The 144179-nt window shown below is 40.2% G+C and overlaps 3 protein-coding genes across 3 annotated transcripts in view; 1 reads left to right on the top strand and 2 right to left on the bottom strand.

The window, feature by feature from the left end:
- The first annotated feature begins 33371 nt into the window (after positions 1 to 33371).
- Positions 33372 to 99478, top strand: SPOCK2 (SPARC (osteonectin), cwcv and kazal like domains proteoglycan 2). Its single transcript, XM_053450065.1, has 10 exons — positions 33372 to 33621; positions 88134 to 88179; positions 90014 to 90128; positions 90848 to 90962; positions 91696 to 91813; positions 94206 to 94328; positions 95912 to 96130; positions 97754 to 97816; positions 98158 to 98295; positions 99076 to 99478. Exons 1-10 carry the CDS (start codon positions 33445 to 33447, stop codon positions 99219 to 99221), a joined length of 1260 nt encoding a protein of 419 aa, XP_053306040.1. The 5' UTR covers positions 33372 to 33444; the 3' UTR covers positions 99222 to 99478.
- Positions 99479 to 122365: 22887 nt separating this feature from the next.
- TYSND1 (trypsin like peroxisomal matrix peptidase 1) lies at positions 122366 to 128440 on the bottom strand. Its single transcript, XM_053450064.1, has 4 exons — positions 126879 to 128440; positions 125325 to 125455; positions 123438 to 123623; positions 122366 to 122793 (listed from the first exon to the last, which is right to left on the bottom strand). Exons 1-4 carry the CDS (start codon positions 128126 to 128128, stop codon positions 122576 to 122578), a joined length of 1785 nt encoding a protein of 594 aa, XP_053306039.1. The 5' UTR covers positions 128129 to 128440; the 3' UTR covers positions 122366 to 122575.
- Positions 128441 to 136911: 8471 nt separating this feature from the next.
- SAR1A (secretion associated Ras related GTPase 1A) overlaps positions 136912 to 144179 on the bottom strand; it is an 8108-nt gene continuing 840 nt past the window's right edge. The window contains exons 2-7 of the mRNA XM_053450071.1: positions 140378 to 140448; positions 140165 to 140284; positions 139348 to 139413; positions 138801 to 138904; positions 138348 to 138479; positions 136912 to 138070 (exon numbers count right to left, since the gene is read on the bottom strand). Of these exons, the coding sequence (XP_053306046.1) occupies positions 137954 to 138070; positions 138348 to 138479; positions 138801 to 138904; positions 139348 to 139413; positions 140165 to 140284; positions 140378 to 140435 (597 nt within the window). The 5' untranslated portion in view covers positions 140436 to 140448 and the 3' untranslated portion in view covers positions 136912 to 137953. The remainder of the gene's footprint in view (positions 138071 to 138347; positions 138480 to 138800; positions 138905 to 139347; positions 139414 to 140164; positions 140285 to 140377; positions 140449 to 144179) is intronic.

The following is a 144179-nucleotide window of genomic DNA, read 5'->3' as shown; positions in this document are numbered from 1 at the left end:
GGCGAGTCTGGTTCAAATGCAATTCCTGCTATTTAGTTGATTATGTTAATATTGTGTTCATTTTCACTTTGCATAATTATGTTTACATTTTATTTACTTGAAAGTAAGGTTTAGGTTTATGTGACAGATTGATTATCATAGGGTTATAAAAGAACTGCATTGTTAACAAAATTATTCATTAGCTGATGTTAATAAACATGTTAAACTTTTATTTGTGCGGTCTCGTTATTCAAAGGTATGGGAGGAAAAGGGGGTGCTGGCATTGGCTCTACCTCATGGTTTATCCATTGGAATAATAGCAGATTTTGGAACCCAGGTTCATATCCAGGTTATGGAAAATTTTTGTGCATTGCTCCAGATTACATTTTCCTTAATTTTGCTTTATATCTACAAACAAATGGTCACGCAGAGTGACTCCGCTACTAATTGCACTATCCACACTAAGTTGTTATTATATACAATATGTCGACAGGCGCCTTTTTCAAAAGAGCTTGGAAGCCTATCAACGATCGCCTCCTAAGATGAGAGGGTATTGTTGAAATGCCTCAATGACCACAAGCGCCATTTGCACGTATTTTTTACTTATTTTCCCAAAGCCTTACATGAAACCACATAAGAGTATTTAACAAAGATTTCAAATTTGCCCGATCAAATACAGTTGACACTTTCAGGGCCACTTTTGTATCCATTTAAATAAATTCACAAGATTTCTTACCTTAAAGTATTTCTCAATCGCTGAATAAAAGCAAATCCAAACTCCATCTCAAAGCTCCAGCAACACAACACCCCAAACTGTCAAGGCACCAGAAGCAGTAGATACAGACATTACTAAGCACACGCTACTGAAAAGATAGATGAGCCTTTTATCTCGAGTCTTACATATCCAGTGACACTGAGGCATTTGAAATGTTGGAGAGGCCAAAGAGAGACAATTGCACTTAAAAAACTACAAAGGAACCAGACTATAATTATCTATAATTGGCATCTATCTAAAATTACCATAGAGATTCTAAAACGAAGAAGACTATAATGCTGAGATATCACGCCAACTTAGCAACATCTCCACCTTTAAAAAAAATACACATAGACCCTCTACTAGGCATCAAGAAGGTTTTCTATAAACTAATTGACAAAGAGAAAGTAAAAGGCATCCTAAATAGTAAAAAATCTAACTATATCAATAACAGGTACATGAATGCCAATCATATATTGCAAAAAATACATAAGAATTCCACAAACCAACTGGCAGGTCAATAATATCAGGGATTGACTCCATATCCACTAATTTATCTCATTATGTGGACATTCAAGATATGTCTTAAACAAACCAATTTTATCTTGGAAAGTATTAACTCCATATTCTCAAGTAATTATTTCTGGTTCAACAATAGCTATTATATTCAAATCAAGGGTACAGCCGTGGGTACTTAGTTCACCCCATCATACTCAAATCTTTTTATGGTTGACTGGGAAGATACTCACATTTGGCCAACACATAAATGGTCCAATAACCTACTTGGCTACTTCAGATACACTGACAACATGCTATTGACTTGGAAATGGACTGAACAAACCTTGAAATAATAATTGTTATATACAGTATATTAGCTCCAACACATATGCCTTCACTTTCAAAACCGAAAATAGAGAATTTAAAATTCACTTTCTAGATCTGGAAGTGTACGTAGAAAGCAATATGATCAAAACCAGTACCTTTTTTAAACCAGTAGACATTAACAGTAAATATCATTAAAAAGCTACCATTTTTCCCCATGGCTTCACAATATAACCAAAAGGGCAGTTTCAACGGTTGAGGCACAACTGCACAGAAATTTAACACGCACACAGAAGTATTAAAAATACTAGATATTAAGTTCCAATACAAACAGCCTTTCAGCAAATTTTTTTTAGAAAAAGATTATCCTCTTTTTTTTTTTAATTTACATGTCAAGTCCAAAAACATTGCAGAGGGGTCAACACAATTAACTCCTCCATGACAATAGCTGATTCTATTTTCCCTTTGTGACAATATTTCTGTGGAGCTCGTATTTAACGGTTATTTTCTTCTTTCTTATTTAGTGCACCCACACAAGTTATATTTTTTTCCGGGGCAAGAATGATTTTGATCATGCCATCTAATTTTCTGTATACAATATGATGAAATATTGGAAAAAACAAACATTTTTTCTCGCTTTTGTTTGAAAATACTCATCTATAAAAGTGAATGAAAAAAACTGCTGAATATAGTCTACTATTTGTCCTGAGTTTAGAAATACGCAATGTTTTAATGTTTTTTTGCAAGTTATAGGGCAATAAGTACAAGTAGCGTATTGCTATTTGTTTTCAAAACTGGCCATTCTGTTCCCATGTCCTTTTTGGGACATCTTTGAAGCTGGTCAGTTCACCTTACCCCTATCAAACCATGGTATGTGTCACTGTCTAACACCCCAATATGTGTTCAGCAACATTTCCTGAGTACAGTGATATCACCCATGCACCGGTTTACCAAGCTGTATTTCAATGTTGAACTTTGGTGATCCTGTGAACCTGGCCTGTTCAATTTACCCAATGAAAACCCCAGGGTATTTCAATTGCTGGTATTTTAACCATTTCCTGTCTAACCCCAGTGGAACTCACCTTGTTTCGTACAGTTCATGGGTCTCTGGGTCTCTCCTGCTCCATGCCTGCCTGCATTTCTGTGTACTGCTCCTAGGCACGCGTGCGCTATCACTTCCTCCTTATATATCCCTTAAGGGCGCATGGCCTACAGTAAGTGGACGGTTGCTTTAAAAGGCAGTACTGAGTGTTACTCAGTGCTCATCCATTTTGATTCTCTGTGAGCTCCTGATTGTGGTTGTGTCTTGTTAATTATCCCTGGATTGTTTCTACAGACTTTGCTTTATTATCTTCTGCCTGCATGATACAAGTCCTTGGATTGTCATCCTTGTATAAACCTGCAGATCCTGCATAGTGGACTCCTCCATCGACATTTCAATTCACTAATTGTACCACCAACCTTTGTTAAAGTTTGTAGTAGTGATTTTTTCGTGATTTTTTTCCACACACACACAGTACTTCAGGTATGAATTTGTAGTTCCTGGTATATGTCACTGCCAAATAACACCCAAATATGTGTTCAGGAACATCCCCTGAGTACAGTTATACCACCCATGCATACGTTTGGTGGTTTGGGGGCTAAAAGGTCACATCTGGGTGGTGCACATTTCCTTTAAAATTTTGACATCTGTTAAGTTTCCCCCAATGCCCTATGTGTGACATCTTTGAAGCCAGCCAATTCAATTTACCCCATCAAACAGTTACTTCAAATGCTGTCATTTTAACTCTTTTCTTGCCATGATTTATGGAACCTCAGGTTCTTTGCTGCTCAATTTGAATTGCTGACACATATGTTTTTCTCAATTTTACTAAGGGTTGCAAATGTGTTGTTGTTAGATACAGTATCTCACAAAAGTGAGTACACCCCTCACATTTTTGTAAATATTTAATTATATCTTTTCATGTGACAACACTGAAGAAATGACACTCTGCTACAATGTAAAGTATTGAGTGTACAGCCTGTATAACAGTGTAAATTTGCTGTCCCCTCAAAATAACTCAACACACAGCCATGTCTAAACCTTGGCAACAAAAGTGAGTACACCCGTAAGTGGAAATGTCCAAATTGGGCTCAAAGTGTCAATATTTCTTATGGCCACCATTATTTTCCAGCACTGCCTTAACCCTCTTGGGCATGGAGTTCACCAGAGCTTCACAGGTTGCAACTGGAGTCCTCTTCCACTCCTCCATGATGACATCATGGAGCTGGTGGATGTTAGAGACCTTGTGCTCCCCCACCTTCCATTTGAGGATTTCCAACAGATGCTCAATAGGGTTTAGGTCTGGACAGGGCCGGCCCAAGACTTAATGCCGCCTGGGGCGAAGTTTAAAATGTCACCGCCCCCCCTGTCGGGGGCGGCATTTTAAACTTCGCCGACGCCATTATTTACCCTCCCTCCCTATTATCTACCCTATCCCCCTCCCCCTCCTTGTACTTACCTTTAAACAGTCCTGCGGTGAGTCTCCCTGTTCTGCCACGGTACCGGCTTGAAATGCTGAGCGCCGGAAATTGACGTCACTTCCGGCACTCAGCATTACAAGCCGGCACCGAGACAGAGCTAGAGGGCTCGCAGAGGAGAGAGAGGGGTGGGGAGCGGGTAAGCGAAAACCACTCGACGCCCCTCTCTTTCCTCCGCTTCAAAAAAAAATAAATAAGCGCTTGGGGTGGCAAAGTGCCGCCCCTTCAAAAGTGCCGCCTGGGGCAATTGCCCCACTCGACTCCATTGTAGGGCCGGCCCTGGGTCTGGAGACATGCTTGGCCAGTCCATCACCTTTACCCTCAGCTTTTTTAGCAAGGCAGTGGTCGTCTTGGAGGTGTGTTTGGGGTCCTTATCGTGTTGGAAAACTGCCCTGCTGCCCAGTCTCCAAAGGGAGGGGATCATGTTCTGCTTCAGTACGTCACAGTATATGTTGGCATTCATGGTTCCCTCAATGAACTGTAGCTCCCCAGTGCCGGCAGCACTCATGCAGGCCCAGACCATGACACTCCCACTGTAGGCAAGACACACTTGTCTTTGTACTCCTTACCTGGTTGCCGTCACGTATGCTTGACACCATCTGAACCAAATAAGTTTACCTTGGTCTCATCGGACCACAGGACATGGTTCCAGTAATCAATATCCTTAGTCTGCTTGTCTTTAGCGAACTGTTGGCAGGCTTTCTTGTGCATCATCTTTAGAAGAGGCTTCCTGGGACAACCAATTTGATGCAGTGTGTGGTGTATGGTCTGAGCACTGACAGGCTGACCCCCGACCCCTTCAACCTTTTTTTTTTTCAAAAAATTACATACTGAATCATATCTGTCACCTTTTGCAACTTACTTCAACAATGCAGCATTCAGGATAGGAAAAAGTCACACATCACAACCATTGATGGTGGGGTTCTGCAAATAAAAAGGACAACCATTATTCAGAATCAAAAATACAAATCCTGCAGGTATACAATTATAATGTATGTTACATAGCATTGCAGGTATAGATCAACTGGAACTCACATGTTAACGTAGCACTGGGATCAAATAAATACATGGAAACAGCACTGCAGGTAATGATCAACGAAATATGACATACAAACCCTGTATTTGCAGGTATACATAAATAATGTATGGAAACATAGCATAGCAGATATGGATCTACAGAATAACACAAAAACCCGGCTTTGTGGGTATAGATCAATTGGAATCCACATAAAAACATGGCAGTAAAAGTATAGATAAAACCCCCTAAATTACAGGCATAGATCACGGACTGCACACCCCAAAGCCAACCCAAATTGTATTACCCATTTTTGTCACGAAACAGCTTCCCGTAGTCATCTTTGTCCCCACTTTCTTGTAGCCATCTTTGTCACTAAACACTGTGTTACTACCATCACATAGCTGGTGCACCATCACCCTACTTAGTATTTAGAGATCACACAATAAAACACGACAAAACAATTACACACAGAAAGCTCATCTGGACATAAGGCAACAGGTTCAACATGGTTTTGTGATAATAGCTTCATTCTACATTATCTTATTATTCACAATGGTTAGATAATTGAGTTCTTGCATTTTCCCAGCATACCTGATATAGAGACATAGAAGCTTATGGGTAGCTATTTAGTGACAAAGATGCCTATGGGAAGATATTTAGTGACAAAGATGCCTATAGGAAACTGAGGACAGAGTTTGCCCCAGTTTCCCATTAGGCATTTTGTCACTAAATATGGGACTATTGGGAGCTACTTAGTGACACAGATGCCTATAGGAAACTGGGGACATAGTTTCTCACCAGTTTCCAATAGCCATCTTTGTCCCAGCCTCCCACTGCCAACCATGCCCCCAGTTAGTCAACTTATCGCTGGTGGGGAGGACTGGCAGAACTCCAGGGATCGGTCTCAGTCGCGACCCCTGCGACCATGGATGTTCCGGCCACTTCTGCTCTCCATTTACACCTGAGACCATGTCAGCATAATTGTTCTGTTTGCCACGCCGGTATTGCATCATGAAGTTGTATTATTGCAGGGACATGCTCAATCTCAGTAAATCGGAGGTTGTGTCTGGCAACCTTGTTCAGCCAGATGAGGGGATTGTGGTTGGTCATCAGGGTAAACCATCGACCATACAAGAATGCCTGTACCTTCTTTAGAACCCATAGCAGGACCGGACACTCTTTTTTGACCGCTGCGTAGCTGACCTCCCTCGGAAGGAGTTTCCAACTGATGCAGGCTACCAGATGCTCCTTCGCGTCATTAACCTGGCTCAGCATGGAGGCATCTGTATTAACTAGTGAAAAGCCACCTCATAATCTGAGGACCATAGAAGATTCTTTTTTGTCAAGTTAGTCAGGGGTTTGTCAATGGTGCTACAATCAGGTACAAATTACCTATAGTAACCGGCTGTACCCAGGAAAGCCATCACCTGCCAACACCCCAAACTGTCAAGGCACCAGAAGCAGTAGATACAGACATTACTAAGCACACGCTACTGAAAAGATAGATGAGCCTTTTATCTCGAGTCTTACATATCCAGTGACACTGAGGCATTTGAAATGTTGGAGAGGCCAAAGAGAGACAATTGCACTTAAAAAACTACAAAGGAACCAGACTATAATTATCTATAATTGGCATCTATCTAAAATTACCATAGAGATTCTAAAACGAAGAAGACTATAATGCTGAGATATCACGCCAACTTAGCAACATCTCCACCTTTAAAAAAAATACACATAGACCCTCTACTAGGCATCAAGAAGGTTTTCTATAAACTAATTGACAAAGAGAAAGTAAAAGGCATCCTAAATAGTAAAAAATCTAACTATATCAATAACAGGTACATGAATGCCAATCATATATTGCAAAAAATACATAAGAATTCCACAAACCAACTGGCAGGTCAATAATATCAGGGATTGACTCCATATCCACTAATTTATCTCATTATGTGGACATTCAAGATATGTCTTAAACAAACCAATTTTATCTTGGAAAGTATTAACTCCATATTCTCAAGTAATTATTTCTGGTTCAACAATAGCTATTATATTCAAATCAAGGGTACAGCCGTGGGTACTTAGTTCACCCCATCATACTCAAATCTTTTTATGGTTGACTGGGAAGATACTCACATTTGGCCAACACATAAATGGTCCAATAACCTACTTGGCTACTTCAGATACACTGACAACATGCTATTGACTTGGAAATGGACTGAACAAACCTTGAAATAATAATTGTTATATACAGTATATTAGCTCCAACACATATGCCTTCACTTTCAAAACCGAAAATAGAGAATTTAAAATTCACTTTCTAGATCTGGAAGTGTACGTAGAAAGCAATATGATCAAAACCAGTACCTTTTTTAAACCAGTAGACATTAACAGTAAATATCATTAAAAAGCTACCATTTTTCCCCATGGCTTCACAATATAACCAAAAGGGCAGTTTCAACGGTTGAGGCACAACTGCACAGAAATTTAACACGCACACAGAAGTATTAAAAATACTAGATATTAAGTTCCAATACAAACAGCCTTTCAGCAAATTTTTTTTAGAAAAAGATTATCCTCTTTTTTTTTTTAATTTACATGTCAAGTCCAAAAACATTGCAGAGGGGTCAACACAATTAACTCCTCCATGACAATAGCTGATTCTATTTTCCCTTTGTGACAATATTTCTGTGGAGCTCGTATTTAACGGTTATTTTCTTCTTTCTTATTTAGTGCACCCACACAAGTTATATTTTTTTCCGGGGCAAGAATGATTTTGATCATGCCATCTAATTTTCTGTATACAATATGATGAAATATTGGAAAAAACAAACATTTTTTCTCGCTTTTGTTTGAAAATACTCATCTATAAAAGTGAATGAAAAAAACTGCTGAATATAGTCTACTATTTGTCCTGAGTTTAGAAATACGCAATGTTTTAATGTTTTTTTGCAAGTTATAGGGCAATAAGTACAAGTAGCGTATTGCTATTTGTTTTCAAAACTGGCCATTCTGTTCCCATGTCCTTTTTGGGACATCTTTGAAGCTGGTCAGTTCACCTTACCCCTATCAAACCATGGTATGTGTCACTGTCTAACACCCCAATATGTGTTCAGCAACATTTCCTGAGTACAGTGATATCACCCATGCACCGGTTTACCAAGCTGTATTTCAATGTTGAACTTTGGTGATCCTGTGAACCTGGCCTGTTCAATTTACCCAATGAAAACCCCAGGGTATTTCAATTGCTGGTATTTTAACCATTTCCTGTCTAACCCCAGTGGAACTCACCTTGTTTCGTACAGTTCATGGGTCTCTGGGTCTCTCCTGCTCCATGCCTGCCTGCATTTCTGTGTACTGCTCCTAGGCACGCGTGCGCTATCACTTCCTCCTTATATATCCCTTAAGGGCGCATGGCCTACAGTAAGTGGACGGTTGCTTTAAAAGGCAGTACTGAGTGTTACTCAGTGCTCATCCATTTTGATTCTCTGTGAGCTCCTGATTGTGGTTGTGTCTTGTTAATTATCCCTGGATTGTTTCTACAGACTTTGCTTTATTATCTTCTGCCTGCATGATACAAGTCCTTGGATTGTCATCCTTGTATAAACCTGCAGATCCTGCATAGTGGACTCCTCCATCGACATTTCAATTCACTAATTGTACCACCAACCTTTGTTAAAGTTTGTAGTAGTGATTTTTTCGTGATTTTTTTCCACACACACACAGTACTTCAGGTATGAATTTGTAGTTCCTGGTATATGTCACTGCCAAATAACACCCAAATATGTGTTCAGGAACATCCCCTGAGTACAGTTATACCACCCATGCATACGTTTGGTGGTTTGGGGGCTAAAAGGTCACATCTGGGTGGTGCACATTTCCTTTAAAATTTTGACATCTGTTAAGTTTCCCCCAATGCCCTATGTGTGACATCTTTGAAGCCAGCCAATTCAATTTACCCCATCAAACAGTTACTTCAAATGCTGTCATTTTAACTCTTTTCTTGCCATGATTTATGGAACCTCAGGTTCTTTGCTGCTCAATTTGAATTGCTGACACATATGTTTTTCTCAATTTTACTAAGGGTTGCAAATGTGTTGTTGTTAGATACAGTATCTCACAAAAGTGAGTACACCCCTCACATTTTTGTAAATATTTAATTATATCTTTTCATGTGACAACACTGAAGAAATGACACTCTGCTACAATGTAAAGTATTGAGTGTACAGCCTGTATAACAGTGTAAATTTGCTGTCCCCTCAAAATAACTCAACACACAGCCATGTCTAAACCTTGGCAACAAAAGTGAGTACACCCGTAAGTGGAAATGTCCAAATTGGGCTCAAAGTGTCAATATTTCTTATGGCCACCATTATTTTCCAGCACTGCCTTAACCCTCTTGGGCATGGAGTTCACCAGAGCTTCACAGGTTGCAACTGGAGTCCTCTTCCACTCCTCCATGATGACATCATGGAGCTGGTGGATGTTAGAGACCTTGTGCTCCCCCACCTTCCATTTGAGGATTTCCAACAGATGCTCAATAGGGTTTAGGTCTGGACAGGGCCGGCCCAAGACTTAATGCCGCCTGGGGCGAAGTTTAAAATGTCACCGCCCCCCCTGTCGGGGGCGGCATTTTAAACTTCGCCGACGCCATTATTTACCCTCCCTCCCTATTATCTACCCTATCCCCCTCCCCCTCCTTGTACTTACCTTTAAACAGTCCTGCGGTGAGTCTCCCTGTTCTGCCACGGTACCGGCTTGAAATGCTGAGCGCCGGAAATTGACGTCACTTCCGGCACTCAGCATTACAAGCCGGCACCGAGACAGAGCTAGAGGGCTCGCAGAGGAGAGAGAGGGGTGGGGAGCGGGTAAGCGAAAACCACTCGACGCCCCTCTCTTTCCTCCGCTTCAAAAAAAAATAAATAAGCGCTTGGGGTGGCAAAGTGCCGCCCCTTCAAAAGTGCCGCCTGGGGCAATTGCCCCACTCGACTCCATTGTAGGGCCGGCCCTGGGTCTGGAGACATGCTTGGCCAGTCCATCACCTTTACCCTCAGCTTTTTTAGCAAGGCAGTGGTCGTCTTGGAGGTGTGTTTGGGGTCCTTATCGTGTTGGAAAACTGCCCTGCTGCCCAGTCTCCAAAGGGAGGGGATCATGTTCTGCTTCAGTACGTCACAGTATATGTTGGCATTCATGGTTCCCTCAATGAACTGTAGCTCCCCAGTGCCGGCAGCACTCATGCAGGCCCAGACCATGACACTCCCACTGTAGGCAAGACACACTTGTCTTTGTACTCCTTACCTGGTTGCCGTCACGTATGCTTGACACCATCTGAACCAAATAAGTTTACCTTGGTCTCATCGGACCACAGGACATGGTTCCAGTAATCAATATCCTTAGTCTGCTTGTCTTTAGCGAACTGTTGGCAGGCTTTCTTGTGCATCATCTTTAGAAGAGGCTTCCTGGGACAACCAATTTGATGCAGTGTGTGGTGTATGGTCTGAGCACTGACAGGCTGACCCCCGACCCCTTCAACCTCTGCAGCAATGCTGGCAGCACTCATACATCTATTTCCGAAAGACAACCTCTGGATATGACGCTAAGCACGTGCACTCAACTTCTTTGGTCGACCATGGCGAGGCCTGTTCTGAGTGGAACCTGTCCAATGAAACCGCTGTATGGTCTTGCCCACTGTGATGCAGCTCAGTTTCAGGGTCTTGGCAATCTTCTTATAGCCTAGGTCATCTTTATGAAGAGCAACAATTATTTTTTCAGATCCTCAGAGAGTTCTTTGCCATGGGGTGCCATGTTGAACTTCCAGTGACCAGCATGAGAGAGTGTGAGAGCGATAACACCAAATTTAACACACCTGCTCTCCAGGGGCGTAACTAGAAGCCTCAGGGCCCCGGTGCGAGAATCTGTTAAAGCCACCCCAAATCCACCCATGATTTTTACAACAATTTTTTTTCAAAAAATTACATACTGAATCATATCTGTCACCTTTTGCAACTTACTTCAACAATGCAGCATTCAGGATAGGAAAAAGTCACACATCACAACCATTGATGGTGGGGTTCTGCAAATAAAAAGGACAACCATTATTCAGAATCAAAAATACAAATCCTGCAGGTATACAATTATAATGTATGTTACATAGCATTGCAGGTATAGATCAACTGGAACTCACATGTTAACGTAGCACTGGGATCAAATAAATACATGGAAACAGCACTGCAGGTAATGATCAACGAAATATGACATACAAACCCTGTATTTGCAGGTATACATAAATAATGTATGGAAACATAGCATAGCAGATATGGATCTACAGAATAACACAAAAACCCGGCTTTGTGGGTATAGATCAATTGGAATCCACATAAAAACATGGCAGTAAAAGTATAGATAAAACCCCCTAAATTACAGGCATAGATCACGGACTGCACACCCCAAAGCCAACCCAAATTGTATTACCCATTTTTGTCACGAAACAGCTTCCCGTAGTCATCTTTGTCCCCACTTTCTTGTAGCCATCTTTGTCACTAAACACTGTGTTACTACCATCACATAGCTGGTGCACCATCACCCTACTTAGTATTTAGAGATCACACAATAAAACACGACAAAACAATTACACACAGAAAGCTCATCTGGACATAAGGCAACAGGTTCAACATGGTTTTGTGATAATAGCTTCATTCTACATTATCTTATTATTCACAATGGTTAGATAATTGAGTTCTTGCATTTTCCCAGCATACCTGATATAGAGACATAGAAGCTTATGGGTAGCTATTTAGTGACAAAGATGCCTATGGGAAGATATTTAGTGACAAAGATGCCTATAGGAAACTGAGGACAGAGTTTGCCCCAGTTTCCCATTAGGCATTTTGTCACTAAATATGGGACTATTGGGAGCTACTTAGTGACACAGATGCCTATAGGAAACTGGGGACATAGTTTCTCACCAGTTTCCAATAGCCATCTTTGTCCCAGCCTCCCACTGCCAACCATGCCCCCAGTTAGTCAACTTATCGCTGGTGGGGAGGACTGGCAGAACTCCAGGGATCGGTCTCAGTCGCGACCCCTGCGACCATGGATGTTCCGGCCACTTCTGCTCTCCATTTACACCTGAGACCATGTCAGCATAATTGTTCTGTTTGCCACGCCGGTATTGCATCATGAAGTTGTATTATTGCAGGGACATGCTCAATCTCAGTAAATCGGAGGTTGTGTCTGGCAACCTTGTTCAGCCAGATGAGGGGATTGTGGTTGGTCATCAGGGTAAACCATCGACCATACAAGAATGCCTGTACCTTCTTTAGAACCCATAGCAGGACCGGACACTCTTTTTTGACCGCTGCGTAGCTGACCTCCCTCGGAAGGAGTTTCCAACTGATGCAGGCTACCAGATGCTCCTTCGCGTCATTAACCTGGCTCAGCATGGAGGCATCTGTATTAACTAGTGAAAAGCCACCTCATAATCTGAGGACCATAGAAGATTCTTTTTTGTCAAGTTAGTCAGGGGTTTGTCAATGGTGCTACAATCAGGTACAAATTACCTATAGTAACCGGCTGTACCCAGGAAAGCCATCACCTGCGTTTTGATCCAGAAGTATCTGCCAATATCGGTTTCACAGATCGATGATTGTCATATAATTACCGCTGATCATTCTATCTTGTAACTCATCCACTCAGGGCATGGATTAGGCATCTGTCACTAGGCAAAACTGGGTTGTCCCGTCCCGTTTTGGCATGAGCACTAGTAGGGAAGCTTTGGGGGTTTCTGTAACCCCTAAATCCAGCATCTCTCTGATCTCTTTTAACATATTTTCTCCTATTGCATCATGGATCCGGTATGGCTGCGTAAGGTTTCTGCCTGGTGAACAGCTCGTAGATCAAACTTTGTCGGTCCCTTATCCCTTTGGAAACCTGTTCCCTTGGGCAAGGAGGGAGAAATAGGTATAAGGATAATCTTGTCATACTAATATATCAGTGGGTTTGTTATAAATAAATTAACTTAGAAATATGTGTCAAAGCTACATTAATTTTAGACTAAGTTATAATCAAATTATATCATTAGTTTCTGCAAAATACATCAAATAAATCACATAAAAGTCACAGTAGATTGGCGACATCTCTCAATGTTGCCTCAAATTAGCTGCCTTTAACTATACTTAAAGACCAAGCTGTCGAACCCCAGTTATGTCCAAGCATTGATTGTTATCATCATGCAGTTATTTGCTTGGGGTAACATATACAGGACTAAGTTAAAAAGCTCCATTTTTTTCTTTTGAAATATTTAATAATGTAAATGCTTTGTTTATTGGTAGATTACTGTTAATGACATTCTGTTTATTCACGTTTCTCAATACCTGGATGTTCTTACATAAAAGCGAGAAAACGTCCACCTTGTGGTGTGTGCTATAGCTTCAGAGATCCCAAGAGTCAACATGTCAGGGTTTTAGACACATCCCTTTTATCAGTTATAACTGTTTTATTCCTCATGGTCTGAAAATGGAATTATAAACCAAGTGTTCTTCCAGGTCACACAAGGTGCTGGGATGAATGTTGTGCTGTCTTTCTCCTATGTTTAATTTATTACCCTCTAAATTCAATCATGCATAGTTAATTGACAATATAAGTATAGCATTAGAATTGCTTCTAATGACTTTCACAGCAAACACCAAGGGGTATATATAATTGAAAACAGATCCATTTAAACCTTTGTGGGTTTTGAGTCTATGGAAATAATCCAAAAAAATCTGCTCAGACTTCTATTAAATGTGTTACCTGGCAAATCTAAATGGCCCAGCAATCAGAAAATGGACATGCTTCTGCAGTAAAGTGCTGTTTTCCTACAGTTTCAAAGTGTGGTGTTTATAATCATAGTGATTTTTTTTCCCTTTAAAATTGAACTGGTATTCATAGCATTTTTCGTATAGACATGTGTTGTCTATGTATGTACAGTATATTGCCACCCTTGGTAAATATGAGCAAATAATGCTGTGAAAATTTGTCTTTAAGGTTTAACTCTTATCTTTTCTTCAAAAATTACACAAAAATACTGCGCTCTCATGGATATCAAATAATTGCAAACACAACACAGGTTTATCCCAAAAAATGTGGAATATACGTGTGTGGTACAATTACTAGCACCCCTATGAATTCATATGAGATAAACAAATTCCCTTTAATATTTTACCAAGTATTTACCAATATTTTACCAAGGGTGCAAGTATTAGTGAGGGGCGCTGTGTATGTATATATACACAGTATATATACACTGTATTATTATATTATATATATATATATATATATATATATATATATATATATATATATATATATATATATATATATACACAAATATAATATAAAATTGAGGCCAATCAGATACCTCCTTGGTATTGCATGATGGATAGGTTTCTGCCTGCACTTTTTAACATTGAGGAGACTATTGATTCTGACCATATCCCCAACTCCATTTTCAGAAATGCTGCCCTGTACCTTTGAGGAACCGCCACCATGCATGCAAACACTCAGTCCCCAGACTTTTCCGCCAAGTAGATGGGTGTACCACAATCTCACTGTTTTCTGCCAATGCCGAGCTGATGGCACTGCTGGACATCTTTCGATTGTGAAGGGAAGTAAGCACGATGTGGTTTTCATCTGCAGCGCTAAATAAATAAACTAGCTTGGCCAGAACATCTGGAAACCTTTTTCTGCCTTGAAATTTCTGCCTGTGAGACCTTGATAGTGCAGTATAACTACCTTGTGTATTGCTGTCATGCTTAGTCTTGCCATGGTGTATGACTTTTGAGATTAAACTGTGTTTATCAACCTCTCCTTGTTAGTGAGTTTGGCTGTTCCTCACCCAGTATTATCCTAATGATTGTGTTTCAACCTACATATTAAATTGATGATCATTACCTGTTGTTAAATCATACACAACCATATGCCTACAAAATCCCTGACTTTGCGCTAGTGTACCTAGAAGAACTGATGCTGTTTTGAAGGCAAAGTGTGGTCACACCAAAATTAATTTGATTTAGAATTTTCTTCTGGTCACTCACTTAATAATAATTATTAACGGGTCTAATTTTGAAAGCGCTATAACTTTGACACCTAACTAAATATCGTGCACATTACTCTATACTGTTGGGATTGATCCCCATACTTGTGCGGGTGGCAAATATACCCTGAATTTCCTCCCTGAAGTAGCCTATGGCATCTAGGATATAATCGCGAGTTTGACGTGTCACACTTGCTCTCATTGGAGCAATCGTGCAGCATATTTAAATATATTTTTACAGTAATAGGTTATTTCTTATATTTGAGAGATCCATTAAAATTTCTGTTTGGGCCTCATTGCAAAAAACTGTCCCTGGATGCACTGTCCCTTTAAACAGGCTAATAATGAAGCATTTATATTTGTATTTCCTTTACAACTTAATGAAATCGGCAATCAGATTCACAGAAAATATTGTGTTCATGCTAGGTTAAGACACTTTATAATTCCTACTGTTATTGCAGCCTATACAAATGTATTATCCAAGTATGAAAAGGGTTTCTAAAAATTAATTGACCATTGAAATATGTATTTCAGTTATTAATGCTCACTGAAGACTTAAAAAAATTGGTAATTCTCATTCTGTTTGGTGATTTCAACAATTACTTGTGGCCTGAAATAAGGCATTAGAGAATGAATCTGCTCTCATGGCAGTTAAATTACTGTCAGGTCCAGCTTTTTTTTTAGTATGGTTTAGGTCTCTCTTTTTAATGTATACTAGACTTATACATTATTTCATGCAGGGCTGGTATTTAAAAAAAAAATGAAATTTCATTAATATAATAACCCTTACGAAAAAATTACTGCAGTTTTTCTGAAGTAATACTGCAGTTTTTTGGACATGAAAAAACTGCAATACTGCACTTTTACTGCAGTATTACTGCACATTTACTGCAGTTTTACTGCATTTGTACTTCACTGTACTGCAGTTTTACTGCAGTTATTTTTGTACGGAAGTACAATTGCAATAAAGCTGCAGTACATTGAAGTACAATGCAGTATAATTGCAGTTAAAAAAAAAGCGCAGTAAATGTGCAGTAATAATGCAGTACAGTGAAGTACAAATGCAGTAAAACTGCAGTAAACGTGCAGTAATACTGCAGTAAAAGTACAGTATTGCAGTTTTTTCATGTCCAAAAAACTGCAGAAAAACTGCAGTAATTTTTTGTAAGGGAATGTATAAGCCACTCAGTAAAAGTCAGTAGAACTCAGTAGAACTTTAGTACATTTGCTATACTTCTCTCAAAAAGACCAATCAAGGATCTGTATACAGCATAGTCCAAGAATTATAATAACGTTTAAAGACATATCACCACTTAAACCAACTGTCAAAGGGTAATTCTCAGCAATGCTCTCAAATCCTTCTAACATATATTAAAAGTATGTTGCAGTCCAATGCAGCATCAACATTTTCCTACACAGCTTTCTTATAAAGTATTTATAAGCAGCTCATTATTGACGCTCTGCAAAGCTCCATCAACTCCCATTTGGAAAGGATACTGCATGTTTACAACATTTTGAGTTAACTTGAGGCTACTCTGAATGGACTACCCACAGATCAAGAGAAATACATTATTATTATTATGATATGTTTGACACTGATAAACTTTACTGAGGCAGACACACACATACATTGATTTGTCAGCAAGTGTATTTTGACTAGACTTGGGTGAAGTCTTCGTGTTTTCATCTTTGGGGAAAAAAAATCTTCGTACTCTACGAATATTCGACCGTTCCTGTGTTCGTTTTCACTAGTTTCCTAGCAGGGGTTAATATACGGGGTTAAGAAACACATGGCCCGCAGCAGCTTTGGCACCAGGATTTAAAGGTCCGTGTGTGCGACTCTATTGGTCGCTGGCAGAGGGCTCGCCTTGCATCAACCAATGAAGAACAGCTGCCCTTCATTGGGTGGTGCCAGACAAGCCCCCTGCTGGCGACCAGGAGAGTCGCATACACGAACCTTTAAATCCTGGCGGGATCCGAGGTGCTCTGAAGTGTACCTTGCCCTAAAATGAAATCCCCGCTCCTCCCAGGCGAAGTTGTTCTGAGCAACTTGGCCTGGGAAGAACGTGGATTATTTATCATGTAACATCAATAGAAGTTGAATAAAAGAAATAATAGGGGATTTTAGACCAATTTTACATACTTGGCTAACATTTCCAACTTATCTACAATGGCATACTTTCCAACAACCTGAATTTGACAGGGCAGGACTGTCCCAGAAGAATAGGGGCTGTTTGCAGGTATTTGGATGAAAGAATGTGGGACAAAAACTCAAAGTACGTTTAGGCTTATAGGGTTAATGTAAGGTTAAGGATAGTAGTAGTGCACTGGTTTGGTTAAAGATCTATTATTAATATCTAATTTTAAATTTAATGAGTGTTATTAACCCCTTCTGTCCCCTAAGGATCACAGTGTGATTGGTGCAGGGAGATCGCAGGGAGGAGAGTGAGAAGCCGTGTTTCTAACTCTTCTCCCATGCTGAAACACAAAGCAAAGGGAAAAAAATAATAAATAATAATAAATAAATAATACATCACTAAAATAATACAATAAATAATAAAAAACAATAAAGTGAGCTAAGTGATGTCATTGTGACATCACTGGCATTAATTTCATGTTCAAGAGGTCCCTAAGAGGACCTCAAACTATTTAAAAAAATATATATATAAAAAAATTAAAAAAATAAAATAAAAAAACATAAAAGATAAAAATAATAAAAAACTAAAAAAAAACCTCTTACATCCCATTGCCCTAACACAACATCTAAACAGCATAACCCTCCTGCCCCCGTTCACAACCCCCAAACCCGTTAAGCCATAAGCATAAAAATTATACGAATAATGTACACCTTATAGTATGTTCCCTATAAGTGCTGCGAAAGTATGGAAAATCTATATAAATTAGGTATTTCTGAATTCAGGACACCTGAATTGATAAACTTGGAGGGGGTTTTCCATCACTTTACCTAATTTTGTGAGGATTCAGAGGGAACATTTATAAATAATTAGGTGGTTTTTTAAAAAAAATTTTGTTAGTTTTTACTAAATTTCTCATCCTAAATTTTCTGCTAATTATCTAACTATGGTATTAAAAGAAAGCTCTATCTCTACCTTGAAAAAAACAATATATAGTTTAAATGGGTACACTAGTCACAGGAAAAGAGAATAATCGCTCTACCGACATAATGCAAAAATGGCAAAATTGCTCCGGGACTTGAGCTACCAAAAACCCCTGGAACTGAAGGGGTTAAAAATAATTTGTACATTTCTTATATTATAATAGTTGTTTTATTATATTTATCTTTACCTACATTTGCATACTTACCCACAAGGGCATACTTAGCAAATAACAGGAAATATCCTTGTGAATTGTGTATATGTATATGTTATGTTTGGTTGGTTGTGAATCAGACGGAAAAAAATGAAATGGAAGGAAGGAAAAAGCAAGATTTACAAAGAAAAAGTAGACGTTTGAAAAATGGAAAAGGTGAATGAGTGGGCAATTGGCGACCCTCTCACCTGTTTCACCCCTAGGGCAAAGCATCCAAACACTGTCAGTCCTTGGCGTTTGGGAGCAGACTTTCAGAGTTCAAACACTAGGCCCAAGCGTAAGCCTGCTACATCGGCGGAGGTAGTAGGCCTTGCCACACCACAAACAGACGCAGCCAGGAGGGAGAAACTACCTTTACCATTTGGGAGATTTTAGGCATGACTTTAGCCAGGAAGCGAACTGGCCGGCAAAAGACACTGGTACCACCAGCAGAAGCAGCATTGGAAATGGAAAAGGTGAAAGAGTGGGCAATTGATGACCCGCTGACCTGTTTCACTGTCAGTCCTTGACGTTTGGGAGCGGACTTCCAGAGTTCAAACACTAGGCCCAAGCGTAAGCCGGCTACATCGGCGGAGGTAAAAAAAAATAAATATATATATATATATTTATTTAAATAAGTGTTTTTTTATGAGCAAGTCCTACAATTAGCACTATACATTCACAACAAATTAGTGCACATTTAAAATACTGCCATTTTAAATATCCATGGGGTGTCTAGTTTAAAAAAAATGTATGATTGAATGAGGTAAATTGAATTGGCCAGGTTCAAAGGTGTCCCAAAAATATGGGCATAGACTGACCAGATGTCGAAATTCCAAAGATTCACACCTCGCAAGGGTGGTCTTTTACTTCAGAAATAACCCGACAAACCCATGCATGGGGGTATCACTATACTCAAGAGATTTTGCTGAACACTTATTGGGGTGTTAACTAACAGTAACAAATGCCAGGAACTGTACATTTATACCTAAAGCAGAATGTGTGAGGAAAAAACAAAAGCTAGTAGTAAAGTTTGTGTATGGAAAGAGTTAAAATACCACCACTAGTTTTAAAAAATATAACATTTAATGGGGTAACTGGAATTGGCCAGCTTTAAATATGTCCCAAATAACACATGGAAGCAGTATGACCACATTTAAAAATTCTAATTTGAAAAATGCGCAATTCCCAAATATGGCCTTTTAGCCCCCAAACAACCTGACAAATGAATGCATGGGTGGTATCACTGTACTTTGGAAATGTTCCTGAACACATATTGAAGTTGTTTGGCAGTGACATATACCAGGAGCTGTAAATGCATATATAAAGTAGGTTGTGGGTGGAAAAAACACACACAAAAATACTATCTGCAAAAGGCTGGTTGTAACATGTGTTACCAGAATTTGAAATACCCTGGGGTATTTTCAAACATATATGGTTTGATGGGGTAAATGGAAGTGGTCAGCCTCATAGATGTCCCAAATATGACATGGAAGTAGTATGACCATGTTTCAAAAAATGGTCGTGAAATAGCAATATGCTACTTGTACTTATTGTTCTATAACCTGCAAACAAAAACATAAAACATTGGGTATGTCTAAACTCAGGACAAATACTAGAATATCTTTAGTAGGTTTATTCATTAGCTTTTTAGATGAGTAAAATATGTTTCTAGTAAAAATCAGAAAGTCATTTTTTTACCATATTTTATAGTTTTTTTATGGTAAATTATATGATACATTCAAAATAACTATTTGGCCTATTTTCTCCTTTTGTGAAAATCTTAAATCTTATTATTAGGTCCTTGGTCCTGTATTATATTCAGATCACTCCTCTACCAAAGCATGACCCCTATGAAAACCATTGCTCCTCAGTTACTCAGTAATTACCTTGAATAAAACAAAAAGGCAAAAAATATCTTCCTTAAGAAAGTATACATTCTAGACACAAGCCAAAATAGTCACAATATTCTTTATTCTAGTTTTCTTGTCACTCTGTGTTGTTTTCTTAATTATATTTAGTACAAAATATAAGGGCCCATACCAGTAAATGATTATTACAATAACTGTTACCTACATTTCTTTAGCCTTGAAAATCCAATTTAGTGGATTTAGTATGACAAGCGCCTATCATCTTTCTGAAAACATTAAAACACTTTAAATGCATTTGCAAAAAAGCAGACAGACACAATGTACATCATTTCTCATGCTGTGCTTGTGAGCCAAGTAATTTAATGGATTCATAATTAGTGGAGTGAACAGACATAAACAGAACAGAGTGGAATGATATTCTCATTAGTATAACCCATCTTACACAGTCATTGGGCTACATGTCTACAGCAGTATTGCATTTAATAAGATATATTTCTGAACATTATACAATCAATGTAAAGGAAATATTATATATGTAGGCAGGGTTATCGGATGAAACATTACACCAATTTATTTCTAGGAGGGGATAGCTGCTGTTCCACAACATCAAAAGCACTATTGTTCCATACATATATTCTTTTTATACATACATTTATATAACTGGAAGCAGATTACTGTGGTTTACTTACTGAAGTGTAACCTCCTCTGCAGGTCCGCCATTTTTTTGCTTTCGGGACAGAAAACAATACATTTTGAAAAATTGGCATCTCCTTTCGTTTTGAAACTACATGCTGCCTGCACCACATAAAACATGAAAAAAGATAATAAATAATGTTGCCAAGGAGTAGAAAGATTGATAGCATAAAGATACAAATAAACTGAGCTTCTGTAGAGTGATGTTCACAATGTCTTCCTAATTTTACTTGCCTCTGGCATAGTCATCATTTTTCACCGGGATGTCAACCTTGATTTATTCTGTTAGCATTGTCAGGTCCTGCAATGCCTTGCACTGAAGAAATAAGATCTACGTCTTATCCTCCTTCTTTGCTGTAGCTTAGAAATATCTTCACGACACTAAAATTCTGTAGTTATTGTCTTTTTTCTGAAGCAGGTTACCTAGGTCCCAGATGTAACTTTAGCAATTCGTATAACAAAGCCCAAAGACCAAATGAGAAAAGTCATTCTATGCCTTATTATAGAATATCCAGAAGAATGTGCAGGTCTTAGGCGAAAGGGTGGTCCAAGCTACGTATTTCATGTTAAGCAAATTCATTGGAAGTAAAATTATTCAGTCATGCTCAGATATAAAACTTGGGGTAAATTGTCAATGATCACCGGTACTTATTATTAAACATTGAAGAGCAACATTCGGCCATAGAGGCCATCCAAATTATTTAGTGCTATAACTCCAAAGACGTTGGAAAAAAATACATCCATTGTGCACTAACTAGTGCTATCCAAAACATATGACAAAGTCCATTTACCCATTAAATGAAAACAGCACACAGAATGTTATTAATTTAATAATTTTACTTCAGCTTGAATTTTATATAATAAATGTCACTTTGAATAAATATTCTGTACACTGTGACACTGACATTACATGTATAAGAATAATGGATACCAATCAGGAATTATACCATTTTGACTATAAGAATATTAAACTATAAACCCCTTAACTTGCATAACTTCAATTAACTGGTGACAATTTGTCATTCACAACAAACAATACCAAACTGTGATACCAAGATTCATATTAAACATACTGGCTGGCACAGGAGTAAATATCCCTTCAATTGTCTAACCCTAGGGAGTATTTTGCACTTAAGCCTTTAGGCTTGGGCATCACAAGCCATCATATGACAAGACATAACACCATAGACATAACCATCCAATAAACTTCACTGGCTAACATATCACCTTGTCTCTCTCCTCTTTTGTCAAAATGTTACCCTACTAACCAGGGTATATATGGCTGTACCCAGTTCAATTGTTAACCCTGCACACCCACCCTACTTACTTGAAAGTGGGAAAAATAGGGTGAAATAAAATTCAGGGTGATAAAAAGTTGAGGACCTTTTCACATTGCAGATCTTACCGATGATCTATTAACTATTGTCCTCCAAGATCAATGTCAACTAGTTTGCTTTGGAGTGTTTAATTAGAGGCTGATTCTGATACAAAGTTTAAATGTGTTTATATAACCATGACAACCAATGGGATGGCCTTACTGCATGTACCATTCCATTGGTTGCTATGGTTATAAGATCACTATTTAAACTTTCACATAAAAACACAGAATTTAAGAGCAAATAAGGACCATTCAGCCTATCTGGCCTGTCCATTCTCCGTGACATGAGACAATGTTGATCAGTCCTTTGTATAATTTCACTCATTATATATATTAACTTCTACAATTTATGCTGGGAGGTTGCTCCACTTAGCTACCAACCTCTCTATGTGTTTTGCCCAGAGGAGTGCTAACACTCTTTCCTTTATTTTAACTTAACATAACCCTGCTAGGATCAAATTCTGTGTGTCCATATATATTCTTAAGTGTCAACATCACCCAGGCAAGACTGTATTACCGTTGACTATATTTTGTCAAATACCAGTGTACACTTTTAATTTATGAGTCCCTGGAACCTTCTCAATTAGAGTTTTTTTAATGGGTGCACACACACCTGACCCACCTACTGATTTATGCTAATGCTAAATTCTAAACCAGGTTTTGCCTGGGCCATTGTATCTGTTATGGCCACCATCTCAAAAACAAATGTTACTTGTATGATAAATACACAAACGCAAATAACATTTTATCATTTTCTTTTATAAGAACATAATTGTAATGATAAATACGCAAATAAATATCGAATAAGAAAAAGAAAGAAAAGGATATAGCTATAAACGAGTAAATGTAAAACCTGTTAAAATAAAATCATAGAAATACTATTATAAAAATTACTATTGGAAAAGCTTATAAGGTTAAACATACAGGAGACATATTTATGATAATACTGAAATGAAAGTACAAGATCTTCCTGAAATATGTATGAGTAGGTGATGAAACTGGAATATGGGAGATACCTTTAGCCGAATCGATGTGCGCATGACTGTATAATATCCCCTACCACAAACACAATAATTCCCATATTTATGGAAGAGCTATCATAGAGCTCTATTTACCTTAAGCTTCACTTAACACTTTGCTTATCATTGTTATGATCAGCCATTCTATATGAACTCATATACCATCCTGAGCACAATCTGGATTCACTATAGGAAAGCCTATGACTCAATGCCACACAGGGATCTGCAAATGCCTAAAGCTATACAAAGCCAAGAGTGCACTAATGATCTTCCTCCAGAAATCACTGGGTGTCTGGAACACAACACTGGAAGGCAACTGAAGACAGCTATAACAACAAGTGACCATAAAGTTAGGCATATACCAAGTTGATGCACTGTCCCCACTGCTGTTCTGGGGAGTTCAAGAGGTCATGAGCCACCTCCTCTGGATTTACAGTGATGATGTTGGGATGTAATTTGGACTGGATAAGTATGGATTTTAGTAAAAAGAGGGAAGATACTTAAGACCAATGGGATGGGACTACCAACAGGGCACATAGCAGACATAAAAACCAGCTACAAGTATGTTGGTATCCTACAGTCACATGGGAACCATGATGAGAAGGCAATGAAGGCAACAACATCCAGGCACCATCAACATATACCCCCTGCGAGTCATAGATACCTTGCCGGCATAGTGAGCTGACCAAAGGAGGACATGAAGGCTGCCAATAAGAAGATCCAAAAACCCTCACAATGTACAGAGGTTTCCATCTCAAGTCCAATACCCAGAGACTGTACACCAGGGAACGGTACTTGGAGATGGACTACTTGTGTCTGCTGGAAGGCGGCCTCTCCATGACACGGCGGATCCCATAGTCCCAGCTGAAGAGCTGTCAAAAGGACAGAGTGCCGCTGGCTTCTGCCCCGCACCTGCAATGGCTACAAGGATCCAGCGAGATGCGGCAGCTGGTCCATCTCCCCAGCGGCAGCTTACTATTTTGGGAGCCGAGGAGCGGCAGAACTGACCCGGTGAAGCAGTTCTCCCTCCCCAGCAGCAGGCCGAGCCAGAAGATCCCTTTAGCACCAGCTGAAGCGCTGGCAACAGGGTAGAGCACCGCAGGCCTCTGCCCCGCACCTGCAGGTGCGGGGCAGAGACCAGCAGCACTCTGTCCTTTTGCCAGCTCTTCAGCTGGGACTATGCTGACTCCAGTGTCACGGAGAGGCCGCCTTCCAGCAGACACAAGTAGTCCATCTCCAGGTACCATTCCCTGTAGACTAGCCCTTCTAAGTCAGCTGTCAGGGTTAGATCCTGGGAAAGCGGCAGAATTTCTTTGCTGTCTCCGTACAGGTCCCAGAATCTATAGCTCTCTGAACTACCAAAGTCTTCTTTTTCTTCAAAAGCCTCCCAATCTAAGCCAGGGACACCGAAGTCCCCACCTTCCGGAGAATAATTACTTTCTGACCTCGATCTGCTGCCAGCGTCTTGCTGCCAGCTATCACAGCATAACGACGGGTCAGGGCTGTTTTGGTGGCAAAAGGAGGATCTACACGATATTAGGTAGGTGGTCATAATGTTATGGCTGATGAGTGTATACAGTCGTGTGAAAAAAGTACACCCTCTTTGAATTTTATGGTTTTACATATCAGGACATAACAACAATCATCTGGTCTAAACATCAAGTTAATACAACCTCAGATGAACAACACATGACATGTTACACCATGTCATGATATAGTCATCAAAAATAAAGCCAAAATGCTTTCACATGAATTAAGATGCTAAGTAGCATCAAATGCCATTGGTTAATTGATCATCAGCTAGTGTGACCACCTCCATAAAAGCCAAAGTTTTAGCAGTTTGCTTGTCTGGAGCTTTTAGATGTGTGTTAACAAAATGCCAAGGAGAAAAGACATCAGTAATTGCTGCTACTCATCAAAAGTATCCATTTTACAGTAATAAAAAATAGTATAAAACATTCAAGACAATTGCCAATCTTCTCAGTAGTGGAAGTCAGAAGGTTACATCTCAGACTCTACAGGCCTCAGTTGGCATGTGAAATGTTAAAGGTTCATGACAGCACAATTAGAAAAAGCCTTAACAATTATGGTTTATTTGGAAGGGTTGCCAGGAGAAACCCTCTTCTGGGAGAAACATGGGAGCACGCCTTAGGTTTGCAAAGGTGTCCTTTGGACAGAAATGGAGATGTTTGGCCATAATGCATAGCACCATGTTTGGAGAAAACCAAACACAGCATATCAGAACAAACACCTCATACCAACTGTCAAGCACGGTGGCGGAGGGGTGATGATTAGGGCTTGTTTTGCAGCCACAGGACCTGGGTCGGCCATGAACTCCTCTGTTTACCAAGGTATTCTAGAGTCAATGTGAGCCATGAATTTGAGCCAGAAATTGGGTCATGCTCTAAAGCACACCAGCAAATTTACAAAAGAATGGCTGAAAAAGAAAAGAATCAAAGTGTTTCAATGGCCAGTTAAAGTCCAAACCTCAACCCAATGAAGTGGCAGGACCTTAAGAGGGCTGTGCATAAACAAATGCCTGCAAACCTTAATGAACTGAAGCAACGTGGTAGAGAAGAGCAGGCCTAAATTCCTCCACAATGATGTGAGAGACTGAAAAAGTCATACAGAAAATGATTATTGCAGCTATTGAGGTGTACTTAGTTTTTTTGCACATGGCTTCTCTATTTTGGCTTATTTTTGTTGAATAAATCATGTCATTTGTTGTTCATCTGAGGTCGTATTAAACTAATTTGAGACCTACTAAGGAACAGAGGATTGTTATTATGTCCTGGAATGTAAAACCATAGAATTCAAAGATGGTGTACTTTATTTTTCACACAACTATGAGTATATATACTGTATAAGAAAGTATACCCACTGCGACAGGGCCCATGCCTCTAGGTGGTCCAGTGCGACACCTTGTTTCTGTCTTGTCGTACTTGTTTAGAAAGGGCCCTTCAGACTTGGACCGTATTGGATGAGGAGAGAGGGCATTGTCAGCGAGGGATGCTGATTGCCGTACGTCGTTGGACCCAGTAAGATAGCTGCTTCGTGGGAAAGGTGAGAGGTGTGGACCAGTCAGAACTCCAGGGTCCTCAACATGTATCATAGTAAAATGTACATATTACCTCAGCATCTATCATAGTACAGTAAAATCAGTGTGATCACTTTCTTGCACATGCTCAAGGGGGTCTGAAAATGCACGGTACACAGCTGATTGAAGATGAGTATATAACTCGCAGGGAAATGTATTTTGCACACAAAATTGCTGGGGATGGAGAAAGGGTAGATTCTAAAATTCCCTATGCATTTGTAAAAGGGACAACATTAAAATTTAAAGGGGCCATGCAGCTATCGTATGCATTAAAGTGCACATGATGGATGGAGTGTCCCTTTAAACAAAATTGGGACTGGAGCTGTAAATCGCAACTTTTTGACCAAATAACTTTGTAATAACTAATTATTTTATACCTCCAAATACACAGAAAAAATAACGCATTCAAATACTGAGAGCAGTTGAATGAGTAATATGTATATACAAAACTGCAAGGGATCAGTACACATCCAGCAAATTCTACTTAGAAGCACCTTGTGACTGAGACCCATACTCAAACTGAGTAGCTCCGACGTAGAAATCTTCCTTGACGCTGAAAGCTCAATTGCTCATTTATATCCACACAGGCACTAGTGGAGACTTATTGCAGGGTACAAATAGAACACAGTTTATTGAGGACAGCACATATATTTATACACAAAACATGATAGGATTAGAGGTAACATCTCATCAATCACCAGACAGTCCGGCGCTGCCATACAGTTCTATGGCCAGCAATGCCCACGCGACAAAGAGTCACTATTTCGGGGTGATCCCGAGGGAGCGGCATCAATCCCGGGGTACCAATGGAGAGCTCAGTGTCTGAAATTTCTCTGGGAATAGTCCGTGCGGTAGCCGGGCCAGAGTTCTATAGCTGTGGTCAAGTAAACCCCGATTCTAAATTTCGGTATAAAATCCAGGTTCCCAACAAGCTCCCTCTCCGTAACCACCACCAAGTGTTGCCCACCACAAGCTTAATCTAACCTTAAAAGAGTGACGTGGTGGGGCAACGGGTGTGCGTACCAATGCAGTTCCAATTGTCGACGGACAGCATTGAGTGTCCCCTGGCTTGTAGAGCCCCCATAGCTGGATAGTTCATGGGAGTCTGGTTACGGCAGACAGGGTTTTCTGTTCACCCTGTGCAGGGCCGGACTGGGAATAAAAAGCAGCCCTGGAAACAAGAGCGGTCGAGCTCTTGTACCCACACGCACCCCTTATACATACCCAAGTCACATTGTTTGCCATACAAATAACTATAAAACATTCTTTTTATCACATTATTTGTATTAAAATGGCAGAAAGCAAAAGTGTTAAAAGGCCCTAATAAATTTTATACATCAGACATAATGGAATCAAAACATTTATCGCATTATTCTGTATGATATTCCATTCATACAATGAATACCTCATCCCAGATACATTATTATTTTTGTTTTTAAAATGCACACAGTTCATGGTGTCCTGCCAGTATGTTAATGTAAAACGCCCCTCTTAAGAGGGAAGGACTGTGAAACCAACGGGAATAATGAAATAGGGTTTCACTCTGAAGATCCCAACCACCATTCAAGTTTCTGCGATCCATTGTGATAAAATATGCAGATTGAAAATAAGAGTAAATAACACAATACCTTTACTTTTCCTCTCACTGATTTCTGGGCCTAGACAGTTTTGTCCTCTGAAGTGACTACCAATTCAGGAGGGCGTTTTATCTCTGGATAAGTAAACATTAAATAAATCAATGTATTGCTACAGTAAGTACAGTGCACACACGGACACCCAGACACACACACCAGGACAGGCTCTACCACACCGACACCCAGACACACACACCAGGACAGGCTCTGCCACACCAACACCCAAACACACACCAGAACAGGCTCTGCCACACCAACACCCAAACACACACACACCAGGTCAGGCTCTACCACACAGACACACCCAAACACACACCAGGACAGACTCTGCCACACCAACACCCAGACACACACACCAGGTAAGGCTCTACCACACCAACACCAAAACACACATACCAGGAAAGGCTCTGCCATACCGACACCCAAACACACACACACACCAGGACAGGCTCTACCACACCGACACACCCAAACACACACAGCAGGACAGGCTCTACCACACCGAAACACCCAAACGCACACCAGGACAGGCTGTGCCACACTGACATCCAAACACACACCCACCAGGACAGGCTCTACCACGCCACACCGACACCAAAACACACATACCAGGACAGGCTTTGCCACACTGACACCCAAATACCTTATTTACTCGTTTATAAGATGACCCCCCCCAAATCTGAATATTTATTTAGGAAAAAAGAAAAAGCCTGAATATAAGATTACCCTATAGGGAAAAAGCTTTACTAGTAAATATGAATTCATGTAAACAATTTTTTCATATGTAATAAAAGCTGTGATTGAGAAAAATATTTTTTTTGGTTTTTATTTCCTTTTATTTGCCAACCTGACCCCCCCAGTTATGTACATCTGCCCCCAGAAATGCCTTATACCCTCCTATATGCCACTCTGCCCCATGATATGTCTTTTAACCCCCATATGCCACTCTGCCTCCAGAAATGCCTTATACCCCTATATGCCACTCTGGCATATAGGGGTTAAAAGGCATATCATGGGACAGAGGGCATTTCCCAGCCAACCGGTATCCCAGTGGGCCAGTCCAGCCCTGACCCTGTGCACCCCAATAAGCACAGGGTGACTTAGACATAAGAGGAGTCTACCCAGAAATCCACCAGTGCCCCTCTCCCAAACTCAAGCATACCCCCATGTCTCCTCAGTTTCAAGGGAAAGCTTAGCATGCCACTACATCAAAGTACCTATCTAATCCTAGCATGGCTGTTTTGCTTACCATTCGGCTTTATATGATTATATAGTGTCACTATGCATTATAAAGGTAACAAGGCATAAGAGTAGGTCAAAGAACTACGGTATACCTTGCATGTTTTTGAAGAACATAAGCGATTGTCTGAGGAGAACGTATGGTGTACATAATGAGTACGCCCAGTAGTGGGATTCAAATTTTTTATTGAACACTTCTGAGCATTCTTACTAAAAAATAAAAACCTCACACACACAGATTTAGGCAGTCTCTCTCACGCACACACAGACTCAGGCAGTCACACACACAGAGACAGTCTCTCACACACATACACAGACCCAGGCAGTCTCACACAGAGACTCAGGCAGTCTATCTCAGACACACACAGAGACTCAGGCAGTCTATCTCAGACACACACAGAGACTCAGGCAGTCTATCTCAGACACACACATAGACTCAGGCAGTTTCTCTCACACACAGAGACTCAGGCAGTTTCTCTCACACACAGAGACTCAGGCAGTCTCACACACATAGAGACTCAGGCAGTCTCTCTCTCTCGCACCCACACACACAGACTCAGGCAGTCTCTCTCACACACAGACTCAGACAGTCACACATAAATAAGAAAAATTTACTGTAAAAAAGGCACTTTGAACAATTTCAAGCTGTTTAGCAAATATATATATGAAAACAAATTAATTAAGTGTTCAATATACATCTGGTAAAAGTATGCACTTGTAAATGCAATTGCATTTGTCACATAAAAAAATCTCATCTATATCAATAATCTAAAATTCACCAGTGCATACTTTTAATTGCCATTAATTAATGGCAATTACTATTATATATTTATAATATATACCATTTATACATTTAACATTAATAATACATGTTTATTTTATTAATACAGAAAAAACATAAGCAAATTATTACCAGAGTAATACCAGTCACATAACAAAAAATCACTCTGACTCCCTGATATGACACTCTGCCTCTTGATATGCCTTATGCCCCCTGATATGCCACTCTGCTCCCCTAATATAACACTCTGCTCCACTGAAATGCATTATGCCCCCTGATATGCCACTCTGCCCCCTAGATATGCCACCCTGCCTCCTGATATACTTTATATCCTCCTAGATATGCCACTCTGCCCCCTGATATGTCACTCTGCCCATTGATATGCCACTCTGCTCCTCTGATATGCCACTCCGCCCCACTAGATATGCCACTCTGCTTTATGCCCCCCTAAATATGCCAGTCTGCTACCCAGATATGCCACTTTGACCCACTAGATATGCCACTCTGAACCACTAGATATGCCACTCTGCCTTCTGATATGCCACTCTGCTACCCAGAAATGCCACTCTGACCCCCCTACAACTTACCAGTGCATCCCCAGATTCCCTGGTGCCTTGTGAGGGCAACCGTTGTAGGTCTGCGTTATGCGCGTAGACAACCTCTGCTGCTGCTCGTCACATCCGCTGGGGCTTCTATGCTGTCGCTCCGTCATATAAGCCCCGGCAGCGGCGGAAGTTATCTGCGTGCATCGTGCAGACATTCCCCGGCTGCCAGGGAGGAGGATACAGGTCCCCTGCTGCGGTGCGGGGGATCCTCATCTCTGGCAGCCGGGGGAAGTCTGCGAAGTCTGGGGCTTCTATGACGTGCCTATAAATCTTGAATCAAAAAGGAGGAGGGGAGCAGCTGCAGCAGATCATGTAAATCCTGTTTTTGCATTTGGAAGAATGCATATTAAAGTATACAAACAGCTAACATGGGAATGCTTGCTGCAGATGCACAGGGGGGTCAGAACAGGCCCACAACCTCGGTATTCATCCACCTAGTACTGGAACTGACTGGTGGTGAGTATATCACATTCAGGGAGATATGTTCTCGTGCATGGAAAATAGCTGGAGGGAGGAGGGTGCGGGGGAAAAGGGCAAATGCAAAAGAGACCACCAATGTTTAAAGTGGTCACCCAGCTATCAAATGCATTTGAGTGCGGTCTCAAACTGTAAGCCAAGGGGAATATGCCTTACTATGTCAAAAGATATCAAAAGAATTTACTTCACTTTGATTAGTTTTGGGCAAGCCGCATGTCAACATCAGCCAGAAAGGGTTGAGAGTACAGAATGGGTGGACACGAATATGCAGTCGTTCCACGAAAGCTTAAAAAAAAATAACCGTGCAACAGATCTTTTTATACTCTCTAGACAGAGCAGTAGCGGCACATACTTCTCTGAGTGAACAGTGGTCCAAGATTCAGCAAGCACCACGGGCAAAACTATGCCTGTAACACTATGGCTGTGTGCCAAGGCACAAGCAAAGCAAAGAGAAAGATAAGAACAAATATCCAGGAAGAAGAACAGCTGCATGAGCACTAAAGAGCCATAAAAAACTCCCATCACACATACATGTGTTGCTAAATTATTATTATCTGCCTTTGAGGGAACACTACAAACCAACCCTGATGTGGGATTGGGAGTCTTAAATTCATATAATGTCAATAGAATAGAGGTGGTGGTGTAGGTGCTTAACATAGTGATAAACCATAAGGCCAGAATAAGCCAGTATGTTCCAGATTGTTTCTTTCCAAACTTGACTAACCTGACATATGACCTCCCAACATTTCACATGGCCAATAAGGGCATAAATGCTTGTTAGGTGATGTGGTTAAAGATGTGGCTTTGGACAGGGCTTTACCAGGACTTATTCTTTAAAGCATCTTTAAGGAAACACTCCGCCTATCATATGCACCATTGTTTCTGCCACCATGTACAGAAATTTGAACACAGAGAAGGCAAAGAACACAAAGAAGATATAATAAAAATATCAACTTAAAAATTATTGAGAGGCTGAGGTGTCAACAATGGTTTGCTTTCGTTATTTCCTTTGCTAAACATACCCAATCTCATTGTTTCGGTTGTGACGTGGTGATGTCACTATGTTCCTAGTGACATCACTACCTTTTTTTGTAAATGGCCCCCTTAAGTAGAATGTGGCAGTTCCTCTCAGCAACAAAGTGATTATGGTGAGTGAACTGGTAAGTTGCGCAGACCTTATTAAACATTTACTTATAAAGGAATAACCAATTCCACTGTTCTGTAACAGAAGCAGGCGCAGCATTATTCAGACATGTTGACACAGGCAGAAAGTGAGAATAAAATGTAAGATCTTGCAGTCTAATGCAGTTTCTCTGTACCTGTCTCTGGAGTACCCCCAAAGGAGAGCATTGCAGATAATATGGAATTCCACCGATTCATTTATGGTTTTATCAGTCAGTGGTTACAAAGTAACTATTAGTTGTATCTTGTCAATGTTTGTGGTATTTATGTTTTATATATCCACTGTGTCATAAATAAAGTCAGTGTGGCACAAATTGGTGGAAGTGGACCATTCAGTATGCACAGGCTATTAGTTGCTATGGAGACTACACCATTTATTTATACCCCTTCTATATTTTACTTTAATAATCAGTACCTTACAAAAAGAAGAAAATATAGTTCACTATTGGACCAAATTCAGTCTCGTTAAAATGTTTTCGTTTTAAATAGCAATAAGAAGGAACTGAAAGCGTTAAGCTATACCAGCATGTCTGCATATAATATGAACGATGTCTCCAGCCTCTGGGTTTATAGTTGGTCCCTCCTAGGACCAGAGCTTTTGTATTCCTCTCAGCCGATGCAGTATGGCAAATAGATAATGCTAAGGATACAACATATACCATGACTATAAAGACATGCAAATCATATAGTGTTAGGCTTATGTGCGATGCACATTTCAGATCACAGCCTGTACCATTTCAGCAGGTAGCCCTTCCTCCCTTGCCCCTGCCTCCCCTCCTCCTGTGTGGCGTTCTGGCGCAGACTCCCTGCCTCCCCCCCTCCAGTCCGTGTGGCTGCTGCCAGCTCTAGGTCTTTCTCCAAGGCAGCTGAGCGGCGAGTCTCAGCAGAGAGTAGCAGGTCTCCTCCTCCCTCCATCATCCCTCTATCTGGAGCTGAGCATCAGGACCAAGAGCATCCTTTCTGCCGCTCTCCCCCGCATCACCCAGCCATAGCCAGGATGAGGAATCCGGGGGGATCCTGTCTCTTCCTCCTGCCCCTGTTGTTGCCCCTCGCGTGGACTCAGGGAGACGGAAAAGAAGTGGAGAATACAGGCAATTTCATGGAGGATGAGCAATGGCTGTCCTCCATCAACCAGTACAGCGGCAAGATCAAGCACTGGAACCGCTTCAGAGATGTGAGTCCAGCCTGTGCTAGGGCAGAGGAAAGGGGGGGGGGGACCCAGAGCCGGGGTAACTAAACAGAATACTGGGGAGGTTAAATAGAGGTAGGGCCAGGTGTGACTTTAGGGGTTCAAAAGATGGCTAGTCCTAATTATATATAGGAAAAACAAGGGTGTAAGAACTAAGGGCAAGTTGAAATAACATGAATGGTATATGTTTAAAATTCTGGGGTTAATATATAGAGCGTTTAGGTGTAAGTGGTTGCATGGAATTAGAACCCGTCTTGGAATAAATGCAGAAAAAATTAATTGCTTCTAGAATAGAATATCGCCTGAAACAAGGAAAACCAGGATATATGAGATGGAGATGAGTGCATACAAACCAGAGGGTAATTGCTGGGGCATCTAGTGTAGGAGAGGTAGATGAGGTACAGTGTTGGCGGCGATGAGATGGAAACAGATTACACAGAAAATAAATGCAGTGAAAAATGGTTGTTGGTCAGGGTGAACTAAGCCCATTTGGTGCATAATAGTTTGATCACTGTACCCCTTTATGCTAATATTGATTAAAGACGTAAAACTGTGGGATTGGGGGCAATGATTACCCAAGTTATGATAAAACCGTAGTAAATACTGAATATATATTCTTACAAAGTTGGCAAATATGGTGGCATAGGGAAGGGCAGGTGCAGAGAGGTTTGTGTGAGGCTGCAGTTGATCTCTATGCATAACTGTTCTAAGGCCGGTGATAAAGTGGTTTTCTCGAAGGGGTGGACAGAGGGGATACAGGCAAAATTAAACCGGGCAGGTATTTTCCCCAAAAGAGGTCTTGTGCAAATGGCAACATATAAACATAACATAAAACACATAAGTGTTGTGCTAGATGTGAACTATTGGTATGTGGGTCACTTAATGGGTAGAATTTATGGAAAGGGCTCATGGCCGTGACATAACTAGTGTCCTAGACACTTATTTTCGTTTTTCTTTGGATTAGATAAAGCTCAAAATAAATAAAAGACTTATGTATCCAGCATGAGCGGAGTAGTACGGTGCATATCTGTTACATTGCAGAGTATTATATTGTGGTTTTTCTACACAATGTGATTGTCAAGGATAGATGGGCTATGATTAGGTGGGTATGAAATACTAGGAGACTTATGACAGAGTTGGAGGTAGAAGAACATGCTACAATATTGCTTAGGACATAATTGTGTGACTACAATAAGCAGCTGTGATGGAGCTTGTATGGAAGACAATGCTGAAAGACACACTATATAAAGTACAGTGTTGAGTGGATGGGTAAGGATTGAAAAATAATTCTAGAGCAGTGTAGAAAGGATGAGCCGAGTAAGAGTTGTTCACTTTGCAGGGTCCAAAGTCAGGGACAGCTGAAGGTTAGACAAGATGGGGGAATATATGACAATCAGAGAGACAGTGGTGAGAGCTAGAACAGGCTATGGTCAAAGCAAATTGCTGTGTGCTGCTGTGTGATTATTGTTATGGAGTCTCTATGTTAAATGTCATACTTACAAACACATGCATTATGTTTCATGACAAGAACACAGTCCAGGGTTAGATAACATGAGGATATTTTTTAAGATACAATTCCGTCACCCTCAGCCAGAAATCGGTTCGGCCAGACATCAGCCAGAGTGTGTAGTTCAACAAATGCATAAAGGTGGAGGACTGGTCCCTGGAATAACAAGAATCCCTGTTGTTTTTTGACTTGCAGTTATCATGCATTGGTTACTAAAAAAGATAGAATATGAATGGTTAGATATATAGGTGAGATTGGGTGACAATGTGATCACCCCGTATGGGTTCACAGAAACACTGCCATTAATGAGTTGGGAGCAGGTAAGTGGGCATGATAGGGAAAACAGGGGTGCAGTTAGAATTGTCTGTCCACAGCCGGTGTAACAGTTTAATTTTATACGCTCTCTAACAAATAATTCTATATACGAATACATGTACACACACGATACATATAGCATCTATGATGGGAATAAAAACAATGAAGGGTGAATGACGTAACAAGAGAAAAACAATATCCATCTCTACTAGCATCGCTAATGAAATCAGTGCAAAATGGACAGATTTGTTAATTGATGAATTGGAGTTAAGCTCCAGGATGGATATATACAAATTGTTTAGAGAATTGTGCTGGCAAAGTCTTTGGGGATTAAATGATTGCGTCCAGGCTGATTGTGGCATGAGGTAGAAAATAGCTTATTATTATTATTTATTGATTTTTATAGCGTTATCATATTCCACAAGGCGTCTTACATCATAGCCTTATCCAGGGTGAAATATCAGCGACAGAGCGTTCATTTCTTAGCTGCCTGGAGTTTGAAATCCTTCAGGCGGAATCTTCCCAGTTTATTGACGGCTCCTTTGAATCACTAACACAGGCATCTACTCTCCAGAGACGCTTGATTTCAGTCTAAACAGCTGGCACTACATCATCACATATCATTATAATATTACATTGTATCTCATCATTTCCAAGCTGGATGTAAGATCAGAAATACAATCAAAACAGAAGCAAAAGGGCAGCTTTAGAGAGAAAACTGGTTTGTATCCTCAGCTGCTGTGGACTACAATCATGCCCCTCTAATGTTATGCCAAGCTAAAGCCAGAGGGGACTATGACATAAGGCAAATTTACTTTTTTTTAAGGTTACCGTGGTGATAGAGTGATTAATTAACTCTTTCAGCATGTAACTGATGTGCTATGAATTGATTAACTCGGGCACTCAGAGGATCATTATCTAATTAAAAAAAAAAAACAAAACAAAAAAAAAAAACACATTATATATTCTGTATGTGGATTGGTTATAATATGCCAAAATACTATAATATTGTTTTACACTGCAATGACATGTCTTGACTTGGACAATACAGCCAAACTAATATGTACAGTTACGGATCGCTTTACAACAAGCATGTGCACTTACTTATGGCGTTGGTGGATCTTTTCGCATCACTGTTTCTATTAATAATGATCTGTATTAGATCAATACTTATTTAACAGTTTGCAGAGATTCATGGGTAAGAATGTAGGCAATACCAATGGACAGACCTTTTAAGGATTTCAGAGGGGAACATTTGCACATTAACGCAAACAATGTTCTCCGTAATCTAGAAGACCCTGAATATTGCATGAGGTTCTTCGGTTGGTTAAATTGCCAAGAAATTGTCCCTTCTGTCTCCTCTGCATAATAAGGAGAGCACTATAGCTGATCAATGCTTCCCTACAGTATACCTCTAGGAGCTTCAATATATAAACACAGGAGATTGCCTCTTGCCTACATTATTGAGCAGTCCAATTATAATGTGAAAAATGTCAATAAACCCAAAGGAGGAGGAAAAGGCTTGTACTTATGCAGTGTCTTTGCTCATTTGAATCCCATAAAGCATACCATGACATATTTTTTTCAAATTCCCCCATTTCTATTTATAAGCTACAAACAGGGCTGATTCTTGAAAACTCTACCGTTATACTGAATTTGCTGCCATTCGATTCTAGAGAAAAAGGCATGGTTGAGGATTCAGAGGACAATTCAGTATGTCATAAATGCAACAGTTTTTTTTAGTGAGTTTCCAATATAGTACAATAGTTAAGTAGACAAGACACTACTGTACATAATGTGTTTTCCCAAAAGCAATCATTAAAAGATACCAACAATAAATGCATTTCAACGCCAATGGGTGGATATTAGCCTATTGCATCAATACTAATGTTTTTATGTGGGATAGAATATACCTGAGAATGATAATCTTTGAATATAAAAAACTGTTAAGTAATACAGTTTTGCACCTGCATAAGGTAAAAACTAATGGTGATTGGTCTGTATTGAAGACTAACTCCAAAGGTGGCAATATAGTTTGTTTTATCAAGAAATGTTTTATTGATGTTCCAAGTAAAATTCTGTAAAGCAAACATTTGAATTGAAAATATTATGTATCATATAGTGTAAATAAATCCTATTTGCATAAAGCTTCTGATTCTTTTGCAATATATCCCACTTTAAACACAACTACTGTAATGATGGCCTAATGAGACATACATGTTTAAACCAGATATGTGAATATGCTATGGGTTTGACAGTCTGCCCCAGTAACAGCTGAAGTTTGCAGTATTACAGGAATTCATTCTAAATTGTTTAGCATGATAGGTAGTTACATTACAGTAAATCATATACATTCCTTACCGTGAGTTTATATATCCCACATACTGTAACATTGATGTCTTATAACTGGAAAAGGGATTTACTGTAGACAGAAAACTCAACTGAGGGCTATTCTTGAGTTGCAACTGACTGTGCCATCTCCCATAGGCAATCGTTGATCGCCTCCTAAACTCTTTTAAAGACATGGCCCCTGATGCCGATCTTAGTGTTGCTGAATGCCTCGACATTGTGCCAAGCACGTCATTGGTCGTTAACTGGCTGTTTTTGCGTGACGTGCCTGGCAAGTCATTGGTCATTAAGGGGTTACTGTAGACACACATCACTTATTCCTATTGACAGCAATTGGCAGATTGACAAGTACCAACAACAAATTTTCAGCAGTTTGTAGTCAGTCCCCATAAACTAATCTGACGGCATGCTACCAAATTACCATGAGAGGTAAAAACCTGGTTAGTAAATTGGCAGGTCCAGTATTAGTACCAGGGAGCCCCGCCAGCCGCCCACTGTATGAGGGTGTCATAGTACAGTTTTAGACTTTTTTTGGGTGTCAGTGTATTGTGTAGAGTGTAGAGTGTGTGGGGGGTGTCAGTATTAGACTGGGCGTCCGCAAACAGCGTGTTAGCCTATTGTTTGAATGCGTGTTTGCATATTGTGTTATAGAGTGTATGAGGCAGGGAGGTGCAGAGTGACATACAGAAAGCAAATCCACTGTGGAGTTAAGAAACTGTACAGAGAGGGGGGCAGAGCAATCACCGGTATTTCCAGTGATGCACCCCGAGTACCAGGCTCAACTGCCGCTGTACAAGAAATAATTACTCTGCACCCTACTCTGTATAGCTTCTCCACTGCTTGATCCTGCTAGGCTTTATAAACATTGCCATCTATGTAAAATAATGGAGGGGTGGAAGAAAATATTCTTGCCTGGGGGGCCACTTGGTCAAGTCTACCCTGATTATTGATGGAGCAAACAAAAATGGGAAATGGGATAACATACCAATTTATTTAATTACTTTCACTTATAAAGAGAGACGCACAGTATTTCTGCCCCAGGGCTCACAATTGTGCCTATTTATAGAGCCTTTGAAAAATGAGCCTTGCTGTTTTGATTGGCAGTTGAGATGTTCAGCTAATGACCTGGTTGGTTAACATATTATGAGGCTGGCTCACTCCTGCGTCTTCTGATTCTGTCGCTATGATGTATGACTGCTTCTTCCCATTCTAGTATGTGCACACCTCAGCATGTATACTACCTGTAATATATATATATATATATATATATATATATATATATAGTGTAAAGTGAATATAGTAAAATGAAGATCACTTGATAGCAGTCAGTCTAGACCAGCTGAATAAAAGCCATTATATACAAGAACATAGCAGGGCAGAATGTTTTGTTGTAGTGCTGAAATGGAATCTGGTTACAGACAAACATGCTGGTAGTTGGCAATAAACCTTATCAAACTGTGTGTTTTACAATTGTGTGCTGTATTATCCTTTCAAGATGTTTATCTTATGAGATGCACATGGACAAGCTGTTATTTGTCCACATTAAAACTCAACACATCCCCACGTCTTTGCTACAATAGGCAGAGGATCACAAATGGACCAAATAGAAATGTATCCAAACGAAATGAATGTCCTAGATAATCAGTGGGTATGAGCTGGACACTCAGGTTATACGTCCTCTGAATGCTCTGGGGTGGCAAAGCAGATATCAACGTGTTGTTCATTCGTCAGACACTTAAAGTAGGTGGAAGTAAGACTTCATCATTCATTCCTGTGTTGAAAATCATGAATATCAAAAATGTGTTTCCAGTTACAGGTATGATTGACATTCGATGAAAGAATGATAGACTCTTAGCTTCCTATACTTGCATAATTCCAATAAAAAAGAATCCACTTGTCATAGCTATTGATATGCTGTTGTGAAATTCTCAAAGCTTTATTGTGATGGCTACAAGTATATTTCTTGTTTGTCTTCTATTTATCTTTTAGAAAACAAAGGCTTCTCAGGGAGCACAGGATTTTCTTTAATTAATAAAAAAGGAAACCTAGTTCTGATCAATAGTGTTGATTTGATGGTAGGTTATACTCATAATTCTCCTCCTGGCTCCTAGACGCATGTTTAAAACTCTGGAAAAAAGTAAAGCCATGCATTTGCTCCACTATTAGACCACCAAAGTCAGTGGCCATTCTGAAACAATCCATTTTTACAATATATCTTTGCCTCTGGCCCGCTAGACTATAATCTGAAATATAACTAGATCACTATGTATAAATGCCACTGCATATGTACAAAATAGTCATTTGCAAACTACGTGCAAATGTTGAATTCACAAGTTGTAAAAAGTCAACATACCACACCTCACTAAATTCCCATAGTTGGCATTGGCCTGGCTCATCAAGAAAGGAGGAGTAGCTGGGAAAAAGCAGTCTCAGGCTTTTGGTCCTACATTCATGCACACATACATGTCTTCTGTGGCAGGATAGTCTGGCTTGGCAAGCCATGCACAAGCTGAGCCTAGGGTCAGGCTTTGCCATGGCTCTGCTTTTATTACACATTGGCTAGCTTGTTTCTGTTAGGTTCACACTCTAAGGTGTGATGTTTGTTTCTCGTATTATTATTTGATTTAATGTGTAGGCTCTCAAACTGCCAAACTAAACCTCCCATGATCTGTTGACAGCTATTTGTGGTTCAGCGTTATTGTACCTGACATTAGAATGGGTGAATGTATTTTGTGCTATTAATGGATTGCTTTTTACTCTTTTGGCTCCTGCCACGATGGTGCTCAGGAGAGTGGAACTTCTTCCGTTCATATGGTCTAGATGGCAGTATTGTCTTCTACTCCTATTTCAATCTCTGCCTGTCTTGGAAGAGCAGGTTGGCTAGCATGCCTTAAATACTTCATAACAAGTGGAAATGGAAGGAAAGCATCTGGTGTGTGTTTCTGCACAGACTGTATGATTTATGCATTCTGAAAAAAAGCGAGATGAGTTAGACTATTGGATCATGAACAAGGCTTCAACAATACTTATTCAGAATTTATATATTCCTTCGCCAAGTATACTCTTTAACTACAGGGCAACTGGTGTACTGCGTGTATGCCATCAACTATTGAAACATCAAGGGATGGAAACAATACATGGAATTATTTACCCTGTTGACAAGGGTTGAGTCAAAATTGTTTTGAGAACCATTTAACAGAATTCTGTCATCTAAATACCGTATTGGCTCGGATATAGGCCGCCCCCGTATATAGGCCGCACCCTAAAAGTTTGGTGCTTTTTTAAAGAAAAAGTTTTTTTCTTTAAAAAAGCACCAAAAAAACATGCTGCCCTCTACCCCCCCCCCGAGATATGCTGCCACTGTCCCTCCTCCCCGAGATATCCTACGACTGTCCTCCCTCCCCGAGATATGCTACGACTGTCCTCCCTCCCCGAGATATGCTACGACTGTCCTCCCTCCCCGAGATATGCTATGACTGTCCTCCCTCCCCTAAATATGCTACGACTGTCCTCCCTCCCCGACATATGCTACGACTGTCCTCCCTCCCCTAAATATGCTACGACTGTCCTCCCTCCCCGACATATGCTACGACTGTCCTCCCTCCCCGAGATATGCTACGACTGTCCTCCCCGAGATATGCTACCACTGTCCTCCCTCCTCGAGATATGCTACGACTGTACTCCATTCCCAGACATATGCTACCACTGTCCTCCTCTGCCCCCCCCCGACTTACCGGAGCAGACTCCCGGGTGTCTTGCGGGGCCGGCGGGGGACATCTACGCAATACAACTTGCGTATTGTATACGCGTATTGCGTATATGTCCCCTGCCGGCCCCGCAAGACACCCGGGAGTCTGCTCCGGTAAGTCCGGGGGGGGGGCAGAGGTAAAACGCATCGTGCGGACGGTCCGCACGATGCGCTTAGACAACCTCCCGTGCCGGCACCCCCCCCCCCCGTGGGAAGTGCTGGCAGGGGAGGCTGTCTGAGCGTATCGGGGAGTAAGATGCAGGTCCCCTGCACCACTGCATGTCCCGGGTGTCGGGCGCTAGACCCCGAATATAGGCCGCACCCCCACTTTAAAGACTTAAAGTGGGGGGAAAAAGTGCGGCCTATATTCGAGCCAATACGGTATATTTTTGTCTTTTAACATTGTGATACATGAAAGACTTCAATCCAGTAAACTGTAGCCTATGATAATCCTTTCATTAGATTAGGAAAGAAACTCTGTTTAGATGATTGCACATTTGTGAAGAAGCCAATTCTTGCAAATTGGAATGTCCTACACTTCTTAAATAGAAGAGTGATTTTTCCATGATGATGTCACAAATCCAGTGCAAGAAGTACACTGTATTTACTTATCACGACTCTTGGAAAGATTACTAAGATTACTCTGACTCAACCTTTATTATAAACCAGAAAAAAATAAAATGTCAAGGGACAGTTACATATTTGTTTTTCTTCCGTCTATCATGCCTCATGGCACATTTGTTTTTCTATTTTTTCCCCTCTACTTCATTGATAAACCCTCCACTCGGTTTAAGTGGTGTTACACTACTCTTTAAGGGTGAATGGCACTTTTATTATACCCAATCTTATATAAGAGAGCACTGGTCTGATTTATGTGACAACTGAGAGTAATCTCAAAATTACTTAAAATGATCCTGCCATGGAAAAACAACTTGCTGAACAAAAAAAAACAAAAACCATGACATTATAATGAAGTAAAGTACTTTACTGTTAATGAAATATATAAAAACAAACTTTAAAATACTGCTTTGAGGGATTTCATTTTTCTGGGGGTGGACCAGCTGTCTGTTTGGGATGGAAAGTTTTTGATACACTGTTTTTCATCTCATACCAGATATTTAATTTGTGTACGATGGATGACTCAGTACAACAGGATATGATTACAAAAAGGTACAAAATGAAATACTACTTTTGATGGTCGCTGAAGGTTATCTTTTGGCTTTACATTGTACATGTACACTGGCACTCATATTTTGAAATCAGTGTGTTTACTAGTAAATAGACTCTCTGGTAATCCTATTTAACAAAATGTAGAAAAATAACAAGGGTTGTTGATGGGTCAATGTTAGAAAGTCATACCAACTTCTTTTATTTTGATTGACTCATAAATAACAGGCAGAATATAGGTCCAGATTGGGTAAACAGGCAGTTTTTGTCATTGTCATTAATGGTTACTCCTCTCTTAAGTAGTAGTTAACTCAGTATTAAGAGCTCCTATTGCATTGTTATCCAAAGGTGCACAAGAAATAAGGCATTTAGTGGTGCATCTCCATTCAATTTAGAACCATTTCTGTGGGCAGAGTGGGGGAAGGCATTAATTGCAACTGAAAGGTGGAAGGGGTGGTAGGACCCTGAAAACTATACTAGAGGATAGTAATGTTACTTAAGTTAGAATAGATCTGCATTTGTATATTGATTCCATCGATACACGTGAAGACCCCAACACTTGTACCTGAATGAGCTAGAATACACAAAGTTCCAACATTTATACATGTTGATAATCCAGATCTGCACTCTTTCCACTCAGATCCCCCAAACACAAAATTTAGTTTATTCAATTTTCGTAAACACTACTGAGATTTACCACTGAAGATGGACATTATTAGCCCAGTGGTTATGCTTTAAATCATTAATTCTTCCAAAACCAAATAAATATGCCAATATTATTATCTACCGTCTCAAAAAACATTAATGTTATTGTGGTAACAAGTGCCTACTCTCTATTTTATACCAAAGACATAAGTATGGTAATCTTCTCAAGTAAAAAAGATGTACATATTTGATTGGAGGATATATCTGAAAATAAAATGTGTTACCTTTAGCCAGGATGTTCATAATTTTGAAGGGCCAACCAGCTTAATCTCATTCAGCGTGTGTAAAATTAACAGGAAACGTGTTTTCCAAAGTACTGTATTTATTATAAGACGACCCTGATTATAAGAGGACCCCCCAAAAATCTGAATATTAATTTAGAAAAAAAAGAAAGTCTGAATATAAAAAAAACTATGATAATCTTTGTCCACCAAACAAACATTCTGTGTTCCAAGAAAATGAGCACAACAAGGGTGGAGTCAAGGATTTTTTTGAGAATTATGCCATCTAAATATATTTTTCCCCTCTTGTAACATTGTGATACATGAAAAAGACCTCAATCCAGTAAACTGAAGCCTATGATAATCCTTTCAGTACACGACTTCCTCCAAAATAAATTACGAAAAATCATAAAAAAAAAGAATACTGCCTTTGTAACAGATTAGGAAAGAAACTCTGTTTAATCCCATATATGCCACTCTGCCTCCCTGACATGCATTTTAACCCCTATTCGCCACTCCCCCCAGGTATGCCTTATACCACATATATGCCACTCTGCCTCCATGATATGCCTTTTAACCCCCATATATGCCTCTCTGCCTCCAGAAAACCATTGAACCCCCCCATGCTACTCTTAACACCCCCCGACATACCAGTGCATCCCTTCACTTGTGACCCATGTTCAGACACCCTGGACGTGTGTGCGAGGTTGTCCATGCACATGCTGCAAACATTCACCGTCTGTGGGATGCACACAGACAACCTCCGCTGCTGCCGGCACTTCCACCGGGGCTTCTATGGTGGAGCATCGGAAGGTCATGTGATGCCAGCGCTCTGTCATAGAAGCCCCCAGAGGAAGTACAGGCAGCAGAAGAGGCTGCCAGAGAGGATGATCCGGGTCCCCTGCAGCACTGCGGGGGATCCGGATCTTAGTCTTGCAATCAGACCAATATTTGAGCATTTGCTCTGAAAAAAACCTTGTCTTATAATAGAGCAAATACTGTATATTCAGCCAACCTGGTCAGTGACTGCTATTTGATCACGTTAATCATCACGTGTGATTGGTGCTTTAGGCCTCAACTATTTATACATTAAATATAATAAGATTATGGTGAGTGAAGTAATAATAAGGTACAGCAAAGAATGGAAGCTGTTGGTGGCATTAAAATCCATGTATCTAATCCTCCTCTATGACATTGCAGCAATAAATCTGGAGGCAGACAGTATGTGTTAGGGGGATTGACTGCAAATGAGCTTTCAGAATTTAATACTTCAGTTTAAAACATTTTTAAGCGCTCTACATCTTTATAGCGGTCACATGTTCCATTGCCTAATCTGTAGAAGTAAGGGGTTTCTCTTGGCTACTTCTCATTTAGAATTTGAAAAGAAATGGTACAATTTTAAATTGCATGACACATTGAAGTCATCAACATTTTCTGCCAAGGCACATTCATTTGCAATGGCATGTATTCCAACCTTTAATGTGGTTAAAGGGAAACACATTGGTTTCAGGGGATATTTGGGTTGATGCCAGAGGAGGCCCCTGCAGGCGACCAATAGAGTAGTTTGCACGGCCCTTTAAACTACTGATGGCGAACCTACGTATTTCCGCTCCCGTTAACCCCTGCGATGCTACGTACATAAGGTATGCTAGAAGGGGAAGGGACCAGGGAGATCAGTAAAACGAAGACGAAGATTGCCTTTGTCTGTGGAAAGTTTCCGTGCTTGTGATTGGTAAAAAGAAAGATCACATGGTTAAAAAACAGGTCACATGCACAGAAGTACATCGATGGCCTGAAGCTGGCCCAAGCAGGTCTGCAGCATGCTTCATTAAAGTTGCCGTAACAAAAGTAATACTGTTTTGTATGTTACATACAAAGAAGACCATATCTTCATATTCAAAGAAGACAGTGGCTTATTAAGTATATATATATATTGTGACAGAAAGCAGGGGATGATAATGGAGGGAATGTATATATCCCCTTATATTTTGCAGGGTGGTTACCCACAATAGTTTCTACCAGCCCCAGGGAGATGTCTTGTTAAATAATGGAATTGTTGGATGTCTGTTATTTGTGTATTTTGGGTCCCTGGGGTGGAGCATTTGGAGAGTAGGGCGGGCCAGTGCTCCACTCCACATTTTGTGAGCAGCCGAAGACCAGCAGGTAGGAATCCAGTCCGGAGATTCCTGGATACTCTCCTAAGCACTCACCTGTATCTCCTAATTAATGGGAGAGGCAGTTAAGGAGCCTCCTGATCTCAGAGCAAGAGATCATTTGGCTCCCTGAGAGAGAGAGCTGCCAAAATACTGAGTGCTGCCAATATTACATACAATTTTGTTATTTTGTTTTGTTGGAACGGATAAGCCGTCCAACTGCAGTTAGGTTGGAGAACCGTGTATTAGTTAGTGCTCACGAGAGCAAGGCTTTTTGTTTTGATTTCTTTATTTTCTGTAATGCCTGTGGTGATAAAATAAAACAGGCCCAGCCTTTTATTTCACCCTCCTCGTGTCTGAGCCGTCTCTGCAGCCTGATAGACTGTGTGTAAGTAAAGATTCCCGGACAGAGTACCAAAGTGAAGGGGTATTGTGTCACAATATCTATATATATATATATATATTATATATTTTTTACACGGGCCACATACAGGAACAGCAAGGAAGCAAGCTGAATTAAATATAAAGAAAATAGCAGGCTTCCATGCCCTCCTGTTTCATTATTGCTAACCATCTGCAATGCAACTTATTGGAACTGCTCATTAAATTAATATTTCTTAGCAACTATAAAATTAAAATAGATATTGACAGAATTTATTTTTTTTCCTGTTTTTTAAGGTCAGACTATGGATTCACTGCCAATGTAATAATATGTGTGTGTGAACATAAATAGCAGAATGACTTTGGGAAATAAAGAAGACAAATGGGCCGACCAGTCAATAGTATCCAAAAAAAGACTTCCTGTTTTAAACACTCTTGACCTTGTGTTTTTAGATGTCTTCTACTTACATTTCAATATATAAAAATAAATAACAAACCAACCTTCATGTTGCTTTTACATTTTCATGGGGTAAATGGTTATTCCTGTACCTGTATGAACAGCACTCTTCCATGGTGAGCAGTCTAGTATTGAAAGCATTAAATGGATATTTTTACTTGACACCCCATTCAAGAAAAACACATATTAAAGTACACGGTGGCAAAATTGTGCTGCCATTTGCAGGGATAAAGTGTAGCATTTTTCTGGAGGGTCAGTGCAAATCCCAAGCTATGGGTATAGGGCTAACCACCTTTAGCACAGCAGTTGGCAAAATCTTTCACTTTTGATTTGAGGCATACCTACAAACAATACTTTGGAACTAAGTTACCCCAGGCACACAGTACCTTAGTCTAAATTAACTGTATATCTAGATTGGCTGAAATTAAAGCAGAAATGCTTAAATGGCCCACATATAAATTATCGGGGACCAGTGGAATAGATAGGGGGGGCAAATGTTGTTAAAACTACTGTATAACCAAAATACTGTTCTTTTTGACAACTCTCTGTCTTATTAATAAACAGGTTTTTGTTAGACTTGGGCACCAGGGGGCTCTTCGTGTTCGTCTTCGTGCTCGTCTTCGGGGAAAAAAAAATCTTCGTATTCCGCGAATATTCGCCCGTTCCTGTCTTCTCTTCGGGCGAATATTCGCGGACATTCTTCGTGCTCGTTTAATCTTCGTTTTCTTCCTGGTTGCCTAGCAGGGGTTAATACGGGGTTAATAACACATCACAGCAGCAGCAGCTGCCGTGAAGGTACGTGTGTGCAGCTCTATTGGTCGTTTCGGCAGGGGGCTGGTCTGGCATCAACAAGTGAATTGCAGAACTGCAGAATGCACTTCATTCGTTGATGGCAGGCGAGCCCCCTGCCGAAACGACCAATAGAGTTGCACACACATACCGAGGTGTACTGTCCATAGATGTTTAATAAAAGAATAGGGAATATTTTACATTTTTAAATTGATTTTGGACCACTTTACATGCCTAACATTTGCTACCTATTTACAATGGCATACTTTGCAACAACCCAACTTACTTATTGGACAGGACTGGAAAATAGCAGGACTGTCCACCAAAATCTTGGGTGTGTTGGCAGGTATGCTGATGGAAAAATGTTGGACAAGAACTAAAAAATAGCTTAGGGTTAATGTACGGTTATGTTTAAGATTAGTAGCAGTGCACTGGTTTGGTTAAAGATGGATTATGTCTAAATAATAATAATTTAATTTTAATGTTTTTTTTTAAAAAAAAATAGGGGTTTATTTAAATGTATTTTAAAGTTAGATTTATTATTTAGTACTTGATTATATTTATTAAATGTTTATAGTAGCGTTACCTACCGAGCTATACCTACCTATGTGTATTTGCATTTTGCATACCTAGTTTAGCTAAATTAGATGGGACAGGACTGGAAAAAAGCAGGACTGTCCCTGAAAAAGTTGGGTCTGTTGGCAGGTATGTGGATGGAAAAATGTTATAGGGTGAAGTGTGAGTTATAGTGTTAATGTAATGCTATTAGTGAGTGAAGGCCAGGGCAAATAACAAGGAAAAGGTCCTTGTGTTTTGTGCATTGTAAGTGTGTGTGTATGTGTGTTATGTGTGATGTCACTGTGTGTTATATGTGTTATATGTGTTATTGTGTGTGTTATGTTTGGTTGGTTGTGTATCAGAAGGAAAATAATGAAATGGAAAAGGAAATGGGAAAGGCAAATGAGTGGGCAATTGGCGACCCGCTCACCTGTTTCACCCCAGGGCAAAGCACCCAAACACTGTCAGTCTTAGACGTTTGGCAGCAGACTTCCAGAGCTCAGACACAAGGCCCTAGCGTAAGCTGGCCACTCCGGCGGAGGTAGCAGGCGTTGCCACACCGCAAACAGAGGCAGCCAGGGGGGAGAAACTGCCCTTACCATTAGGGACATTTTGGGCATGACTCTAGCCAGGAAGCGAACTGGCAGAGAAGAGATGCTGGCACCACCACCAGCAGCAGCATTGAAAAATGGGAAAGGCGAATGAGTGGGCAATTGGCGACCCACTCACCTGTTTCACCCCAGGGCAAAGCACCCAAACACTGTCAGTCTTAGACGTTTGGCAGCAGACTTCCAGAGCTCAGACACAAGGCCCTAGCGTAAGCTGGCCACTCCGGCGGAGGTAGCAGGCGTTGCCACACCGCAAACAGAGGCAGCCAGGGGGGAGAAACTGCCCTTACCATTAGGGACATTTTGGGCATGACTCTAGCCAGGAAGCGAACTGGCAGAGAAGAGATGCTGGCACCACCACCAGCAGCAGCATTGAAAACTGAAAAGGCGAATGAGTGGGCAATTGGCGACCCACTCACCTGTTTCACCCCAGGGCAAAGCACCCAAACACTGTCAGTCTTAAACGTTTGGCAGCAGACTTCCAGAGCTCAGACACAAGGCCCTAGCGTAAGCTGGCCACTCCGGCGGAGGTAGCAGGCGTTGCCACACCGCAAACAGAGGCAGCCAGGGGGGAGAAACTGCCCTTACCATTAGGGACATTTTGGGCATGACTCTAGCCAGGAAGCGAACTGGCAGAGAAGAGATGCTGGCACCACCACCAGCAGCAGCATTGAAAACTGAAAAGGCGAATGAGTGGGCAATTGGCGACCCACTCACCTGTTTCACCCCAGGGCAAAGCACCCAAACACTGTCAGTCTTAAACGTTTGGCAGCAGACTTCCAGAGCTCAGACACAAGGCCCTAGCGTAAGCTGGCCACTCCGGCGGAGGTAGCAGGCGTTGCCACACCGCAGACAGAGGCAGCCAGGGGGGAGAAACTGCCCTTACCATTAGGGACATTTGATTCATGACACTAGCCAGGAAGCGAACTGGCAGAGAAGAGACACTGGCACCACCACCAGCAGCAGCAGCAGAATTGGGAAAGGCGAATGAGTGGGCAATTGGCGACCCACTCACCTGTTTCACCCCAGGGCAAAGCACCCAAACACTGTCAGTCTTAGACGTTTGGCAGCAGACTTCCAGAGCTCAGACACAAGGCCCTAGCGTAAGCTGGCCACTCCGGCGGAGGTAGCAGGCGTTGCCACACCGCAGACAGAGGCAGCCAGGGGGGAGAAACTGCCCTTACCATTAGGGACATTTGATTCATGACACTAGCCAGGAAGCGAACTGGCATCGAAGAGACACTGGCACCACCACCAGCAGCAGCAGCAGAATTGGGAAAGGCGAATGAGTGGGCAATTGGCGACCCACTCACCTGTTTCACCCCAGGGCAAAGCACCCAAACACTGTCAGTCTTAGACGTTTGGCAGCAGACTTCCAGAGCTCAGACACTAGGCCCTAGCGTAAGCTGGCCACTCCGGCGGAGGTAGCAGGCGTTGCCACACCGCAGACAGAGGCAGCCAGGGGGGAGAAACTGCCCTTACCATTAGGGACATTTGATTCATGACACTAGCCAGGAAGCGAACTGGCATCGAAGAGACACTGGCACCACCACCAGCAGCAGCAGCAGCAGCAGAATTGGGAAAGGCGAATGAGTGGGCAATTGGCGACCCACTCACCTGTTTCACCCCAGGGCAAAGCACCCAAACACTGTCAGTCTTAGACGTTTGGCAGCAGACTTCCAGAGCTCAGACACTAGGCCCTAGCGTAAGCTGGCCACTCCGGCGGAGGTAGCAGGCGTTGCCACACCGCAGACAGAGGCAGCCAGGGGGGAGAAACTGCCCTTACCATTAGGGACATTTGATTCATGACACTAGCCAGGAAGCGAACTGGCATCGAAGAGACACTGGCACCACCACCAGCAGCAGCAGCAGCAGCAGAATTGGGAAAGGCGAATGAGTGGGCAATTGGCGACCCACTCACCTGTTTCACCCCAGGGCAAAGCACCCAAACACTGTCAGTCTTAGACGTTTGGCAGCAGACTTCCAGAGCTCAGACACTAGGCCCTAGCGTAAGCTGGCCACTCCGGCGGAGGTAGCAGGCGTTGCCACACCGCAGACAGAGGCAGCCAGGGGGGAGAAACTGCCCTTACCATTAGGGACATTTGATTCATGACACTAGCCAGGAAGCGAACTGGCATCGAAGAGACACTGGCACCACCACCAGCAGCAGCAGCAGCAGCAGAATTGGGAAAGGCGAATGAGTGGGCAATTGGCGACCCACTCACCTGTTTCACCCCAGGGCAAAGCACCCAAACACTGTCAGTCTTAGACGTTTGGCAGCAGACTTCCAGAGCTCAGACACTAGGCCCTAGCGTAAGCTGGCCACTCCGGCGGAGGTAGCAGGCGTTGCCACACCGCAGACAGAGGCAGCCAGGGGGGAGAAACTGCCCTTACCATTAGGGACATTTGATTCATGACACTAGCCAGGAAGCGAACTGGCATCGAAGAGACACTGGCACCACCAGCAGCAGCAGCAGCAGCAGAATTGGGAAAGGCGAATGAGTGGGCAATTGGCGACCCACTCACCTGTTTCACCCCAGGGCAAAGCACCCAAACACTGTCAGTCTTAGACGTTTGGCAGCAGACTTCCAGAGCTCAGACACTAGGCCCTAGCGTAAGCTGGCCACTCCGGCGGAGGTAGCAGGCGTTGCCACACCGCAGACAGACGCAGCCAGAGGGGAGAAACTGCCCTTACCACTAGGGACATTTTGGGCATGACTCTAGCCAGGAAGCGAACTGGCAGAGAAGAGATGCTGGCACCACCACCAGCAGCAGCATTGAAAAGGCGAATGAGTGGGCAATTGGCGACCCACTCACCTGTTTCACCCCAGGGCAAAGCATCCAAACACTGTCAGTCCTTGCCGTTTGGGAGCGGACTTCCAGAGCTCAGACACAAGGCCCTAGCGTAAGCTGGCCACTCCGGCGGAGGTAGCAGGCGTTGCCACACCGCAAACAGAGGCAGCCAGGGGGGAGAAACTGCCCTTACCATAAGGGACAATTAAGGCATGACACTAGCCAGGAAGCGAACTGGCAGAGAAGAGATGCTGGCACCACCAGCAGCAGCAGCAGCAGCATTGGAAAAGGCAAATGAGTGGGCAATTGACAACCCGCTCACCTGTTTCACCCCAGGGCAAAGCATCCAAAGACTGTCAGTCCTTGGCGTTTGGGAGCGGACTTCCAGAGCTCAGACACAAGGCCCTAGCGTAAGCTGGCTACATTGGCGGAGGTAGCAGGCGTTGCCACACCGCAGCAAGTGCAACCAGGGGGGAGAAACTGCCCTTACCATAAGGGACAATTAAGGCATGACACTAGCCAGGAAGCGAACTGGCAGAGAAGAGATGCTGGCACCACCAGCAGCAGCAGCAGCAGCAGCAGCAGCAGCATTGGAAAAGGCAAATGAGTGGGCAATTGACGACCCGCTCACCTGTTTCACCCCAGGGCAAAGCATCCAAAGACTGTCAGTCCTTGGCGTTTGGGAGCGGACTTCCAGAACTCAGACACAAGGCCCTAGCGTAAGCTGGCTACATTGGCGGAGGTAGCAGGCGTTGCCACACCGCAGCAAGTGCAACCAGGGGGGAGAAACTGCCCTTACCATAAGGGACATTTGAGGCATGACACTAGCCAGGAAGCGAACTGGCAGAGAAGAGACACTGGCACCACCACCAGCAGCAGCATTGGAAAAGGCGAATGAGTGGGCAATTGACGACCCGCTCACCTGTTTCACCCCAGGGCAAAGCATCCAAACACTGTCAGTCCTTGGCGTTTGGGAGCAGACCTACAGAGCTCAGACACAAGGCCCTAGCGTAAGCTGGCTACATTGGCGGAGGTAGCAGGCGTTGCCACACCGCAGCAAGTGCAACCAGGGGGGAGAAACTACCCTCACCATCAGGGACATTCGAGGCATGACACTAGCCAGGAAGCGAACTGGCATTGAAGAGAGACACTGGCACCACCACCAGCAGCAGCAGAATTGGGAAAGGCGAATGAGTGGGCAATTGACGACCCGCTCACCTGTTTCACCCCAGGGCAAAGCATCCAAACACTGTCAGTCCTTGGCGTTTGGGAGCAGACCTACAGAGCTCAGACACAAGGCCCTAGCGTAAGCTGGCTACATTGGCGGAGGTAGCAGGCGTTGCCACACCGCAGCAAGTGCAACCAGGGGGGAGAAACTACCCTCACCATCAGGGACATTCGAGGCATGACACTAGCCAGGAAGCGAACTGGCATTGAAGAGAGACACTGGCACCACCACCAGCAGCAGCAGAATTGGGAAAGGCGAATGAGTGGGCAATTGACGACCCGCTCACCTGTTTCACCCCAGGGCAAAGCATCCAAACACTGTCAGTCCTTGGCGTTTGGGAGCGGACTTCCAGAGCTCAGACACAAGGCCCTAGCGTAAGCTGGCTACATTGGCGGAGGTAGCAGGCGTTGCCACACCGCAGCAAGTGCAACCAGGGGGGAGAAACTACCCTCACCATCAGGGACATTCGAGGCATGACACTAGCCAGGAAGCGAACTGGCATTGAAGAGAGACACTGGCACCACCACCAGCAGCAGCAGAATTGGGAAAGGCGAATGAGTGGGCAATTGACGACCCGCTCACCTGTTTCACCCCAGGGCAAAGCATCCAAACACTGTCAGTCCTTGGCGTTTGGGAGCGGACTTCCAGAGCTCAGACACAAGGCCCTAGCGTAAGCTGGCTACATTGGCGGAGGTAGCAGGCGTTGCCACACCGCAGCAAGTGCAACCAGGGGGGAGAAACTACCCTCACCATCAGGGACATTCGAGGCATGACACTAGCCAGGAAGCGAACTGGCATTGAAGAGAGACACTGGCACCACCACCAGCAGCAGCAGAATTGGGAAAGGCGAATGAGTGGGCAATTGACGACCCGCTCACCTGTTTCACCCCAGGGCAAAGCATCCAAGCACTGTCAGTCCTTGGCGTTTGGGAGCAGACCTACAGAACTCAGACACAAGGCCCTAGCATAAGCTAGCTACACCGGCGGAGGTAGCAGGCGTTGCCACACCGCAGCAAGTGCAACCAGGGGGGAGAAACTACCCTCACCATCAGGGACATTCGAGGCATGACACTAGCCAGGAAGCGAACTGGCATTGAAGAGAGACACTGGCACCACCACCAGCAGCAGCAGAATTGGGAAAGGCGAATGAGTGGGCAATTGACGACCCGCTCACCTGTTTCACCCCAGGGCAAAGCATCCAAGCACTGTCAGTCCTTGGCGTTTGGGAGCAGACCTACAGAACTCAGACACAAGGCCCTAGCATAAGCTAGCTACACCGGCGGAGGTAGCAGGCGTTGCCACACCGCAGCAAGTGCAACCAGGGGGGAGAAACTACCCTCACCATCAGGGACATTCGAGGCATGACACTAGCCAGGAAGCGAACTGGCATTGAAGAGAGACACTGGCACCACCACCAGCAGCAGCAGAATTGGGAAAGGCGAATGAGTGGGCAATTGACGACCCGCTCACCTGTTTCACCCCAGGGCAAAGCATCCAAGCACTGTCAGTCCTTGGCGTTTGGGAGCAGACCTACAGAACTCAGACACAAGGCCCTAGCATAAGCTAGCTACACCGGCGGAGGTAGCAGGCGTTGCCACACCGCAGCAAGTGCAACCAGGGGGGAGAAACTACCCTCACCATCAGGGACATTCGAGGCATGACACTAGCCAGGAAGCGAACTGGCATTGAAGAGAGACACTGGCACCACCACCAGCAGCAGCAGAATTGGGAAAGGCGAATGAGTGGGCAATTGACGACCCGCTCACCTGTTTCACCCCAGGGCAAAGCATCCAAGCACTGTCAGTCCTTGGCGTTTGGGAGCAGACCTACAGAACTCAGACACAAGGCCCTAGCATAAGCTAGCTACACCGGCGGAGGTAGCAGGCGTTGCCACACCGCAGCAAGTGCAACCAGGGGGGAGAAACTACCCTTTCCATTAGGGACATCTGAGGCATGATTTCAGCCAGGAAGCGAACTGGCAAAAGATACTGGCACCACCACCAGCAGCAGCGTTGGAAACGGAAAAAGGTGAATGAGTGGGCAATTGACGACCCACTCACCTGTTTCACCCCAGGGCAAAGCATCCAAAGACTGTCAGTCCTAGGCGTTTGGGAGCGGACTTACAGAGCTCAGACACTAGGCCCTAGCGTAAATTGGCTACACCAGCGGAGGTAGCAGGCATTGCCACACCGCAGCAAGTGCAACCAGGGGGAGAAACTACCTTAAACATTAGAGAGAAAAAATTTAACTTTCCAAGCTAAGAGCTGGGTAACCCAATTTGGGCAGATTGAATTTAAGAAAGGCAATCTGCTCCATGAGATGAGGTGCCATGCGTGAGCGCTGTGGACTCAGTATGTTTCCAGTCATAGAAAACACGCGCTCACTTTGAACAGTGGTTGGCGGACATGATAGAAGCTGCTGCGCAACCCATGAGAGTGCAGGCCACACACTCTTCTTTTCATCCCAGTAGCTAAGAGGATCAACATTAGGAGCAGAAGGAACTTCACAGAGGTAAAGTTTGACCATTTCAGCAGCACTACTCTCCTTTCTGCTGCTAGCTCTGTCAGATGGTCCAACTATACTGCCAAGTGCCTCTTCCCAAAACGCAGCTGCTCCACTCAGCTGTGTTGTGCTGCTTGTGGCACTGCTGCTGATGCTGCTGCTAGGGGTAGCAGACCACATCATCTCTTCCTCCTCCTGCACCTCACCCTCCTCGGACAGCATTCCCATTTTACGCTGCCAGTCACGCACCTTGTTGACCAATTGCTCCCGGTAGCTACTGAGAACATTGAATTTCAAAGCTAGCTTTCCCTTAATTCTTGGATCACAAAGGCACGCTAGCATCATTTCGGGACTCTCTTCCATTCGCTTGCGAAGGTGTACTTTTAGCAGATCCTTCAGCTTCCTGACTATGGCTGCTACGTCAGGATGTAGAGTGCCACCTTGAACAGCCTCACGGTTTCCAAGGAACACATCCATCTTGCTGCCTAGATGGGAGAACACTGGGATTACCTGGGCCAGACTGGCAGTGTTTGAGCTTAAATTTTCTGTGGCATCCCTGAATGGTTTAAGGACTGCCACTAGCTGGGCGATCACTGTCCAATCCTCCCTATTCAATGGAGAGGTAATCCCTATATTGTGCTCTGAGGCAAGATTATGGATTGCCCTCTGCTGCTCCAAAATCCTCTCTAGCATGTCTAACGTGGAGTTCCACCGTGTACTGACATCCTGACGTAGGCAGTGTACGGGAAGACCTGACCTCTCTTGCTCTTCCCTCAAAAGTTGGCTAGCCTTAACACTATGGTGAAAGTGCCCAGCGATCTTTCTGCAGCGGGACAGAACTACTGCTGCCACATTAGTTCCTTCTGACATTGCTGCCTTCACTACAAGATGGATGATGTGGGCTGCACAGCGCACACCAACAATATGACCATCTCGCAGCGCTTTCACCATATTGGCACCTCCGTCAGTTACCACAAAACCAACTTCAACATTGGTGCCCGCCTCTGCTCCCACCCAAAGGCTAAACATTTTCCTAATCGCATGCAGAATATTTTGGGAAGTGTGCTTTTCATCCATCACTTCTGCATGGAGAAGGAATGATCGGTAGCCTGCTGCAGCAACTTCCTTAGACACACCGGGCTGCCACCAGTGTGCTGTCAAAGAAAGAAAGGCATGCTGGGCGCTAGGTGCACTCCACAAATCTGTAGTGAAATGAACACACTGACCAGCAGCCTTGGAAAGCTCCTCTTTCACTGCTGCAACACAGGACCGATACAGCGAGGGGACAATGTTCCTGCTGAAAGTGGAACGTGACGGAACTGTGTATTGTGGAGCCACAGCCGCCATCAATTGTTTGAAAGGCTCCCCTTCAATCATGGAGAAGGATGCCCCTCCAACAGCAATGAACTGACCAATAAGTCGCGTTACTTTATTGGCCTGCTGTTTGGGCATCGTTCTCTTGGAGTGGAATGCCCCAAATTCTTCCAGGGTGGGCTGGGCATGCAGTGCTCCAACCTGCCTTGGTCTCTGGCTGCCAGCACTAGTTGCTGCTGCTGCTGCTGCTGCTGCTGCTATTGGCTCAGAAGAAGAAGCTGTTGGGGTTTTTCCACGGCCACCAGCTATGCTGCCTGCACTAAGTTTTACCTCTGCATCTTTCCCCAATAGCACAGCGTTGTGTTGAGTGCTGAGGTGATGCTTCATGCTAGCACTGGTAAAATGGCCAGACACTTTCCCTCTGCTTATTAGCTTCCCACAATGTTTGCACTTTCCATAGCGCCCTTCTTCAACATTTTCAAAGTGCTCCCAAATTGGGGCGCGCATAGCCTTGGAGTGTGCCTTGGGTGCTGCTCTTACTGCTCGGGGTGGATGAACAGAGGCAGAACTAGTGGTGGTGGGACTGGTGGTAACAGTACTGGCCATAGTGGGACTGCTAATTGCTTTAGATTTGCTAGGTTTTGCTGCTGCTGCTGGTGGTGGTGATGGTGATGATCGTAGCGGAGAAGGTGGAGGCTCAGGGGAAAATTGTGCACTAGTCATTTGGACACTGCTCCCTGAGGAATCTGATTCCTGACCACTCATCTCCTCTACTTCCTCTGGCTCATAGTCTAGCTCTTCATTAGCCAGATCGAATGGAATTCCTGCTAGGCTGGAGCTAAGACTGATATCGTCGTGAGACTCGTGACTAGTAGTAGTGCGAGCAGGAAGAATAGACTCTGCACTTGGCCTCTCAGTCTCAGGCTCCTCTGCTACCTCGCTAGGTGGAGTTCCACTATGTGTAGCCCTCTCTCTAACTGTCTTTACAAAAATTTTGTAAGGACTTGGTGGCTTGCTAGAGGTACTAGGAGGACATGGCGTGGCGGTACCAGTGGGAACAGTAGGCGCAGCACTAGTGGTGGTAGAGGCGGTAGAGGTGGGGGTGGTGGTGGTGGTTTTCCCTACAAAGGAATGAGATCGCTTTGGTTTGGGACCCCTCTGAGTCTTGCTGCTAATTTGGCTCTGCTTGGTACCTTGCATGCTGCTGGTGGATGGGGAAGATGCTGCTTGGGGCAAAAGGCACTTCTTTTTAGTCACTGGGCTGGTACTACTTGTGCTACCCTTTAACTTTGAACGTGCTTCTGGTGCTTTAGGCTTTCCGTAAAAAACCATAGAGCTTGTGGGCCTAGCCGCACTACTACTGCCTGCTTTTGGTGCCTTTCCTTTACTTGATGATCCTTCAAGCAATGCTTCCCCAAATGATAAGCGAGAGCTTGGCCTACTTGGCCGACTAGACTGACGCAAAGGCTGCATCTTAGAACTGGTGGTGGTGCTGGTGGTGGTGCTGGTGGTGGTGGTGGTGGTGGTAGATGGAGCTTGTCCCTCCTTAGTCCCAAAAGGAGGATCCATTTCAAATTTTGTGTTGTGTGTGTAGTGTAGTGTAGTGTAGTGTAGTGTAGTGTAGTGTTTAAAAAACTATAAAAAAAAATAAAAAAATAAAAATAAAAAAAAGGAAAAACGAATTAAAGACAAAAAAATTAGAGGAAGTTCTCTTCAGTGCTACTGCTTAAAAAGTAAAACTATGCACTACTGCACTGTGCTGTGTGCAATCTGCCAAAATCCTAAAGTTATTTAAATTATTAACTCAAGATTAACTATTTAATAACTAGCAGTATTTTATTTTTAATTTGAATTTACACGGGCCTAAGAGCTTAGCCTACTACTATGCTAGCCTAAAGCTATATTTCCTTACTATAAGTCTACCTCTAGGCAGACGCTCTCAAACCCACTAAGCTAAAGTGAGGTTAAATCAGATTCAGTATATGATTTATTAATTAATATTAAGTTATATAATATTAATAGATTAGAACTAATTTACTTATATATTATGTATTATAGATAGAAGAATATAGATTATGAATTAGAATTTAGAATTAGAATTACTTATATTATAGATTATGAATTAGAATATTATTATTTATAATATATTATAGATTAAGATTAAAGAAGATTAGAATTATTTTAGTACTACAGCTAGTAGCTTGAAGCTTTGCTTAGTACAGCTCGTCACAGTCAATTTTTCTTGAAAAGAATTAGAAATAAAATAAAATGTCACAGCAAAACAGTTATCTTCACTGCTTGCTGCACTCACTAGCCCAACAAGTTCACTTCACTGATGGACTGAGGTGAGCAAAACACTAAGGGTACTTTTAATAAAATTGAAATAAAATGTAAAATAAATGAGAAAATCTTTGCAAAACAGTTAACGTCACTGCTTGCTGATCAAAAAAAAACACAGCACTTATGCGGCTGCACTCACTAGCCCAACAAGTTCACTTCACTGATGGACTGAGGTGAGCAAAACAAATGAAATAATATGAAAGATTAATTAAGAAAAATTGACTTGGTCTCTTACTGTTGCTAAAACAAAGCACAAACTATAGAGCTGCAGCACCAGTACTAATAAGATTAGCTGAACTATACGCTAGTAGTAATTAATTAATATTATTACTTTTATTTATAGCTAATTTAATTAACTATTAAGATAAGAAAGAATTAGAGAATTATTGATATTACTGATTTTAGATTAGACACTAGTAGATGTTCTGAATGTCTACAGTACACTCTACACTAGTATACTATTACTAACTATAACTGACAAATATATATATTTTATAATGAATTCAATTATTAATTATATTAATTAATATTACTGATTTTAAATTAGACACTAGTAGATGAATGTCTACAGTACACTCTACACTAGTATACTATAGTATATATATATATATGACTGACAAATATATATATATATATAATATTATAATGAACTATTAAATTATAGATTCTATTAAATTGTAATTTATAAATTCTATTTAATTTATTTAAGCAGGACAGGCAATAGGCACTAGTGCCAGCCCAGGGCAAGGGCACCCCAGTGCCACTGAGGCACTGGGTGCACTGTCAACTCAACAGCACTTACACTAAAGTTGATGACAAATTAATTTTAAAAAAATTAAATTAATCAAATTATTATTATTAAATATATTAATTAAGTAGCACTGAAGTGAGGATGAAGTACACAGTGAGAAATGGCAGGCTAAGGCTTACCAGTCTCACACAGAACAGAACAATCTCTCTCTGTAACGCTCGGATGCAGCACAGCAGTGTTGCCAAAGCAGTCACAGCGAAAAATGAATGGATCTCTCAGGCAAGCTCTGGTCTTATAAAGGCGCCTTCAGAATTCAAAAAACAGCAGCACAGGCATTGGACGAGACCCTTAGCGTTACGTCACAAGAGTGAGCTGATTGGACAGACGAGGATCAGCTCACTCCTGTTTGAAATTTTGGCGGTTGCGCGGCAAAAACGAAGACGATCACGAAGAATCTTCGATTCTTCGTGATTGTGAGTCTTCGTCTTCGCCTACGGTTTGCCGGCACTGTATTCTGTTCTACGTTCCTTCGGAACGAACAAAAAAACGGCCTCTTCGTGCTCGTTTTCATGTTCGCCCGAAGACGAATGCACAAGTCTAGTTTTTGTTAATAGATGTCAAACAGACATTCATCATTTTATACATAAAGGCAAAAAAAAAAAGAAAGATCAAAGGAATCTGTCACAGTCCACAATGAGATTGAGTCCTCTTTTACAGTGTTTGCTAGATTTCTAACCATAGAGTGAATAGTAATCATAAATGGGAAGCGTTGGTTTGTTACACTTTCTGGATTATCATTTTGTTCACAGCTTGCAAAGTCGGCAGTTAAATTATTAGTTACTTATTGTAGAGTTAAACACTCCAAGTTGTATAATACCTCCATGCCAATGGTTTTTGGTTGTGATTCCATAAACAGCAGCCATGGAATGCATGCAACTTAATAAATATCTTTTGGTTGCCTGCTTAGTGTGGTTTCAGAATCACTTGAGCTAAATGTTCTTTACTTCTGAGAAGTAGTGAGTATCTCACATATGGTTCTTTGTTAACATGGCCACATTCATTTGACATAACTGGAAACAGAATATTACATAACACTCCTGAACATCTTAATGACATAAGCATGACTAAGATATTCCCTCTAAGATACAAATGATACACCAGCCCATACTTCCATTTATCAACTGCTGAGAACATTGTGTCAACAATCATTTAAGTCTACATCCAATGTTTTTGTTGGCTTTCCATATAACTAATTGGAAGTTAAAAGCATGCTAGGACAGGCACTTTAGGAGTATAATCACACATAAGGTCAAACTAAGATACTGGATGTCAGTACCCAGACCTGGAGCATCCAATGTAATGCATTTGCATGGGCATTGTTCATATAGTTGAACGTTTCTTAACACGTTGGGGGTTATGAAGAAGCATTTTGCTGAACAGTGTAGTCAGCCAAGCAACAAATTAAATGTTGTGTTGATTACCCAAGTGTTTAACTCACTGAAGCCTTTGTTGCCCCTTTAAAAAGAAGAGGTTACTTCTCCCATAAAGGCTGTTGATATGGTTGCAGACACTGGAAATATTATTAAATCACTGATTCCAGCAGTAAATGGTTTTGTTAGTTCTTCACCAGAGTGTAATTTTGAGCCTTCCTTTCTGGACATACAAATCTTTTTGCTAAAGGCATTTTACAAATCTTACTGGACAGGGTTCGTTTTTGCTGCGTTCATTTTAGGGCAATGAATTTCTATTTTTAATTATATTGGGGGGGTTCCCAAAGGAGGAGGTCCCTAACATCTTCTGGCCTGGGTAAGCAGGCACTGGCAGATAATAGGCATATGTAGCCCCATGGAGCAGGACCAGAGACCTAGAGTTAGGACGGTCAAAGTGGTGCAGCAGCAGCAGAAGTAGTAGAGCACTGGGCCTGGGCAGGCAGACAGTGGTAGATGATAGGCACATGCAGCCCCATGGAGCAGAATTGAATTTTGACAGAGCATAAATCTCCCATCACACTATTATGTAGTCCATATAAGCACATGAACAGGATTTGTCCATTGTACGTAAGAAGCCTTATTTGTGTGGATTAAAATTGTTTCTCTTCTGCAGCAATCTGTTCAATGGGCTGCTCAGAACTCATGAATAAACCATGCTTCTTACTCTTCATAGAAGACATATGGCTTTTACAATCCTAGTAGGCTGAGTGAAAATCCTCTACATTTATATCAAATGCCTATATCCAGGATTAAAAGTTTATAAGGGCAGAGTAAAACTAGAATTTAAATATGACTGGAATTTAGAATTAGTATTATTTCATTAAGCAAATGTACTCTTAAGCTGATGAGGTACGGATAATAACAATCATGAGACAGCTGCTATTGTTATGAAGGTATCTGCACTTTTTTTTTTAAACACTGTAATATAGAGAGAAAATGCATTCATCTTTGATTTCTTAGAGCTGCAAATAACATGCTTCCAGAAAACTGGGCTCAGAAGGGAAGCATTTTTATACTATGTGACTGGCAGAAATAGATCCATTTGTACAGCAAGATTAATAACTTCACTTTTCTGTGCAACACAAACCAAGTTTTCTCTCAACAATATAGAAATTGTATCTTCAAGCAGACTTCCCCGCGTAAAGATCTTTGCTTTAAAGTAGCATAATGAATTGTGAGTATTGTGATTCACCAGTGTCCACGGGATCTCTTGGGGTTTCAGCTGACTATTATTGCAATCTGAACTGTATTTTTATCATCTATAATAGTTGTTACAAAAGAAATAATCCATGGTACAGACTCCATAAAGCCATAAAATGAGAACCACTCGTTCAATATTAGTACTGGGCAACCCGCAATGTTTCAAAACCCTGAGTTGTAGTCAGGGCTGGTGCAAGGATTTTTGCCACCCTAGGCAAAACATAATTTTGCCGCCCCTGGCTCCACCCCCACAAGCCCCTCCCATTTGCCACACCCACTCATACCTCGCTCCCACTCCTCCCCATAGCGACCGTGAGCCACGGCCGCGCTTACTGAATGGCCGCAGCCGGCGGCTCATGGCTGCAGCCTGCACTGCCTGCCTCTCATCAAGTGACTGCGAGCCACGGCCGCGCTTCTAATGAAACTGGTAGAAACACATATTTCAAGAAGGATTTAAGAAATCTGATGTTTTAAGACAACTGGGATTGTTATTACTGTATCAGAGGCAAGTCACTGGTAAAATATAAGAGGCTTCAGTTTCATACTAAAAGACTGTTGACAAGTCTAAATCATGTATAAGGTACATACTTCTAGGGTGGAGCACAATAAAAAATCCATCAAGTGCACCAGGGAGAATGGTGTTAGCAAGTCTGTTTCGCTAAGAAGTAGAAGTATGGTGCATTCAGCGCCAAAAAAAAAAATTCTTTAGTGATTCATGGGGGAGGCTAAGAATAAGATTTGCTCTTGATTGGTTAATGCCAGATGAGCCCCCTGCCGGCGACCAATAGAGTTGCTCTTACACACCTTTAAATCCTGGCTCTATCTTACAAATTCTCGTATTAAGCCCCAGTTGATTATTTGCATGCTTATTTTGCTCAGTGCATTGAGAGGGAACACATGCTATATACCACAGGAGGGCTATAGAATCATCTTGGAATATTAATCTCTGTAGCACAATGTAAACTATATAAAAATCATTTTTAAAATATATTTATTGAAGAGTATGTGTACTTTCTAAACTTTGAGCTAGCACAATCAACAGATGAAAATATAAGTTTACAAAATGGGAATTTAATTGATTGGTCATATTAAATAATAGCAAGCAGCAAATGCTCGAATCCGAAGGGCAAGCAATCGCCACCGGCAAGGACACGCATTATTATAGCAAAATAAATGACAGTGTATATTAGTGTAATTTGGAATGGCTGGCATGCAGCATTACTCATAGCTACATAGATTATATAATATGATATAGAATGTTATTAAGTCTTGTAAGCTTCTGTCTGTATAAAGTTGGCTAGTAGTATAAGAATATCATATGTACACAAAGTAATAGATCAGCTAACACAAATATACTGTACTGTTAGCTATGGTCAAGCTTCAAAAAGCCATCCCTTTTTATGTCTTTTTAATATATAAAGCCATTTAGAAGCTTCAAGTTTATTGTTATGCCACTGAGGACATCAGTTCTCTTAAATTTGTTTCCATAAGTCATGATTAGCAATTTCAAAGTCAGCAATATTAACCATTCAGCAGTAAACGAAAAACAAAGCCAAATATTTGTATATTCATCACCACAGACCTGGTGAGGCAATCCTTTCATCATGCACATCATTCATCAAGTTTGAGAGATGTATATTTACTAATTTACTGTAAGAGATAGAATGCCACAAAGGTATACTCTCCCTGGTAATGGAGTGTGCCATGTTCATTTTAGGTGAAAATTAAGACAATCCCACTTCTTCAATCAAGCTGTGTCTCTGCAGAAAGCAGTGACCACAATGCTGCTTAAAATGTGTCAATTTGTTGTGATTTCTGTTTGAACATATATTTTTCCCTGTATTTGTACCCGACTCCAAAGGATCCTTTATGTCTCCGATCCTTCTCATCTGCCCATCTTTCTTCTATCTCCTCTATTCAAGTCTAGCCCGTCTTTCATTATCCGTCTTCATTTTTCTACGGTTCTTCTCCTTTTATCTTGTTATTAAAATGACCAGTTGCTTTTTGTCTTTTAAAAGCGAGTGATGGTTTCTTTAGACGCACATGAAGAATTGCATTTAAGAAAATATAGCATTGTGAAGATCAAAAAAAAATCACTTGGTAGTTTCTGTAAGCTTTACAAATATATTATAGGTTAAATAGTATATTTTTTGGTGAGATACATGTCCGAACATCAGAATGAGCTAGGGGTTGTTAAATGCAGTCCAAATAATATACTATGTACCATGATACTTGTTCTTCTTCATCTTATCATGTTTGACAGGCCACGGTGTGTCCAGAACTATCTTTAATACAGCTGACTGCAATTGGGTCTTTAGTAACCAAAATAATTACCCCTGTTTGTCATCAGTCCTGATTCCTACTAGAACTAGGATAGTGATTTTCAGCAGTTGCCTGCCCATGGTTTTATGTTTGTTCTAGGCTAAACAGTAATGCGGACACCAAGTAATGTGCTCCTATATACACACCAAGGAGCTGAATCTGGTCTCCAAAATGAGAGAGCTCTTCTATTTCAACCAGAAAGTTTCTTGCTTTTTGAAAACATCCTACTCATGAGGAGTGGCTCTAGATTTTAAGGCCTTTGATTGAAAACATTTAGGAAGGAGAAAAAATCCTTAATTTTTGGAAAAAACAAATAATGCTAATGTTCTGCTACACTGTAATATTTGCTGCTATGCTATAATTACACTGATAAATGTGTACAAGTACCAATAACACTGCCCTGAACATCTCTTATATGGCAGCTGGCATGGCACATGAAGGTAAACATGAAGGAGCTCTTTGAGAGAGTGGGCAGGGTTTGACCCTGTTACCCCTAGTTGCTGTCCATAAGGCCCTCGCTATGTCTTTACTACTCTGCTACTTTGTCAGATTTTGTATGTACCCAGGTGTGTCTAAAGATCAGCTAGGACCCTGAGCTTATGCCCAATATGCCTATGTGATATATTCTGGGCACTGTGTTTGCTCTTTTTCTCTCCCTCCGGGTCAAGGTCACCTGAGCTTAAGAGGCAAGAAACGGAAATTATCTCCATGTAACTACCTTGCATTTTGTTTGTGAAAAGCTGGTATTTACAATGATGTTTGTGGCACCCTACCGAGGTAAAAGGCACTGTTTTTTAATTTTCCTGGATTACTTTTAAGTTTGATATATGGCAAGACCTTTTTCACCCCCTGTAGGACACCTATAAAAGGATAGACCCAGCAGGTTTTAAGATGCCTTCTTGTCATGGATGTCCTAAGCAACTTCTGATATAAATCCAAATTTTGTTTTATCTGCCCTAAGCCAATGGAAAAGAGATCTTTTTTCCCTCTGCTTGATGAATGTTATTGTTTATGCTGGCCAAGGTTCATTTGCAAAATTGTTTATTGGAAATCACTGCATAGTGTACAGGACGGCTGCTTTTACAGAATAGAAAATGAAATAATTTAATGCAAACTGCATGGCAAGTGGGTATTAGCTTTCACAATCATTACCCAGGAAATGAATTGTAAATTCCAAAGTCAGTGACTGGTTTTTTCTTCATATTTATTCATTAAACTATGTTTTAATATCTTATCTATTTTTATCACATCTTGCTTACCAAAACGGTTGTGTTGTGTCAAAATAATAATTTCCTCTTTGAAGTACATATACATGTATGTGTGCCAAAACATATCTGTGACAACGCTTGTGGAACTCATTGATGCCTGTGGGTGAATCCACCGTTAGTTTATTGGCCAATATCCCATTTTCAGGACTGCTGGAAACTAAAGATTTATATGCACAAAGAAGAAGAAAACATGGCCTTCCATGGGTGAAATGTCAATAAAACTACCTATCTGCAAATGTGGGCCGCATATGATGAGATATCATGGACAAGGGTAGGCTAGAGGCTTTGTGGCAGACATTTCACTGGTGTTCATTGTAACCGTCACCGGTGTCCTAATACAGATAATATACTAAAGCATGAAACTATCTATCACAACATTATTTATGTCTTAGAACAATGAAAAGTAGAACTTATTGTGACCTTGATTGGTCTGATCTTCTATGGTTGAAAACATGAGCATCATTGTTGCTGTGGACAGACCTTTCCCCATTTTAAATTTTTGGACATCAAGTTTTGTTTCACTGCCCCAGTTTAATTGAAATATAAGCAGTATTTCCATGTATTACATGGTGATTGCTAGTTGATGCCCTAAAGTCTGTGAAATAAACAATGTAATCATGGGTGCTGGTTATCTGCCTATGCACAGATACCTAGCTTTCCCCTCCTTCCGTGTGGGTTTGCCATATCTGTGCCGGGGCAGACCTACTAGACAGACGAGGCTGATGTAAGAAAAGAAATACTACACAGGACATGGGTATCTTAAACCCAGTGTCCTTCACTGACCACCCAAAACTGGTGACGACAGCCCTTTGAAACGCTGTTAATGTTCTCTACAAAAAAGAGTTGAATGCAGACAATCTGCTACAGCTGCTATTTTTGAAACCTTAATAGAAAGAGAAATGATATTTTTTGACTGCCCAGTAAACCAAGAGCCATGGACTCTATTTCCTATAAACCCTCTAATATTCAGGGCACCCGTCTCTCTGTTCTGGCTTTGTGTAAGACAGGCATGTCCAAAGTCCGGCCCGAGGGCCAATTGCGGCCCGCGTTCCGGACTGATAAGGCCCCACGGATAAGTTGCCCGAATATAGATCAGTTTTTTTTATATTAAAGGCAGAGTGATTTAACACCTGTTTAGATTTGTCATCCAAGTCACAAAATGAAAAGTATTCCGTTTTCAATAAACTTTGCATAAAATAGTTAATTTGCATTTAATTTTAATGGTTCAAAGAATGTCAGGCGAAATGGTCGGCCCTCGCACATGTTCACTTCATCAAATCTGGCACTCTTCGAAAAAAGTTCGGACATGCCTGGTGTAAGAGAATGAATGAAATCATCTTTTAGTATGTTTGTTTTGTCCCTGCGTAACATCTGTCCACAGGGTCTGGATGCTGCAGTATTAGTAATCATGACAAGGGGCATGATTATTGATTGTGATGAAAATGCCATTTTAGACAGGGATAATTCATTGTTGTATTCTTAGTTCTGACTGCGGCGCTTACCTCTAATTTGTCTTTTCCCAGATGGATGGACCTAGCAACAGAGAGAGTCGATAGGTGTGTGCTCAGGGCAGTCGCAATGTATTTATATTAGGACATAGCAATGCATTTTACCTTATCAACATCAATGCAGATTGAAAGCATTGGTGGGAAATATGTAATGTCTTCAGCTATACAGCATTAAAGCTGGGCAGTTATTTTCACATTTAAAATTTTTTTTTTTTTTTTTTATTGTGAACTTACAAAAGTCCAAGGGTCAGACATGTCTGATTTTCCAAATTCTATCAAATCAAGCACCTAAATCTCCATTGAAAAGATTAAGAAGTAGTGAGAGATTCATTTTCAGTTGATTCATATTGATAATAAATTACTTTTTTTTTCTTTTTTTGGTGCATAATTCCCTCAGCTTGCTCTTTCATTTTGAAATTTTAGTTTTTTTATTGTAGGTTTGCAAAAATCCAAAAGACAAAAAGGTTTATTCGGTTGACTTAGGGAAAATAAGGATAATTCAATGGGAAATCGACATTTTAAGTGAGTCAGGTTTCTAGTAATGAAAGGGCCATTGAAAAGAGCTTTGCCATTTTACCCTGTGTGAAATTACTTTTCTGGATATTGAAGGCCTTTTGAGGATCGCTGCTTCAAAACAGTGTGGACCGAATCGGCTTTTAATGCATTTAACGTTTTTTTTTTTATGGTTCATTGTAGTCTATAGGTTGTAAAATAACCTTTATGGCTACTCAAACCTAATTACAATTGTATCATTAACTTTGCTTAAGTAGATTTAGGACCTGCATCATGTTAGAAATTAAACATCCATGTGGCATTAGCATTCTTATGTTCCAGACTGTGGGTGCAAAGGGCTTATTATTTTAACGCCAGTGTAAGTATTTCAAGCACTTTAATGAATAAACTATACATGGTCAGTGGATTTTATCATTTTATTTTACTTTTATCTAAAAAGGCTGCCATGTAACTTGTTCAGTGTTGCTCTTCCAGCTAGTGAAAAACCTGCCTGGTGCAATGAAATAAGTGCTTTGTGGCAGATACGTCCACTAATTTATACTTTTTTTATGCTTTCTGGAAATTGTTTGTTTCCGTTAGTTGACCTTTTCATAGAACCTTTTAAGTCTCTTTAAAAAAGAATTTAAATGGAAATTTCCACCGTATATTAATATCCTTCAGTTATTGCCCTATTGTAGTAAGGAATATGTACAGTTTATGGTCAACATTGACACCCTTGGATATTTTCTTCTTCAGAAATGTGCCTACTTTGTATTACATTTATTTGTATAGTGCCTGGAGATTCTATAGCGCTGTTACAGCAGCAAGTTAGAGTCAGCAAAATAATTTTAAGTGACACACAAATCGCAAACTGATACCAAAGTAGGAGAGCCTTACTCTTTTGAAACAGTAGGAGATGGCTGTTTGGATAGGGATGAGTTGGCCAAGTCAGGATGATCTGTAGAGGTTGTTGGTCGGTCAGATGGCTTGATCAGGATGCTAGCTGCCTATTACAGAGAAAGATTATACGTTTCTCAAAAAATTGGGTTTTCAGAGTGATGACATTCACCTTATTGAAGGAGGCTATGTGTCAAGACTCAGGTAAGTAGGTCAGGTAAGGGGCTCCATCTGTACCCCGCGATGCATAACAACAAACAGGTAAGTACAGAAGAATCTCACACAAGATAAGTCTATATCGCAGTGTGCTAGCTGGACAAAGTACAAACAGGTCTGGTAACACGGCAGGTCAAAGCACAGGCAGAGTACAGGCTGAAGGTAAGCACACAGGTTAGAAAGTCTCTGGACAGGATGCTGAGGCTGGAAAGCTCACAGACTGGACAATGTGGCAAGAACACCACTGGAATCTTTCTGGCAGGGTACTAGACAGGAACACGGCAGGAAGCCCTTCAGGCAGGGCACAAAATATAGTTTACATGGGTACACCATTCACAGGGAATAACACATGGTAAAAATGGCAAAATAGCTGAAGTATTTGATTTATGAAAAACCTCAGGTACTGAAGGGGTTAATACAAGGTGGAAACACGAAATATTATTAAACCTTGACGTTGCAAGTCAATATAATATTGCAGTCCCAATAACCTTCCTAAAATGGGGGTCCAGTACCCTTTTAGGGGGTCTCATTTAAGTCATCCCTTGGCTACTTCTGCAGAAACGAGGAAGCGTTAGCATGTAAGCTTCTGGCACATTCTCAGTAGCATTCCCAGTAAAGTCACTTAAGCAGCAGCCCATCTCATGTATGCTAGTAAAACATCATAAGATGCCGTTATGCCCATCGATTTAAATGGGTGCTCATCTCCCATTGACTGGAATGGTAGTTCTTTTAAGCATGTGCAAGGAATGCAATGTGCCATGCACGCTGTTTTCTATAGATGCCAGCACCAATTTGCATGCAAATGAGCCTCCAATATGCATTTAACACAAAAACAGAAACGTAGTGTTCCTTTAGGTTATAAATTCTAAGCTTGTCACAGTTGCTAACTTGCATAGTAAGTAAGTGTACGTGACGGCCATTTCTGTCACCTGTGCTTTTCTATTGTTTCATAACACGACATGACTTGTTGGAGTTTTATCTATGAAGTCTATCTGTATAAGCTTGGTTATCCCTGACATCCCTTTAAAATGTACAATATTTACTTTGGCAGCTGTCATATTTCACATGACATTTCTGCTTGTTTTTCCTTTCAGTATCCAGAGACATTCCCTTCCGCAAACCTCTGCCCACCTCCTTCACATTCAGTCGCTCAGTAGTTGACAGTACAAGCACCTCCAAGGCCCATCATTTATAATGCTAATGGCTAAAAAGGGGCACCTTTATTTTGCAATACGTGGTTAGAGTTGTGGCCAGTGGGCAGGATTTATTATCGCTGGGGATGCCAGCGTGTGCTAAATAGATGTTGGGAATACATATAAAACCCATTGACTTCTCAGGTATGCTGGTTACTCTCTGGCTCTCGGTGCTTTACTTACTCGACATTTGTAAACCTTTACTGCAGAGCATTTCTCAAAATCTGCAAAAAAAAAAAAAATTCCAAAAAACAGCAATTCTTCTAGGCACACTTGCACAAAGTCAGGGATTTTGTAGGCATAAAGTTAGGTGTGTGATTAAACAGTTATACCAAATGGATGCTATGGATCATCAATTTAAGATGTAGGTTGAAAAACAATGATTAACTGAAACAGAAACAGCTGTGTAGAAGGAATACTGGATGAGCAACAGCCAAATTCACTAAAAAGGCGAGTCTGCTGAAGACAGTATATTGTCAAACGTCATACACCATGGCAAGACGCAAGGTAGTTTTGCTGCATCAGCAAGGTCTCTCGCAGACAGAAATTTCAAAGTAGACACAGGCTTCCAGATGTTCTGTCCAAGCTCTTTTAAAGAAGCACGAAGAAAAGGGCAATGTTGAGGAATGGATACACAGTGGTCGGTCAAGGAAACCTAGCGCATCATGCTTACTTTTTGCAGTTGGAATATTTCCAGCAGTGCCAGCACCTCAGCTTTGACAGAAACCAGGGTGACCCCGATACACCCATCTACTTTTCTGAGAAGTCTTCATGGAAGACTTGCAGCTAAAAAGCCATACTTCCTATGTGAAAACACCAAGCGACTTAACTATTAATGAAAACACAGGAACTGGGGTGCAGGACTGATGAGTCGAAATTTGAAATAGCTGGCTGTAGCAGAAGGCAGTTTGTTCACTAAAATGAGCGGTACAAGTACAAGTGTGGGGCTGCATTTCTGCTAATTGAGTTGGGAATTTGGTCAGAAATAATTTTCTCCTCAATCCTGAGGAGTACAGGCAGGTACTTATCCATCAAGCAATGCTATCAGGGAGGCATTTGATTGGCCCCATATTTATTCTGCAACATGACAACAATCCCAAACACAGCCAAAGTCAATAAGAACTTTCTTCAGCATAAAGAACAAGGTGTCCTCGAAGTGATGGTATGGCCCCCACAGAGCTCTGAACTCAAGATCGCCAAGGCAGGGATTACATGGAGAGAGAAGCAACTGAGACTGCCTAAATCCACAGAAGAACCGCTAGTTCTCCACGATGTTTGAAACAACCTACATACAAGTTCCTTAAAATACTGCAAGTGTACCTATAAGAATTGATGCTGTTTTGAAGAGAAAGCTGAGACTGTGTCCAGGTTTATTATGGATTATATATATAGCCTAGTCTAGCTAAAGTAAATAACCCACATCTGGCAATAGATGTGCCCCATAGACATACTCTGGATTTCCTATTAGGGGGAATAACCAAGCAAATTCTCACTATACGAATATCATAACATTTACCAAGCAGGACATGTGCACACTTCCCATCAAGCAGTGGACCCTCTACATTCTAATAAGGTTCATTTGTGAGTCAACCCTTCATTGCAATAAGCATTTCTTTAAGGATTAAACCTCCTATTGATGTATTTTTCTTCACACATTTAAGTATTTTTCCCCTTTCATATCCTGATATCTCTCTCTGCCAGGCTATTTAAGAAGCAGTCACTTGTGTCAGATGTAATAGGTTTCCTGTCTTCTCCAGCTAAGTGTGACCGTGTATCTCACAGAGTTTCTCCTTGGAAAATGTCAGAACCATTCAAACCTTAAATTACATTAGCTCTGGGTACCTGTCCTGCGCCAAGCCCATGCTGTCCTGTGCAGTATTAATCCAAGGCACTGTGAGACTTTATGGTGATAAAATTATAATGGCCTGTGGAACATTTTAGTTCTGTTTGTTGTGTCATGCTCACCTAGGCATGCCAAATTAAATGTGCCAACTTGATAGAAGCACTGGTTTGTCATAAATAATCCCTGATCATTGGTGGGGTTCTTTGGGGTTTTTAAAGGACACTTGAGGCTGTTATTTTAAGGTAAGATATGTTGCTGTAGGTTATGTTCATTTCTCAAGTGTACTACACATGCAGGTCAAATGGAGATTAGGAAACAGGCTGGGGGAAAGTCAGGAAATGGTACAAAGTACAGCAACATACTTATATTTTGTGCACGTTTATAAATAAGTCAACAAGCAGAGTAACATAACAGTTTGGTATCTGTTTTGTTAATGAATCAGTAGCACACATTTTTATCGTAATAAAATATTGAACACTTATTTTCTTGCAAGGAATACTATGTATATGAGAATCACTGTATTTGACTTCATCACCTTGGGATGTCTATCCCATGGCATGGATAAGGCCAGCCTGGGTTTCCTCTTAACACAGCCAATATGTTGTATGTGAGTTGCATAAGCTTTATGTAGGAGCAGGGTACTGGAAGAAGAAAAGTGAGACAGAAGTTCAGATTTCCATTGAGTAAAATAAGTTGAATGCAAAATGAGCTCCAATATGCAAAAAATTGAATTACTAGAGAAAACTGAAAAGCAAGTACAGTACAGTAGGTTGAAATGCATTATTGCAGGTATTTCCAAAACTGAATAAACAAAAATTACAACCTGCATAATGTCATTGATTTGTCAATAAGGATTGTTAATTCAAAGAATAAAAATTAAGCTAGATGAAAACTCTTATTTGAATGTTTGTCATACAAAAATGGCAAGTAAAGGGCAAGTGATGTGATGTGACCCAGTTTCATCCCACGTCTTCCTTAACAGCACCAGAGAGAACGAGGACACCTCCTCAATGGTGTGGTGTTTTGTGCTTGGGAGAAGATTGCCCTCATTTAAATCAATGGAAGGGTTTTCTGCACATGTGCCTGCTTTCTGCATCTCCTGCATGGCAAATAGCTGAAGGGGTGGCAAAGGGACAAATGCATATACAGAAGGGGAATTCTGCAGAATGCACGGGCGACCACAAGAAAAATTTAAGGGGACCATACAGCCATCATATATTTATATTATAGAAAAAGCAACATTCAGTTGTATTAAAGCATAAATCAAGAGTGTTTACTGAAGTGCTTAAGGTATAACATAAAATTGTGACTTTTAAAGGGAAGTTACTATGTTAAGTTCTTATTATCTGAATGAGACTAGATTGAAGCAGAGTAGGAAAGGTATTAAACCCTTATCATTTGCTTTGTTAGAATTTCAGGCATATTTCTATTGAATTCTGCCAGCCTGAACACAATATCAATAGAATATATTATGAGGCAGTCTGTGGGTTGTCATGGGGACTCTAGTTAAGAGAATTGCCGTTTAGTGTTTCACTGCAGCCACTGCCATGGACTTTCTGTAGTGCTTGGTGAGTTAAGAGTCAGAATTTGTAGGGTTCAGAGAAAAATTAGGCAAAGAAGGTGAAATATATAATCTAAGATGACCTTAAATTGCTTTATTTACATTCATATCTTGTGTTAGAGAAAAAAAAAAGTCAAGGGACCTTGGTTGTCTGCAGCCATAGTTATTTCTAATCTTCAAACAAAGAAAAAACGAATACCTTACTGGTAGGTTGATTGACTTTCAACTAGGAGATTTAGGTGGATTCTTTTGGACAATTCATATTTTTATTTTCTGTGCTACATTACTTAATACATTGCAAGACTAGCTGTCTGTAATGTGGAGAAAAATATAAAAACACACAGTAGTGTAATATGCCAACGAACCAGTGAATAAATACTATATGAACTCATAAAATAAGGATGCAATATGTGCTCCAAATGAAAAACAGTAGGTCACCAAGTCCTTGCAAGATATCACTATATCCAAGGAGTTCACACAAGTAGCCAGTGAGTCCAGGGAAATAATATTAATTGCCTCTCAATGAAGATCGTCGGGTCCCAGCTTCCTCAGAAGAAGCAGATACAATGTTATCCAATTCTCCAGAGGAAGCATGTAGACTCTCCCCAGTCAGACATAAGCTTTTCCTCGAAGTGATAAATATTGGCTCCCCCAACTCACACCAAGCTTTGCCCACTTTCAATAATTTCCTGTCATTGCGTTTGCTCCTTGCTCATTTGCTGCTAATGCGCTGTCCCCAAAACTGGTTTTGTTAGTGGTGATTGTGCATAGGCACTCTGGGATTTAAAGTCTGTATGGATATGATACATAAAGCTCCTTACCCCACCTTAACTTCTGTGAGCCACAGTCTTGGCCAATACCATAACGCATAAAACGTATTAAATGAGAACCAACAACAGACGTGCCGCTAAATGGGGAATACTGCAAAATCCTTATATAATCAAATATGATGTGAAAAATGTACAAAACAGGACATAATGGGCTTTCAGAGTAAAGTTCTGCCATGTAGTTGTCATCAGTTGAAGGTCTTCCAAACATTATGGTCTCGTTTAAACCTAAGCACTCCTAGGTAAGAACAGAATTCCAAGTTAATATTATATATGTTAGGGTCTTCAAATAGGTGTATAGTTTTGATGCCTTTGTAACGATATCCTGACTGTCTTGTATGAAACAGTATTATCATAATACTGTCGGTTTATCATGAGATTATCTGAATCAATAGATGACTGAATTCTTTTTGCATATAGCCTTGGCCTCTGTATCTGCAGCAACATTAGATCATTAATAACTTTTGCATTGGTCTTACACGAAATGGAGTCACAAGCCAATATTTATGTTGGGAATATTGTCAATGTATTGGATGAGGGGAGAGAACATATCCTTCTTGTGAGAGTATGGATAGGAAGGGTGGAATTGTAATAGGAAATCATGTTTAACAATAATCAATACACAGAAAATCATTTAATTTGGTTTTTAAATGTAGCAGGCCACCAGGAAGAGTGTAACATATGGGGGTTTGTATAATGACTGGAGATATATTGTTAATGCACTAACAGGTGTAGCGCACGTACTATAAACCTTTTAAGAAATGGTTATCCATCAATAATCCATATCCATTGTTTCAAACATTGGATATCCAGATTCAAATGTAATCAAATGGTACTGAGGCGGTTAATGGCTAGTGACATCTTCAGTAACTGAAATCTAAATGAGTTTTTTAATTTTATGTTTATTGAAGATAGAAAATGCTGGAATCCACCTGAAGAAGAAACTTGGCATCCCAAAAGCTTATGTACAGAAACTTTACATTGTTTTCTATCTTGGCCCAATAAAGGAATCAACTATAACTTAAGACTCCTGTTCCGTCTGGAACTGTAACGTTAATTTTCAGACTTCAAAAGGGGTAACGGCCATCCAGAATTTAAGATTTTCCCATCACGCATATTAATATGTTAATCAAATGTAATAACCTGCATAGTGCGATTCATATAGCGTGAGCATTTGATAGCCCTAGAGCACAAGAACAAGGTATGCCTGCTTGAAGACTCAGTGAAGGTCATCTTGTGTAATAATTATTTATCACGAAGTATGAAAAATCATATCATAGAAAACAAACATTAGAAATATCTACAATTGTACAAAAAAGTATATATTGAGCAGGAAATGATGGCTTAAATAAGCACTTGTCACATTTCAAAGATAGTCATACATTTTGGAAACTGTTGTTTTAGTAGCCACAGGAGAAAATTATTGCTATCATTAATATCTTATATTTAGTTACGTATTTGACAGTATTATAAAACTTGGCCAATTTAATTTTAAACTACATATGTTTTTGGAAGGCTTTGATAATCTTAGTGACTGTAGAGTGGACTGTTATATATGACAGTGGCAAAAATGGAGAATAAAAACTAACATCATACTTCAGAGTATTTAACATGTTAAGGAAGGAACAAAAACAATTTTGGACATCTTAAAATATTGGATTTTTCATTAGTAATCTAAAAAAAAAAAAAATTTGCATTCAATATTTTACCTTGCATTCCAGAAAACTTGCTTTTGTCTATATATCTTTATACACAATAATCACGTCTACAAATTGAATCATTCTTCCACATTCCAAAACATTTTTTGTTGAGAGCTCATATGTATGTGGTCTTCTCTCTTGATATAACTACATTGGTCAAATAGAAGATGGAAGGTTATTTGGCCAGCATTGAATTATTATTATTTATTGTTTTTTATAGCGCCATCATATTTCACAGCACTGTTCTTTCTATGTTGGCCAGATAAAAAGGTATGACCTCCTTTCTTCAGTCTGACTCTGTTCTATCCATTTTACAGATTACTGATGCTCAAAGAATCCACAAATCATTGTTCCAGAATCAAATTAGACTATTTCAAATGCACAGACACAAAAGAGACCCCTATACCATTAAGGCATAATGCAGAAAAGCCATTTATATGTCTCTCTTCTCTCAGTTCTCACTTCACTGCTCCAGGGTTTATTTCTCATCTTATTCTTCCAACGGTCAGCTGAGTGAAAGCATTTAGTGGAAAATTAATATTGCTTTGAATGGAAATTCAGAAACCATGTCTTGGAGTCCAATTAGAGTAGCTTGCCCCAGTTCCCCCCCTCTAATCAATCATTATGAACACTTAAGAACAGCTTGTGGTACAGGTTAAAAAAGGATTCACGTTTTTAAAGTATGGGCAGCAAAAGAGATTAAACAGCAGATATTTTCTTTTCAAAAGAGGAGGTACAGTCAAATATATAAAACGGATTAAAGTAAAAGAACAAATTGGAATCTTTGAATAACTGGAATATTGCAGATTCTGCCTTCACTGTGACTTTTAAAAAAAGATAGTATGTTCTCAAACCTCTGAAGATGTGGAGGTACTACCTCTGATATCTCTAATGGCGATTCCGCAGGATGACCATGGTCCAAACAATACAGCTTGGCAAATGGCTTTTCTCTATATTACCGTTTAGATAAACCTTAATAATTGAGGAAGGAAGACTGCAATTCCAATTGTAAGAAGATTGGCAATGAAGTCATGGAGAATTATCCCTTCACTTTCTGTGTGGGATCATGCAGCAAAACAAGCTTTAAAATATCCAGATTTAGAATGTTATTAATTCGCCTGCACTAACAACTAACACATGACCTCATTGAGAATGATGTTATTTAAAACAAGGTCAGTAATATAAAAAATAAGGTATATGGATTATTCATATATTAACAGCCATTATATTATACATACTGTGATATGTGCCCCTCATAACTGAATATGAGGATTTGCCAATGGCGTGATCTCGGGAGGGGCACTCACACTAACATATGTAGACACAGTAACAAATATACACCCAGACACACATACTAACAATAACATATGCAAAACACACACACTACCCTTACACACATACCCACACACTAGCATATCCAGACACAGAGATGAACACACACACGCTTACATACATAGACACACGAACGCACTAACATACCCAGACACATACAAACACATAGTAATATAGCCAGACACATACATAAACACACACATTAGCATACCCAATTAGCATTAAATCAATTATGTAAATCTCCTGTTCCACCACATCCCAAAGGTGCTCTATTGGATTGAGTTCTGGTGACTGGATTCCATTGGAGTACAGTGAACTCATTTTTATGTTCAAGAAACCAGTTTGAGATAACGCGAGCTTTGTCACATGGGGCATTATCCTGCTGGAAGTAGCCATCAGAAGATGAACATGGTCAGCAACAATACTCAGGTAGGCTGTCGCGTTTAAACGATGCTCAATTGGTGCTAAGGGGACCAAAGTCTGCCAAGAAAATGTCCCCCACACCATTACACCACCAGCAGCAGCCTGAACCGCTGATACAAAGGAGGCTGGAGCTCATCTGAGCTCTTACTAACATAGATGTCCCTTACTTATCAGGGTATAAACTAAACAAATCACAGACTGCCACTTAGTTGCCCATTCATCCTTGTTGCTTCCAACCCTCAAACAACCTCCTTTTTGCTTCCGTCTACCAGCCAATCTTGTATTGCAGTCACTGCAGCTGAGCAGTGCTTTAGAGTCAGCCTAAACTACTGGCCTGGATTCTATTTCACTCCAGGGTTATGTAAACTGCAGGGTGGAGCAACGCCCCTCTCCACTCTCCGTATGCTCCACCCCAGGGGCCCATATTTAATTATATTGTTGTGGTGCACACAACACATAGTCCCCCTGGGGCTAAATATCATACCACTCTCTACAATTCCTAGGGGGGACCTGCACCTTATCACAATTTATATGAAAAAAATCAAGCAAATCCATTAGCAGATCGGGGGGGGGGGGTATGTAAATATGTGTGTGTCTCTGTGAATGCTTTAGTCACGGTAATCCCCCGAGGACACATGGGGGTAGGTTTGAGCTTGGGAGGGGGGCTGTAACAGGTTCACCAAGAGAGCTGTAGTCACTCCCAGAGATCACCCAGATTGTATCCTCCTTTTGTCCCCGAAATCACTTCCAGCACCAGCCAGCATGCACACCTTGCCATGTGTACCCAATAAGTAGACAACTACCTTCAGTTGAGTACAGCAAGAGTGAACATCTTATTGTTGTAAAACATACTCATATATCCACATAATTGCATTAACATAGATAAACAAATACATGTATACAGCCTTTAATTCCCCTGGCAGCAATCCTAAATTGGAAAAAGTAAAGATGTATTTGTATTGATAAGCTAAATTTCTACCTTCACATTTTACTAGCAAATGTACAGGGAAATTTAATTTTAGGGCAGCATTTAAACTGATTTTATATTCTGGACCATTTCAGTATCACTGTAAAGAGAGAAGCATTCTCCACAGTAAGGATATACTTACCAGGTTTCCGAAGTCCCCCACTGGGACTTCCAACGCCCCCCACGTGGAGTCATAGGTGGTCTGTCCACTATATGTGCGCTGTGCCGTGCCATCACAAGGGTTGTGCTCATTAAACAGGAACATAAAAAGCTAAACCTTCTAATTGTATTTTTTCTAATACCCCTAATATCTCAATTATTACATCTACCAAACAACGGGTAAATGTCAACAGTTTTCCTTTGATACAAGACATATGCCAATTAATGTTTATACCACACATTCCTATTATACACCTTGAGTAAAGGCTGTTTTGAAAAACCCTTACAGAAAAGAAAAAGTTTATTGCGTACAGTTAAGCCCTAAAGGCTTGCAAACTGCTTGTTTGGCAATGTTCTTTTTTGGCACACATGTAGAACACAAAAGCAGATAGATAAATGGTCAAACGCTAAGTGTAATTCCATTCTGTTTCTAGTGCAGAACACTTACTGTCTTGAATGAATTTACAGCTGTTTTTATTTTATTTAAATGTACACCTCTAGGAAATCATGTATGATATTCTAATTTATCTGGAATGGTTTGCTCCGTTCATTAGTTTGCTTATAAAGGCATGGAGTCTTTAGATATCTTCGATAACTTTTATTGACCCATCACAGGACAAGGTAATGTTACATATACTTTCAGGACCTCAGATGTCTCTTCTTCAGATGGAATAAAGGGGACTTTGAGGTCATAAAGACTTGTGCAACTTCACATATTTTTGCGTGTAGCCTTCATAACACTATTACCTTAAAATGAAGCCTTTTTTTTCCCCCCTCTCAGGCAACTATGGCTATATCTGGTCTCAGTCGATGCATAAGCTGCGTAACCATGTTTTTTGCCCTTCTAAAATATTTGCTTAGCTGGGAAAGCAAAGACTAAAATTGGTCTTATGAACCTTGGTTGATAGCATTACCAGAATAGGACATGAAGCACATAAAATTGTATTGTATAATTTGTATAGCATCTCAATGTCCTTTGGTCCATGATAGGGATGCATGAACCCAGCTCTCACTGAGAAACATTTTTTTTTGAGGGTAGTAGAAGCATTATTACACACTCATCTACAGACACCAGACAAGCCTGAAGGCTTGTTTTTCCCCTCAGAAATCTCATGGTGCTGCCACAACCACAAGGGATTCTGGGTAGGCGCATGCAAATAAGGTCAACAATTATCACCTTTTGCCTCTATATCCACTTTATACATGGATCCCTTGAAAGTAATTGCCCTCTGTACAAGACAGCCTTTAGACAAAACTCGGGAAAGAGGTGCAGTAGCCAGATCACCACTCATGGACTGCCAGATCACCACTCATGGACTGCCAGATCACCACTCATGGACAGCCATTTCATTTTTAATGGGACTCGTCAGCATGAGGTTGTGATACTGGCTTAATACTTGAGGCTTGGTGGTAGCACAAGAAATACCAGCAAAAGTTATTGTTGGTATATTTAGATTTTTTTTGAGACATTGTAAAATGCTGTCTAATGCATTTACACGTAATTTATTGTTCTCTTACTTATTTAGTAGATGTGGAAACCTATTTTGTATGGTTTACAAATTAAAGAAAATATATTTGAATTAGAAACCCATCTTATCTTTCTTATACATGATTGTTCCTCTCCAGTAAGTGATCTCGTACCTATGGATATGTTCCTACCTTTTGTAGATTGGTTTAGTTAGGCTTTGCATCGCTACGTTTTGCTACAAAGCGCAACTCCCCCCCCCCCCCCGAGTAAAATACATTTGAAAAGCACTAACAATTTTTCAAAACAACAAACTATTTCTCAAAGTTCCTGCACCACAAGTTTTAATTACATCTGCTCATGAAGTTTAGATCATTTTGCTGAAGTGTCAAGGTCCCCTTTCATTTTATGCTGCTATCAACACGTTGCTTTTATCCACACTTGCCGTGAAATGGCTGGACACAATGTGGCAAACATAGATAAGGGCCTAAAACTGTGATATGAATAACTACAGGGAATGTGTGGGCAGAGCACTGGCATGTAAAGCCAGGAAAGTGGCTATGGTCATTTGCAGCTACCAAATAGCAAAGAAAAAAAAAAAAAACACAATTCTGAATTAATTTTGCATTTTCTCATTCCCCAAGGTGGGCGATTACTTGTGCAGCAAGCAATATTAAGTCATCTGAATACTAATATAGCAAATGGTAGCATCAATATTTGTGTTTTTTGGTGACTGGTTGGAGTTTTTCAACTGAAGCACAGATAGTTGATTCCATAGACTCACCAGATTTTCAGGAAAACAGACAAACTGTTTATTAATGATCCATGTTAATAGTCAGACAATTCTGTCAGGATTATAATACTCTGTCTAGTTGTTTCTGGGAAGGAGTTTCAGGCCAGGGGAAGCTTTAGATTTTTACATACCCTAAGCAGGTCTGGACTGGCCTTTCTGGTAGGCTGCCTCACCTGGAGCCCTACTTGGGACTGGTTTGAGGCTGGTCACGTGAATACATGTGTTGCCGCATCCCTGGCTGCAAAACAGATCTGTCTGCACCTCTGCCAGCACCACACATGACATCATATCTGAAGCGATGCTGATGGGCAGACATACAGGGAGATGATGATAGGGGATGGAAGTGATGGTGGTGAGGGATACGACGATGAGGGTAGGAGGTATGAATATGGTGGTTGGAGGACATATGAATTATGATGTGAGTTGGTGTGATGATGGTCAGGGGCAGCTCTACAGTTATACATACACACACTCTCTAACACCATACATATGTACCCAGAGCCACTCCAACACCATACACTTGAACATACATATGCACAGCCACTCCAACAATATATACATACATACACACACTGTCTAAATACTATACTCTTACACGTACATTTTTCTTAAAATTATAGATCTTGTTAAAATACATATTTGAAAAAGTAAGGCATTTTTGTTAATCTGTATATTTTGTATTTGATCTATGCCTGCAATGCAGGCTTTGCATGTGTCTCTCAGTTGATCTCTGTTTCTACGTGGTTTGCATTTGATCAATACTTGTAAATCAGGGTTTGCACATGGTATTCAGTTGATCTCTGTTTCCATGTGGTTTCCATTTGATCTGTACCTGAAGTGCAGGGCTTGCATGTGTTACTTAGTTGATCTCTAGATTTTTATGTGTTTCTCATTTGATCTATACCTGCAATGCGGAGTTTGCACGTGACCCTGTTGATCGCCATGTTTCTATATGGTTCTCATTTAATCTATACCCACAATGCAGAGTTTGCACATTTTATTCAGTTGATCTGTTTCCATGTGGTTCTAATTGTGGCAGCCGCTTGCCTGCTACTATAAGGTGCAGAGCGCCTGCCTTGGCACTCCCTTGCCAGTGCTGCCCCCATGTTTGAACTAAACAATGACACCATTGATTAATCTCATGGCTTCCAAAAGCAGCTTGCTGCAAGGGATATTACTTACTTAAGAGTACTATATGGCAGCACACCACAGTACCGGTCCAAAACTATTATGCTGCTTGCTTGCAAGGCATTCTTACGTTATAGCATGCCAAAGATATTTACATATTTTGACTTATAAGTGTTTTTGAACTGTTTCAATACAGCTTAGAAAATTATTTTAAACATAAAAGGGTTATTAGGACTGTTATAAATTATTTATTGTTTAACAATTGTTTTGCAACTATATCTCTAAAGAATAATTTGCACTCTTTTGCAGAGTGTTTTGGCAAATCATTTTGCACATTTTTCACTCTAATTTTTTTTTTTTTAGGAGTGCTGCAAGTTTATTATCTACTGCGGAAGTGATTTCTGTGTTTTTTTTTGTTTTTTTTTTAAAGTTGTTTTCAGTAAACTTGAAAATGGTTAATTAAAATATTATTTTGCATTAGTTGGACAATACCAGTTGGTCCCCACCTATTACATCGTATCATAGGCAACAGTGATATTAAGAACTATGTGTTCTCAAATGCATCAAATATACATTTAAAAAGTGCATGGTTTGTCCGTATTCTGAACAAAAAATAAATAAATAAAAAAAAAAAAAATTGGGAAATACCTGGGTAATCCGTTTGGCTACCCACAGCCCCCCTATGAGGATGTGGGTAGGAAGCCACAACGCCAATCTGCAACCCAAAAAGTTTCCCTAGGGTGACCCAGAGAACCCCGAGTTCCCTGGTATGTCCATACATGTACAATTTTGGGATGGTATTAATTTTTTTCCGGGGCTTTTTTTTTTTTTTAGGAATTGTACTATTTTGTTAATATAATATGGTGTAGTTGTATATTGAAACTAACATTATGTATATTTTTCCTTTCATGCTTCGTTACTGTCTGGGACCAGGAGGTGGAGGTCTGTATTTTGTTTTTTCTTTATATTGAATGGTGTTTCCTTTTTTATTTATTTATTTTATCTCTTTTGAAAACTGACTGGATTAGACTGCAATTTTTCATACGCACTCAAATCAAGCCTCCAAAGCTCTCAGAGATTTGTTATGTTTTGACACCAAGTGATCTTTAACCAATTGTCCTTCAGTTAATCATTTCCTAAATACCAAGTGGTAATGAGAAGACCAGAAAATAAGTTTAATGTGCACAAAATAATTTTTTGAATTAGAAAGAAAAAGACTAAAACTGAGTTTCAAAAAAGGAATGATGATATGTGAAGGCTTAAATAACAAGTCCTTTGTAAACAAAGTACGGTTTTAATAGAATTATATCTCAGGCATGGGATGCGGTCCCCACTGCACCTACAGATTCAGGCCCCACATAACAGTAGTTTGATTTGGAGCCATGGGTTCATTAAAGGCAAATTATCTCATGGTGTATCCTCTAAGGGGCCATTTAAAGTGTGATTTATAGCCAGCTTATTTGATCCTCTGCCTGCATCGAGCCAAAACCTGTGTGAAGGTCATGGACATTTAGTCCAAAAAGAGCCACAAAGCTGTGAGTTAATTCTTTTGTACAATATAACAAAGGCTATCTATGATAAAGACATCTGCCATTTCACACAGTCGTTTGTGTGGGCATGACAGTTTCTGATAATATAATAATCTGATAATTTAATTGTATGGAACATTGCCCTTCAAAGGACAGAGTAGGTATTTACAGTACATTATTTACAGCAGGTAACCATTTCTTGACAGTGTCTTGTGTGCATTTTTTTTCTCATCACAATTGGCATGGATCAGGTACCTAAGGAATGATGGGCCATGGTTTCCCTTTAATGTTATAATAATGATTTTCTCTGTGCTTCAGGTTTTATGCTCATATACTTACTTTTTAAGTAGGATTAGTAATATGATAAATTATATCACAAAACTCTGTTGGAACATATTGGATGTTCCTTTGGTGCTTAGTCACTAAAGTGGGGCTGCCAGGAAAGTTGCGATCTTATATAACAATAAAATAAGCATACCGTTTTGTTGGCCTGTACCCGTGACTAGGCAAGAAAACATCACGTTGCTTCTTTTGAGCTATTCAGAGGTGGACATTATTGTGTGTTTAAGATTATTGTCCTGCTGCATAACTCAACTGCGATTGATCTTTAGGTCACGAACGATGACTGGACATTCTCCTTCACGATTTTGTTTTAGGGAGTAAACAGTTTAGGGATTCATAGTTCCGTAATTTATGGCAAGTTGCCCAGGTCTTGAAGCCTGAAAGCAGCCCCAGACCATCACACTACCACCATCCTGTTTAACTGTTGGTATGATGTTCTTACCGTAGAATGCGGTGTTAACTTTACGCTAGATGTAACAAGACCCAAGCCTTCCAAAAGTTTCAGCTTTTGACTGAGCATATCAGTCCACAAAATATTTTCCCAAAAGTCATTGGGGTCACCAAGATGTTTTTTGGCAAATGTGGGACAAGGCTTTGTAATCTTTTTGGTCATCGGTGGTTTTTGCCTTGCAACTCTCCCATGGATTGCATGGGAGAATCATGAATGCTGGTCTTCACTAAGGCAAGTCCTGCAGATCTTTACATATCCTGGGTTCCTTTATTACCTTCTGGATGAGTCACATGATACGTTCTTGAAGGAATTTTGGTAGGCTTGCCACACCTGGGAAGGTTCACCACTGTTAGAAATGGCTTTGTAACCCTTTCCAGACTGACAGATGTGAATTACTTTGTCTCTCATCTGTTCTTGAATTTCTTTAGATCGCTGAACCATGTGCTGCTTTTTGAGACCTTTTAGCCTACTATACAGTTTCTATTAGACAGGTTCTATTTAACTGATGTTGCAAATCAATAGGGCTGGCGGGAATCATGCCTTTTTGTGTCTAGTGAAATTTAACTCATTCATCAATTACATTTGGTTAATTGGTTTATTTAGTAACTAAGGGGGGGGGTTACTTTTCAGGTAGGGTTGAATATCCCCCCCCCCTTCTATTCATGAAATCATTATTTAAAAATTGCATTTTGTGTTTGCTATGGTCACCTTTGTCTAATAGTAAATTTAGTTTGATGATCTGAAACATTTAAGCGTGACAAATATGCAAAAGTAGAAGCAATCGGAAAGGGGCAAAATATTAGTAATGCAGTGGTAAGCAAAGCTAAACAGAATTTGAAAGCACCAGATAGTACCGTAATTTAGTCCACATAATCTTTTGATTTGAAATAAAAGCCTCTCCTATACTTTATTTTAAACCTCTATATATTTCAATCACATGAGTGTCCGTTTAACATTAATAAAGTGCCATAAGTAAAGAAAAAAAAAATCGTAGCACTTGTAAATAAATTTCTTGAAAAGATAACATGAGCGATGACACAATAAGTTTGGAATTATTTTGATGCACCTGACAAAAAACCTGAAGTTTCATTTCAGAAATAAAATCCGGCTTGTATCTACAAGTCCCTAGTGACAGCAAAAACAATATTTTGTGGATGAATGGGTTGACACTGTAACAGCTGTACTGTGGCAAATCAATAACCTATCATACTTGAAAAGATGTTTTTAGGGTTTAAGTATGTTGCTACAGCAATAACAGGCTCGAGCAGGTGGTAACCATTGTGTGGAATGCCATAGCATTGATACAACAACAAGGGATGTTTACGTTAACCAAAGTACAAAGCTAACATCAGGGGTTCTCAAAGTTTCTCTTCACAATAGTGTTTGTACACAAACATCACTCCACTTGTTGCTTTAGCTGACGCGGTCTCAAAGAGGAGGTAGACGTAACAATAGCTAATGTTTCATACAAATATCTTATGTCAACACCTTGATGGTTTTTGGACTATAATTTGAGAAGCAAGAAAAACTAAATTTAAGGTTCCAATATGCACAATCCACTTTTATTCTACTGTAGTAAAGTACCTTTTAGGACACTTCTAGAGCAGCGGAGACCCAATATGTTTCCAGGCTTTTATTGCACCAACTCAGACATACAAAGAAAAACCTACTCCTATTTAGGAAGCTTACGAAACAGTAGCCTTCCCTGACTAACACAGAACTGACCAGCTAAGCTGGTTTCCAGTATAAAAGAAAACAGAATATACTTCCCAAAAGTCATCTCTCCTACCAGCCCACCTTGTAGCACACTGAAGCTCAGGTACTCCTCTCATTCCTTCCAAGATGTGGACAAATTGCAACTGGCTGTTCTCAGTCAGAGAGAGAGGCTGTTTCCTCCACCCTGCATTTATCTCAGTGCAGATTTAAACCTGGGGCACCTGTGTTAATTGGACCAGCAGTTAACCCCTTAGTCACTGGGATAAACTGCTCTTTCCAATCTCCTCCTTACATAGAAGCCATCTTTCACCCTGTCACACCACGTACAATTGCCAAGAGGGCTGAAAGGACTGTTGAGAAATATAAGAACATTTTATTGGATAAGGGCACGCTACGGTAGGTGTTGTGGATGCACAACATTAATAATTAAATTTCTTGCCTTTATAAGGCACATGCTTATATCACAAAATGGTTGTCTTCTTTGTGACAAGACTCTGTTATGAAAGGGTTGCCTTTGTTATGTGAGTATGTTACGTGAAAACATTTCAAGGTCTGCATCTTAGACCAATGTTGTCTTGACATTATTCCTGTATATTTATGAAGATTTTTCCTCACCTCTTACCAATGCTTCTGGTTTGGTTTTCAGCTACTTCATTAATTCTTCAAGCTGTTGGACATATTTTACTGAGCATCTGACATCTATTAAAAATCATGTCCCTCAGTGAGAAACATAAACTAGCCAGGTTTGGATATATGCTCAGGTTTGGATATATGCTCATATTTAGCTTATGAAGTTAAGATGCTTATGGAAGAAGAAAAAATATAAATATTGCCCTTGTACAATACATAGATAATATTTTCACCACATTAGAAGTCACATAAGATTTGTTCCTAGAAGACATTTAATATACCATTTTTTCCTCAGACTTTTCCAGGAGCTGCTTCCTGTTCTATCCTAGGCAGTTGTGTACCACAGTGGACAGTATTTTGTGCATTTTGTGCTTGCTATGATTATCTTTGTCTAATATTAAAATTAGTTTGATGATCGGAAACATTTACTCCTGACAAATATGCAAAAGTAGAAATGGGAAAGGGGCAGATAACTTTCCCCAGCACTATATGCTATTAGGAATTAGTGTTGCAGTGTTAAGCAAAGGAGCGCAGAATTTGAAAGCACCTGATAGTTATTTAGTTCATATAGTATGACCTCTCTTGATTTGACATAAACACCCCTTACAAGTCACAAAAGATTTGTTCCTAGCAGATATTATATTTTAATAATATTTTCTCAGACTTTTTCCAGTTTACCACAGTACAGTACATGTACGGGCTCAAAATGCATTGTCTTCAATGGGTTTTGGGACCGCCCATTGTCCTTAAGGGGTTATAAATTATTTATGGCAGTTTATTCTGCTATAAGAACAAAGTATTTTTTTTAGTATTTTATTTTTTCAGATGTCTGCTGTCTCAGACATTCTCAAGCACACACCACCTCAAACAAAGAGGAATCATTGAACTCAAACTCCCAAAAAGTCTACCTTCTAAGGCTTAATTGGAAGAAGTTGAAATTATTGTTCTGTCATGATATGGCAGCAAACTCAGATCTCTGCTCTTCTATATTGGTTTAAAATATACATGTCATCATGCGCCAACCAGTAACCATTCCACTATATGGGCTTCAACACTCTTCACAAGCTACAAATATGAAATGTCCCATCTATCTCTAGTTTGATTTTTATTTGCAGTAATGGAAAGAAATAATGATTGTGGCTTTTGCTTTTACTTTTAGGATGATTATATCAAGAGTTGGGAGGATAACCAGCCAGGAGATGAAGGTAGTTAAGTATTTGCATTAATCTTCAAAAATCTAATTTGCACCATTTTAAGGACATTTTTATGCCTCCCTCTTTTCGCTCTTTCTTTTCTTTCCGATCTATAGCATATTTCTCCCCTGATTTATCTGTCCCTCCCTTGTCACTTTCCTCCAATCTGGTTTAACAGCAAACGTGTTCTATGTTGAATTGAATTAGGCTGTTCATGATCTACACTGGAATAGACAAACCTGACCATGCAACCGTAGCAGAACATTAATGTGATAAAATACCTGGTTATTAACATCTCCTTATTTCATTATTAATTCTGATTCAGGTTTTCCAGTCTAACCCATAGAATTCACATTTCAATATGATTGTTAAATCGAAACAATTCAAGCTCAGGCAGTTGTGCTCTGATTGTACTGCGACTTGGCCTTTCCTTAGGGATAGACGGAAGTATAGATTGATAGAAGTATCCATTCACAAACACCTATTTAGTAAGTCATTAGTGCCAGAGGGGATTTTAGTCAGATCTCTGTCCTGAAGCCTGGAGGTGTTTACCTTTGCCTTTCCCATACTTTATAACGCAGGCTATTTCTGGTAATTTGACATTTTCCGTAGCTCTTACTGATGTTGAGTCTGTTACGTTTCCCCACTGGCAGGCTAGGTACATATAAAGGAACGGGGTTGTTGTTATGCATTAACACTTATCAAGACTGTGATGGGAACTAAAGACCTCAATTTATTCCTGATCAGAGATTGCCTAGTGAATGCATATAAAATTCTCTTAAACAGGTTTGCCAATGTCTCTCTACCTAATAGAGTACAGCAAAAAATAAATAGAAAGAAAAAGAAAGCCATTTTAATGATTGATGTTATATCTACCACAGCTACCTTTGTCTTCATAAACTCTTTTGAGTTTTTTTAGGTTTTTTTTTTAAGAAGCCTTGTTGTTTAACCAAATTCTTACTTCTAAACTTCCTATATTTAAGCATTTCCTATATCATGAAACTTCATCCATAACACTATGGTCATCTCCTATATAACAGTTGGTCCTTCACATGTACTCGATTAATGCTAGTGCCTGTCTGATATTTACTTAATAAAAGAGCACTTCAGCCCTATTTTCATGTTGATTGGAATACATTTTTCATGGACTCCAGTGCATTTGAATGCACGTGCAAACATTGTTTTCTTTATTGAATTATTCTCTCTTTTCACATCTTCCCCAGTTGCCTCTACTGAAAGCAGTCCTTCTTGTACACGTTAGTAGAACTTCCTTTCTACTCAATGGAAGTTAAGCATCTGCTCTTTCCATGTATGCTATCTGAACACTGATGGTGTGCCCTTGCCTGGTCCTTCAGTAGGTGCACTACTGAGCATGTGCAAGAGTTTTATATACTAATGCGTCTTAGTTTCAGAATAGGCAGCCAGGGGAGGAGGAAACTGAAGCAGAAGTCTAATTTTGTACCTGTAGTAACTAAGAACCCATTCTCTGATTTGGACTACATGCAAAATGGACATTAAAGATAAAGACACGTGTTTTAGTATATTAGAGAAGATCTCAAGACTCATTAGTAACTCACAGTAGGAGAGATTTAGGTCTGTTTAAAGGAAGTGTTTTAGAAGATGGCGGTTGCTATATTTCCAAAACAGTTCAAAACACTAAGAAAGAGAATAAGCTAATAAGGAAGCAGAGCTTGTAGACGATGAAGTCTGTAGTAAATATCATATAATATTAATTAAAAGAGTCAAATTAAAGTCCAAATTCATGTTTCCATTGTTGCCTTGTTTTACATACAACTTTTTTATTTTAGCAATAAACCTTTTCTAACTTTGTATGTTCTGTTTTCAGCTCTTGACACCACAAAGGACCCCTGCCAAAAAGTGAAATGTAGCAGACACAAGGTTTGTGTTGCCCATGGTTACCAGAAAGCCATGTGCGTCAGTCGCAAGAAGTTAGAGCACAGGTGAGAGGCAGTGTATATTGATGATGTTCTTTTGTGAGCGGATATGTCGGGCATATACATAAAGTAGAGCTACACGATATTACAGTTGGAGGATTAGAGTGAGATTTAAGTGATAGCCCTGTACAAAAGTTTTTGGCATTTGTTCTTTAAGAATAATTTTTTACATTGATTTTATTGCTGATATTATTTGTGTTACATACACTATACTCTTTCAATAAATTTCAATTTAATAATATACTCCGAATTCAGGGAAAAGCAGGGCGGTACTAGCAATGACAGGGCAACTCTGGAACTTAAAGCCCAGCGGCTACCTGATTGCCAGCCGGTCCCTGGCATTTTAAGGCCACACACCGCAGCACCTGTTCTGCCAATGGAGCAGAATATGGGGTTAGTGTGTTGCGCTGTCAGGCAATTACTATTTGCCTTTCATATACTGCTATCCTTGGTTTTATTAAGTTGGAATATGTTATGTTTGTGTAAAGCACATAAATAGCCTTGTCATTTTATTGTATATATATCCTGTATGGGGAGAAAAAACTTTGAGAACTTTCAGAACTGAAGAAAGAAACAGGTCTAAGGATCATCTATTGGCTTAGAAAACTGACTTTTATGTTATTTTTTCTCATTAAAAAAACAAAAGGTACATGAAATCTTTTCTGGAAGCCTTTCACAGAGATGATGTTCTCCCTACTTAACTCCCTAATGTATTCCTTGAACAGAATCAAGCAACCTAATGTGAAACTCCATGGAAACAAAGAGACCCTTTGCAAGCCCTGTGTCGTGACCCAGCCTGCATCTGTCTGTGGCTCTGATGGCCACACATACAGCTCTGTGGTTAGTAAACATTGTCATATACAAAATGAATAGCCTAAGCTTGCTCTGCATAAAAAGTAGCAAATCTATCATGATTATGCTACATGATTCACAGATATATTTATATAAATAAATTGCAAGTTTATGCAACAGTTTAGTGATTGTATCTCATAAATTGTCATTGGTTTAGGGTGTTTTTGCCTTTTTTTGGTATTTATTTCAGGAGCTTGCTGTGTGTTTTGTTTTCTTAGTAGAAATATATATTTTTAGTTTGTAATGTACGGGTAACAATGTATCTACTTAAGTTACACATAAGTGCAGCACACTCCATTGATGCTGCTTTGCACTGATTTCACTATATCTTATTTAGTTGGGTATTGGATTACAAACAAGCATTTACAATCAGTGTTAATACCAGTTAAGGATTAGACAGGCCATTGAAGCACTTATCTTCTATATTTTTTTTGAAAGTTATTGAAAGTGGCAATAACTTTCAATAAAAAATAGAAAATCCTTGACACTAATTTGCCATTTTTAATAATTTTCAATAAAAATATAGAAGATAAGTGCTTATATATATATATATATATATATATATATATATATATAATTCTTCTTACCTCATTATTTCAAAACTAATCCAGCATCTTCTGCATCTATGGTTAAAAATGTAAATATTAACAATTTTGAAACCCTTTGTTCTGCTTGGGGTCAAGGACTTTCTAACTGCATGCTGTTATTCCTCCTGAATCAGTGCAAGCTAGAGCAACAGGCTTGTCTTAGCAGTAAACAGCTGACTGTAAGATGCCATGGCTCCTGTCCATGCCCGACTGAACAGGCTACCACCACTACGGCAGACGGTGCCAAACAAGGTAAGAAAGTTGGTACGGGAACATTCATGTTTCATTTGTTACTATCTGGTACTGAGGTTATAATAAGAGCAGAGGTTCCCAACCCAGTTCCCAAATCATACTAACAGTGCTAAAATTATCACATTATCAAAAATGATTAAAAAATCGATCTAATCCCCCAGGTAATGCTATATTATTTTTACGACTACAGTTTTAAGGAATTCTGCATGTTCTCACTAAGTAAGATTTTATGGAGGTTGTGAACTCAATGTTTCAAAAACCCCTTGTGAAATATCTGTAGAAAGTGTACCCTCAAATATTATTCCTACTTCTCCATATGCTTTTTTTTATAGTGCAGCATACATCAATTTTAGAGTATAATACTGAATATATTAATCTGTCAATGTTTGCAGGTCTGAGGTTACATTGTATTAAGCGGTTTTGGGTAGGTTTTGAGCTGGTAAAAGTTATGATGCTGGGTTCACAAATGACCAGGTAGAGTACATGTTAGGGCAGATGTAGTTTAATGGAGTGGTTAGGAAGATAAACACAATGGTGCAAATAAAGTTATATATTAGGGTTGCAATAGAAACATCAGTAGAATAATGTAATGTTTAATAAATGCATTAAATACCGTATTTGCTCGATTATAAGACGACCCTGATTATAAGACGACCCCCCAAAATCTGAATATTAACTTAGGAAAAAAAGAAAAAGCCTGAATATAAGACGACCCCAAAGGAAATTTTTTTTACCAGTAAATGTTAATTCATGTAAACTATTTTTTTTAATAAAAGCTATGATTGAGAAAAAGATTTTTTTTGTTTTTATTTCTTGTATTTTCCAACCTGTCCCCCAGTTACGCACATCTGCCCCCAGGCTTGCCACTCCAATATGGCACTGTGGCCCATGATATGCCTTTTAACCCTCTATATGCCACTGTGCCCCATGGTATGCCTTTTGACCCCCTATGTGCCACTCTGTCTCCAGAAATGCCTTATACCCCTATATCCCATTCTGGCATTTAGGGGGTTAAAATGCATATTATGGGGCAGAGTGGCATATAGGGAGGTATAAGGCATTTCAGGAGGCAGAGTGGCATTAAGGGAGTTAAAAGGCATTGTATAGAGCACTCTGCCTCCAGAAATGCTTTATACCCCTATATGCCACTCTGGCATTTAGGGGGTTAAAAGGCATATTATGGGGCAGAGTGGCATATAGGGAGGTATAAGGCATTTCAGGAGGCAGAGTGCTCTATTAAATGCCCCCTTAACGCCGCTCCAGAAATGCCCTATGCCCCCATTTAACACACACACACACTATACCCCCATTTAACTAACTAACACACACACACACACACACACACACTCTCTCCCCCCCCTCACCCCCCTTCCCCCGCTCACCCCCCTTCCCCCGCTCTCCCCCCTCTCTTACCGGTGCTTCCAGCCGGGGCAGCGGGTTGACGTCGCCTTCTGCTGCAGCCGGAAGGAGGTGTGGCTAGCAGCGGGGGTTTGTATGCGTCCATCGAGTACGACGGACGCAGACAACCCCCGCTGCTAGCCACACCTCCTTCCGGCTGCAGCAGAAGGCGACGTTGTCTACGTTGTCTACGCGGACCGCGTAGACGTCAACCCGCTGCCCCGGCAAACACAGCAGGAAGCACCGGTAAGTGTGTGTATGATGGGGGGGGGGTCGGGTGAGACAGGAGGATCCAGGTCCCCTGCAGCGGTGCGGGGGATCTGGATCTTAGTCTCCTAATCAGACCTCTATTTGAGGTCTGATTAGAAGACGACCCCGATTAGAAGACGAGGGGTATTTTTCAGAGCATTTGCTCTGAAAAAAACCTCGTCTTATAATCGAGCAAATACGGTAATATATTGAATTTGTGGCAAAACACAATTCTTCTAATTTCCTTTGTTTTGTCTTTGTTTAATGCAATAAGTTTTTATTGAGATTTTCAGAAAACATTATTTTACATAGGTACACAAAGAAAAAGTATAATACAATTATTATTAAAATTATTATTTAATATTGTAATAATAATAATAATATTGTTTTGTCTTTGTTAATCCCTAATTGGTTTTATCTTCCTTTTGAAAAGTTCAGAAAGCCAAACATGTAATTTGTCATTCCTCTGCTCTGTGGATCACAGATCCAGCATTACCTCTCTTATTTGTTTGCATACAGTAAAGACTACATATTTTGTACACGTGTAGTAAGATACAGCTAGTTATTGCAGAATCTGTATACAAGCTTTCTTAAATCCTGAAGTTCTACAATGCACTTCTACTGTGCTGTCACCCCGCTCCCAAATTTGACAAAATGTCTTGATATTGTCTTGTAAGGCAGCAGTGAAATCCAGGTCTATTTGTGTGTATTTGGAAATGCATTAACTCATCTTTACTTTTTACAGGTGAAACATGCACTGGTCAAGACTTAGCTGATCTGGGCGACCGTCTGCGAGACTGGTTCCAGCTCTTGCATGAAAACGCCAAACAGAACAGCTCCTCCAATACAGGCGCAAAATCCATAAATGGTACTAAAAAAAACTATTGCTTACTCATTGATCAGTTGTGTGATGTCAACGCTGCTACTCAATCTATCAGGGTTTATGTATGAATATTGAATGTTGGTACTAACTTTCAAAACTGGTATTATCTCCACAACAAATTAAAGGCATGGTCCAGTCAGCTGAAATATTTCTTTGGTTTGCTATGATCAACTTTTTGAAGCTTTACACAGGAATAATGTTTTACATGTATTCCAGTTACTTGTACTATAACCACAGTGAAAACTGAAACAAATACTATCCTACTCAAACCAGCATCTGTTAGCATACGCCATATACAAATATGTACAAAATATGAAGTGCACTACATGCCATAAAGCACTGATTTGGGCTCTTTAATTAATTCACCATTGCAATAGTTTGTAATCAACCCAAGCCTTTTGCTGTTTAAGGTATTCAAATATTGTAGTCTGTACTGTAGCCAGAACAATGTATTGAACCCTTTACATAGTCGGGTTAATAGCACTTAATGCTAAATGTAAAAACCTTTTTCTCTCCGTTCACATCCCAATGATTCATTCTATAACAGAATACATTTTTAGACTGCATGATGTGAGTTATCCATTATTGCTATAATCCAAACCATAATAAATTAACTTAAATGCTTAGTTTTGCGTTTCAAACATGCTGTTCCATTGATTTTTTTCGATAAGACAACCAAAGTCCTTATGTTCGTGTCTCCATTCATGAGCATGGTTCAGACATATGTAGCTAGAACTGAGGGTGTCTATACGGAGACTTAGATGAAGCATCTGGTCTGGAAAGCAGTTCTCTATTAAACTGGGCCAATAAGTTATTGGAACATCTCACAATCCAAATAAAACAACTTTGGAGGAATGATTCATTACTTAATTAGCACCTCGTTAGTAAGGCAAAACATTTCAGGAGTTAATTATCAAAATCTCATTGCATGACAGTGGCACAGTACTACAGCCAAGTTACTTTAATAAACATTATGTATTGGGTCTGTCCATAAAATGTGCATGTAATCTGTAAACATCCTATCCTTCCAAAATGAAATTTCACAGATGTCACTAGGCTGTGAGAAAATGTCCAATAACTGGGCTAATCCTGGGAAAAATGATAATCTTGTGCAAATTAAGGGCACAGATATTTGATGTGAAATGTATTTATTGTGTTCTGTTTTAATTGTAATCTTTGTGCTTGTTGACCCACTTTAGCCTAGTCACAAGGTTACGTTACCTATTTAAATATAAAGGAAAGCTCTTAACATGAAGAATGTTCTTAAGTAGCTTTAGCCAATAGCAGTGTCTCAAAAATGGCCTTGTATAACCCCTGTCTAAATCAATTGTAAGAGGTTTCCCAGTTCACAATTACGACATTTAATACATTAACAAGCGACCTGTCCCATTGCGTCATTGGTAATTAGCACAGGGAATCATATTGGAAAAGTCAGCTGGATTGTACCTCTAGCCAACATTTCTTATCAGTGTTAGGTTACTCAATAAATCATAATATGGTTTTATACCATAGTATGAGTTTATGAATTAGGCTTTAGTAACTTTATGTGTTTTTTTTCCTCTAAACAGTGCTGGATAAGACGCTAGTGGCCAGCTGCAAAGACTCCATCGGATGGATGTTTTCCAAGCTTGATTCCAACAATGACCTTTTCCTGGACCAGGCGGAGCTGGCAGCTATCAACCTGGACAAGTATGAGATATGCATCCGGCCCTTCTTCAATTCATGTGACACCTACAAGGATGGACGAGTCTCCACTGCTGAATGGTGCTTCTGCTTCTGGAGAGAGAGTAAGGAAAAAAAAACTCACAAACCTGGGAAGTGTTTTCTTTGGTTAACTTTTGGATTGCTAGTGGGGTGAACAACACATTAACTGACCCCTGAGTAGCTCTTTTACACAAATGAATAAAAACCTAGCCAGAAAACAAATTTCTCAGAATTTTTCATGTATCTCATTTCAAACACCCTGTGCATTGGTACCGATTCCTAACGTAAAAAAATGTCAAATGAGGGTTGTACTGCCAAACATGTAAACCATGTTATAAACAATTAATATATTAATACATTATTACGGTGCTGACTCTTTGTAGTTTTGTTCTTGCGCTATATGATACCTTGCTCACTGAGCACCTTAAAGGTAAGGAAACTGAAGCAAAACATTAGAATTACTGATTTTCCTTGAAGTATAATAATGCATTTTTAATTCAGATTTGTACTTGGTTCCCTTTAGTTTTCATATTAAATTCATTATTGCTGTGTCCTTGGAATAGTTTTCCCTGTGCAGTGGTTTTACTTCAGTCTGCAATAGTCGGCAGTTGTGTTTTGTATTAAGAGTTGTAAAAGTGTAATATATCTGGAGGGGTTATAGAGTACTGGATGTGACGGGACGACCTGTACCCCGACTGGGTACATCCGCCATAACGTACTTCCGTCTCCAGAGACACCAGTAGCTAACCCCTTCAGCTCTGGATGAAACTAGCGCTGGCGAGATGAAGAGGGACAGCAATCTAATGGAGCCGTGCCGGCACTGTGGCTAGGCAGAACATAGCTGCTCAGTGCTAATATTGTCCTGAAAAAGGACAATATGTTGTCATAGCAGCCAACCCCAATCATTAGACAGAACTAATATTGAGTTGGAAAACATGAACTGAGTTTATTTGGAACAGCACAGCTATTTCTACACACAAACATAATTAGATCAGGAGTATAATCCCATCACTACCAGGCACCCCGGCGTCTATTTTGTGGTGATCCAGAGGGAGCGGAGTCAATCCGGGGGTACCAATGTTATGTTCCTGAAAGCGATCCTGAGCATCAGGATCCTGAGCAACAGCGCTGGAAGTGTCCCCGGGAATAGTCCGTGCAATAGCCGAGCCAGAGTTCCAGAGCTGCGCCTGGGTAAACCCAAAGATGGGTAATAAACCCAGGTTTCCAAAATGAGCTACTCTGTAACCACATCTGATTGTAGCTCACCACGAGCTTAGTGTAACCCCAAAAGAGCAACGTGGTGGGACAACGGATACTCGTAACAAGTCTGCTTAAGGCAGACCAGACAGGGTTTTCCAGGCACCCTGTGCCCCCAATTAGCACTTAGACATAAGATAGGATGGGGCAGGTAACTTTTTGGCCATTATTCAACAATACATTTCCTTCTTCGTTACCAATACCCTATGAAGTTTAATGCATGTACTACAACCTTTGCCAACAAAAAAGTAACCACATTTCCAGTCCAGTGTGACCCTTGAAATCCCCCATGGTGTTTCATGTTACAGGACTTTTGTGAAACACCTTGACTCTTAATATTTCTTGAAGCCGCAGACAGACTATAGTCTAACAATGTATTTATACTTATTGATACAGTAAGTTGCCAATTTAGTTAACACCATTGTTAATATGTACTCTACTTGTTGTAGAGCCACCATGCCTTGCAGAACTTGAAAAAGTTCAAATCCAAGAGGCTGCTAAGAAAAAACCAGGTGAGTGAGCTTGTATGATTCATATGTCAATGTTACAGAATGTCAAATGCAACTCTACTTTTTTTTTTATTTTTTTTAATAGTTGGTTTATTTTCCATTTGAAATACAAGTTTAGTGAGAAAAGGACATTGCTTATTTAGGTGGTCACTATGCTATTCTTGCAACATACAAATCAAGTCCACCATATTTATTTTATAATCCATGAGATCAAACAAAGGCCCCATGAACTATATTTCGATATAGATATGGGGTCTGTCTTGCACAGAGCCTACTTCATCCCAATCTATGGCTGTTTGGGTAAATTTCAGAAATGTTAAAGAAATGTGACCTCTCTGTTACAGGTGTGTTCATTCCCAGCTGTGATGAAGATGGGTATTATAGGAAGATGCAGTGTGATCAGACAAGTAAGGAATGCTGGTGCGTGGATCAACATGGCGTGGAACTGACAGGAACAAGAATACACGGAAACCCAGATTGTGGTAAGACAAGCACTAAACCTGGAGCTTAATTATGTGACCAGCTAAACCTAGTGGTTGGAAATGTACGGTTTTCGGTTTGAGTCCCTCCATAAACACAAAGTAGCAATTGTGGATGGTGCACTGAAATCAACAAAAAACAACTTCTACAAGGTAATGTGTACACTTAGACCACTACCTCTATTGTTATGGAGTTTTTAAAGCAAGTATTTGTATCGGATTTGGCATTTTACCATAGCTCTTCAAATACGCTCTTCTATAAGTAAAGCTCAAGTGAAACTAGACAGAAAAAGGAGAATTGACACTGGAACAAGAATTTGGAAGTTGGTTTTGTAATGCAGACAGGAGGTCTTTTTTTCAGTTTAGTCCTTCTTTTTAGAAACATGCTCTGGTCAAAGAGAAAAATCCCGATCTCTTTATTCCACTTACTACAAGGAGACGGGGTTGAGAAGGGTCACATTCAGTTACACTCTCACTGTTGCTTAATAATATAGTGTTTGCATCATTTGCCCATATTATGGTTAGTCAAAAAGTCAACTGTGGCAAAATAATTTATCTAACACAAATAAGCCATTTCTGGTTAATGCATGTTCAGTGGTTTGTTTTGGCAAACAGGCCTAAACAGTTAAATTTTAAGGAGTAATGTTGCAAACAGGTTTATAATGGCCTTGGATGAAATTTGAGAGATTTGTATATTACACACAAATTGGTAATGTTTTGTTTAGTTCTGGGAATTTTGGTAGACTTAAAAAATATATTTCTTTTTTCCGTCTCATGTGGCAGATGACATGGTTGGATTCTCTGGGGATTTTGGGAGCGGTGTTGGATGGGAAGATGAGGAAGAAAAAGAGACAGAAGATGCTGGGGAAGAAGCAGAAGAAGAAGAAGGAGAAACGGGCGAGGCAGATGATGGAGGCTATATCTGGTAGAAACATACTAGTAAAGTCCTGCCTGGGTCTTGCAGCCAATTTGGAAGACTGCAGTTAATAGTAATCAGACACCACAGTGATCAGGAAAAACAGCTGAATGTACATTATATTTCAACAGAAATTGTGTGTGTGAGCATGCAAGTGTGCCTGTTGATCGATTGCTTTGAGATTGCAGCTCATGCCCCCTCCTCATACTAATCTAGATGAACTGTTCTTCTGCAGAAATGCAAACATGTTTGTTATTTTCCTTACAAAAACCTTAGGGGTGTTGGTGTTTTTACATTCCATCACATTACTTCTAACTCCAGATTTAAGCACACAGTAGACGATTCATAGACAATGAAGACAGGAAGGTTACATAAAAGGTTAAATAAAGAAAAGAAAAAAAAAACAGTATAAACAAATCAGTGTTAACAATGCAAACAGGGAAGCCTACGTTATTTATTACACTAATGTACTAAAGGTACATCAGGTGTGCATTAGTAAGCTATAAAAACCTAGAACAAGTAGTGGTGGAAATCTACTCTGGTTTATCCCAGTGTGGCTTCCTCTGGTTTACGGAGTACACAGAACTACATACTGACATATAAACGACTGGAAATAGGGTTTTAATATATCCAAACATTACGCATCTGTGCATATTGTGAGTGTCTGTGTGTATCAGCACAAATGTATCATCCATTTTAATATTGCTATTGGTGACCTCTGGGCACTTGATTAAAGTTTATTGCTCTTTTTTTGCATAATGCGCAACTTTATGATACAAGTCTTATTAAGTTAGAGGTGTGCTTTGTTCTGCATGTAATTATTGAGTCATAAGGAATGGTACTTCCTTTTCAACCATGTTGCATAGGATCCTTTCTGGAAGGTAAAATCCTAATCTTTACATGTGACTTATTTACTTGCTATATTCAGCTATTCTAACTCATCCTGATGTCTCTGCAAACTCTGTATTGTTTGATTGGGAAATTTACTCTTCAGGGATTCTAGAACTGGGCTGTTAAATTCAGACCTCATAGATCATGGTTTTGTAAAGGTCTTATGTAGTAATCTTATTGAGACCTTAAATTAATTAACAGAGTTCTTAAAACCTGTTGTGTTGGCAGTCTTTAAGGCCTGACGTTTACCATCCCTGGCAAACATCAGACATTTTTGGAAATATTTCAGGCAACATTTATTTTACCCTTTTTATACCAACCCACTTTGAATAAAAACCTGCATATATATATATATATATATATATATATATACATTCCTAATCTTGCCGTATAAAACATATGATTTAAAATTAAACATCTAGGCAAAGTGAATTATTCGGGAAGCAAGACGAATGTATGAAATAAACGTCACAAAAGTCACATTCTGATCGATGTATGTACACTCTTTATTGATTTTGTTAACATTTGCCAGAATTTTTTATTTACATAGCTTGAATGTTGTAATTACACATTGAAACTAAAACTAAAAATAAAATCTGGGTTTAGGACTACTTTAATATTCTGTACTCCTTGGCATTAACAATGTAATCTTGTTGGGAGAGTTTCTCATTGTGTAGTCGGCCATTCTGCTCCATACAACCACTTCTTCCTCATAGGGACAATCATGAAAGTGTAGCAGTTGAAGGATCTTAGGCTTTTTATCTTTAGCCCAGCTGAAGATTCAAGGATTAGTCCTTAGTGCCCAGTGAGCAGGCTGTGAACTTACTTTACAACTACTAAACGTTGAGTAACAGGTTACCTGGTGCTTGGCATCTTATTGAATGTGCATTACAAATGTTTACCCCTTGATTGTGTGGCTGCCTCATTAATTTCAAAAATACTCTTTCATCCAAATTATAGGACTTTACAAATTACCTTCATATTTATAGTATGTGGTAGTAACCAAAACTGAAACTCCCAATCCATATAGAGCAAGTGGAGGAGTAAATGTGGGGAAATCACATGAGCTTATAGTATAGTCAAGGCAAAACTGGGGCATTCCTAAAACGAAATGGTAAATTCAGAGCTATCATGAGGAAAATGCCAAACCACAGTTTTCGTTGATGCATATACCCAACATTCTTCTTTAACACATCTCACATTTCTTCTCACTAAAACCTACAACAGTTGGTGTGATTGCAGATTCTAGCACATGCCTTTCACTCTCTTATGGTCCTACTAGTCAAGATCCCAGGTGAAACTTTGGACTTCATTTTAAGTTGCATAAATCACCAAGCACAACATACATATGATCCTAAATTTATTGATTATACTACTGTGTTGAGAATGGATAAACATAAAACCATGAATTGAAGAGTGTCACTGGATTAGCCACTCAAACAAAAAACAAATTGAAGAAATTGCATGATTAGCTTACATAAAAAATACATGTTAAAATACTGCATGAAATACAAATTAGCCCCTGTCCCCATGACAATAACCATAAAACACAAAACATTTAAATTATAACAGCATTGGTTGAAAATGTCTTTTAACACAAACAAAAATACATACATAGAAGCAACATAAAGAGAGTTATTTATCAAAGTCTGAAATTAGTGCACTTATTACAGTAAAAAAAAATATAAGTAAGAACTTCATTTCTGCTGGATTTTTCTTTTACATTCAGATACCGGTAAGGCATTAGCAAGAGAACCAATGTACCGGTGTGCCTAGTGCATCTGTTCTTACAATGTGATAAGAAGGACTAGAAAATAAATACAAAGGAATTCATGACTGCTTAGGCCTACAGCATCCATACAGATATAGTAAAATAACCTTACTCTTCCCCAATAAGACACCAAACGCAAATATGTGGGCAAGGGCTTGGCCACAGCTTTATTGAACACATTCACCACCATGCCAACTTGAGGACATTAACTACCTGCCAGCTGATGGCTGATTTAGCATATCAGGCAGTTACACCCAACGAATACACCAAGAGCTTCAAACCAGTATTGTAGCAATGCCTACACTGGCTTGGTTTCACCCAATTTCCGCAGTTGCGGATACCATATAGTCCTCTTAGGCGCTGGCAAGGTGACAAAAAACCACAGCTGTGACTAAACAGAATATTAATCCATGTTAATCACCAAAGAAATTGAGGAATAAACCACAACCAGCTGGCGACCAAGTTAGCACGTCAGGCAAACACAACCATCATATTCACCAAGAGGGCCACCACTGTTGCGGAAAAAACAATATTAGTCTTTTTAGCAATCTATTCCGGGCGGGAGGGTGTCAAAGTTCCAGATCTTCTCCCTGCCTGATCCTGGTTGAAAAGGAAGTAAGGAAGAGCCACCACTGTTTATATACCCGCTTGATACAAAGTTGTAAACATGACCAATGAATAAGAGGGACACAAGGCATTCCTGCATAGGCCAGCAGTCATACCCCCTTTCCCCATTGGTTCAGGGGGGGCATTGTTACCAGATTATTGAACAATACAACCTAAAGCTATTGGTAGAGTTTAGCTATTATGCTTTCACTATACTTAGTTTAAAAAAGACAAAGTACTTTTTTCCCATTACAGATTCCTTTTAAAAATATATTTCCAAACATGGCCCTCCAGCTGCTCACGAACTTTAAACTCCTAAGTTGTGTGGCCAACCAGTAGAATTTGTAGAATGTTTGCAATGTTCACCTGCATAATACTGTGAAAAATCACGTGCAACTCTATAGTGAAAACAAGTTCATAGACCACAGCTAAACATCATTGCATTTAACAGTTTGGTGGTTTCTCCTAACTCTACCAAAGTTAAATGCTGTTTGTGGATATCTGCTGTAAGGTTGTTGTTCAGCCCTTTGCTTTTTTCAGCTTTATTTTAGCTTTGTATTTGATTTATAGAGGATCAAGGAGTTGTTGTGGCTATCACTGAACTACAAAGAATAGAATTTATAATGTACATAAATAGTGTTATCCTCTCTATATTTTTAAGGAAGAAACCAATATTGTGATTGTCCATGAAAAACATATTGTAATCAGACTAAAATGCTAAATAATTTAAAGTAGAAACAATGCTATTGGATCAGGAATCCACAAGAGTTAAATAATCAGAATGAAAAACAGTGTTTATAGATATTTATATATTTAAAACATCATATTGTTTTGAAATGATATCATAAACTCCATGTAAAAGGTAATTGGATAGGTATAGAAAATAACTTACATCGGATAAGATGTACTTAAGGGCAATGGCTGCATATGTGTAGATCTTGATGAACCATTTGTGAACCATGTTGCAGGCATTTTATATGGCTGCCTGAATCAAACGTAAGGCTTTTTATCTGCCATATTCTACTGCGCATGGATGGAAGTGAGATTAAAACCTTTGTAAATTCAGGGATCGTCGCTCATATGAATCCTGGTGTTTGAGATGGCACAATTTAGAATATTGGTAACATCTCCCAGCCAAAATGCTGAGTGGAGAAGTCTGGCCCATTTCAGTTTCCACCCATTCTTTCTTCACAATACAGGATCAAGCCAGGGGTCGAGTCAAAGCTGTGTCTCCAAGCTATGATACAGAGTAACTGTGCCGTCATAGTATCTAATTTCAAATATAAGGTGACCATTAACCATTTTATTTGGAAATACAGGAAAATGCATAATATGAAAAAATGATATTCAATAAAGACCCTCCAACATTTATGGAAATGTACGTTTGGTTACTGGAGTTTTTAAATAACCATAACCTTAGGTATTATTGTTTTTTTTTTTTGTTTGTTTTTTTTACACAAAACCATTTAATTAATCCTTTTTTTTGGAAAATGAACCAAAATGTGATTGTCAAGGTTTCTGTATGTAATATAATGCTAGTCCTGCTGGCACAAGAAAAAAATTATAGCAGAAATAGAATGCATAACATTCTTTTTATGGTAAAAAATGAATATATGAAAAAACATATCATGTCTGTTTGCGTTATATTTTAATGTGTGTTGACTTATTGGGATAAGAGGTATGTCTTCTTACAGTCACAGAAAAATTGCATGCATATATTTGTATAAGCCTTTAATATACCTATTTATTTTGAAGGCTGTGAATTGAATTTATTTGATTATGTGCTTACACAAGTCCTAACTGGAACAAACTGCTTAGTCAGAAATACAATGTATTATCTTGTGCAATAACTAAGTTAGATTATAAACTAAGTGCAAGTGCTAGAACTTCAGTTTGTATGATTATTAAGTGCTAACATCTATACTGTATCTATACTGTATCTCTCAGTACATTTTGATGTTAAAAATGTTAGAACGTACAAACAGGGCGCCAAGCGGAAGCTTTCAACAAATCCAGATTGCAAATGTCGTTCACCACATTTCTGGCGACCCTCACTGTGTCTTTTACTGCCTATTACTTATGATCCAGTGAAACAAATATACACACGCAAAAGGTTAAACATATTTTTAAGAAAAAGGAAATAAAACACCATAAAAATTGTTGTGTTGTGGTTGAAATTGCCTTTTTTCTCTCTTTTTAGATGTGTAGAGAGTGAATAAAATGTGCTTTTTGAAGAAGGAATTAGAGATCAATTATAGCAACGTCCGGTAGATGGTCTTATCACTGTGTGATTAGATGCCAAGGTCCCCATCTTGCAATCTGTTCAGATGTGTGCCCCAATCACTTGGGTGCAGCCCTCTCATGTACTGGTACAATTCATTTTCCTTTTTATCTTTATTATTTTTTTCTTCAAGCAATGGCTATTTTCACTATTTTTTAAGGTTGCAGGTTGGCAAGTAAAAGGAAATAGAAACAAGAAATGCATTTTTCTCAATCATAGTTTTTATTAAATATGAAAAAAATAGTTTACATGTGAGTGAATATTTACTAGTAAAACATTTTTCCTATAGTGTAGTCTTATATTCAGGCTTTTTCCCCCCCTAAATTAATATTCAAATTTGGGGGGTCATCGTATAATCAGAGTCATCTTATAATCGAGTGATATCGGGGAAATTCAGTCCTGCAAATGCTCTGAAAAATACCCCTCGTCTTATAATCGAGGTCGTCTTCTAATCAGACCTCAAAAAAATGTCCGCTGGGGCCAGGCTGTTTACCGGTGCTTTGGTCACGAGCAGCGTCTCTTCTACTAGAAGCAGGAGAACCGGAAGCTAGCAGAGTGTCACATAATTCTGCCTCTCCCCTCCTTCCTCTGGGGGCGGGGCCAGAGAAGTTGCTCGCACAGCTGGGCCCCTGCAGAAGTCTTCGAGTGAGAGATCTGCAGTTCAGGTAAGGGGGTGGGGGAGGGTTTTTGAGCAAGTATGTGTGATTAATGGAATGAATGAGTATTTAAATGTTTGTGAATGAGTGTGTGTGAGATAGCATGGATGTGTAAGGGGGGGGGGGTGGTAGCATGGCATAGGGAGGCTGTACTCACACTCCTATCATCCCCAGGTTCCAGCATGTACTGGCTGCCTTGGCTTGATAGGAGTGTGATTGCTGTTAGCAGTTATATATATATATATATATATATATATCTCCAGAAACGCCTTTTAACCCCCTATATGCCACTCTGCCCCATGATATGCCTTTAACCCCCTATATGCCACTCTGGCATATAGGGGGTTTAAAGGCATATCATGGGGCAGAGTGGCATATAGGAGGGTATAAGAGATTTCTGGAGGCAGAGTGGCATATAGAGGGTTAAAAGGCACATCATGGGCCAGAGTGGCAAAATAGGGGGTATAAGGCATTTCTGGGGGCAGAGTGGCAACCTTGGGGGCAGATGTGCATAACTGGGGGGGGCTGGTTGGCAAATAAAAGGAAATAAAAAAATATATATATTTCTCAATCATAGCTTTTATTAAATATGAAAAAACTGTTTACATGAATTAATATTTACTAGTAAAACTTTTTTTTCCTATAGGGTCGTCTTATATTCAGGCTTTTTGTTTTTTCCTAAATTAATATTTAGATTTTGGGGGGTCGTCTTATAATCGAGCAAATACGGTAACTTTATTGTAAAAAACACTTTAACTTCTGTATAAATACTATACAGTCTTCTGTACATCTGTGTACAAACAATCAGCTGAGGGTTCCAAACCTAAACACAGACAATGGCACACTACCCCCTTCCGCCGGATACCAACAATCGTCCAAACGACCGATAGGGGAGCACCACCTTAAGTTTTTGGTTAATCCTGTACAGGGAGGGCATTAACTCTAACCTCTAACCAAAACAATGAACTCGCCACTCCCATTATCCTTCAAACTTCTCCAGGGAACTCCTCCGCCATCAGCAAAGAAAAAGTAGGGAAAGAAAATACCAGCCAACATGGAAACACATAGCCAAAAAACAAGGGGGAGGGCTGGTGGGAAACTGCTCCTGTGGTGTTTAGTAATCGCCCCCTGCACGTGTGCTTAGAGGGGCTTTATAGCCCTGTCCCCTTCCCCCTACAGTCATGTTCCTTGTGACTTCCTCCCTCGTTCCCTGTGCATTCTATCCTCGTGCTAACCCTTGCTGGGTTAACCCTTTCCTGCTCTAATACCATGTGCACCATCCTGTAGTGCTGGCAGGGTCATGTTCCCCATAGGCCTATCACTCCAGGGTTTCTTTCAGCCCCAGCTGAAAGAACCAGCGATAGATGGTGGTTGTCACTGAAACCCGTACTCGAACTGAGTAGCTCCACCGTAGAGATCTTCCTTGCCACTGAAAGCTCAATTGGTCAAGGGAATAACCCTTCATATTCCTCCCAAGCACCAGCCAAGACTTAGTGTAGGCACAAACAGAACTCTCTTTATTGAGGACAGCGCAAATTGTTATGCACAAAACATAATAGGATTAGTGGTATAATCTCATCAACTACCAGACAGCTGAGCGCTATATGCGCTATATGGCCAGCAATGCCCACCCGCCAAAGAGTCACTATTTCGGGGTGATCCGAGTGGCGTCAATCCCTGGTTACCAATGGAAAATTCAGGGTCCGAGGATGTTATGTTCCAAAAAGTAACGTCATCCGTCGTCGGGACCCTGAGCAACAGTGTCAGGAACTTCCCAGGGAATAGTCCACGCAGTAGCCGGGCCAGTGTTTCATAGCTACAGCTGGGTAAGCTACGGTCCTAATGATTGGTAATAAACGGGGTTTCCAATTCACTCTATGCCCCAATAAACACAAGGTGACTTAGACGTAAGAGGGGACTGGGCAGGCAGGTAAGGAGTCCCCCAGGAATCCACCAGTGCCCTCTCCCAAACTCAAAGATACACCCATGTGTCCTCAGCCTCCGAGGGTTACCGTGGTTACAAGGGAGAAAATCTGCTAATTATAGTCCAGATAACGTTGTCCCTCTCTGATCATGGCCTTAAAGGGACTCCTAGTTTATTATTTTTAAATAATTCTAGATATAGAATATATAATTCAATAATTTTATTATTAGCATCACAAGCTACCTCTCACATTTTACAGTTTTAAAAATTATACCATTGTTCATTAACAATATTTATGTGCATACAAGTATTCGCCACAATTAAAGCAGATTGAGAGTAGGAAATAAAAGGAGATGAATATAAAATATGAAAGAAGAGTATCAATATGGTAAATGAATTCCTTTGTACGGTACAATGGGGTTTTGAGGTTACAAGACTTAATCTAAGATAAGCTTAAAAAAGTCCCTGCAGTTCCACATTTGGAAATCTGACAAAAATCTTACTATATTACAACTAAAATTATATTTTGTATTGAGTGATATAGGATAATATTGTAGTCTTGGTTGTTTTTATCATAAGAAAATCAAAGCCAAAAAGCATTACCAATCATAATTTTGAAAGTTTCCGATGGATAACATATATAGGATTTACCAGGCAGGATTTTCGCTAACATGACACAGCATGTGTGACACTAAAAACGGCAGGGAATTCTCAAATCAAGTTCGTTTCAGGTGCATTAGCCAAGTGGAGGTTTTAGGACTTGTATAACACAACAGGAACATCTTGGTAGGGAATTAGGTGAATTGAAAGAACTATCTATGAGTAAGGCTTTCAATGCTGTCTGTCAGTATTAAGCAACAGGGAACTAGCTTCTTCCAGGAGCAGAGTTCGATCAAAAGCTATTTAACACAAAGATGTACAGTGAGATTCTAAAGCTGTTATTGAATATGGTTTAATATCTCTTTAGCTTATCTACTGAGCAGACTTGGGTGTTCTCAGAGAACCAAATAATTACCCTTAAAGCTGCTGTTCCACTAAGGCAAAACGCTAATTTTGCACTCTAGTGTGTTGAGCAAAGAACAGATGTACCATTTTCTTCTTTCATCAGTAGGTTTGTTCACATAAAACAACAACACAGAACTTTAAAAAGCATTTTCAATTTTTATGGCAACAACCTTTCAATGACTGCATTTTTATGTCTTGGCAAGTAAGTGTTTCTGGGAAAACTGATATATGTAACATGATTCTGGGAAGGGTTTGAGCATTCAGCAGTACTAGGAATGATGTTTCTAATGTGCATTTAATTACAATAGCTATATCCACAAGAGTATGTGGGCAAGCATATTTAATAATGTTGCATGTTTGTGCTATGTAGTACAATATGCATCTAATTTTTCTTCATACATACATACTTTCAGGTAGAGAAAAACACAATTAATTCAAATCAATATTGGTCAACTGGATATAGTAATTGAGGTTTCCATAGTAACTTCAGCTATCCACCAATGATAATGCAAACTAACCCCAAGTACATCATTTATCCTTCTATATGTCATCAGGCAAGATGTTTACCTCAAACCTCAATGTTGGAATGATTTCAACACCTTTAGTCTGAGACCACTTAGTTTGGAATCAATACCGGTGTGTAGGAGGAAGAGGTGACATGTCAACATACTGCATCATGTAGCCTGTGTCTTAAAATCAACTTTATTATTCATCCAAAATGTATAGAATAAAGAGGGCAGGCCCCCCAACTGTCCCGATTTAGGTGGGACAGTTCCGATTTTGGGGCTCTGTCCCTAACTCTGTCCCAATTTGCCGTCCCATGGGCAGGCCTGTGGAGCACATAAACTGCGCAATTTGATAAGCAGCCGGCGATGCGACGCTGGAGGGGGCGGGCTCACAGAGTCAATAGAGTTCCTCATGTGGCACTCAGTCCCATGGACGAGAGCACGGAGTAGGCGGGAAAGTCAGAAAAAAGGTAATGGTTACAGTTCTAAACAAATAGGGGCAGCAATACACAATGAGGAGAAGGCTGCTGGCTAAAGGGGCTGCTGGCTGAGGGCATACATACACAGTGGGGAGAAGGCAAGGGACACAAGGTTGTGGGGGCATTAATAAACAAGGGGGGCTGGCTAGGGGCATAACATCTATACTAAAAGGGGGCCGGCTGGTGGTATAAATACACAATGAGGGCTGGCTGTGGGCAACACACAAGGGGGTTAGGGGTATCACATAAAGGGTGGCTGGTAGGGGGCATGAAAACATAATAGAGGCCTGACTGGGGCAATGCACAAGGTTGTGGGGTCACCAATACACAGGGATTAATATAATTTAAAAAAGAATGGGAGGGAGGCTAACATTAGAATTTTTTGTAATTCTAAAAAAAAATCTCTTCTGCTGTGGACTACTCTTCCAATTATGCTTAGCCAGAATCATGGTGGATACCTGGCTGGCATCATGGGAATTGTTATTCACATCTAACATCTGCAACTTTATCAACTGTTAACAGCATTTCCCATGATGCTCAGCCAGCTTGGGTGTGCTATATAGGTGCTGGTTGGGGCATTGCCTGGATGGGCAATCTGGATGTTTGGCAAGGCCTGTGGGTGCAAAGTGGTGCTTTGGAAAGTTTTGTTGTTGCAATCAAGTACTGTGGGTGAAAGGGGTAATAATGTAAGGAGGGCAGGAGAAATCAAGTGAAGGGCTCTGCAATAGATAATGCATGTTACTGTGCGATATTACCTTGCTAGGGCTCTGATATCAATAATGCATGTTACTGTGTGATATTACCTGGCTGGGGCTCTGATATATGATAATGCATGTTACTGTGCGATATTACCTAGCTAGGGCTCTGATTTAGATAATGCATGTTACTGTGTGATATTACCTGGCTGGGGCTCTGATATATGATAATGCATGTTACTGTGTGATATTACCTGGCTGGGGCTCTGATATAGAAAATGCATGTTAATGTGTGATATTACCTGGCTAGGGCTCTGATATATGATAATGCATGTTACTATGTGATATTACATGGCTGGGGCTCTGATAAACGATAATGCATGTTACTGTGAGATATTACCTGGCTAGGGCTCTGATATAGATAATGTATCCTTTGAAGGAATAATGAAGATGATTTGAAGATGCGTGAAGAAGCATAATTGCCTGTCAACCAGTGCTACCCATTTCCAAAAGCTGCAGCAGAACACAACAGTGAAGAAGTAGGTGCATGTGGGGTGTTATTGCCTAATTTAGGCATTTCTAGACAAGCCTGAATACATAGCTGCACCATTTTGGAAGTATAGCTAATTGTAATTTTCACCTGATTTCACCTATACCACTATGAGTTAAAGTTGGCCTCTCAGTCCCAAAAAAGGTAATTAATATAAAAAAAACCTGTGTAAGTTGTGTTACTATTTTAAAACAAACCATATGATAGATTTGGAGATAGCTGTATACACAATTTTAGGCTACCTGTTGTGAAACTCATTACGAGCTTCTTGGAGACCCATCTAAATCTCATGAAAAAAAAAGTTACAAACTTGTAAAACTGTATTAAACAAGCAGCGTGAAGGGTAGGTCAGTAGCATTTCAGTGTAAAAAAAACAAGCAAATACCAACTAAATGGGACTGATGCCTTATCCTTAGCAGCATTGGGGAAAAGTCAAGGGTGTTACTTTAGATGTCTCCATCTCAATAAATGACTGATTTGTCTTAGCTGTGAGCCAAAGTACCAGCGCTAGCTAAAACACTGCCAAGTTCCAGCTGTATGCCTAAAACCGTAAATATGCTCAATGGAATGTGAGAAACCAGCATGAAAAAATAAGCTGGTCACAGCTTCTGCAGCCCTAAGGCAATGACAGCTTATCAGCTCCTGAATTCTCTGTTTATATGACATGAGTGGTAATTCTTAAGGCTGCACGTCTGCTGCTTGGCAACAGCAAGACTGGATGCGAAGAAAATCCCCATATGATTCTTTTGCCTACAAGACAAATACACAGCACTCACAAAATACTTGGCACTTATAAGTGATGATGTAGCCTGTGCCATTCTCAGCACTTCATACACACAGATTTTCAAAGATGAAAATGTAGAAGCCAATTGTAAGTTCTCGTGCAAAATCACCAAATAAAGTTTCCCTTTTCCTCACCCCAAGTTAAATGCCCTACAGGAGAGACATTGTGCCGAATGTACCTGCACCTCCCAGGAATCTGTTTAGAGTCCTTCCATTGATTTCAATGGCATAATTTTCCTCACACAGCGTAAGCCGTGTGGCCGTTAGGCGGCCATCTGGCCACATGCGAGGACCCAGTGCTACTCCACCAGCCCTGAACCAGTGAAATCTGCAAGTGAGGTAAGAGGGGTACGGGAGGGTGAATGAATGAGTGAGTAAATGTATATTATAAGTGCTTAGGGGCAGGAGTGCACAGGCAGGCTACTTAAGGGGCACAGGTGGCAGAAGCAGGCTACTTGAGGGACAGGGGTGGCACAGGCAGGCTGTTTAAGGGACAGAGGTGACACAGGCAGGCTGCTTAAGGGGCAAGTATGGCACAGGCAGGCTATTTAAGGGGCAGGGGTGGCACAGGCAGGCTACTTAAAGGGGCATTGGTGGCACATGCATACTACTTAAAGGGGCATTGGTGGCACAGACAGACTACTTTGGTGGCACATGCAGACTGCTTAAGAGGCAGTGGTGGTACAGGAAGGCTGCCTGTTCCAGAAGCAGAGGTGGCACAGGCAGGCTGCCTTTTTCAGGTGCAAAGGTGGCAAGAAGAAACAAGAACAGTACGCAGAGCAGGGAGCGTTGGCAATTCACTCTAGGGCTGCAACTAATGATTATTTTCATAATCGATTAGTTGGCCGATTAATCGAATAAAAAAACAATATACAAATTTTTCGTTTAAAATAAAAACGTATAATTTACATTACGATGTGTCATTAACACTGAAATAATAATAAAGCTATATTTTAAAGGGACCCAAACACACTATTTCTCTAAGTTTTAATACCAAAAAAGTTTTACTAGTAAATATTAATTCATGTAAACTATACTTTTTCATATTTAATAAAAACTATGAGAAAAATGCCTCTTGTTTATATTTTCTTTTATTTGCCAACCTGCCCCCCAGTTATGCACATCTCACTCCCAGCTTGCAACTCTGCCCCATATATGCCTTATACCTCCTATGTACCAGAGATGCCACTGTGCCCCCCAATATGCCTTATACCTCCTATATGCCACTGACATGCCACTCTGCCCCCTGATATGCCACTGTGCCCCAATATGCCTTATAGCCCTCTATATGCCAGTGTGCCCCCCTGATATGCCACTGTGCCCCGATATGCCTTATACCCCCTATATGCCACCATGCCCCCTGATATGCCTTACACCCCCGATATGCCACTGTGCCCCGATATGCCTTATACCCCCCTATATGCCACTGTGCCCTGATATGCCTTATAGCCCCCTATATGCCTTATACCCAATATGTCACTGATATGCCCTTTACCTCAATACTCACACACACACACACACACAATTAGACATCCATGCTCACACACACACACACAATAAGACACCACACACATAATTAGATACATCCCCGCCCCCATTACCTCACCACTCCTGCAGCTTTTTGTCCGCGGGGCACCTGACGTCCAGTGATACCAATACGCTTCTGTCTCCCTGTGCCGAATCAAAATAGCTTAGAAAGGGGCCTTCCGACCTTTCTGAACTATTTTGAATTGAGACACGAACCCCGTCTCAGCTGTGACCCCATAGTTACGCCAGTGAACATACCTGATAAGGCATCTAGTTTTACCAAGAACTTATTTGTTCTCAGTTTAAGAAAGAATATAACAATTTATGCAATATAAAAGAAAAACAAGATGGCTATTTTTTTGTTCAACATATAATATGCTTAAAAATATGATATACATATTTTCCAGCCTGAAATATCTGCACAATGCAGACTGATTAATTTCAGATTCGGTAGTTATGCTATCTGATGTTCTGACGACTTTTTCCATGTCTGCCATGATTTATAAAGCTTGACAAAGGCCCTGTTTGGCTGAAACGTTGCTTTTGTTTGTTCTCGCTTAATAAAGTGTCCTAGAGACTGGAAGCTGTTTGGAGTGCTGGAATTCCTTTTCTTTGTTTGTATGCTTCAAGAGGGTTAATGCTGTCCCTTTTTTCCTGCTAGCACCCAGCTTCCTGGGAGTTGAGTGCAGAACCATTTTTTCTTTTTTATGATTTATAAAGAAGACTTCTACTTCTAAGTCCTTGCTTTACTGTGAACTCCCTACCTAGCGTGGGGTCGAATCTGTATGTCAGGTGTGTAGAGATTGGAGTACAGAGAGACACCTGATAAGTTAGTAAATGCCACACTAGGGTATAGTACAACAACAACAATGGTTTATTCCACTGAGCAGCAATAGACAAAAATGCAGAAACAGTATTGTACAGCAATCCGGGGTCTGGGGTAAGAGAGTATCATCAACGTCCATAAGAAAGCCAATGTCCGAGGACAGAGGTGCGCGCAACCAGTTGGGTCCCCACCGGGCTTTAGACCTTCGAGGAAGATGAGGTAGGTCCCTCACACTGTATGTTTTTGTCTTTAGCCCAGGTATATGAGACGCTATGGTTTGCATCCAGCCAATTACAAACCTATTAAACAAAAAAGAATAATCAGGTAGTCGTCATCATTATCTACTTGCCTTCCCATCTTTTAAAGAATATGGACTTATGCACTTAATTTTGAGCTGAGTGTTGATATGAAGCACTTATCTGCTGACAACTAAAACAGGTAAAATATCAGGTTCATGCTAAATCAGGCTTTTGCATCACTCTATGATTTAGGCCTTGCTTTCTAAACATGCAGCCTGGAGGAGGTTGACTTCACGCTTGCATACACATGACATGCACACTAAAAATTTGGACACATTTTTTAGTTTGTTTTTTGCCCATTCATTTTTGTGCAACAAAATCAGGGAAGAGGATGTCAGCAAAAGTACCAATTGAGGGCAATATGGTGGTGCTTGCGGTGACGTCCTCTGAACCAATCCTCCATTCGAGGGAGAGGACGTTAAACCAAGCACCATCATTCTGCCATCACATGAACTGAAGCCAATACGCAGTGAAGTCATCTCCCTGATCCTCCAATGGTGAGGAGAGTGTGAAAGTGAATGAGAACGCGAGCGTCAAAAGTGAGAATGCTAGTGTTAGAGAGTGAGATTGTGAGAAAACATGAGTGAATGTGGATCCACTAATTTCGGAAGAGCTTTTTGGTTTGTTTTTGGGGCTTCTTATGAGTCACCGAATTTACCAAAATTCTGTAAATTTACAATTCATACAAATCCGAATGCAGAAGTCTAATGCATACCATCTCACTTATGGAATTTACAAATTATACAGTATACACTGAATGTGGAATGCCTGGAAAGATGCCATTTGAAGCCGTTCATGAGACCAAATGGTGAGGTCGCTGCTCTTTTTAAATCTAAGCTCTGGTTTAAACATATTGTACCGTCATGATTGTTAAAACTGCAGAGATTGTAGACTTTACCTGCCTGGTTTTTAATTTAAGGTTGACACATCTGTACACCGGAGATAGATGAGACTGTTTAAAGATATTAATCCTGCTGTTTTGGCAAGCACTGTTTGACATTTGGATCTATAACCAGCCTGGAGGTTGGGACTAAATATGGTCTTTCACATGTTGACTTTTGGCTTTTTTTATGCTTTTTGATTTGGATGTAATTTATCTTTTTGATTTCTTAAGTAAGGTAAAGTGGAAGAAAACTTTGTGACCTCCTCTATTGACATTTTGGTGTGCATAATTTCTTTCACATGTATTTGTATTGCCTTAATATATTCTTTCCTTATTCTAAATGTGGCTACATTGGGTGTAAATATTTCTAATATTTTCGAGTACCCAATATCTCTATAAGCGATTTATACACTATAAAGGGCCACACATCCTGTCCAAGGGTTGATCTTGCATTGAAGAGATTTTCTCTGGAATATGATTTTTCCCTGTACTTTCTTACACACATTAGTTTTTTCTTTTAAAATGTAGTATCATCTCTTTAATTTATATTAATTACATTATTAATGTAATGGATACTTTCCTTGTAATAGTGATTTATGCAAGAAACCATGCACATGTCAATAATCCTTCTTTGCCTTATCGTTTAATAATGAAATTTAAAGGGAATTACATTAATGAGATTAATTTATGTTTTAGTTGCCTGTATGCTGAAAAGCCACTTTCAATGAAAAAAGAGCTCTCTTATGCAGTATTTTTCAATTAATGGATAGCTATTAGCATTGTTTAAATAATTACCAGATTCATAAAAAGCAGCCTGTCTTTACAGTTAGATCTCTATTCCTATCCCAATTTTTTCTAGAGTCTCTACTCTCTTGTTAATTTTAAAAGGGGTTGTTTACCCTCCTAACTAAATCCATTATTGAAACTAACTGTAGCTTATGATTACTTTTTCCAAGCTAGTTCGCCTTATGATTTAATGGTGGTAATTATTGTTAATGTCGCAACACACCCTAAAGGTTCATTGTTGCTGTAAAAGTCATAAAACTACTAAACTTAATAGCTTGTGCATTTTGTCTCTCAATTAGTGTAATTGTTTTGAAACTATTTTATTAGAGGGGAAATTTTTAATGGTTCCCTGGTGGGGACTAGAGTGGTACCCTTGGATGGCCTTTGAGGCTATTTGAGGCTATTTCTACAAGTTTTAAACCTTGTATTGCTGCTGCTTCCATGGCTTGGGCGCTTAAAACATTGATGCAGCATCAGATCAAGATGTGGCTAGGAATATGGCTGTAGCTGCTTTAGCTGTTGAATTCCTCTGTGATAAAACTATTGAAAATCTAAAGATTGGCAACCTTCACAGTCTTATGGCAGAGAAGCCGGTCTGCAGATAGAGCTAACAAGAAATCTGTTTGCTATGCTCTGCGGAGACACTGTAGAAATGTAGTTATGGCTGTCCCAGAGAGAAAGTTTGCCAAAATAAATATTTTTTTTGAAGGCTTAAAGGTGTCAAGAGAAGCCCTGTAGCTTGAAGGTATCAAGAGATAAGTCTTACTCTTCAAGCGCCCCCTCAAAGAAAAATATGTGAAGGGTGGCAAGTCACCTTTTGTAAGCTCTGATGCCAGGCTTATCCTGGTTGAGGGCCATCTGTTTTACATCACAAATTACATAAGACAATTGGGTACGCTGTCCATAGCTCAAGGATATTATTTACAATTCTAAGCAAGGTCCCCTTCTTGTTTTGTTGTAAGTAATTATTCCTGAAGGAACAAAGAAGAGTCTCATTATATATATATATATATATATATATATATATAATAATAGATCTTTGCTTTGTAAATCACAACATAAGGCAGATCTGTTTCATGATAGAAGCAAGCATTCCTAGATAGAAACTCTAGGAATGTTGTTCCCATGACACTCAAGGCCAGTCAGATTACTACTTGTGCATTGCCATTCAACTCGAACATCAGACCCCGGAGTAGCTATTCCAGGATGTCAGGATATTTTCAATTAAGAACCCTGCCTTTCCTCAGCAGCCAAAGTCTTTACGAAGGTGTTTGTAGTAATGGCAGCCTATCTTCCTTCTAGAAGATCATATCTCCCTGGTACTGAACATCTAGGTTAGCTAGTGAAGTCTTCATTGGTGCCTCACGAGAGGCAGGAGTTCCTGTGACTTCCCCTGGACTCATCTCTAGAAAAAGTTGTCTTTAGTTTTAAAAAGAAGAAAAAGGAGATAATCCAGATAATGAGATCCCACGGGACGATAAGCGGATACCTTGCATTTAGTCTCTGTGTTTTCCCTGCCGTTAGGGACCCACTCTTCTTCCATCCAGGCTCACATTACGTTTGTGACAAATATAAGCATATGTTCAGATAATAAGGCCATGGTGGCCTATATAAACAAGCAAAGAGCCACTAGAATCATATGCTTCACCGTGCCAAGCTACCTCTTGAGAATTTGACAGTAAAGTTGTGGCCAAATGTTTTGAGAATTACACAAATATTACCGTATTTGCTCGATTATAAGATGAGGTTTTTTTCAGAGCAAATGCATAGAAGCTCCAGTGGAAGTGCCCAGCGAAAGCAGAAGTTGTGTCCGCACAGACATTTACCGGCTGCCAGAGAAGAGGATCTCCCACAGCGCTGCAAGGGACCTGTATCCTCCTCTCTGGCAGCCGGTGAGTGTCTGTGTGATGCGCGCAGACAACCTCCACTTCCGCTGGGACTTCTATGATGGAGTACATGACCTTCTGGTGCTCAGTCAAAGAAGCCCTAGCGGAAGCGCTGGATAGCAACGGAGGTTGTCTACGCGCAGACGTTTACTGGCTGCCTCCACTAGACTAGAGTCTGAAGCACAGTGGACAAGTCTCGGGATGCACTGGTAAGCCTATGGGGCAGAGTGACATATAGGGGGTATAAGGCATTTCTGGGGAGCAGAGTAGCATATAGGGGTATAAGGATCATCGGGGAGAGTGGCATATAGGGGGTATAAAGCATATCAGGGAGGCCGAGTGGCATATAGAGGGATATAAGGCATATCAGGGGGCAGGGTAGCATATCTGGGGGGCAGAGTGGAATATAGGGGGGTATTAGGAATATCTGGGAGGCAGAGTGGCATATAGGGGGTATAAGGCATTTATGGGGCAGAGTGGCATATAAGGGGTATAAGGCATATCTGGGGTGCAGGTTGGCAAATAAGAGGAAATAAAAACAAATGCATTTTTCTCAATCATAGTTTTTATTAAATATGAAAAAATACTTTACATGTAAATCAGTGTTTACTAATAAAACATTTTTCCTATAGGGTAGTCTTATATTCAGTTTTTTCTTTTTTTTCTAATTTTGGGGGTCGTTTCATAATCAGGGTCGTCCTATAATGACAGGCCACTTTATTAGGTACACCCGTTCAATTGCTTGCTAACACAAATAGCTAATCAGCCAATCACATGGCTGAAACGCTATGCATTTAGGCTGGGATTTTCAAGCACAACCATCTCTAGGGTTTACAGAGAATGGTCCGAAAATGAGAAAATATCCAATGAGCGGCAGTTGTGTGGATGATGTGGATGTCAGAGGAGAGTAGGCAGACAGGTTCGAGATAATAGAAAGGCAACAGTAACTCAAATAACCACTCATTACAACCAAGGTATGCAGAATACCATCTCTGAATGCACAACAAACGAACCATGAAGCAGATGGGCTACAGCAGCATTAGATCAGACCGGGTGCCACTCCTGTCAGTTAAGAACAGGAAACTGAGGCTACAATTTGCATAGGCTCACCAAAATGGAAGACTGAAAGAATGGATCCATCCTGCCTTGTATCAACGGATCAGGCTGATGGTGGTGTAATGGTGTGGGGGACATTTTCTTGGCACACTTTGGGCCCCTTAGTACCAATTGAGCATCATTTAAATGCGACAGCCTACCTGAGTATTGTTGCTGACCATGTCCATCCCTACATCCCAGCAGGATAATGTACCATGCCACAAAGCTCACATCATCTCAAGCTGGTTTACTGAACATGACAATGAATTCACTGTACTCCAATGGCCTCCACAGTCACCAGATCTCAATCCAATAGAGCACCTTTGGGATGTGGTGAAATGGGAGATTCGCATCATGGATGTGCAGCTGACAAATCTGTAGCAACTGTGTCATGCCATCGTGTCCGTATGGACCAAAATCTCTGAGGAATATTTCCAGCACCTTGTCGAAAGTACGCCATGAAGAATCAAGGGGTCCAACTAGCAAGGTGTACCTAAGAAAGTGGCCAGTGAGTGTGTATATATATATATATATATATATATATATATATATATATATATATTACAACATGCAGAATGGTGAAGGTTGACTGAAGCAATGGATGGTTTAATAGAATTTGCCCACCATCTGTAAAATAGGACAAAGAAAACTTTGTCTCGAGCTGGACAATGTTCTGGGAAACACCAATGGATATCATATCAGATGTCAAGTACAAGCCATTCCATGTATTGTATCAAGACAGAAGCTTACTAGATGCTCCTTTGTGTGTACAGTTGAATATTATTTTAACAAGAAAACTAGGTAAAGAAAGACAAAAGCAATACAGCCATAAGCTCAAGACAAAGAGAAGATATGTTTGTCAAAAGGACGTGTTAATGTGTGGTTTATATTAAGATTGTTGATTATATGAATGGTCTCTACCTAGTGCAATGATGCAGGATATGTTAGAACATAATATAGAATTATAATACAGTTTATTGTTCCCATAAGCAGGCTTGTACAGATTGTTTTGATAAACTTTTAAGACTGTAGACAGTTTGATGAAAATAAGGATAAATACTGGTATAAGGTAAAATACTGTAGCCTAATCAATTTATTGTACTATTCATTTAGCCGGGAGACAGGGTGGCTTAATAAAACTGTACAACACAGCTTCTCTGCTACCTGCAGTTCTATGTTCCAGTTGCCATAGGAACTAGATACTATCTTAACCCTTGATGTGACAACCAGACCAACATGAAATTTCTAGCAAGGTGGTGAATTCAATTGCATCCGTTATTATTTATTTTTAGCAATCAACCATCAATAATAACCATTATTAACAATGCTAATTGTTGTTCAGCTGACATTTTAGCAGTTATGCCTGGAAGTTTTAAGCGATAAACATTATAACAGAATTGGAACCATAGTACAGATGCTACAGAGAGGTACTGTAGTGCTGACAATTCAGTTTCATTAGATCAATTACCTTAATTTAAGGTTACATATATATGTTCATTGTGCATTTTTAATTTAGTATGAATTTATTTTGCATGGCTAATTAATTCTGCTTTATATAATTTTTAATAAATTATAGGGCTTAGGTTTAAAGAGTAGAACAAATGTGCCCCCTAGTGGCCTATACCTTACAATTTAAATAGATGATTTTTTTTATACATACAAAAGTATAAAAGTATACATATTTATATTAGCTATAAAAAGATCTTGAGTCACTTAACTATCTTAACTTAATATTTGTTAATGGTGGTAGAAAACACATGTTTCACGATACACCTCATTTTGAAAACTCAAATGCTGATGCAGATACTAGACTGCAACTATTTAAAAAAATGTGAAATTGAAGGCAATCAAAAGACACCTCTAAACAATCCAATGTTCAGATTAGTGCGAAATTAAATAGATAGATCTTACATGTACATTCTAGATCATAAAAAAATAATACATTTCGTCTACAATCCACAAAAACACATCTAAAGAAATTTAATGCACTGAAATAAACATTAATATACTTGATTGAAGCCAAGTGACTCAATTAAGCGTATTTTCAAATAAACACTAGGCAATGTTTCCTCGAGGACCAATATTACAGCCTTTGTCAATCTTCACAATATGATATTAAAGGGTTAACATTTCAAGGGTCAGCTCATTTAGAAAGTCCCCAGGTAAGGTAATGAGACATACAGCCTCCTCCGCAAATAATGCACCTTTGTAAGTCTGCACGATAATTAAGTATTTTATTATGCATTTATTTTACTTGAAGTGCCTGCGGTTGGCACTAATCAGTGGCAGGAAAGTGCTCCCATTAAAATTACACAGCATAGCTGGTGCTGGCAAATACATAGACTGTGATTCTGCTGGAAAAAAAGGTTAATGTAAAGATAACACCCGGCTATCACATTCATGACGGCTGGGGTGCCCCTTTAATAAGGCTGTAAAAATGTATGCTATTTCAAATACATATAACTTGGTGGGTTAACAGTTTATCCTTAATAGTCCTTTTTTAAAATAAGAATTTACAAATTAAATTAGATAACTCACATTCTCAATCAAGCATGTCCCAACAGTTTAAAGCTATCACAATGCAATGCACAGAAAAACTACAAAAGATTTTCTAGGATGCTTACTTTACAACGCCACAACTGACAGTGAAAGAGAAACAAAATGTTTGACAGCGTTAGAGAGGCAACAGTTTTCTTTGAATTAAAAACTAAACATACCGTATTGGCTCGGATATAGGCCGCCCCCGTATATAGGCCGCACCCTAAAAGTTTGGTGCTTTTTTAAAGAAAAAGTTTTTTTTCTTTAAAAAAGCACCAAAAAAAACATGCTGCCACTGTCCTCCCTCCCCGAGATATGCTACCACTGTCCTCCCCCCCGAGATACGCTGCCACTGTCCTCCCTCCCCGCGATATGCTACCACTGTCCTCCCTCCCCGAGATACGCTGCCGCTGTCCTCCCTCCCCGCGATCCGCTGCGCTCCCTCCCCGCGATCCGCTGCGCTCCCTCCCCGCGATCCGCTGCCCTCCCTCCCCGAGATCCGCTGCCCTCCCTCCCCGCGATCCGCTGCCCTCCCTCCCCGCGATCCGCTGCCCTCCCTCCCCGCGATCCGCTGCCCTCCCTCCCCGCGATCCGCTGCCGCTGTCCTCCCTCCCCGCGATCCGCTGCTGCTGTCCTCCCTCCCCGCGATCCGCTGCCGCTGTCCTCCTCTGCCCCCCCTCCTCGACTTACCGGAGCAGACTCCCGGGTGTCTTCAGGGCCGGCGAGGGACATCTACGCAATACGCGTATGCAACTTCCGGTACCGTTACCGGAAGTTGCATTTGCGTATTGCGTAAATGTCTCCCGCCGGCCCCGCAAGACACCCGGGAGTCTGCTCCGGTAAGTCGGGGGTGGGCAGAGGTAAAACGCTTAGATAACCTCCCGTGCCGGCACCCCCCCCCCCGTGGGAAGTGCTGGCAGGGGAGGCTGTCTGAGCGTATCGGGGAGAAGGATGCAGGTCCCCTGCACCGCTGCGGGGGATCTGTATCTTAACCCCGCTGCCTGCCCGGCGCCCGGGACTGCATGTCCCGGGCGTCGGGCGCTAGACCCCGAATATAGGCCGCACCCCCACTTTAAAAACTTAAAGTGGGGGAAAAAAGTGCGGCCTATATTCGGGCCAATACGGTATGTCTAAACATGGGAATCTTATTGACTGATACAGAATGTTCTGACTTTGGTTACGTAGATATAAAAATGAATCAATTCAATACATCCTTGCTCAAGCAATAACACACTAAGACCTGAACGGGCAATGGTCCTTAAAGTGTAAGGTTCTGGAAGTCTGACGTACATAGTATAAATGCCACATGGGAGCCAGGTTTTAGATATTATGTGTCACTGAATATTTCAACAGAGTGAGGAATGACTCACATTTGGCTACTTAAAGTTTGCTCGGTATAGATCTTTCAGGTTTTCTCTGCAGTCGCCAGGCATTTCTTACAGAGTGACTGGCTTTATTAAGCTCCTGGAAGGCACGTAAATCTCCATGTTCGGTGTATTTGTGTAATGCATCTTGGAAAACACTGACTGGGATGCAGAAGTTAAGATGGGGATACGTGGCTCCAGTGCTGTTATCCCTTGTGTTGCTAGCAACAATCCCTGGAAAAAGGAAAAAAAATCATACATGAACACATCTGTATTCCTTACAGATTAACTAAGTACTGTATGCTTTCAAAACTCCCCAGTGATGGGCACAAAATGCATTGCTTATATTCTTGTGAGGACAACAAGAGATTGCGACCCCAATCATATCGTTGTGACACGACTCATCAAGACATGACAGTCGGTTAAGTACATTTTTTTTATTGATAGATGTGTAAAAAACATAAGAACAAGAAATATGATGATAATTTATATTGAACCTGAAGCTGAGCTAGCCACCCACACATTTGTGGATGAAAAATGGTTTGTATTTAAAAAATGACATACAGAGTAACAACTTTTTTTTTTATACACTAAACAGAATATACCCCACAGTATACTCCAGGTTTTTGCACAGGCCTGCACAGTACCGAGTAAGAGGAATGGAATTGTAGATAAGTTACATGGCATTGTTCAGATCAGCATACACCCAAACCCTAAATCTGCGCCCATGTATGCACCTAATTTAAGGAAGTATTATGCCAGACTTTAATGTGTATGCCACAGCTTCCAAAGTGGAAACTTCTACATGAAAATGTGAAAATTCTGCAAAATAAAATTTCTTGTGTGTAACCATCATTCTCCAGCCATGGTTCTGTTACCTAGAAGTTCTCCAGACTGAGCAGTAAAGAGGGGGCCACCACTGGACCCTCCGTGAACTGCACAGGTTGTCTGAAGCATCACTGGGGTATCTCCCACAGATATAATTCCGGAAAGGATCCCAGAAGTCACCGATGGACCAGACCTCTCGCCAAACGCTCCATACCCTATGATTAAGACATCCTCACCTGCTTAAAGAAAAGAGTAAATCATCGCATCATACATTTTTCATCCCAACCAAGCATTAGTTTGCTACAGGGTGCCTTCAGCATAATGAACTTGAAATCTATGTTCTTCAAAATAACAAATTCAGAATTTGACAAAATTAACTTCAAAGTTAACTAAGAGCATTATAATATAAAATACAATATAACCTATTTTTAAAACTATCATCTTTCCCTAACAGTAAGCTGCTGTTAAATATAAAGTCCCCTGTAAAAATCAAGTAGCATTGATACTATAATAAAATCTGTCACAAACAAAACCTGGTGAACAGATTACGATCAACAGAAATCAGTCCTATATAAAAAAATAAATAGCTAAAAAAGATGATCCATAAGCTATTTGTTACAATGTAACATGCTATTGCTCATTGATCACCGGCTGAAAACAAGCCGTTGTTACTTTAGCTACCAGTTCACAGGCAAAGTATTAACAAACGCGTTAGCGAAACAATAAACTGCTGCTGAAACGTTGTAAAAGCAACATCTTTTAAGACCTGGTTATTGGCATCAAGGGATTTTGTTGTCAAAAAACAAAGCCACGCTAACAGACTTACATTTTCCTTTAAAACTCAAACATGTTGTTTGTGGAATTAGGAGCAGAGTAGATTTATACTTTAAAATGTTGCAGAAGCAGCAGGGGAATCCTGAAGGAATTATATTTTGCCACAATCTTTTAGAATTTGAAACACAAATTATTTGTGGAGACCTTTTAATCACCTCTAAAGGTTTTTTACCGACAATGTCTAAGGCTATCAAACAAATGCATTTATTTGTGCGTGCTTGTCTCGGTGAATAACAAGTAACCTATGGCTCCCAGTGTTTTTCAATTAGTATTAAATGATTGGTCACCCTAACCATCCAAAACAGCCATCATTTATCACTCCATCTCCAACAGTTTGCTAAGGCTACTCCAAGCTATTTACTGTTTACAGTAAATAATTACTACAAACAATAATTTGTTTACAATTATTTCACAAAATGCTAAAACCAAGTCAACTTAAAATCTAAATAAGAGGTTATGCTTTACAGTCTTTATGACTGTGGTGGCTTTCATAATACTTTTCACTATTATGGCACCAGTCGTTAAAGCCTGCTAAATTTGCACAGACCTTACAAAACCATTCTATACTTTCCTTGGGTAACAGACCATAAATATTGAGATTCACTACTTGGCACCCTCTGTAAATGTTACCCCTTTCTATAATGTAATGTCTTCTTCTGATGCCCTATTTTACATTCTATTCTAACCCGCTCCCAACAGACAAAAATGCTCAAATCATAAGAACAAAAGGTTAGGTGCTGCAGCGCAGGTTCACAATTTCACCTACACATTACTTTGAGTGGAACTTTTCACAGGTCCTTTATATCTACAGCGTAGCTTGTATATGTGTAAAGGTCCACTCAACACGCGCAAAGAAAAACAAAAAGGCCATTGTCTACTCTGATTCTACTCAGTTAGCCAATGCAGGTATCATATTCAGTCTTGATTCCTTTAGGTCGAATAGATTGTAAGCCCACAAAAGCAGAGCCCTCTTCTCCTTTTGTACCAGTTTGCTATTGTTTCTGATTGTAAAACATTATTAAGCTCACTGGAATAATGGGATAACCACAATATGCCCTGGATTGAGTATATTTAGCAGAAACCTTTGCTGTGAGTGTACCTACCTACACAACAACCAGATGCCAGAACTGGTTGTGGATTTTCCGTGAAAAATTCTTCCAGTTCTACGATGGCAATGTCATATGGAGAGGCTTCCTCACTTGAAAACACCACTTGTGCTTTGATTGCCCGATACCTGCAAATAATAAAATTATTTTCAATAATCACACACTATATAGGATCAGGCTTCATAAAAGATGGTCTGATGGCTGCAAAATGAATAAGAAACATTTTGTATCATATGTAATTCCATGCGTAAAACTAGAATAATCACATTTTTCAAAAGCAGCTGTCACATACTAACTTAATATGCTTCAGGTCACAAGTGAATTAAATTACAAACATGGCTGTGGTCATGGAATTAAATTCAAGAACAGTCCCATGCTTTTCAAACCACTTTTCACTGCAGTTGCTACAGACAATAACCTGAATCAATATTGTATAGATAAACTATTGATCTTGTGTCATTCTATTAACACACACAGTTATTTTTGTGGCAAACATTACCAGCAGGTGGAAGCAAAGCACGTCTACTGTCCTAAGCCATGAGATGTTTTGAGGGTTACAAATAAAAAGTGTCTAATGTAAAACATCACATGAAATGTTATTACCTTAAGTAACCAATGGAATAAGCAAGTACATTCAATTGGTAACGATGTAAGAATGTGACTATTTTACTTCATACCTGAAGTAAAATGTGTGTGGGGAAAAAAAATGCAAAAAAATGACTACCACAAAGTTTGACAAAGTCTGGTGGTAGAATTAGTGCATGGAATCAATTAAGATTCTAGCACTTGAAATACCCTGGGGTGTCAATGCTTCAAAAATATATGGTTTGATGGGGTAAATTGCATTGGCCGGCTTCAAAGATGCCCAAAATAGCACATGGGGAAGAATTGCTAGATTTGGAAAAAATAGTTCTGAAATAGCAAAACGCTACTTGTGCTTATGCCCTATAACATGCAAAAAAAAGCAAAAAAACAAAAACAAAAAAAAAAAAAAACAAAACAACATTGGATATTTCTAAACTCAGGACAAATAGTAGAATATATTAAGCAGGTTTTTTTCATTAGCTTTTATAGAGGAGTAAAATATTTTTTTAAGTAAAAGTCAGAAAAGTAATTTATTCTCAATTGTTCATTTTTTTATAGTAAATGATATGATGCAATCAAAATAATCATCTAAAGAAAGTCCTTATTGTCCTGAAAAATACAATATATAACTTGTGTGGGTTCAGATAACAGGAAAGAAGAAAATTACAGCTAAACACAAGCACCGCAGAAGTGTTAAAACAGCCATGGTCATGAAGGGTACATAAAATCAAATCAGCCACTGTCACGAATGGGTTAAAAGCCCATACTCCTTTTATCATCTCTACGACTGCTCTTGTAGAAATCAGAACCAGGTATAAAGACATTACGTTTGACTAAAATATTTGGTGTAGGGTTATGGGAGAAGGTTACTTTTTGATAGTTTTATGTAAAGTCCTGAACATGTGCCATTATAGAAAATGTATTGTATGCTTACAATTCTTAAGCAATGATTCTTAAGCAACATACTTCTCATTTGTAGAAGACCTGATCTTCACAGTGACCTTAGATGCACCTCTTATAACATGACGACAGGTCAATACTATGTTTTCGTTCAGCAGTACACCAGATCCCCAAACTGGGCCAGAGTCTACCAAAACAACTGAAGCTGCCAATCCTGCTGCCGGTCCTGGATTTGTTTTGAGATCGGTTACACAATTTTCCATCGGAATCAATGGTTTTAAATCACTTTGGAAGGACATACCAGTTTTCCCGAAAGTCTTAATAATGTTATGCAGAATGTGGCTAACAGAACAAGCTAATGTTAGTCCTACCCATTCATTAGATTTCCAGCAAAGTGGGGCCACTATAATGCCTACTAAGCATAAAATGCCTTGTTCAACAGAATATATTCCACCTCCCTCTGATCCTGGCAAGCAGCGGGCATCAGTAAGAAGTACAACATTTTGGTCTCCTGATACATTACTGAGGACTCCTTTACTTATAGCGTTCAGAAAAATATCAGGATAGAAAGAACCGAAAGGTGATCCACAAGCATATACTGTACTGCCTTTCAGAAGTTTTGATGCATGTGTGAATCTGACATTATCATGTATTTTGGCCAGAGGACCTGGCATCTTTAGGACTGCAAACCATTGCAGGTAAGCAAGATCCTTCTGCAATTCACCATATTCTTTTTTCTCTTCTTCACTCGAAAATACCCAACCTTCAGTTTTGCTATAAAGATGGGAAAATGCCTTCTGAAACTCTGGACAGGCAACAAGCATGAGAAGCTGACCCTCAAGCTGTTTTTGGCCCATCTTTGGTATGGTTTTATTTGACATGGGAATGAGTCCAAGTCCTGGTCTGCCATCTAAAGACTCATTGTTGAATGACCCTTCTGTTTTTGCTGTGGCTCTTGGTCCAACAGAACATTCCACTTGTATTACAAGATCCTCTTGAAACTCGTCTGCTAAAAGAACATCCCGATCGGTCCACGAGACACATTGTGTTCTTTGTTTCAAGAATGGAAGAAATATAGAGCCATGGCAAAGCACTATCCCCAGTTGTCTGTTAAGGATGACTCCACTGCAGCTCCATCTCCCATCACATTCTGTTTTAGTTGCATTGTGGTACAGAGGTGGGTTTTGTTTCTCTTTAGTGGAGGAATCTACTTCCCTAAAACATTTCCCATTTTGCTTTTTAGTATCTCCTGTATTTTGGAAAGTGGTTATAACACAGCCATTAAACTCTGCTTGAAATAGCTTTGACTGAATCATATCTCCAGCAAATGCGATTGTCTCTTGTGATTAACGCCTCAATAAGTAATAATCATCTCTTGCATTGTCTTTCAATCATAAATCATTTTGTCTGCATTACTAGAAATCAACCATACATTTATATAAACCTATATATTGTTTTCTGATTGGCATGTACGCATTTATCATTTTAATACATATCTGTGTAACGCTGTCCACTTGTCCCTAGTCGAATAACACTTGGATTTCACCTATGGGGCTGTACAGGAGGAGCTTGATAACGTAACGCGCTAAAGCATTCTAGCTTTTACCCCACATGCACCACCAATGCAAAGTTCACTCCAAGGAACAACCCGGAAGCGTTCACCGGCAGATACGCGATGCGATTGGTTGAAATAGATCAGCAGCTTCGCCGATTTCTGGTGTGGGAACAGGTCATTGGATACAACCAGTGACATATTATCGCACGTGAGCCGAAGTCGTTTTCTGATTGGATACTGGATCTGCGTTATTGACTTCTGTGCATGGAAATGAAAAGATATGTGTACGTGGGGGAGGAGAAGCCGGGCGTGTTAGTACAGCATGTCTGTCAAACCTTTGATCTGGTTGCGTGTTTACACATGTTAGGGCCAAAAGGTTCAGCGATAGTATTGCAATGCCTTGTGTGTGCCCTTATTCACCTAATGTCCCTCATTCCCTTAACTAATGTACTGTAGGGGCTTCTGGATGTTTCCTGGATATGAGTGCTTCACAATATTGAACATCCCTAAATGTTACATATGTGTAACTAAACAGAACATGTTTATAAATGAATCAAGAAAAATATGAAAACAGCATTGTTTTATATACAGTATTGTTTGTATAAAATGTATTGTTTTCCTTCTATAGTCCTTAATTGTTTACATTAACAGATATCAATAGGTCATAAAGATACATATATCTGCCCCTTCTAGCAACACCTCTCACAACAGCCCCTAAAAAGTAACCCTCTAGGCCAACTGAAGTGGCGGGTGAGGGCGAAGTGGGAATAAAAAGCAGAGCTGGATATATTTGGACACCAGCCCCATATATTTTATTCTGTGGTCGATCATGTGCCTAGTAGGGTGACCACATGTCCCGGGACAATCCCGCAATGCGACTTTATGCCCTGGTTCCCAGGCAGCCTCAATCTGGGACAATGCATTGTCCTGGAATTTAAATGCTGTTTTTTTGTGTTTTCTGCAACCGCTCGCCGGTCCTCAGTCTCCTCCGCGAGGCCTCTAACTCAGTCGCAGTGCCGGCGCTCAGCAGCGAAGCAGTGAGCACTGCGGCAGAGCAGGGAGACAGAGGCCTTGCGCTCCCACCGCAGGACTTCTGGAAGCTAAGTGAACTACAAAGGGGGTGAGGGTAGATAATGAGAATGACAGGATAGGGGGCAGGAAAGCCAGTACATGTACACTTCCCTACAGACTACCTACTGAACTGTGTGCAAAGGGGGGCCTGATTGAGAGCTGTGTGTATATGAATAGTTTTTGTGGTACAGTTTTATGAATTGAAACATGTTTGCTTACAATGTTTGTGTAGGTTATGTGCCAATTCAAAATATCCCCAAATCTTCCCCCTTTTGATGGTAGCACACTACCAATTAGCATGTACCCCAGAATAGTATATATATTTGAAAGTAAACCATATATTTTTAAACTTAAGCTTTTAAAACTGTATAGTGTGAGTGTATTGCAGCACTTGTGACATATTTTTTTTTGTTTGTTTCAGTGAATATAAATAACAAATAAGAAAAAAACCCTAATATAAAATCTGGGGAGGATAGCATTTTCCTCCATCAGATCCCCACTTTCTCCCCATCTCTCACACTATCTACCCCCTCTCCCCCTTCTCACACTATCTACCCCCTCCCTACCCTCCCTTCTAACACTATCTACCCCCTCCCTACCCTCCCTTCTAACACTATCTACCCCCTCCCTACCCCCCTTCTCACTAGCTACCCTCTCCCTATCGCCCCCTTCTCACTAGCTACCCTCTCACTACCGCCCCCTTCTCACTAGCTACCATCTCCCTACCCCCCTTCTCACTAGCTACCCTCTCCCTACCCCCCCTTCTCACTGTCTACCCCAGGGGTGTCCAAGTTTTTTCTGCAGTGGGCCACTTCATCAGAATTGTATACGTGCGCGGGTCGCACTTATTTTTCACTGTGAGAAAATATGGCCTTTAATAAAATATGCAGATTAAAATAAAGTAAATGACACAAAACTTTTACTTTTCCTCTCACTGATTTCTGGGCCTAGAAAGGTTTGTGACTTCAAATTCAGGACTCAGGATAATTAAAAATGAAATAGTTCTATTTATTCTAGGGATGCACCAAAATGAAAATTCTGGACCAAAACATTCACGGTTCACTTAGCCAAAACCGAAAATGACCCCCCACCTTTAAAAATAATAATAAAAACTCACATTTTTTATAAAAGTAGGTAACACACCACCATTGGACAAAAAAAAATTGCAATATGACTTGGCAAGGGGGGCAGCTAGCTAGGTTTCAGCATGTACTGGCTGACTTGCTGACTTGGCATGATAGGAGTGTGATTGCTAACAGCAATCACAGTCCCATCATGCCTAGGTTCCAGCACTTACACATCCATGCTATCACACACACACACACACATTCATTCATATACTCATTCACTCACAGATTCACTCCCTCAATCACGCAGCCATGTTCCCCGTCAGGAGTTAAAGGGCTGCACAGGCGACCAATAGAGTTGCTTGCACGGCCCTTTAACTCCCGACGTTGAACTTGGCCTGTCTCCCCGCTCTAAGAGTTAAAGACCTTACTCTCGGAGCGGGTAGACCATGGTCTCCCCAGACTTGATGGGTAAGGGACCAGGGAAATTAGTAAACGAAGACAATGACGAACGCAAAGATTCTTCGTGTTGTGTGTCTTTGTCTTCGTATACGCAGGGCCGTCCCAAGGCAAAATGCCACCTGGGGCGAATTTTAAAATGCCGCCCCCCCATCTACCCTTCCTCTCCCTCCCTATTATCTACCTTTACCCCCCCATTATCTACCCTTACCCCCACCCCCTATTATCTACCCTTACCCTTTACTTACCTTTCAGCAGTCCTGCGGCGAGTCTCCCTGTTCGGTCTCGGTGCCGGCTTGTAATGCTGAGCGCCGGAAATGAGGTAATCTTCCGTCACTCAGCATTACAAGCCGGCACCGAGACCGAACAGGGAGACTCGCCGCAGAGGAGAGAGGGGCGCCGAGCGGGTACTGACAGCTTGGTATGCGAAAACCACTCGGCACCCCTTTCTCTCTCTTTCGCTTTAAAAAAAAAAAAGGGCTTGCCGCCCCCTTAAAAGTGCCGCCTGGAGCGGTTGCCCCACTCGGCTCCACTGTGTGGCCGGCCCTGCGTATAAGTTTTGCCACCGTCATGTTCGTATGGCGTGGGGAGCGAAGGTGTGGGGAGCTACTGATTCAAAGACCCTCCCCACCCCCTTACCTGCACTGCAGCTCCTCAATGCCGCTCACAGACTTCAGCAGGGGGCGCGGCCTCTGCATTCTCTGGTACTGCACAGAGGAAGCAGGATGTGATGTGATGTCACGTGAACTCTGCTGGGTTCCGCTTCCTCTGCTCAGTACAGAAGACCCTCCCACAGGTAAGTAGCAGGGCTCTTGTTGTAGCAGGGTTTGAGGTGCGGACCACGTAAGATCGGTTGCCCTGGCTGCGGGCCGCACCTCGAGGTCTCGCGGGCCGCATTTGTGGCGTTTCTATTGGGGGGGGATTTCTTCATTATCAGTCCCCCCCGCATGAGTTACTGGGGGAGATCTGTCCCCCCGCCCCCCCCGGTTCCTACGCCCATGCCCTGACCTCAACCCAATCGAAGACTTTGGTATGAACTGGAACGGAGATTGCGAGCTAGGCAACATCCATGCCTGCACTCACAAATGCTGTCCACGCAAAATCCCTCCCAGATGAGTGGACGCTGTGATAGCTGCAAGGGAGGACGACCTACATATTATTGTCTATTTATTTAGAATTCAATGTCATAAAAGTCCCTGTTGGTGCAATGGTCAGGTGTCTCAATAAATTTGTCCATATAGTGTATGTACTACATTAATTGTAACAGCACGTTTACTATACTTGTAAAAGTAGTGTAGGTATATAGAAATATACATCTCCAAAACTGTAGCTCTTGTGGAGTGTTCCTTGCAGTACCTGAGAGGTGGTCCAAGGAAGGAAAAGCAGTGAACGGCGACAAGGTCATGGCAGCCAAGGCTCATTGATGCAAGTGGGGTGCGAATGTTGGCCTGTGTGGTCAAATAGAACAGACAAGCTGCTGTAGCTCAAATTCCTGAAAAAGTTAATTCTGGTGCTGATAGAAAGGTGTCGGAACACGCAGTGAATCGCAGTTTGTTCTGTATCTGGCTGGGTAGTCACAGACGAGTTAGGGTGCCCATTCTGACCCCTGTCCACTGCTGAAAGCGGCTACAATGGGCATAGGAGCATTGAAAGAAGGTGGCCTGGTCTGATGAATCACATTTTTTCTTTTACATCACGTGGATTGCCGGGTACATATGAGTCGCTTACCTGGAGAACACATGGCACCAGGATGCTTCCATGGAGGCACAACCTTCAGGACTGAAAGGATCTGCTGCTAACGTCTTGGTTCCAGATACCACAGCACTTGATGATACTTGCTTAAACAGAAGAAAATATAGCCTTTTTATTACTATGAATAGTTTCACAGTGTCTGATCCTGGACTATATCTTAACTTGTTGGCCTAATACATGAATTTGGTGGATCTTAGCACCCCACATGACACTTGCATCCAGAAAGAGGAATTTTTATATTATATATATTGTTTAAAAAGTGGTTGTTATCACTGATTTATGGGCCTAGAAAATTGTATATTGTATATTTATCCCACCGCCCAGCCCCCTTCAGAGGTCTAGTGGAGTCCATGCCTCAACGAGCCAAGACTGTTTTGGAGGCAAAAGGAGAACCTACACCGTATTAGGCAGGTGGTCATAATGTTATGGCTGATCGGTGTATATATACATACATACACACACTACTGAAAATAAAATTGCTTACTGATTCCTGAACCATGCCATTTCATTACAACTGACTTTGCATAACTGCCTTCTGAAAGTAATATAAACAGGCTCATAGTAGAGAAGAAAACATTACATTGATACATAATAAGATAAATGACAATGTAAAAATAGGTTACAAGAATTTTAGATTATAATTAAGACGCAGGTGCTTGGAAAATAATTACTTTAATTACCACTACCAGGACGACATTCCTAGTTTGAGCAGCTGTAAACATTAGAGAAATAAAGTGCTGTCTTAGGGGAAAAAAAACTTTATTATTTTCAGCTTGGACATTTTGTCTAAAGAGAATTACACAAGGGGTAAATTTTAGCAAAATGATGTTGTAGGATGACCAAATCTTGACCAAATGTTGTAGGATCTACCACTGTCTCTGTGATGTAAAGCTTCCTTATATTAAAGCCTCTAACACTTTAGTTTTGTATCATGGCTTCTTGCCCTGAGGTTTCTCCTCCTCTGAGAAACACTGTATGAGCCTACTTAAGCGAAATAATACAAAAGAAGAAAGGGAGGAAGAGAAAAGAAGAAAGGGAGGAAAATACATAGAGAAAAAGAAAACTGAGCTGCTGTAATCACCAAGGAGAATGCCATTCTCAATGACTTTAGAAGAGTTCAGTAAACATAGGTGGTTTTGACAAAAAAACAAGTACTTTTTATTTTATTTATTATGGCTGCTAATACTTTGTTTTCTTTAGATGTCACATTAATTCAATTTAATTCCAGTCTCTTAGCCCACTACTTTTAATAGTGTTATGCTCAGTTTGTCTATTTCTCTTCTTCTGAAATATCAAACTAACATGTATCATCTCAGAGAAGGGAAATAGTATATTATATATATTAAACATACACACACACACACACATTTATTGCAGTTCAAAGCTACAGCAGCATTAATATATTATGTGATTTTTATTATCAGGCGATAGAAGGCCAACATTAATCATGTTTCATGTGCTCCTAAGTTTCAGTAGCTGTAATTAAAAATTCAGATCTCATTAAACTACAAAAGAACCTTTGGACTAAATATTAAGCTTTCTGTTTGGTATTATGTAGGATGACTACGTCAAGCCAGGCTATCATATTTCATATTAAGGATCCAGGGACTGGATTCAGTGAAGGAATGTAAGCAAAGCGCATATGAGCTCCAATCTGATATTTTGTTTCTCAGCGTGATTCATTCCTGTGTGAAGCACCAATGTTGTTCTTATGAATACATAGTGCATGCTTTTAAACAGCTACATTGTGGTACTTGCACTTTTGTGCTGCACATACATTGCGTCAATCACAACTCTTTAATGACCAATTGATGCAGAGCGCCATGGTATGATGCCATATCCCAGAGCTCTGATTTAACAGGTCACAACATGGCTGCAAATGGAAATTGGGTTACTGGTCATGCCCCCAACAAAAGTGCCTCGCTTTGGGCACCTGAAACATTGGAGGGGGTTATGTATATTCTCACATACAAACACAAACATGGAATAGTCTTGAGCGCGACATACTTTATACCAGTTTCATCGATACTACTGTATATATTTGACCCTCTGTCATATTTCATTCTTCTCATTAATCTAAAATGGAATGTAAATAAAATTGAAAAACCAAATAGCATTGTGTACTTGAATGGTAACTTCTTACACAGAAGCTATTTCTTATTGACAAATTCTCTCTTACAACACATACACAATATACATACATACATTTGACACATACACCTTAATAAATGAGGCTTTAAAATTGCTGACTTGTTAGGTTGGTGCTCACGCCCGACAACAGTTCCCTGTCATCATTACACAGCCTTCCATTCATAAAGGGAATCCTTATGTCCCTGGAATGAAGCTTCCCATGGCAGGAGTCAATACTGCATGACTGCTGGTTCTCCTAGTTGCGGATGCATTTTATGATAAAGTTATCTGCTAGTAAAGAAAGTATTGGGGGTACAAAGAGTAACGTAAACGTAGGCCTCACTTGTTTAGCTGAAAGAATAAATTCATGGGGTGAAGACTCCTTGGACCCAGAGAATGGGGGCTTCCCTTTGAGGAACATTATTAGAAAATTTAAATTGATGGTGTGGTAGACTCACCTGCATCAAAGCCAGAAATTACAACGAATCAGCAATTTTCTGAGCGGTTTTTAAAATTTTACAAGATGAGACCTAGTTGACTTCAATGATGGCTAGGCAATGGAAATTAGATGGAAGCTGCCACTCCAAAAATCCCATCTGACATTTAGAAAAAAAATAAGCACGCGAAGACTAAATACATTTTTACGTTGATTTTGGTGAAATTTCCACAGAAGGTGAATGTGGCCGAATTCTGCCTCACTGAACAGACTCAGCAGGTAATACGATGTAAGGAAACGATTATTACCATAAACTACAAGAAACAAAGCTGACCGAAAATTAATAGCACATTTAAAAACCGTTAAGCTCTCAGCAAACAAGCTGGCTTAGCTCAGTGATTGTCTGGCATCCATGTCTCCAAAAAGCAGTTACAGACAAACCTCAACGGGCCGTGAGTCACACTGGGCAAATTTATTAGGGAACCATTGCCAGATAATATCTCCCTAGTTTGTTTGCTTGGAATATTGGCTCTTGGGCTTATATAAAAGTGAAGCGTGTTGAGGTGTATCCAGCAGGAGGCCAGACACTTGTGATAGATCACCAGGCCTGATTTTTACTGCCAGTCCTGTCATTATTTTGAGGATCACATCACAAATGCTCAGATCTATCAGAAAGACCAAATTATTGATTAAACTGCTTGGGCAGCATCGAAGACTTGGAAAGCACTGAACTGCTGGATCTCCGTGGACCTGGATAGTCTTTAAATACATTGTTTGCCACTCCTGTACGAAAAGAACTGTCACAATCCAGATGATCCCTAATCCCAATGTTTAGAATCATCTACATGTTTATATTACAAATAATTTATTTTCTGTTATACTGTATTTGGGGGACATTAAATAAATCTAGCATCATAAGTGAGCTGTTTGTCAGTGCGGCATTCAGTGATTTTCTATCAGATTAAATTGTTCACTTCAGAAAGTACGGGGGTTAACCATCACCATCTGGTACCACTACATTTTCCATGAAAGGTTCAGTCAGGTATGAAAAAAAAATTGCATGGCATGGTGGAATCCTGTAATTAACTTTATCACACATTACAAGGGAAAGTATAACGTTTTAGATGCCGTCAGCAGAAAAATAATGTATATTTAAGGTAAATAAAGCACGTACTTCGGGGAAAAATTGCAACTTCCCTCCTCTGCTCTCCTACGATTCTCGACACTGATTGGCAGCTTAAAGCAGATGTCCTGTTGGCTACCCCATAACTTTTTTTTTTTTTTAAACTTAAAACTATTGTGGAATAAACGAAATAAAAAATCTGCTTGGTTAAAGTGTTATACTTATATTATCTGGGCACCGATTAAAAGGTTTATCCATGTTGAAAAACATTCCCAATGCCTATGTTTTATAGTTCAGTAAGCAAAACTATAAAATAAGCAACATATAGCCGCCTTATTTCTGTATAATTGGAGCAGTCATCTTAATGTATCTCATCTACTGGTTAGGTTGCTGGTTGTGAGACCCTCCTGTCAATCTCCCCTAGGTAAGGGTCCCTTATTTTTTTTGTACCATATCTGTCTAAACCAATTGAACGATTAAATACAAAAAAAAGAACGAGCTATACATAGTTTTGATAAACGAATTTAATTAGGCTATAAGCTTTGACGGCAACAATTCCCCTTCAAGCTCCCACATTTCTTAAGGCTCACTGGAACCCTTTACCTAAGAATGAAATAATTAAAAAGTGCTTTGTACACACATTTAGGTTATTGACCATCCTTTCCACTACGAAATAAGCACCAAAAAACATCACAATATAATATGTCTGATTGTTTTTACTTTATTGAAAACTCTATCGGCTGCAGACTGGGGCTGGGCAATCCAGTTGTTTTAAAAAGCAACTAAAACAGTGAGTAGGGGCAACACAAAATAAGATGAAATCCATATCTTCAAATGTATTGTCTCACTATTGTTAGTATAACCTTGTACCACATGTGGGTTGATCCTTAACAATTTTCTTAACAATCAGATCTCTTTAGGAAAAAGAAAAAAGTAAGAATGACTCTACAGTATGCACTCAAATATTCATGTGAGGGAGAAAATAAAAAAAAGTATTAAAAAGAGCAGCTTAGAACAGCATGTTTGAAACAAACAGCAGTGACCTGTCATCTTCAGATATTTCCACCCAACTATGTAAAAATAAAAGGCAAGCACATAGTGGTCTCCCACCCCGATCAGACACCAGGGGTAGATTCATTAATGTAGAACAGGCCGGCCCAAAACTATGTTTATTGCAGATAACTAATGCCAAGATAATCAGATCAATATTTTGTGATATATGTAAATACCATTAAATAGTGTAAAGAAAAATAAAGCCTAATACAAACACTACACAAAACAAAATGATAAAAAAGGGGGTGGGCAGGGAGGGACAGATAACATTGCCACATTTTAAAATAGAACTGATTTCTTTTGAATCCATTTAACTCTGGGTCAGAAGGAGGTGCCTCACAAGACTCCTGGTTGTTGTGTTGAGTTAATCACTGCCTATGCGAGTTTGCCTCACACTGATAGAGTCAATCAGGATCAAGTTCGGAGAAGTTTTTTTTTTTTTCTTGCCGTTCAAAACGAGGGATGGGTGAGGAAAACAAAAAAAAAAATAGTGTTTCAGTCAATGTACTGAGAGAGCCAACGGAATCCTTCGCCATAACCCTGCCTCTTGAGCACGCTGCACATAAACACTTCCATTGGACGAGCATTCAGATCTTTCAGTGGCACGTTACCCTAGGGAGAGTGATGGAAACAAGAAGCACTTAGAATTCACATCTGTGCAAACTCTCTGCTATGGACGTACAGGTACATCCACACAAAAGGTTGCTAGAAGCCCCTTAGGAAGAACCTGTATGTCCAGACCATTCACAGCGGCAAGGCCATCTCTTTAATCCACTTGCCAACTATCCCACACTTGCCCCCCCCAAAAAAATGGTAGGCACTTTTTTTTTTTGACGTACCAAAACAAAAATAAAAAAAACCAAAAAAAAACTTAAGATGTGGAGCTTACTTTTCCTGTCGTCTGTCCATACAGCCCAAAGACTTCCCTTAGTCTCTCCTCACTGATTGCTTCGGGTCGGTCAATTTTATTCCCCAAAATAAGAATTGGCACGTTAGATATCGTTTCATCTGTCATAAGCGCCTACAGGAAGAAAAAAAAAAGAAGAAAAAAAGTCAAGAAAATGCAGCAATTATCAATTCATAACATTTTAACACACACACACTTTATACCTCTTGCAAGTTTTTCTAGGAGAAGCAAAAAATAGTGTTCAAACTTAAACATCAGCAGTGTTATAATTATGTTATAATACATAATGTCAATATGAACTCAATTCATATATAACTGTTAAAGTAGTATTGGGGACATATCTATCATTGCTAGATATTTGCAAGCAGAACTCATGTTTTTATAAGGCACATTTTTTATTTGTTTCCCTAACATTCACAGAAAAAGGATTCTTACATTCAGTTCAATTTTTGACTCCATAAAACGTAAATGGTCTACACAATCCACAAGGAAAACAATCCCATTGATAGCTGGTAGGTAATTCTTCCACACACGACGAGCTGCACACAAAATAGGGAAATTATCAGTGTGAAAACAAGATGTATGTTTATGTATCAAAAATCTGCATGCCAGAAAATCAAGCTGTTGCCACAATGCCATTTGAGCCTGGCTACAAAAACATATAGAGATGGACATTTCTAGGTGAAGATTACCCAAGTACAGAAAAGCACACAAATAGTGTAAAGTAAAACTTTACTTAAAAGAAAATTTGAACTTGTTTTGTCAGTTATGCTCAAATAATAACATAAAAGATGCATTTTTGCTATTACAGTGGCATGAATGACACTTCCTATTTTTTATTATTATATGACACAGAGTGGGTACTAAGGATGGTACAGTAGGTTGGTTTAAGGAGATCAGGGTATTCTTGTAATGTGGATAACACTAGATTGACAAGCACACTGTATAAATATGAAGCAAAAAAATAAAATAAAGAATTCACCTTGCTCGTGTCCCCCAAGGTCAAAGGTTGTGAATGTCATTCCAGCAATCGTCAACTCTTCTGCAGCTAGACATGGGGAAAAAAAAAGTTATATTTTTATTTATATAGCGCCAACAATTTACACAGTGCTTCGAAGACAAATTAATTAAAGAGGGCTCTGCTTGCAAGCTTACACTACTAAGATGATCAAAACAATGTGAAAGACTTTTTTTTGTTAACCAACAGGTTGCTTGTAAGGTCTATAGCCTTTAAACCGATGCTACAAGCACGTAGACATGTATGGAGTCCTAACAGAGTCTTGGAATTGCTTTTCCAACTTGTGGCCTGTTGTAAGATGTCTGGTGCGCACGCATCTCTGGTGCACTACAGGTGCTCTTATAATGCGCTGCTTGAGCACCATATAACAAATGCAATTTAGTGTTTGTGGGAAACTGCTCACGTGGGATTGTGTCTTCTATTGGACATTACCCTAGTACCATTATTAATGGCTGTACATTTTCAATCACGAATGGGGCAACTGGTGACGCAGTCTGGGTTGAGAGCCTTCATAGATAGAGCTTTCCTTAAAAGGGGCACTTATTCAGCAAAATGTTTACCTCTGCTTCTTAACTTCAGTTGGATAGCACTGTCAGGATCTCATTTCAACCCAGCAGTGACCCCTCTGCCCTACCGATGTGATAGCTGGTTACATAGCCAAAGGTTAAGACCAGTAAATGGTAAGGGAGGGACTAACACCTTAGACAAAACAATGCATTTCTTTTTAATGGCTCTATATGTATGTCATCATTTCACTTTTAAATGCAAACAAATCACTTACTGGGGTGTAGTGTGGGAACGTGCTGTCCAAGCCGGTCATCCTTAAGCATGTGTAGAAGTGTGGTTTTTCCTGCATTGTCCAAGCCTAAAAACACTAGCTTTCCAGACTTTTTGTATAACCCTGCAAAACAGAATGATCTCATATTAGCACGTACAGGTCGACTGTCATCTGCTTAGCGAGCCAATGTTATATTAAACAAAACAAAAAAATTACCTAAAAACTGCAGCACACTGCTGAAGCCGTTATAAATCCACTCAAAAATGAAAGACATTTCGGTATCTGTCCTACAAAGAGATAAGAAAGCCATTAGCAACATGAACAAAGTTTGCAAGAAAATAATAAAAAAAAGTTAGCATGAAATATGTTATCTATACACTAACTGTATAGAAAGTAACACAAGGGCACAAAGGCTTGTATGTGTATGTGTATACGGCATTTTACCACCCTCGCCAACTCTCCGCTTAACACAGAACATATAACTATGCGGGCAAACTAGTCAACGGGAGAAGTTATATCAGGGCAAACAAAATGTTGCAACAGGTAATAAAGGCAATAAACTGCTGCCAAATTAGGAACAGTTAAGTACCCCAAACTGTATTTACGGGAGGAAACGGGAGTGTTCTATATTACATTTTATGGTATACAAAGTTACATCTTACTTTTGTTTAGTTATCTGGTAAGAAGATGATACTTACCTCAGAGCCAAACAGGTTAATGCACGGAAACCCGGTACGTATATAAAAATATGAGAACTATAACTTAATTAACAATCAATAAGGCATCTCATAATTCAGGCTCTAAACATTATGTGGATGGTAAATACCATTCACATACATGCGGACAAAAGCATTATTGGGGAAGGGCCTATTAATGGGCCACTGACAATTTTGCATTGACAAAGTCCAAATACACCCAGGGGTAGAGAAATGACGCAACAAAACAAAACAAAAGAAATAGTTCTTGAAACTATGAATAGTTTCACTTGAGATCTGGTTTCAAGAACTGACCTTTCCCTAGATTTAACCCATCGTGACCTGACAGATGTTTATGTGATTAGGCATTTAGATGTAGATTAATGGATTTTAATTAGAACCACACTTTCTGATAATTGTATACGCCAAGGTCTGTATACGCACATGCCCAGCAAAAACTCCTAGGAAGAAAATGACATCACCGTGATGAGGTACAGAGGTTTTAGAGGCTTTGATGGTTATTTTTTTTTTTTTTAAATGGAGCCTGGAAGAAATCTTATGTGCAAATTGACTCCTGTCAACATAAAAATAGATAAATCCCCTACAGTTATAGACCTAAAGAGAGGGTAAAAAAAAATCCCTAAGAAGACTGAGAAATCTACCACGGCTACAGCGATATCCCCAAACTACATTGATATAGTAAACAGCCTGCATACATTTCATGTCCTTATACATGAAGGCTACAATTATCTTCAAGGCAGTTAAAAACATCTGATGAGTAAACGATCAACAGGATTTAGTATCCTGTTACACTAGCACTATGAAAAGTTGTTTATGCGTTCTGGAATACACACACAAAGAATTCTTACAAGGCTCGGTCACTTGCTCTTTCTATCTTGGTCACACAAGCTTTTGAGCAATACTTCCAAGTATCTGCTATCCTCAGGGGTTTTCTTAAAGGGACAGCATCACAAATAAAAGCAAACTAATTAAATGGTAAGTAGAATAGTTTTTATTGCGGTATATCTTTGTAAACAAGTCTTTTCTACTGAGCTTGGATAGAGTTAATGCTAAACAAAGTTGTTTTGGAGATAATTCAATATTCACGATGGCTCTCATGTTTTATAAATGCCAATGTAAAAACAGTGTATCTGGCAGTGCTAAGGATTAAAATAATATTTCAGCCATCGTATGTACATTAAAGTGAAACTCCAACCATCAAAGTAACCGTAACGCATATGCTAGCGGAACGGTCCCTTTAAAATGTTGTGGCTCCCTTGCAAAAACTACCCAATCCAACTATGAGGAAAGGGCTCCCACTGATTTCACTGGAGCATTTTCCTGCCAATGATTGGTTGCTTAAGGCAGCCAATCGGTGCCACATAATGCCAGACCATGGATGGGCATTCTGCTTCAGCCTCGCCCTAAAATAATCTCTTTATTAGCAGGTTAAGTAAATGCATATAGATGCACGTACAACGTACTTTCATATGCAATCATTTTTCAGCGCCCCCCCAGGACACCGGTGCCCCTGTGTCCTTTTATCTTTTCTATTTTAAATACTTGATACAACAAAGCTAATGCCAACAGATTAGATTTTTTTAGCTAACCACAACCTGGTGTTACACAAATTCAGAGTGTTTTGTGAGCAATGCTCCAATCTTCTCCTTTTAAAATCTTCCCACTAGCGCCGTGCACAATAAGAGCAGGTTCTAGAAATATTTCATGTGACAAACTGATAACTTGCATTATCTTTCCAAACTTGTGAACTATGAGATGGCAGGTTAGCAAGTTTAGCTCAAACAAGTGAAAAGTACATAGGTCAAGGTAGCCTTCAGGCAAATAACAAGCCGTCGTTGAACTTTAATTCGAATGATGCTCAACAACGATGCCATCTTAGTAAAGTAATCTGTGTATGGTTGGTTGTTTCACCCAACAGAAGGCTTCCTCCATTCATTCTCTTCTTCTGTTTATCCAATGTGTAAGGACTTTAGACCTGATGCATTTCATCGAACATATTTTTACCCCACACAACAGTGGTTCTCAACCTGGTCCACAAAGCACACAACAGCGCATGATTAAGTAACCACCACATTCTACTAAAATAGGGATTCAGAAAAATCACGGACGATTGGTGTGTCTTATGGCATATTTGCCACAAAGCACTAACGATGCTGCAATCTAGACTTATCATGTAAGAGCAAAAAACTTAATATAATTAGATTTTCTTCTATGGAATTTGAATGGATCAGATCGAGAATCTTATATATATATATATATATATATCTGATCTCTGTAAGTGTCTAATGACAAAGAATGCAGAGTAAATTGTTTCATTTCACAACAATGTTAGTCCTTTAATGGGAAAACAACATAAGACTTAAGTAGCACATAGAAACTGAGATCTTGGGAAAAAAATGCAAGAATGCAGTTACTAGTTGAACAAAGCACAATGGATTCTGTGATCCAGTATTACACAAAAGAGTAGGAAACAGTACTTTAACACTTAGAGGGACAATCCACCAGAGGAAATATACTCTTTTGAATTGCGCCTCTCAGTGTTCAGTATGAGATTTTGGTTAGCATGATAATCAGGCACCACCTTACTCCCGGGTGTTTAGATGCTAACTTTAAGATCCAGGTAGGTTTTAATCAATGTGATATGTTTTTATACGCAAACAATGACTAGACCGAGGTCATGCCCTATAACAGGGGTGCCCAAACTGCGGCCCTCCAGTTGCTGCAGGACTACATCTCCCATAATGCTTTTTCAGCTAAGGGGACGGCTGAGGAGTATGGGAGGGCCGCAGGTTGGACACGCCTGCATTAGGGTAAGGCATTTTGACAAAGGCATCTAGATTTAAAAGGTTTTACTTACAAAATCAGAGAATATATCGTCTAAAACACAACCTTTATAAATTCAAAACTAAAACTAGAATAGCAATCCATTATAGACAGCCAAACTCAAGGATCTTACTGCCTCCGTTAGGTGGAATGATACTATGTCGCTTTTTTCTCTTCCCACAGTAGAGGGGTTTAGTTTGGAATTAATTCATTTTATACTATGTATTCTCTTTGGTTTGTTAAGGTATTTGGGTTTAATTTCTGTTCTGTTGCTATTTCAGGTGTGGTTAAGTTTTCGGATACTTGAAAAGATCACCAAAAAGCTGTACCGGTGAAAAAGGGCTTCCAGGAACATAACCTTGCAACTCTTAACTTTTTGGCTAAACAACAAATGCGACTGGATGCTGTCACCTTATATGAACTCAGCGTTCTACAGATCAGTAATTTGCAGCTAAAAGGATGGGACGTTGACATATACT

Source organism: Spea bombifrons, chromosome 11 (assembly GCF_027358695.1).
Source record: "Spea bombifrons isolate aSpeBom1 chromosome 11, aSpeBom1.2.pri, whole genome shotgun sequence".
Classification (NCBI taxonomy): Eukaryota; Metazoa; Chordata; class Amphibia; order Anura; family Pelobatidae; genus Spea; species Spea bombifrons.
The sequence above is the reverse complement of the archived record's forward strand: the minus strand, read 5'-3'. Positions and strand labels throughout refer to the sequence as shown.

Bases quoted from the DNA above. Each gene is read 5' to 3' on its own strand.
- SPOCK2 (XM_053450065.1), top strand. From the start codon at position 33,445: ATGAGGAATCCGGGGGGATCCTGTCTCTTCCTCCTGCCCCTGTTGTTG. The intron at 94,329-95,911 runs GTACTAAAAAAA...TCCTCTAAACAG, and splicing joins AGGCGCAAAATCCATAAATG to TGCTGGATAAGACGCTAGTG. The intron at 96,131-97,753 runs GTAAGGAAAAAA...TACTTGTTGTAG, and splicing joins CTTCTGCTTCTGGAGAGAGA to AGCCACCATGCCTTGCAGAA.
- TYSND1 (XM_053450064.1), bottom strand. From the start codon at position 128,128: ATGATTCAGTCAAAGCTATTTCAAGCAGAGTTTAATGGCTGTGTTATA. The intron at 123,624-125,324 runs GTAGGTACACTC...TTCTTTAAGCAG, and splicing joins GGCATCTGGTTGTTGTGTAG to GTGAGGATGTCTTAATCATA. The intron at 122,794-123,437 runs GTAACAGAACCA...TCCTTTTTCCAG, and splicing joins TCAGTCTGGAGAACTTCTAG to GGATTGTTGCTAGCAACACA.